This window comes from Bos javanicus, chromosome 22, assembly GCF_032452875.1.
Source record: "Bos javanicus breed banteng chromosome 22, ARS-OSU_banteng_1.0, whole genome shotgun sequence".
Lineage (NCBI taxonomy): Eukaryota > Metazoa > Chordata > Mammalia > Artiodactyla > Bovidae > Bos > Bos javanicus.
The window spans coordinates 21,329,293-21,451,188 of NC_083889.1; the positions used below are offsets into that span (position 1 = coordinate 21,329,293).

A 121,896-nucleotide genomic window follows, 5' to 3' on the forward strand; every position below is an offset into this window, starting at 1 on the left:
TGTCCATGTACCTTTAACATGACCTGTGATAAATCAAAGATAAAATCATAAAGCTTCTAGAGGAAAATACAGAAGGATACCTTTGGGACTTGAGGATAGGCAAAGGTTTCTTAGGTCACAGAAAGTGAAATCACAAAAGAAAATTTGATAAGTTGGATTTCCTTAAAATTTCAAACTTCTCATCAGAGACATAAGCAAGCTACAGATTAGGAGAAAATATTGGCAAAACATCTACCTGACAACAGATTTCCATCTAGGGTATGCAAAGGAACCCTATAATTCAGTAGTAGAAAATAACTAAATCAATTTTTTTTTAAAAAGTAAGATTTCATAAAAGAAGATATCAGTTCAGTTCAGTTGCTCATTCATGTCTGACTCTTTGCGACCCCATGGACCACAGCACACCAGGCCTCCCTGTCCATCACCAACTCCTGGAGTTTACCCAAACTCATGTCTATTGAGTCGGTGATACCATCCAACCATCTCATCCTCTGTCGTCTCCTTCTCCTCCTGCCTTCAATCTTTTCCCAGCATCAGGGTCTTTTCAGATGAGTCAGCTCTTCACATCAAATGGCCAAAGTATTGGAGTTTCAGCTTGACATCAGTCCTTCCAATGAACACCCAGGACTGATCTTCTTTAGAATGGACTGGTTGGATCTCCTTGCAGTCCAAGGGACTCTCAAGAGTCTTCTCCAACACCACAGTTCAAAAGCATCAATTCTTCTGCATCCCTAATAAATACTTTGCTGCTCAAAGTCCAACTCAATGTCTGCTCCAAAAGAACCTGACCAACAAGCAACAAATGTTTGTTGAATGAATGAATGATAAAAAAAATAATCTATAAATAGATTAGGGCTTCCTTGGTGGCTCAGCAGTAAAGAATATGCCTGCAATGCAGGAGAGATGTATATATTTATTTATTATATATATATTTATTTGTATTTATTTATATTATTATTTATTATAATAAATATTTATAAAGCTTTATTTGTGCCACTAGAAGTAAGAGCCCTTCATGCCTGCCATAAGCATGTATTCAGCATTTCCTGAGCACATTATCTAAACCCAAATAACTATGTGAGAGTTGGACTATGAAGAAGGCTGAGCGCCGAAGAATTGATGCTTTTGAACTGTGGTGTTGGAGAAGACTCTTGAGAGTCCCTTGGACTGCAAGGAGATCCAACCAGTCCATTCTGAAGGAGATCATCCCTGGGATTTCTTTGGAAGGAATGATGCTAAAACTGAAACTCCAGTACTTTGGCCACCTCATGTGAAGAGTTGACTCATTGGAAAAGACTCTGATGCTGGGAGGGATTGGGGGCAGGAGGAGAAGGGGACGACAGAGGAGATGACTGGATGGCATCACTGACTCGATGGACGTGAGTCTGAGTGAACTCCAGGAGTTGGTGATGGACAGGGAGGCCTGGCATGCTTCGATTCACGGGGTTGCAAAGAGTCGGACACGACTGAGCGACTGATCCGATCTGATCTGATCTGAAGTCATGTAAGGAAATTAAATATTCATATATTTATGATTGCATTTGTATGACATTCAAGAACAGCAAAAACCTATGGATTAGAAATAAGAATAGTTCTCATTTTTGGCATAATTTTGACTGGGATAGAGCTCAGGGGGAAATTTTTTCATGTTGAAATTTCTTCTAAAATATCTTGATTTAGGCAATTGTTTTTGTTTAGTTGTTAAATGATGTCCTACTCCGCAACACCATGGACTGTAGCCCACCAGGCTCCTCTGTCCATGGGATTCTCCAGGCAAGAATACTGGAGTGGGTTGCCATTTCCTTCTCCAGGGGATATTCCTTACCCAAGGATTGAACCCACGTCTCCTGCATTGGCAGGTGGATGCTTTACCATGGAGCCATCAGGGAAGCCCAGTATTCTGGCCTGGAGAATTCCATGGACTGTACGGGGTCACAAAGAGTTGAACACGACTGAGTGACTTTCACTTCACTTTACTTCCACTTGGTAGTAAGCTTCTGTTGGACCCTTGTTCTGCCACATGGCAGGAAATGAAATCTCAGCTCCTGGTTTCCTCAGTTATTTCAGGTTTAGGCTTATCCTGCTTCCCAGATGGGGCAGTGGGTTAGATGGTATGATGAAGAAGTGACCAGGCTGGCGGCATCCAGGGGATCTACCTTGTCTCACCAGAATTCCATCCTGAAGGGCCAGGTGATGTCATCCCTCATACTGGCATTCACTGCTCAACCCCCAGCTCCAGTATCCACCACAGTGGAAGAGGCAGACGTGTTTTAGCTTGGCAGGAGCTAAATGCTCTTCTCATTTAAAATAGACAATAGATTTTTTTTTTTAATTTTAATTGGAGGCTAATTACTTTACAACGTTGTGGCGGGTTTTGCCATACATTCACATGAATCAGCTATGGGTGTACATGTGTTCCCCATCCTGACCCTCCCTCCCACCTCCCTCCCCGTCCCATCCCTCAGGGTCATCCCAATACACCAGCCCTGAGCACCTTGCCTCCTTCATTGAACCTGGACTGGTGATCTATAAAATAGACAATAGATATTTTAAAATAACTTTAGGGAAATGCTAGGTCCTGCAAAACCTCTAACCATATTGCAGCCATGAAATTAAAAGATGCTTCTCCTTGGAAGGAAAGTTATGACCAACCTAGATAGCATATTCAAAAGCAGAGACATTACTTTGCCAACAAAGGTTCGTCTAGTCAAGGCTATGGTTTTTCCAGTGGTCATGTATGGATGTGTGAATTGGACTGTGAAGAAAGCTGAGCTCCAAAGAATTGATGCTTTTGAACTGTGGTGTTGGAGAAGACTCTTGAGAGTCCCTTGGACTGCAAGGAGATCCAACCAGTCCATTCTAAAGGAGATCAGTCCTGGGTGTTCTTTGGAAGGAATGATGCTAAAGCTGAAACCAGTACTTTGGCCACCTCATTCGAAGAGTTGACTCATTGGAAAAGACTCTGATGCTGGGAGGGATTGGGGGCAGGAGGAGAAGGGGACGACAGAAGATGAGATGGCTGGATGGCATCACTGACTCGATGGACGTGAGTCTGAGTGAACTCGGGAGTTGGTGACGGACAGGGAGGCCTGGCGTGCTGCGATTCATGGGGTCGCAAAGAGTCGGACATGACTGAGCAACTGAACTGAACCGAACTGAAGTGTTCACCAATGTGGGACAATTGCCATATCTAAGTCCTTAATTGCTATTTGACCACCTTCCTTCTGCCACTAATCTTCCTTTGGTTGCCCAAAGATTTCCTTCCTCCAAAACTAACTACCAAGAGAGTTGGAACACAGTAAAATCAAAAGCTAGATTAGCACATCATAAAGGGCTTCATTTCCCACATAACAGAATCAAAAGAAGGAGTAGGGCAAGGCAGACGCAGGGAGGTATGACAGAGGGTGACAATGACAATAGCAATAAAAGCTACGTTTATTATACACTAGCGGCTCTCTGGAGAATCCCCACAGACAGAGAAGCCTGGCAGCCTACAGTCCATAGGATCGCAAAGAGCTGGACATGACTGAAGCGACTTAGCACAGCAGTGTGCTAAGACTATTTTTAATCATGGGAAAGTTTTTTACTTTTGGTACTGTTTCATATCATTGTTTTTTATTTAATGGGAAACAAGAGCAAATGGGGAAGGAAATATTCTACTTCTCTTACTAGCAATCAACCCTGTGCTGCTTAGTTCAAAGCAGGACTTCCTCCTTGGTCATGAAGTTCTCATACATTAGCTCCACGAATCCTCATAACAACTCAGGGAGGCGGCCCCACCATCACCTCCATCTGAAAGACAAGTGCATAGAGTTTTATGTGAGACGGATACATGGCTCTTGTTGAAGCCACCATTGTTTTGGATCTCTGCACTGCACTCAAATCTCCTACAGTCTGGGACAGTCACTGGCTGTCTTGTTTTTGCTCCCCAGGTCTATCTCCTCCTCTACGGCCATCATTCTTATGATGCCATTGTTACTCAATGTATACACAAAAAGCCATACAGTAGTCATGGAAATACACATGGTATATACAGCTAGGAATTTAATTGATTTTTTTTCTTTACAACACAGCAAAATTGAGGAGAAGGTACAAATTTCCCATATACCCACTGTCCCCATTCTTACAACCTCCCCCATGAACATGCCCCCAATCAGACTGTTACATTTGTTACATTTGATGAACCTACATTAATTACCACATCATAATCACCCAAAGTGCGTAGTTTATGTTAGGGTTCACTGTTTGTGTTGTTTATTCTATAGGTTTGAACAAATGTATAGGGACACACGGGCTTCCCTAGTGGCTCAGTAGTAACGAATCTGCCTGCCAATGCAGGAGATGCAGTTTCGATCCCTGGGTGGGGAAGATTCCCTGGAGAAGGAAATGGCAACCCACTCCAGAATTCTTGCCTGGGAAATCCTATGGACAGAGGAGACTGGTGGGATGCAGCCCATAGGGTCACAAAGAGCTGGACATGACTAAGCAGCTAAATAGCAACAACACAGTAACACATATCCATTATTATAATATCATGCACAGTATTGTCACTGCCCTAAAAATCCTCTGCACTCTTGCTTTTTCAACCATCCCTCTGCCCCTAACTCCTGACCGTCACTGATCTTTTTACTGTCTCCATAGATTTGCTCTTTCCAAAATGTCATATAGCTGGAATAACCAGCTGGTACTTTTAAACAGACTTTGAGCAACTACTTATGGAGGTGGCCAGGGTTCAAGGAAGTAACTGGGATGCCAAGGTACCCAGGGACTAGCAACTTGAGAAGCCATTACCACCTGCAGGCTGGAAGGTGTTACCAGGACTTCCCTGGTGGTCCACTGGTTAAGAATCTGCCTGCCAATGCAGGGGACATGGGTTCAATCCCTGGTCTGGAAGATCCCATATGCCACAGGGCAACTAAACCTGTTCACCACATCAGTTGAAGCCCAAGCACACACTAGAGCCTGTGCTCTGCAGCAAGAGAAGCCATTGCGAAGAGAAGACCTTGCACGGTAACTAGATTAGCACCTACTCACTGCAACTAGAGAAAGCCCGCATGTAGCAACAAAGACCCAACACAGTCAAAAAAAGAAAAATGATGTTACCAGAGCTTGGATCAGAGTTAGCACCATGCAGAGGGGCTGTTTGAGGGAGGTTGAAGTCACAAAGTGATACAGACGCAGCCCTAATCAGGCCAAGTCGTGAAAAAGCAGGAGGAATAAATATCCAGACCTTTCTCCCTCTTCCATGCTTGAACCTCCAGCTGGTGCCTCCTACTGGCCAACTAGAAGTCAGGGGGCAAGAGGACTTGGGTGACAAACACGGTTCACAGGGATCAGCTTTCCAGGGTTCAGAGCAGAGTCTAGAAATGTGGAGAAAAGATCTGGGGCAAATGGAGAATTACCCACCCAGTGAACATCCTGAATTCACTATCTGTTAAGCTTTAAACAATCTGTTCACCATGAAAATTTTAATTCACTTTGTGAGTACAACTGGCAAAGAGGGAGTGCATTTCTATAAAGAAACCATGTCCATTTTTAGATATTTTCTAACATGTAGATGCTTTATACTCAATTTTATTTTTCAAGTGGACAATTTTTACGTTGAAAGCACAAGCTGGTGAACCTGTTCTCTCCCTCAGTGAATCAAGAGCTAAGTGAGCCTTGGTTTGAAGACCAACTGCAGTCCTTTAGACTCTTCTGCCAGTTCTCATATTTTCTTCTAAATAAACCAAATGAAATTAGCAAAAAAACAAGCATTGAGGAACTATACAACAAATGTCTTTTTTTTTTTTTTTTTGCTTGCTTTTTTTCCTCTTTTTGACCAGAAGTGACAACTGAGGAGAAGAAACAGGGAAATTTTCTGTCACAGGACGTATCTGTTATACTGCTGGACCACAGACTCTTAACCATGAAAAAAACGTTAAAAATCATCTAGTCTTGTGTTTTTAAGCCCTTTTACTTAGGAGGCCCCTTCTTCACACACCTATGTGAAAAACCATTCTGTGAAAGAATTTTAATAATAGTTCATAGGGCCTCTTACCGTGCTTTGCACTTTGCCAGAATTATCTCATTTCATCCTGTCTAAAACCTTAAAAGTGAGGTTTGTTTTTTTCCCCTTATCTTCCAATTGAAAAAGGGAAACACCAAGGGTCAGAGAGATGGCCGAGGTCATGTTGCCCTCGGTTGTGGCATGTGATATTCAAAGGCAGGGCTCCTGACTTCAGGGCCTGTGTCTCTACTTTCAGATAGAAGCAGAGTGTTTTAGTTAAAGCAGAGTGTGGATTTCATTGGCTCATTCTCCCCTTAACCCTGACTTTACCCTTGGCCACCTGGAGCGTTGTTTAAAAAACACCCAACCAAGCCTAACACTTGATAACTTAATCTGTTAGACTATCATTGACATCACTCAATGGAAAAACAGTCCTGTGCTTCTCAAATACGACCTCACTCATTTCCTCTCCTCTGCAAAGTACTTAGATGTAATTCCCCTATCATCAATATGCACATGCAATTTCATCTTTGGCTTCTTTTAACCTAAATCTATTTTCTATAAAAATTCTCACATATAAATTCAGACTTTGGACTAACCAAGTTTAACAGCTGTGTATCATTTTTATAGAATACTTAACAGAATTTCCTATTCTGTATTCCATGGAAACCTGGTTCCTGGTGATATTAATCAGATCAGATCAGATCAGATCAGTCGCTCAGTCGTGTCCAACTCTTCTCGACTCCATGAATCGCAGCACGCCAGGCCTCCCTGTCCATCACCAACTCCCGGAGTTCACTCAGACTCACGTCCATCGAGTCAGTGATGCCATCCAGCCATCTCATCTTCTGTTGTCCCCTTCTCCTCCTGCCCTCAATCCCTCCCAGCATCAGAGTCTTTTCCAATAAGTCAACTCTTTGCATGAGGTGGCCAAAGTACTGGAGTTTCAGCTTTAGCATCATTCCTTCCAAAGAAATCCCAGGGCTGATCTCCTTCAGAATGGGCTGGTTGGATCTCCTTGCAGTCCAAGGGACTCTCAAGAGTCTTCTCCAACACCACAGTTCAAAAGCATCAATTCTTCGGCGCTCAGCCTTCTTCACAGTCCAACTCTCACATCCATACATGACCACAGGAAAAACCATAGTCTTGACTAGACGAACCTTTGTTGGCAAAGTAATGTCTCTGCTTTTAAATATGCTATCTAGGTTGGTCATAACTTTCCTTCCAAGGAGTAAGCATCTTTTAATTTCATGGCTGCAGTCACCATCTGTAGTGATTTTGGAGCCCAGAAAAATAAAGTCGGACACTGTTTCCACTGTTTCCCCATCTATTTCCCATGAAGTGGTGGAACCAGATGCCATGATCTTCGTTTTCTGAATGTTGAGCTTTAAGCCAACTTTTTCACTCTCCACTTTCACTTTCATCAAGAGGCTTTTTAGTTCCTCTTCACTTTCTGCCATAAGGGTAGTGTCATCTGCATATCTGAGGTTATTGATATTTCTCCCGGCAATCTTGATTCAGGTGCCTGCAATAAAAAGTATTTTTTTAAACCAGTTTTCATATTTATATTACATGTAAAAAATATATATATTCATGATACATTTGGGAAATGGTACGTATGCCCTTCTCACAATGTCCCTCTGCACCTGCCTATCACATACACATTACAAAATTAAAGGTGATAAAAAGTCATATAAGACAGCAATGGACATGACTAGGCTTAGCAACCTGATTTAACCATAGAATCCTTTTGTATTCTATTGATCCCCTATGTATTATCCCCTATGGAGCAGATCCACTGCTCTACAGACCCAGCAGATAGAACCCCACTCTAAACCAGGTAAGCTTGGTCCTTTATCAGTGAGTGTGGGCCCTTTCTTCAAAGATGAGGAAGCGGACATTCGAGTCACACAATTAGCTAGCAACACCAGTTAGGATCATAGCTCGGGTCCCCTGATAACTTTTACAGAAATCCTTGTGATAAAATTGGCTGTTATATATGAGTACATATTCTGATATTTCCCAGCTGATGAAGAGCATGTCAGCACAATGCCCATTGTTATGGTCACCTAAGGTCACCTGGTAACCTGGTGGCCCCAAGTCTCTTTAAAAGCAACTGAATGAGCAGCTTTGCCTCCCAATCCTAAGGCGCTCTGCTGGGAGGCACCTGTAGGAGGCACACCAGTAGCTCAGAACAGCATCCCTCTGCCAAGCAGGCATGCAAGCACCACCCAGTCAGCAGCCTGATTCTACCATAGGCTTCCGGTGTTCTAGGCCCCGAAGAAAATCATGGCTTTTGGGGTTACACAGTCAGAGGGTTACAAATGAAGGTGACACAGAGCCTTGGCCAATGCTTGCTAAGGGCAAAGGGAATGTGTGGTGGGTGAAGGAATGTGGCGGTTATAAATATCAGCTAAGATCACAGACTGGCCACAGAAGCCAGGACTGTAATTAATAGTCGTGAGTGTTCTTCCTTTTTTGACATGAATATATGGGATTATATACCAACCAGTTTTCCCCCTCTTTCATTGCTCTAGACTTTTACATAAGATGTATTAATAGTGAAAGTGTTAGTCACTCAGTTGTGTCCAACTCTTTGGGACCCCATGAAGTCTGGGGGTCCCCAGGCCCAGAGACTGGAGTCCCCCAGGCTCCTCTGTCCATGGGATTCTCCAGGCAAGGAGACTACTGGAATGGGTGGCCTTCCCTTCTCCAGGGACTCTTCCTGACCCAGGGATCGAACCTGGGTCTCCTGCATTGCAGGCAGATTCTTTACCATCTGAGCTATAGGAGTTAATCTCATATTTCATTATTTAAATTACAGGATATCCAAGGGACATTGACTCACCTAGAAAAGAAACAACCCAAAAATGGACTGTGGAGGATTTGGCATCTTTCTGGATGTATGAGACAAATTGTATTATGTTTCTCATTGTTTAAGCTGCCACCTATCGAAGAAACACTGGGTTTGAGATGGGAAAGAGATGAAAAGGAGTCTAATTCAGCTAGCACTCATATGAACTTAGAAATAATACTGCCTTTGTCCGTGCAACATGATTCAGCATCCTTGAAAAGTAAGTGTGCCGGTAAGTTTCAAGGAAATTGATGCCTTTGCCCTGGAGGATTAATAACCAAGTGTCACCTGGTGGGGATGGTGGGTGGGGGACTCCCATTCTCTCAGGCTTCTTAGAACTTACAAGCAGCAGAGACTTGTTGTTGATACCAGGAGATGGTGGGGGAGGTTGTGTGCAGAAATGATTTCTGGTGCCAGGTGACTCATTTTTAAGCAACTTCCACATTTTGGCAGATGGTGCTAATGCCAGCGCTTAACGATAGAGCTGAGCAAATCAGGACGGCATGTTTCCACACTTCTCAGATGCTTATTTCTAAACAGTATGTTAAAACCACATCTCTGGCTACCTCTCTCTGCAGTGAGTCATGGAGCCTAAGTGAGGCTGCTGCCTCTGGAGTCCATGCTGGCAACGGAATCCTACAGTGAACCACACGTAAAAGATCCAGACACTCATTTTTCAGATGCTGAAAACCTCAGGCCATAGAGAACATTTACTACAGACATTTTCTGTCTTGGCCATTTCTCACATGAATACTGCCCTATTGAAAGGACCTTTACCCTCATCAAATTCTCATGTATTTCAGACAAATAACATCATTAACCATAGAACCTATGGGATAGAAGGAATTTATGGTCTTTAAGATCAGGGCAGAAATAACTCTTTGCTGAATATTTTGTGGTCCCTGTTCCGTGCTGCAGCATTGATGCTGAAACATGTCTGCCCAGGTACCCAACATATTTCCTAAGGCCCCTTCACAGACATGTGACTAGTGTTGGCCAAAAGAAAGTGAGCAGAAGTAACATGTGTCATTTCTGGCCAAAACAGTTAAGAATAGGCTATGTTATTTCTTCTCCTCTCCCCTTCGTCCTGGATACAGAGGTGCTTAAGCCTTTAAGGGATGGCAAAGCCATGCGATAAGACATGCCTGGGTCACTCAGAGCCTGTCATACTGAGTGAAGTAAGGCTCAGACAGAGAAGAAGTATCACATATGTGGAATCTAAAAAGAAATGATACAAATGAACTTACTTACAAAACAGAAAGAGACTCCCAGACACATAAAATGAACTTATGGGTTTTTGGGGGAAGGGATAGTTAGGGAGTTTGGGATGGTCATGTATACACTGCTATATTTAAAATGGATAACCAAGAAGGACCTATTGTGTAGCATATGGAACTCTGCTCAGTGTTATGTTGCAGTCTGGATAGGAGGAGGGGGTCTGGAGGAAAATGGATACATATACATGTATGGCTGAGTCCTTTCACTGCTCACCTGAAACTACCACAACATTGTTAATCGGCTACTCAGATTCAGATTCAGATTCAGATCAGTCGCTCAGTCATGTCCGACTCTTTGCGACCCCATGAATTGCAGCACGCCAGGCCTCCCTGTCCCTCACCAATTCCCGGAGTTCACTCAGACTCACGTCCATCGAGTCGGTGATGCCATCCAGCCATCTCATCCTCTGTCTTCCCCCTCTCCTCCTGACCCCAACCCCTCCCAGCATCAGAGTCTTTTCCAATGAGTCAAGTCTTTGCATGAGGTGGCCAAAGTACTGGAGTTTCAGCTTTAGCATCATTCCTTCCAAAGAAATCCCAGGGCTGATCTCCTTCAGAATGGACTGGTTGGATCTCCTTGCAGTCCAAGGGACTCTCAAGAGTCTTCTCCAATACCACAGTTCAAAAGCATCAATTCTTCGGTGCTCAGCCTTCTTCACAGTCCAACTCTCACATCCATACATGACCACAGGAAAAACCATAGCCTAGACTAGACGAACCTTTGTTGGCAAAGTAATGTCTCTGCTTTTTATACCCCAATACAAAATAAAAAGTTCAAAAGGGAAAAAAAAGAGAGAGAGAGACATGCTTGGGTCCCTGAATCACCACATGGGTGAAAGCCACCAGAAACAATCTTCATCAGATTGTTACGTAAGTAGCAAATACATTTTTACTGTGTTAAGCCTCTGAAATTGGCAGTTTAACAACTACTATAGGTAGCACTTCCCTAATTAACACAGAGACAAACTTCCATCTTCCTCTCTCCATTTAATGTTTTAACTCTCTTTAAAACTCCTCTCAGGGATATTAGTAGGAATAACCAGGAGCACTTGGTATGATGGCTAAGAATATGGACACTGGTGTCAGGCAGACGAGGCCTTGAATTTAATTTTAATATTTTTGTTGTTTTTCTCAGGTATGCAACAATGTTTATTCGTTTTTCTACATACTTAATGGTTTCATTTATTTTAAAATCTAGAACAAGCAAAAATATATTATGATCAAAATCAGAAATATAAAGCTGCAAACTTTTTTTTTTTAACTCCATTTTCAATACTAAACTAGCTACGTGTTCTTGGCCGAGCCACTTAATTTCCCTGAGCTTGGTTTCCTCATCTGTAAAATGGGCATAATAGTAGTACTTAGGTCATAATGTTGTTGAGAGAAGTCAAGGACCTCACTCACATAGTTCAGTTCAGTTCAGTTCAGTTCAGTTGCTCAGCTGTGTCTGAATCTTTGCAACCCCATGGACTGTAGCACGCCAGGCCTCCCTGTCCATCACCAACTCCCAGAGTTTACTCAAACTTATGTCCACTGAGTCAGTGATGCCATCCAACCATCTCATCCTCTGTCATCCCCTTCTCCTTCAGCCTTAAATCTTTCCCAGCCTCAGGGTCTTTTCAAATGAGTCAGTTCTTTGCATCAGGTGGCCAAAGTATTGGAATTTCAGCTTCAGTGTCACTCCTTCCAATGAATATTCAGGACTGATGTCGTTCAGGATGGACTGGTTGGATCTCCTTGCTGTCCAAGGGACTCTAAAGAGTTTTCTCCAATACCACAGTTCAAAAGCATTGATTCTTTGGTGCTCAGCTTTCTTTATAGTCCGACTCTCACATCCATACATGACTACTAGGAAAACCAAAGCTTTAACTAGATGGACCTTTGTTGGCAAAGTAATGTCTCTGCTTTTTAATATGCTGTCTAGGTTGGTCATAACTTTTCTTTCAAGGAGCAAGCATCTTTTAACTTCATGGCTGCAGTCACTATCTGCAGTGATTTTGAAGCCCGCAAAAATAAAGTCTCTCACTGTTTCCTCATCTATTTGCTATGAAGTAATGGGACTGGATGCGATGATCTTAGTTTTCTGAATGTTGAGTTTTAAGCCAACTTTTTCACTCTCCTCTTTCACTTTCGTCAAGAGGCTCTTTAGTTCTTCACTTTCTGCCATAACTGTGGTATCATGTGCTGGTCTGAAGTTATTGATATTTCTCCTGGCAATCTTGATTTCAGTTTGTGCTTCATCCAGTCCAGCATCTCTCATGATACACTCTGCATATAAGTTAAATAAGCAGGGTGACAATATACAGCCTTGATGTACTCCTTTCCTGATTTGGAACCAGTCAGTTGTTCCATGTCCAGTTCTAACTGTTGCTTCCTGACCTGCATACAGATTTGACCTGCATACAAAAGGCACTAAGTATTCAAGAAATGAAGGATTTTGTTCTTACTGGCAATATACAAGTGATCATATAACACACGCTGGTGATAATATTAAATAGATTGATAGGCAGGTTCTTGTTGTATTGTCACTTTCCAGAGGGTCAGAGGAACTGAGGCATAGAAGCAGCTTCCCTATTTAGATGTCAGGACCTTAGAAAACTGGGAGGAGTGGTTGGAATAGCAGCATAGGCCCTAGGAGACTGGGGTACCAGGAACCCAGAAGGAATTAGCATCAAAATCTCTGGGCATGAACACATCTTACTGCTCAGGGGCCCTCAGCAGAGATGAGATAGGAGCTATCGTTTCCACGATGCACAGGTGAGGTCATGTGAGACATGAGAGGATGGAGGGCTCCCAGGGTAGGTCCATCTCTGACTGAGCCTCAGGAAATGGAGCCCTCCCCCTTGGTCTCTAAGACAATCCCTGAGATGTTCTCAGGTAACTCAGAGAAGCGAAGGCTTGGGAGAATGCAGCTGGGAACTTGGGAGGGAGATGGAGCAGAGCAAGGGATGACAGGACAGGTGAGAAGCCTGCACTCCCCAGGAGAGTCAGCAGTTTATTCCTTTGGTTCCTACACCTGCTCACTGACTGCACTCGGGGCCAGGGGACCCTCTCCCTTGGTCTTTCTAGCAGAAGCGCAGTGTCCACACAGACTTCCTGCTGACCCCTCTGTCACCCTCTGCCCCAGGGCAGTCCTCCTTTGGCCTCAGGAGTCTGAAAGGAGACTCGCTCTTTCCTTCGTTTGCCCAGACTCTAAGGGCTGGAAAGCAAATGCAGATGTTTGGCCCCAAACCACGCCAGAGAAAGATGAGAACAGCCAGATCCCTGCCGGTGCCAGATGCCTCCAGCCAAGCTACTGAAGAGCCTTCACGACACTAGATCCACCAGCTACTTCTGACACCCTCTCTGAGAGAATTGGGGACAAAAAAGGAAAAGCAGAAACAGAGGCTCCCATCTAGCACCCTGGTGTCTGTCCAAGTGACACCACTTTTTTGCCTGGCTGACCTTTGGTCGTGCATTTGTATTGCTGCTGCAGTTTTCAAGTATTTTGGATCTGAACAGATGAAGGAAGGGTTTCCATCATGGGAAGGAGAATCAAGAAAATTTCAAATATAAGGCATTTTCCAGATTCCTCTCTTTATGCCAAAATAAAGTATCAATATTCACCACAGCAAGCAAGAAAGGAAGGAGGGGGGAGGGGAGTTGGAGGGAGGGAAGGAAAGAGAAGGAGCTCTTCAGAGTAAAGAGTAAATCATCTTGTGCTTACCTCAAACTCTGGTTTTCAGCACTCCCCAGACTCATGACCTGGAAGAAAATGAGGTCATGCATTAGCGCATAATTGACCTGTCCCCTCCAAACACACACCTGAAGAAACCCATTCCAGCTCTGGATGATGAGACTGAACGTTTTCTTTTATACTGAGACAAAATCTAGCTGCCTCTATTTCTCATCTTTGGTTCTCTTTCCTGTCTTGGGTCCATGTGGAACACGTCTCATCTTTCACATGTGAAAGTCCACAGTGAAAGTCTGTCCATGAGAGAGCAGAGGGAGAGGGTAAACTTCTTAAGGATTAATTCTCCTTGGGTAGCTTTCTCCTTTGCAGCAATAACAGGCAACGTCTTTCATGGTTGGTGTTCTGTTTTGTGGGATGCTAAGGAGAAGGAAATGGCAACCCACTCCAGTATTCTTGCCTGGAGAATCCCAGGGACAGAGGAGCCTGGTGGACTTTCATCTATGGGGTCGCACAGAGTCAGACACGACTGATGTGACTTAGCAGCAGCAGCAGCAGCAAAGGACTCTAAATCCTGAATCTTCCTTCCAAACTCTAGTCTTGACCTAACACTTTTACTGTTACCTCTTCTGCCTCAGGGTTCCCTAATGTGGAGCAGAGGCTACAGGCAACATTACTCAGGATAGGTAAGTCTGGTGATCAGAGCATAAGGTGTGATCCAGTTTGTCTTGGGAAGCAGAAAGAGAGCCCCCAAATGCTGAAGATGTTATATCCAGTCCACACAGGCCACAGCGACCCTTTTTCCATCATCATCAAGGCCTCATGGGTCAGACAGGAACAGGAAACCAGCAATACTTCCCTCCACCAATCCTGTCTCAACACGTGCCACTCAACCCAGCCTTCCCTAATCTCTTCACCTCTACTGAATTCTCCTTAGAGAAAACTTACTTTTCTCATATTCTCAGCCTTCTACCCCAATCTTTCCAAGATGACAGTTGTTACCTGCCCACATGACACCCTTTTACCTTTTCCTTGGTAAAAGCTTCTAAGTTTCCTTTGATGAGCTACCCTCCTTGGTCCACATGGTTCACTGAACACTGACCACACACAACTCATCATCACAGAGATGAATGGAAGACTAAGACCTGACCAAGCAGAGTCATGGGGATTGGCCCGGGGATGAAAATGGAAAGAGGGTCTACACTGTGGATTTTGCTAGAACTACTGGAATGGATATGCTATGGTTGCCAAGCTAATAGGACCTAAACCTGTAGCTGCAGACAGTCATCATTACCTGCTCTTAGAGGAAAGCCTGCCCAACATGAAGCCAATAATAGGGGGTAAGGGACCAAGAGGTGAAGAGAGACAGGCTTTGGCTTATGGCTGTTTGAGCTGAGTTTGTCTCTTGCATCCAAAAGTACTCAGAATTCTTTTTTTTTTTTTTTTTTTGACACTGCTATGTTTTCCTCTTTCTTTCTTATTTTTTAAATTATGAAAGTATGATAACACATTTACAGGAGAATTGGAAAATGCCGAACAAGGTTACATATAGTTCTGCTATATATTATAGCTATTTTTTAAGTAGATAAATTAAGATTTTTAGTTGGAGTTTCAAAATCAAACTCTCAAAAATTAATAGAATGACTATACAGAGAAGTAGAAGGCTATAGTAGACCTGAAAAGCAGTATGAACTGATCCAAGTGTATCCATAATAATGATGTATACAATTTTCACACAACAGTAGGAAAAAATTCGATTCAAATTCCCATAGACTATAAACTAGAAGACACTGAAACATATCCAGGGACATAAAACAAGGTGCAAAAGTTTCATGGTCTAAAGGTATTGAACTCATACGAAGTCTTGTTCTCTTATCAGTATATGTTACGTTAGAAATTATGTTAGAAATCAATATCAAAAGATATTTGAAAATAACCTATGTATTTTCAAGTGCTATGTGGCATCTACCAAGAGAGATCTTTGACTTAGCCACTGAAAACCTCAATAAAGTTAAAAAGACTGAAAAAAACACAGAGGGTGATAGCAGAAAAGAAAGCATTTAAATGAGAAATTACTATCAAATGAAAAGTTAATATTAAAGATACTTTTAAAAATCCCATGTATCTGGAAATTGAATGTCCACTTTTAAATTATGGGTGTATCTAAGAAGCCATAACAATGAAAATTAGAAAATATTTGTAACAGAATAAAAATGGAAAGAGAATTTACCAGAATTTGTTGCATGCAGCTGAATCTGCTCAATGCACTTAAATACAATCTAGAGTCTTGAATAAGCTATGAAAATAAATACTGGACACTAGCATAAAATCTTGTGAAATTTGAAATTCTGTACTTTAGTTAATAATATTGTATCACATATTAATTTCCTGTTTTTTTTTAAAGCAACATAGTGTTTCTTTACAGAGAAGGCAATGGCACCCCTCTCCAGTACTCTTGCCTGGAAAATCCCATGGATGGAGGAGCCTGGTAGGCTGCAGTCCATGGGGTCGCTAAGAGTCGAACACAACTGAACGACTTCACTTTCACTTTTCACTTTGATGCATTGGAGAAGGAAATGGCAACCCACTCCAGTGTTCTTGCCTGGAGAATCCCAGGGACAGAGGAGCCTGGTGGACTTCCATCTATGGGGTCGCACAGAGTCGGACACAACTGAAGCGACTTCGCAGCAGCAGCAGCAGTGTTACTTTATATTCTCAGAATTGAATTAGAAGTTTCAAACATCATTCAATTTTTAAAAATCATTAAGATAATAAATTTTCTAGACTTTTAGCAGTAATACTAGATGCCAAAATACATGAAACTATATCAAAGTTTTGCAAAATTACTCAGAATTCTGGGTGAAACTTGATCCCCATAATTCTCAAACTTTTTGGTCTCAGGACATCTTTGCACTTAAAAGAGTTTTTGTTTGTGTGAATTATTTTTATAGATATTTATCATATTATAAATTAAAATTAAAAAATTTTGTAGTGTCACTTAACAAAACTAACAACAAATTCATTAGGTGTTAATACAAATAACATTTTTTATGAAAAATAACTTTATTTTCCCAAAACAATATATTTAGTGAAAAGTATTCCCCTGTGTTACATTTTTTCAATGTTCTTGCAGTGTCTGGCTTAATAGAACGTAGCTAAATTCTCATGTATGTTTTTTCATCATGACATCGCCATATGTTGTTTTGGTTCAAGTATATGAAGAAAACCTGGCCTCACAGAGATATGTATTGTTTAAAAAGACAGGGAGATTTTAGTAGACTTTTTAGAGAGTCGCGAGTTTTCTTTTTTGGCATTTTTCCCAAAACTTGACAAGTGGTAGTTTCTTAAAGATTTGTTAAAGTGTGGGATGCGAAACTATAAAAGGAGCTTTTCATATTCTATGCAATATATATTCATGAGAGAATGAGGGTGATAAAAGGCACAGTAATATCTTAGATTTAAGAGGAAAATAGTTATGACCTTGTAGACCTCCTGAAAGGTGGTCTTTATAAAGGTGGGGAAGGGGTCCCTGGACCACACTTTGAGAACTATTGATCCACCCCAAACCTCATCAACTCTGACTCTGTGTGTGTTTTTCTTTTTTTTTTCCTTACTGGAGAATAGTTGCTTTACAATGTTGTATCGGTTTCTGCTTTTACAGAAGTGAAACAGCTATAGGTATTCATCTATCCCCTCTTTTTTTAATTTCCTTCCCATTTAGGTCACCACAGGGCACTGAGTAGAGTTCCCTGTGCTATATAATTGAGTCTCATTATCCCTGTGCTATTTAATAGATTCTCATATCTATTTTATACATACTAGTGTAATAAGTCAATCTCAATCTCCCAATGAATCCCACCTTATTTTTCTAATTTAAACTTTTTCTTTAAGATGGATTATGCCTCATGGATTGCAGGATCTCAGTTCCCTGTTCAATTCAGTTCAGTTGCTCAGTCGTGTCCAACCCTTTGTGGCTCCATGGACTGCAGCACGCCAGGCTTCCCTGTCCATCACCAACTCTCAGAGTTTACTCAAACTCATGTCGACTGAGTCGATGATGCCATCCAACCATCTTGTCATCCCCTTCTTTTCCCTCCTTCAATCTTTCCCAGCATCAGGGTCTTTTCAAATGAGTCAGTTCTTCATATCAGGTGGCCAAAGTTTTGAAGCTTCAGCTTCAGCATCAGTCCTTCCAAAGAATATTCAGGATTGATATCCTTTAAGATGGACTGGTTGGATCTCTGTGCAGTCCAAGGGACTCTCAAGAGTCTTCTCCAACACCACATTTCAAAAGCATTGATTCTTCAGCATTCAGCTTTCTTTATAATTCAACTCTCACATCTATACATGACTACTGGAAAAACCATAGCTTTGACTAGATGGACCTTTGTTGGCAAAGCAACATCTCTGCTTTTTAATATGCTATCTAGGTTGGTCATAACTTTTCTTCCAAGGAGCAAGCGTCTTTTAATTTCATGGCTGCTGTCATCATCTGCAGTGATTTTGGAGCCCCCAAAAATAAAGTCTGTCACTATTTCCACTATTTCTCCATCTACTTTCCATGAATTGATGGGACCAGATGCCGTGATCTTAGTTTTCTGAATGTTGAAATTTAAGCCAACTTTTTCACTCTCCTCTTTCATTTTCATCAGGAGACTCTTTAGTTCTTCTTCGCTTTCAGCCATAAGGGTGGTGTCATCTGCAGATCTGAGGTTAGTGATATTTCTCCCAGCAATCTTGATTCCACCTTGTGCCTCATCCAGCCCAGCGTTTCTCATGATGTACTCTGCATATAAGTTAAATAAGCAGAGTGACAATATACAGCCTAGACATATTCCTTTCCCAGTTTTTAACCAATCTGTTTTTCCATGGCCATTCTAACTGTTGCTTCTTGACCTGCATACAGATTTCTCAGGAGGCAGATAAGGTGGTCCGATGTTCCCATCTCTCGAAGAATTTTCCATCGTTTGTTGCGGTCCCCATAGTCAAAGGTTTTAGCATAGTCAATGAAACAGAAGTAGATGTTTTTCTGGAACTCTCTTGCTTTCTCGATGATCCAACGGATGTTGACAATTTGATCTCTGGTTCCTCTGCCTTTTCTAAATCCAACTTGAACATCTGGAAGTTCACGGTTCATGTACTGTTGAAGCCTGGGTTGGAGAATTTTGAACATTACTTGCGTGTGAGATGAGGGCAATTGTGTGGTAGTTTGAGCATTCTTTGGCATTGCCTTTCTTTGGGATTGGAATAAAAACTGACCTTTTCCAATCCTGTGGCCACTGATGAGTTTTCCAAATTTGCTGGCATACTGAGTGCAGCACTTTGAACAATATCCTCTTTTAGGATTTGAAATAGCTCAACTGGAACTCCATCACCGCCACTAACTTTGTCATTAGAGATGCTTCCTAAGGCCTACTTGACTTCACATTCTAGGATGTCTATCTCTAGGTGAGTGATCACACCATCGTGATTATCTGGGTCATGAAGATCTTTTTTGTATAGTTCTTTTGTGTATTCTTGCCACTTCTTCTTAATAACTTCTGCTTCTGTTAGGTCCATACCATTTTTGGCCTTTATTGTGCCCATCTCTGCATGAAAATTTCCCTTGGTATCTCTAATTTTCTTAAAGAGATCTCTAGTCTTTCCCATTCTATTGTTTTCCTCTATTTCTTTGCATTGATCACTGAGTAAGACCTTCTTATCTCTCCTTGCTATTCTTTGGAACTCTGCATTCAAATAAGTATATTTCCTTTTCTCCTTTGCCTTTTGCTTCTCTTCTTTTCACAGCTATTTGTAAGGACTCCTCAGACAACCTTTTGGCCTTTTTGCAATTCTTTTCCTTGGGGATGGTCTCGATCCCTCCCTCCTGTACAGTGTCAGGAACCTCCGTCCATAGTTCTTCAGGCACTCTGTCTATCAGATCTAGTCCCTTGAATCTATTTGTCACTTACACTGTATAATCTTAAGGGATTTGATTTAGGTCATACTTGAGTGGTCTACTGATTTTCCCTACTTTCTTCAATTTAAGTCTGAATTTGGCAATAAGGAGTTCATGATCTGAGCCACAGTCAACTCCCAGTCTTGTTTTTGCTGACTCTGTAGAACTTCTCCATCATTGGCTGCAAAGAATATAATCAATCTGATTTCAGTATTGACCATCTGATGATGTCCATGGTCAGTTCCCTGACCAGGGATTAAACCCAGGCCTTAACAGTGACAGTACCAAGTCCTACCCACTGGAGCACCAGGGAAGTACCTAACTTAAACTTGTGATCTGAAGAAGAGGGAACTGATTTGGCTCATTCAGTCACCCTTCAAGAAGAAAATTCACGTGTACCCCAGTGTTCATCGCAGCACTGTTTATAATAGCCAGGACAGGGAAGCAACCTAGATGTACATCAGCGGACGAATGGATAAGAAAGCTATGGTACATATACACAATGGAGTATTACTCAGACATTAAAAAGAATACATTTGAATCATTTCTAATAAGGTGGGTGAAACTGGAACCTATTATACAGAGTGAAGTAAGCCAGAAAGAAAAACACCAATACAGTATACTAACGCATATATATGGAATTTAGAAAGATGGTCATGATAACCCTGTATGCGAGACAGCAAAAGAGACACAGATATATAGAACAGTCTTTTGGACTCTGTGGGAGAGGGAGAGGGTGGGATGATTTGGGATAATGGCATTGAAACATGTATAATATCATATATGAAACAGATCACCAGTCCAGGTTCAATACAGGATACAGGATGCTTGGGGCTGGTGCACTGGGATGATCCAGAGGGATGGTATGGGGAGGGAGGTGGGAGAGGGGTTCAGGATGGGGAACATGTGTACACCTGTGGTGGATTCATGTTGATGCATGGCAAAACCAATACAATATTGTAAAGTAATTAGCCTCCAATTAAAATAAATAAATTTATATTTAAAAAATAAAAAAAGAAGAAAATTCACATTAGTTATTCAGCTAATAGTGCTGGGTCTCCCTGTGTTCTGGGCACCATGGTGGAGCTGGGAGTACAGTGGTGAGCAGTGGACTCTACCCTCAAGTTGCTGGCAGCCAAGTGTGGCTTACAGACATTAATCCCAATATCAGTTTACAAACTGGGGTCCTTATGTGAAGGAAACAACAAAAAGTTCGGAAGTGGTAAGGGATTGATTCCTTAAAGAAGCAACTTTTAGGAGATAACGGAATAAGGAGTCATTCTGTGAAGGCATGTGGAGGAGGGAAAGCCTCGTGCTCTAGGCAGAGGCCATGGCATGTGAGATATCTTAGCCAAGGAGAAGAGGCAGGAAGTCAGCCTCCCCAGAAAGCAAAGGTAGAGACCACGGTGTGGAACAGTCTGGAGAGGTAGATGGGGGTCATCTGTTAGACCCGCTGCTTGCAAAGCACCATCTCATTGGCTGCTGGCCCACCTACAGAAGACTGCCTTTGGGTCTGACACCTAGTCCAAGCAGCTGGATCCAAGGTGCAAAATCATGAGGTGGCCCACACATAAAGGACCCCTGGGAAGGGACTGGGAGTACTGCAAACACTTCTGGAGGAGCCATGATCTCCTCTAAATACAAATTCTGGGAACTTCCCTGGTGGTCCAGTGGTTAAGAATCCTTGCTACCACTTCAGGGGGCATAGGGTCAATCCCTGGTAGAGAAGCTAAGATCCCATATGCCACAAGGCCAAAAGTATAAATAAATAAATATTTTTTCCCTTTTCTTTGCAGGAAAGCTATGACAAACATAGACAGTGTGTTAAAAAGTAAAGACATCATTTTGTTGGCAAAGGTCCATATAGTCTTTCCAATAGTCATGTACAGTTGTGAGAGCTGGACCGTAAAGAAGGAAGCCTTGAAGATCTGCGTTTGCTGGTCATCTATGCTTGATTTTCAGTAGGAACACTGTCACAGATGGGACTCCCAAGAGGCAGATTCTGGGATGAAGACTGGTAGCAGCATGACTATTAGGTTTTGGAGACGAGACTTGTGAAAGGGAAGGGACAGAAGCAGGGTTGGACGGAGGGAAAAGCTGACCCATAAGGTGGGCTTAGAGGTCTCAGTTAATCTCATGGGCAGCTCTGAAGCTGTGCTGGCCCTCCAGAATTGTCTTGATTTGCATCAAGAGGGTCAGCTTTAAACCCTCACATTTCCTAGTCACTGGATGTGCATTGCCTCCCCATGACCTTGGAAGGAAGTGTGACCAAGCAAGGCAGTTTTCTTCAATTAATATGATCCCCAAAGCAGGATGACAACAGATGGCTGTCTTTCAGCATCATTCCCATCTCCTGGGGCAGAAGGAGGATCTGAGTGGAGCATCCCAGCACACTCAACCCGCAACAAGAATCACAGTGGTGTTTGTGAGGACAGCAGTGGCTGGACTGAGTTCCAGTGCTGGCTTTTTATAAACAAAGCACACATAAAAACTTGCAGTTGATGAGCTGGGTGCACACTTCCTGTCAACACACATAAAAACTTGTAGTTGATGAACTGGGCGCACACTTCCTGTCCCCTCCACCTTATCTCATAACTGTTCTCCCTCACCCACCTAACTCCTTAATGCAGGTCAGATTAAGGAATGATCTTCTGTGTGCTCGACTAGAAGATCTGTTTCGTGAGCATAGAAACTGTGTTGTTCATCTTTGTATATTCAGAGCCTGGAACACAGCAGACCTAAAAATATTTGCTGAAAACAGTGGATGCTTGAGGACCAGGGAGAGTGCATACATTGGTTTGCCAAGGCTGTTGTAACTAACCACCACAAACAGGGTGGCTTAAACTATAGTAATATATTTTCTCACAGCTCTAAAGGCTACAAGTCTGTCAGCAGGGTTGCTGCTGCTGCTGCTAAGTCGCTTCAGCTGTGTCCAACTCTGTGCGACCCCATAGACGGCCTCCAACCAGGCTCAGGGTTGGTTTCTCCTAAAACGTCTCTTCTCGGTTTGCAGATGGCTGTCTTCTCCCTCTGTCTTCACGTGGTCTTTCCTCGGTGCATGTGTGTGTCCAGATTTCTTCATCTTTAAAGGACACCAGTCTCACTGGATGAGGGCCCACCCTAATGACCTCATTTTACCTTCATCACCTCTTTAAAGAGCCTGTCTCCAAATACAGTCACATTCTGAATTGCTGGGGGTTAGGACTTCAGCATACAAATTTTGGGGGAAATGATGCAACCCATAACAAACATAACAGCCCATGACAATGTGGAGACACAGAAAGGCTACACTGTGAGTTTTTTTCTCAGAAGCATCACTGTATCACCCTAAAGAAGAGGAAACCTAAAACCAACCAGCATGGTTTTAGTCTCTACCACGTACCAGGCATTATGCTGATGCTTCACACGCAACATCTTATTTCTCCTTGTCTGTTGAGGCAGGTGGCATTACGCCCATTTTACTGACAAGAAGACAGAGGCTCTGAGACCTTCATGAGTTACTCAAGGCCAAAGGGAGAAGCTAGTACTTGAACCCAGATCCCCTGACTCTTAAGTCCACACAGTTAACCATTTCTGGAAAGTGTCACTTGTTTATCTTCACAGCTTCCTCACCCCATGATTTAAAATGCGAACATCCCGCCTCAACAGAGCCTCAATTAGTTTAATTACATGGTATTCCGTGAAGTTCTCTCTAAGTCACCTGTAGCCCTCTCCAAGGAGAAGGGAACCATCTGGGAAAAGAACAGAAACCCAGATGTTGCTTGCATTCAGGGTAAATAAGCCTGAACAAACAGTTCTTTTTGGTCTCAGCACTGTCAAGTCTAATGCCATAGTCCCCTCCCTGAAACTTAAAACAAAATTCAGAACTTACTTCATTCTCTGTTTCATTAGCTTGGCATAAGTCCAACTTAAGGTTAACCAATTGAAGACTGAGAAAACTGCAGCCAATTACCCTGAAAAATATGCTAAGCCTGAACAGATTTATTCAACGTTGCTTAGGGGGTGGCTTCACAGGATGGAGGCCAAGATTTCTCATCTGCTTGGCTTTGCCTCTGATTATTCATTGACTGGGATGACTCTTTTACCATAAGCTGATATAGTCTCCCATCTCAGAGAGAGGGTGAAAAAAATACAAAACACCACACTGACTGATTCATTCCAAACAGATTTTTTTAAGAGAGACAGACCTGTGGTGCTAATGAATATTCCCTGTTTTTCCTTTTGAATTCACAGCAGGAGATTAATGAAAAATTTAGCAATGGGTGTGCAGGTGGAATGTTCCACAGATTCTAGTGGGTGTATATCCAAACACACATTATAACTGCCTGTTATAAGCCAGGCATCTTGCTAGAAGTCCTCTCAAATAATTTACTTTAACTTGCATAAGATCCCATAGATATGTGTTATCATCCCCCTTGCACAGGTGAAGAAATTAAGCCTTTAAAATGGTGTTATTCAAGGGACTTCTCTGGTGGTCAGGTGGTTAACACTGTGTCCAATGCAGGGGACATCAGTTTGATCCCCGGTCAGGGAACTAAGATCCCACATCCCTTGTGGTATAGCCAAAAAAAATCCAAACAAAGAACTCTGCTATTCAATACAGCAGTCTTTAACTCAGGTGGATATTTAAACTTATAAGAACTATAGTATGATATCCCTTATATGTGGAATCTTAAAAAAATCATACAAATAAACTTACAAAACAGAAAGAGACTCACAGACATAAAATGAACTTACGGTTACTGGGGTAAGGGATAGTTGGGGAGTCTGGGAAGGTCATGTACACACTGGGGTATTTAAAATAGATAACCAACAAGGACCTATTGTATAGCACATGGAACTCTGCTCAGTGTTATGTGCCAGCCTGGATGGGAAGGGGGTTTGGAGGAGAATGGATACATGTATATGGATGGCTGAGTCCATTCACTGTTCACCTGAAACTACCACAACATTGTTAACTGGCCATGCCCCAATACAAAATTGGTAAAGAATCTGCCTACGATGCAGAAGACCAGGGTTTGATCCCTGGGTCGGGAGGATCCTTTGGTGAAGGGAATGGCAATCCAGTCCAGTATTCTTGCCTGGAGAATCCCATGAGCATAGAAGTCTGGCAGACTACAGTCCATGGGATCGCAAAGAGTTGGACATGACTGAACAACTAACACACAATACAAAATAAAAAGTTTATACAGTTTGAAAAAAATAATTAGAATTTTAAAAGTCAGATTCTCAGTTCCACCAGCCACATTTCAAGGGCTCAACTGTCAGGGGTGGCTAGTGGCACCACACTGAACAGAAGAGACAGAACATTTCCAACAACACAGAAAGTTTTGTTGGATGTGCTACTCTAGACTCGAGGGGCAAGAGCCTTGCCATCTGCTTACGCAAAGGTGAGATTCCAAACCAGCTCTCTCTGCTCCAAACCCACTATGCCACCACACCCGTGGCATCTGTGGTCTCCTGCTTAGCTCTGGAGGGCAGCAACCCTGACCTGGATTTCTTTCATACTCTCCTGCCAGCTTACACTAGAAACGAAAGACTTACTCTGGCCTGAGGGTGTGTTGGAAAATGCCCAGAAATGACCAGCAGGTGGTGTGCATGTCTCACGTGTCATAAGAGTGTGTCATTCTCAGAGGCATTTGCATTAGCCACACACTTGTTCTGTGGCAAGACATGGGCTATAGATGAAATTGGAATTGTTCTCTCTCTTCCCCTTGATTTAATTTCTTTTTCTTATTACTCAGAAACTTTGTGATAAAGACATTTAGAAAGTGGAAAATACAGCCACTTTCCAATGTCAGCTCCCTTGGCTTTAAATAATATCTAAATGCGGATACCCACCATCCCTGAATCTCTTAATGTGTTTATCCAACTGCCTACTTGGCATCTGAAGTGGGTGTCAAAAATTCATTTTGAAATGAAATTTGACCAAAAAGGAACTCTCACTTCCCTGACCCCTCTGTGTCCCAAACTTGCTCTTCTCTCATCTTCCCTATTTCTAGAAATAGTACCACCATGCCCAAAGTTGCTCAGGTCCAAATCTTAGCCAGTGTGCAAAAGAGTACACACACACACACACACACACACACACACACTACATCATCTCATAAGCAAACCCTGGTGATTCCACCTTAGGAGACCTTGAATCCATTTACTTCTGTGTTCACAACATCTCCCTCTACCAAGCTGTCATCCTCTCTTGCCCAAACAACTACACGGCTCCTAACTGGTCCCCATGCTTTGACCATTGTCCTTCTCCAAAGAGATCTTTCATTCAACAAAGAGATCATATAAAACCACATAGGAGCACGTCACCCCCTTTAGAATAAAATCCAAGCTCTTATCAGGAAGTTTAAGACCTTTCAAGGTCAGGATCCTGCCTCCCAGGGCTTTTTTGGTTGGTCATTAGTCTCTCACACTTTCTGTGGTTCCTCAAGCACACCAAAGCTCTCTTTGACCTCAGGCCATTGCATGATCTCTCATCTCCTTTTAGGGGAGATGAGGGCCTCCAAGAAGCCTTTCCTGATTACTCTATCTAAAGTGGTCTCTTCTTCTAGTGTCTAGACCATCACACTATTTTATCCTTCAGAATGCTGACCCTGATTGTAAATCAGGTGATAGTGTTTCCTTATTTGTTCACACTAGAATATAAATTTTTGTTCTCCACTGTAAGTTGGACTCAAAGCTAGCAACTTCAAAGTTTCAATGTGTTTCAAGAGAGGAGGGGAAGATGGCATTCATAAGAACTCATGTACCGGAAGGCATGAAAGAAAGTATTAGTCGCTCAGTTATGTCCAACTCTTTGTGACACCAAGGACTGTAGCTGGCCAGGCTCCTCTGTCCATGGAATTCTCCAGGCAAGAATACTGGAATGGGTTACCATTCCCTTCTCCAGGGGATCTTCCTGACCCAGGGATAGAACCGGCGTCTCCTGCATTGCAGGCGGATTCTTTACCATCTGAGCCAGTATCTGAAGTCATATTTTCCATTAAAATCGTCCTCCTGTCTTTCTTCAGAACATCTCTGGCATTCCTGCATTGGAATTTCCTTCAGAGCCAGGCTAGTGAAAACATTTGACGGCAACAGGGTTCTGTAACATCAGCAGGGCAGGCTTGAGCTAAATGATCCTCGCTCAGCTATTGATCAGGCCACCGTGGGCCCCTCCCCAAAGCAAGCAACCGTTAGCAAGAGCAACTGCCAACCAGCAACCGTTAACGGCCCCACTCAGTCATTGGTCAGTGCCACAGCGGGCCCCTCCCCTCCCCTTCCGTGTATAAAAGGAGCCCCAAATTAGGGCTGAGAGGGGATATTTTTTGGGACCCTAGTCTGCCATCATCTGGGTCTGCTAGCTTTCCAGTTACAATCGTTATTCCTTGTTCAAACATCGTCTCCCAATTTACTGGCCTGTCGTGAGGTGAGTGGAACAAGCTTGGGCTCAGTAACAGTTCTAAGTGGACTGTGATACAGAAACAGAATGCATTTTAGAACAGTATTGTGATAGCATCTCATTTTTCAAGCTGAAGAAACACATGAAACTTTCCCTTTCCCTGAGCCTACCTCCCTCACACACACACATCTTCTATGGAAACATGGTTGCCCCTTGGTATCCATGGGCTATTGATTCCAAGACGTGGACACCGAGATCCATGGATTCTCGTGTGTCCCTTCTATAAAAGATAGTCGGCTCCATATCCACGGACTCCTCATGCACCATTAGACTCGCTCTCTGGTTAGCTGAACGCCCCAATGTGCCTGGAGGATGTGGAGTTGTTGTTCCTTAGTTGCTCAGTCCTGTCTGACTCTTTGAGACGCCATGCCTGCCAGGCTCCTCTGTCCACGGGATTTCCCAGACAAGAATACTGGAGTGGGTTGTCATTTCCTTCTCCAGGGAATCTTCCCAACCCAGGAATCAAACTCGCCTCTCCTGCATTGGCAGATGAATTCTTTACCACTGAGGGACTAGAGAAGCCGTATGTCTGTATTTTGAGTCTGGAAGGAGACTCACTAAATTGTTATCAGTGTTTACTGTAAGGAGATAAGAACTTTCAAAATCTGCCATTACTCCTCTGAAAGTAGGATTCCCAAGAGAATGGATAGAGTGCAGAAGGACTAATTTTTAACTGAAATGCATCATCTCGGGCTGATCCACTAGTCACAGCCCCCAGTCCCCTCTTATTGGAGTGGGTGGTAGCATAGCATCTTTTAAATGTGTTCACTGACATCCAGAGGAGGAAGTTCCATTTTCTGGTCCAGTACACACTGCTATATTATTTAAATACAGTATGATAACATGGATTGATTTAGTTCATGTCACATGTTTGCCAAATTCGGTTCATCTTAATACTGATTACCTACTATTGTTGTGCACTAAGAGCTGGGGTGAAGAGGCAAAGATAGATCAAACACAACCTCTGCCCCCAGATCTTACAGCCCGTGACCAAGAATATCATCCCCTAGCTTGATCACCCGGCTTGGCCATGACAATTTGGCCTGAAAAACCGTTGGCTCTTTTCAAATACCAAAATCTTCCTTAATAAGCAAAACCCTAGGAGCTTCTCAAGGTGGGGTGGGGGACAGGGCGTGGGCAGAGCGCAAATAAAACCCCGCCTTGTTTCTGAAGATACTTCCAAGAGAAGAATAGGAAAGTCTTTGGAGAAAAAAATATCCAATAAAGTAAATTCTTAATTACTGAGGAGGCTTGGATGGGGCAATTATATATTTTCTCTATAAATTCTTGTGCCAACATTAGGAAATCGATCTCATTTTCTTAAAACTATAGTTCAAAATTCCACCATAACCCCTTTTTCTTAAAACAATGTTTTTGTAACATTGTCCTTACTTTCCTGAATTGCAGTTCACAGCTGGTATAATCTACCTACAAACAATTTCTAAAAATCAATGTACTGTTTTGTCACATAAGGGAGATACAAAAAATAGAGTTTACAGTATAATTATTTTGTAACATGAAAATGCTCAGATGATTCATGAATAGGTGAGTAGCCAATGTTTGGACCTATTTTTAAGGATTACATCTGAATTTCAGAGGAATTAGACCATATTTGACTGAATGTTGTTGACCCTTTTGTTTTATATATGCTATTTCCAAATAAGGGCTAGAGAGGCATACGCAGACTCTCCATGAATGAAACAGCTATAAATGAAAACTGATGTAACCATGTGGCCCTAGTGACTCAGATTCCGAATGTGATACTGCGTTCATGACGTCATTTTCAAAATGGCGAACAACTCTTGGTAAAGTGCGGAGCCTTCCTTCCATTTATACAGAAGTAGCATTCCTAGGTGGAGAAGGAAATGGCAGCCCACTCCAGTGTTCTTGCCTAGAGAATCCCGTGGACAGAGGAGCCTGATGGGCTGCTGTCCATAGGGTCACACAGAGTCGGACGCAACTGAAGCAACTTGGCAGTGGCAGCGGCATTCCTAGGAAGCATGGTGCCTACTAAAACCATGCTTGTGTTTATATGAAAAAAAAAAAAAGGAACAGTTAAGATATGCGCTCAAATAATTAAAAAAAAAATAAGTTCTTAATCTATATCATTGTGGGGGGTTGCATTTCAAATCTTGAGGGGACACAGGACAGCTCTTTGCCCCACAGTTCTGTCTCATACTGGTCCTCAAAGCCAGGAGGATGTGAGACTTCCTCATCTCCATCCCCACAGCACTGCAATCCTTGTGAAAACTAAAAGCACTGTCACCAGGAAACACCCTCTAAGGATGATGCCATCCGCTTTGAGAAACACTTCCTTGAAGACACAACTCTTAGGAGAACTTCAGGCCTTCGGGTCATTCTTTGGGTTACTACAGTGCCTACTGTGTCCCCGTCACCCAGTTGGGAGTCAAAGTGTCAGCAGCAGGCCAGTGGAGGGAACTGGGCCAGCAGATGGCAGGGACCGAGAGAAGCCCTGCCTGTGAGAACAGGAAGGCGAGCTGCAGCCACAGGGAAGCATGGAGTGTGGAGTACCCACAAGACATCCATAAGACAGGGCCCCAGCTGTGGAAGAATCACAGTCTAAGGACACTTCCAAAAATTCAGAAAAAGGAGTGGAAGATGCTGGTTAAAAACCTGGGCCTTGGGATCAGACAGGTTCAAATCCCAGCCTTGCCACCACTGACAAGTGTCGCTTTGGGCCAGTCGCTTAGCTCCTCTTTGACTCAATCTCCTCATCTCTAAAATGGGCACCAGTGGCAGTCGCTACTGCATGGGGTTCTTCTGGGGACGAGATAGGATCAGAGCGACGAGGCTGAGCATACTGCCTGGTGGCCTGCAAGCTGCTCCCGAGCAGGACTCTGTCTAGGTCTGCTCCCCTTTGTACCCAGAGAACTTGACCCAGAGAAACCACAGTTCAGCCCTGGTCCAGTGAGCCAGCTCTGAACCAGCGCTGTGAAAGGCAACCATTCCCACTGTCCTGAAGGGACCAGTACTGGGGGCTGGGGTAGGAAGTGGGGACTTGGTTCTTTACTGGGTCGTCAGATCACGGGCAATGCAAGAGGAAGCCAAATGACCTGGGTAACACTGCACCAGGGCTCCCAGACTCTCTGAGTGAGGACCGCTGTGGTCTCAGTGCTCAGGGGGCCGCTGAGCTCCCAGGAAAATGGCAGGCAAACCTACCACAGGCGAGCGAGGGCAGCAGAGCCAGACAGCCACAGGGAGGAGGCCCGAGCCAGAGCCGGAGGAACGCACTGGCCTGCAGACCCGCAACCCCATGACAGTTCCCCTCTGGGAGCTGTACATGTCAGAGCTAAAAGGAGCCATGCAAAGTGAGAGGAAAGCAGGCCAGCCTTGTCTCCTCTGCCCCACCCCCGCACCAGCTCCAGGCCACGTCTCTCTTCCCTCTGCGTGCTGGACTCCAGCCACGCTGGCCATTTCCTCGTTTCTTGAAAACGCTGAGCTCCTCCACGCACATCCCCACCAGACGCTCTTTGCTTGACTGATTTCTGCTCACCCTCCATTTCTCAGTTCAAACATCACTTCCTGGGAGAGGCTTTCCCTGAACTCCCAGACCAGGTACAGTGGCCCTCTCCCTCACTCTTATCCTTACTGCCTCCAGCCTTTTCGTTCCTCGCATCTATTGCAATGACAATTTTGGTGGTAAAAAAAATCTGCTCAATGTCTGTCTCTCCAACTAGATTAGACACTCCTGAGAGCAAACACTCCATCAAGTCCATGACCCCATATCCTGCGGTATGTAGCCTAGCCCTGGTACATGGTTACTGCTCAGTAGATATCAGGGGAAAGGAGAAGGGACCCTGAAACTCAGAGCAGGGTCACTGGGTTTGTCCTGAAAAATAATCAGATCCACAGACAAACTCAACTACTGACATTCCCCAATTGAATATTCATTTTGCAGCAATTCCTCACTCTATTTCAAAGCCTACCCCACAGCAAAAATGAATACCATCCTCTCCCCTCAAACACAAGTGACTGGTAGCAAGTACTTGGATTGGTGTCCCCACCTCCCTGCTGTCCAGCAAGATGCCATGAGTGATGTTAGGTACACCATCCCTTTGATCTTGCTAGTGAGAAAATACGTTCAGGACTAAATCCCAGGCAGAAATGAAAGCTGGAGGTATATTCCATATCCTGTGATAAATCATAATGGAAAAGAATATGAAAACAAATGTATTAATATATAATGTGTAACTGAGTCATTTTGTTGTACAACAGTAATTAACATACTACTTCAATTTAAAAAACTGAAAAAACAGGCTTTTTCCCTGTGCACTCCACCATCCTGCCACCCTTTGAAATCTGACGAGTGAGACACCTGAGCAGCTTTTCTGACCCATGGTCAAGAAATCGTAGTTTGTTTCTAGAGGTCACTTCATTCTTTGCTCTTTGGTTTTTTTCTGTATCATCACTCATGGGAAGCTCAGATCCTTTTAGGGGCTTACAGAGTTCAGGCAGAGAACAGCTGGCCTTAGAAAGCCAGCTCTTTCTGAAGGAAGAGAAATGGCAATTTCCTAGCATTTCACTTGTAATAATTCATTAGTGAAGTCGCTCAGTCGTGTTCGACTCTTTGTGACCCCATGGACTGTAGCCCACCAGGCTCCTCCATCCATGGAATTTTCTAGGCAAGAGTACTGGAGTGGGTTGCCGTTTCCTTCTCCAGGGGATCTTCCCAACCCAGGGATCAAACCCGGGTCTCCAGCATCGCAGGCAGAGGCTTTACCTTCTCCCAAATCTCTGAATCCTCATTCTGAACTAACAAGTATGTTGTTAATTGCTTTACATAAATGACTCTATTTAATCCTTCCAGTCCCTCCAGGGAATGCTAATATCCTCTTCATTTTACAGATGAGGAAAACTGAGGCCTAGAAATTTGAAGTAACCTTCAGACTCACCCGACCAGCAAGAGGTGACCGTGACACCAAACCTCCGTCTCTTTGCCCTCACAGCCTGAACTCTTAAGTGCTGCACTTTGTTGCAAGAATAATTGCAACTTACAAGGTACTTTGTTCAGTCAATTAATGAAGCAATAACACTAGTGAGAATAATCATAGCTAAGTGTTGAATGCAGGTTCCCTGCTATTGTTGTTACTGTCATTATAATATGACTCACGATTTAGAAATAATGTTTTGAAGGGAGGTATAGGCCATCCCTCTGAAGATTCTTTCCTCTTTGTCCTCTGCCCGGGGTCTGGCCACAGAGGCCGCTGTGTGTGTACGACTTGGGCATTCATCAGCTGAGGTGGCCGTTGCCCAATTGCTCAGTTCCCCTTGGGTCAAGGGTGCAGCATCATATGGGGCCCAGACAAGCACCCAAGTGGGATTGGAGATGCACCCGTGAAGGTGACAAACCCCAGCTTCTATTACCAGTTCCTAGAACTAGGCTGTTTCCCCACAAACAGTTCTGTTATGATTCATGCAAAGTGAGAGCTGAGTGACAAGTCAAGTCTTTCTTTCTTTAAATATACCAAACTGAAGGGACCTTGGGAAAATGGATGGGGTGTTTTTACCAGCAGAAGACCCTTTAGAAAACTTGCAGCTATTTCCAAGAGGGGGAAATCTATACACATATGTATCTCAAAAGCAGCTTGTGATGTCAAGCAGAATCCTTTTTCTCATGATTTTAAAAATATGGCAATGCTCTGCTATAGAGAAGAGGTGGAACGTCACTCAGAAGTGGGCGAAGCTGGAATCAGCAGCTCATATACCAAGAGAGGCGATTCATGGATGGAAAGACCCCTGGGTGTGGGGTGTTTGGCCCTGGATTCAAATTCTGGCTCCACCATTCAACTAACTGTGCAACTTGGGGCAAGTTTTGTGTAACTTCTCCAAACCAATATGAGAGAGTCATATCCATATCTACCTGGTCAACTTTTCAAGGGGATTTTAAAATAAAATCCAGCTCTTCAGTGAGGAGAAGAAGTAGGGTACAGCTGTTCAGAGCATTAAGGTTGCAACCCAGACCTGAGACAGAAGTCCAGCTTGGCCATTTCTTTGTGACTTTGGAACAGCCACTAAACTTCCTTGAGCTTCGGTTTACTCATCCCTGGGGAAGCCACCCACCTCAGAGGGTTTGGAGTTGGAATTATGTGTGTTGATACAAGCTGTGTGCTTACCTCAGTGCCTGGGGCTTAGGAGAGTGTCCGTAAAGGGTGGTGGTGGTGGTTTATTCACTCAGTTATATCTGACTCTTTGTGAGCCAATGGACTGTAGCCTGCCAGGCTCCTTTGTCATTGGGATTTAACAAGCAAGAATACTGGGGTGGGTTGCCATTCCCTTCTCCAGAGGATCTTCCCGACCCAGGGATCAAACCCAGGTGTCCCACATTGCAGGAAGATTCTTTATTGACTGAGCTACCAGGGAAGCCCCCGTGAAGGGTAGTGCTATCTATCAGCTATGGGCAGGAATAGAGCCGGGACTTCTTTATGATCCGGCCGGAAGTGTGAAGTCAAGTGTCCAGACTGAAGTTGGGCAGCAAGCAATTCAGCATGGGCTTTGGGGTCCCTGGCCTGTTCTTTCCATGCTAAGTGCTGCCTGCCCTGCTTCTCCACCCATCCAACTGGATTCTTAAGTTTGGGCCCTTAGAACATTCACCACTTAGTCATAGCTTAGGCTGAAGGCAGAGCTGAATTTTAAATTGATGTCATTTTTTTTTTTTAATGGCCAGGAAACTAATACAAATTTTGCTGAGGAGAGAGACATAAAACATTTTGCCTCAACCCTGGAATAATGGAGAGTTGCTTCAAAGATAACTTGGCCACATTCCTCTTCTAATTTTAGCCCTGGATAAAGTTGCAGATTAACACACCTGCTCTTTTTTCCTTGCCACGAAGTAAGCACTGTCCCTGGTTAAAAAAGGGATCTTGGGTTGACGTCTTTAGTAAGAGTTCACCAGCAGCCAGTTTGATCATGGATATCCTCTTCGTACCAGGGCTCATCTTTGATTAACTGAAAGCAGGGATTCACTTCATCATCCTCTGCTTTCCTCAAAGGACTTAAAAAAAATTAATTTGACCTTCTGCTCTGTAATCGTACTTGGTGGATAAATGGCCAGGCCAAGGAGAATAAGTAGGACTTTGGAATCAGATAAACCCATGTGTCTCTAATGCTGCATTTCTTATCTGTGAGATGGGGTGAGAAAATCTGTGATATAAATTTAGTGGGAAGATGCAGTGAGATCAGACACAGAAGGGTTTGCCCTCTCACCTCTTGCTTCCTAGAGCCTGCGGCAGCAGACACTGTTGTTTTCTATCCAGGGGTAATTCCATACCCCTTTTGTCTTAGAAACAGGATCCCAGCTAGATCCATTCTTTTTTGAGTGGCCATGTCCTTTATTTTGGGGAGTAGGAGTACTGGCTTCCCCAGGCAGCCCTAGGAAATAAATCTTGTTTCATTTAAGCCAGCCCTGGAGGTGTCGGGCCTCCTGCCAAGTGGGTGGTTTAAACAAGAACACATGATACAACTTGGGCCAAAGAGATAGGGAAAAATCTGCTGGGGAGTCTCTGGGGAGGTTTGCGCTGTTTTGAAAAAAAGGATACAAGACAGCTGTATTCCCTTTTCTATCTCTGCGTCTGTCATCTGTGTGCTATAGCTGAGAGAAGGCAGCCATCTTCGGACCATGAAGAGAGCAAGCCTCTGAGGTTAGGACAGCAAACTGAGAATGACAGGGCAAAAACCAGAGGAATTTGGGTGCTGGGTGATGGCACTGGCCAGTGGATGAACCAAACCAGAGACTCTCCGGTTTATGGACCCTTTCCATTAAGATAACAAGTCTCTCGCTTTGGAATTGTAATCAAGCAGGACCCTGTGGGGCCTTCCTCAGGACAGGTTTTCCTCCATATCCTCTGCTTTAGCTCTTCTCTGAAGTTCTTAGATAGTATTATTTGACGCAAATTTCCGGAGTAGTTTTGCAGATGTGAACCACCCCACTCTCTCCCCACCAATGAAAAAACTACTTGCTGACCTGAGCACATAGCCCCAGGTCTCCTGGAGTTTCAGTTCAGTTCAGTTCAGTTCAGTCACTCAGTTGTGTCCAACTCTTTGCAACCCCATGAATGGCAGCACGCCAGGCCTCCCTGTCTGTCCATCACCAACTCCCATAGTTCACTCAAACTCATGTCCATCGAGTTGGTGATGCCATCCAGTCATCTCATCCTCTGTCATCCCCTTCTCCTCCTGCCCCCAAAACCTCCCAGCATCAGTCTTTTCCAATGAGTCAACTCTTCGCATGAGGTGGCCAAAGTATTGGAGTTTCAGCTTTAGCATCAGTCCTTCCAATGAACACCCAGGACTGATCTCCTTTAGAATGGACTGGTTGGATCTTCTTGCAGTCCAAGGGACTCTCAAGAGTCTTCTCCAACACCACAGTTCAAAAGCATCAATTCTTCGGTGCTCAGCTTTCTTCACAGTCCAACTCTCACATCCATACATGACCACTGGAAAAACCATAGCCTTGACTAGACGGACCTTGGCAAAGTAATGTCTCTGCTTTTGAATATGCTATCTAGGTTGGTCATAACTTTCCTTCCAAGGAGTAAGCATCTTTTAATTTCATGGCTGCAATCCCCATCTGCAGTGATTTTGGAGCCCCCCAAAATAGTCTGACATTGTTTCCACTGTTTCCCCATCTATTTTCCATGAAATGATGGGACCAGATGCCATGATCTTCGTTTTCTGAATGTTGAGCTTTAAGCCAACTTTTTCACTCTCCTCTTTCACTTTCATCAAGAGGCTTTTGAGTTCCTCTTCACTTTCTGCCATAAGGGTGGTGTCATCTGCATATCTGAGGTTATTGATATTTCTCCTGGCAATCTTGATTCCAGCTTGTGATTCTTCCAGCGCAGCGTTTCTCATGATGTACTCTGCATATAAGTTAAATAAGTCAAAGAATGCTCAAACTATTGCACTCATTTTATGTAATGCTCAAATTACACTCATCTCACACGCTAGTAAAGTAATGCTCAAAATTCTCCAAGCCAAGCTCCAGCAATATGTGAACCATGAACTTCCAGATGTTCAAGCTGCTTTTAGAAAAGGCAGAGGAACCAGAGATTAAATTGCCAACATCCGCCGGATCATTGAAAAGCAAGAGAGTTCCAGAAAAACATCTATTTCTGTTTTGTTGACTATGCCAAAGCCTTTGACTGTGTGGATCACAATAAACTGTGGAAAATTCTGAAAGAGATGGGAATACCAGACTACCTGACCTGCCACTTGAGAAACCTATATTCAGGTCAGGAAGCAAAAGTTAGAACTGGACATGAAACAACAGACTGGTTCCAAATAGAAAAAGGAGTACGTCAAGGCTATATATTTAACTCCTGGAGTTTAGGGACTGATAATATTAACCTCTGTGATACCACCCTGCTGCCTCACCATCAGCCAATCTGAGAACTGTGCACAACTGATTCTGCACTCTGCGGACCACCCCCACCCTCCGAAACTGCCCTTTAAAAATGCTTTGCCAAAACCCTTCAGGGAGCTCAGTGTTTTTCAGGGCATAAATCGCCTCGTCCCTAGTCGCCTCGCAATAAACCTGACTCTCCTCCAAAATCCAAATAAATAAATAAATAAATCTCCCCCTGGTTTAGCCACTTCTGGCAGGTGTCTTGTTATGCGCAGTCAAAAGTACGCCCATGTGGACCCCCTGATAACTCAAGGTGGTTGTCGAGGCTGTTTGCAATTGTTTGTATTCTCTCTCTCTCTCTCTGGGCACATGATAACATCACATTTCTCTACCTCCTTTGACATAGGGAGTAAATATTCCACTTGCTTCATCCAATGATATGTGAGGGGAAGTACTGTGTGTCATTTCCAAGTAAAGGTTTGTATATGCCAGGATGATTGTCCACATCCTCTTTCTCTGCCTGAGCCATCAAGGAAATAGAGCCGCCATCAGCTTGAATTCCCCAGTGACTATGATAAACAGTGTACATGTGACATGAGTAAGAATAAACTTGGTTGTGTTAAACCAGTGAGGGTGGGTTGGGTGTGGGTTACTGAGGCACGACCTAGCCTTTCCTAACTTAAGCGCATCCAGTTGATGCATTTAAATAATAGAGCAGGAACTCTGGCAGGGGGAGGTATAAGGGATTTACTAATGGATGTGATCTGAAAGGGCTTCCCAGGTGGTGCTAGTAGTAAAGAATCCACCTGCCAATGCAGGAGACATAAGAGATGCAGGTTCCTTCCCTGGGTAGGAAGATCCCCCGGAGGCGGGCATGGCAAACCACTCCAGTATTCTTGCCTGGGGAAACCCATGGACAGAGGAGCTGGCAGGCTATGGCCTACAGGGTCACAGTCAGACATTACTGAAGTGATTCAGCATGCATGTGATGTGAAAAATCTGCTTCCTTTTTAGATAACTCACTCTAAGGCCAGACTACTGTAAAGAATTCTTATCCCCTGCCCACACTGCCTTTAAGATTTATGCTCCATTCATCAGTAGAACTAGACAGAGATGCCACACTAGAGAGCCAGTGAAAGAGAAGACCAGACTTTCAGTGGAAGGAAGGGACTAAAGAGACTGAATGAACCCAGGGAGCCTAGAAGCGGCAGAGGGGTAAAGAGAAGCTCAGGTGACAGGAAGGGAAGTCACACTGCCCTCCTGGAGTGTTGAGACTCAGGTCTTGCACCTGATCAAGGAGCTGGAAGTGGACTGGCTAGAGGATAGAGGTCGTTCCTGGGTTCCTCTGTCCTGATTTAGAACTAGGCCCTCAAATCTGGAGTAAAACAAGTCTTCTAGTTATGAGGTATGCAGTTTGGGTAAGAGGAGATCCATGTACTTATGAGTGGTGTGTTCATTTCCTGGGGCTGGTGGCTGAAAAAAAAAAAAACCCCAGAATTTTCATTTCTGAGTCCTGGAGGTTGGAAGTCCAAGATCAACCTGTCCAGCAGGGTTGGCTTCTTCTGAGGCCTCTCTCCTTGGCTTGCAGGCAGCCACTTTCTCTCTGCAGGACTTTGGTCTTCCCTCTGTGTGTGAGTCTGGGTGCTAATCCCCTCTTCCTCTAAAAATATCAGTCATTTTGCACTGGGACCCACCCAAATGACCTCATTTTACCTTACTCACCTCTTTCAAGGTCCCTGTCCAAATGCTGACACATTCTAAGGTACCGGGGTTTGGGACCTCACCTTATGAATTTGGGAAGGCGGGACACAATTTAGCCCATAAGAGAGGGTAACATCCTTCCTCTAAACAGTACATAGGTAAAGTGCCTGGTGGTCAGTTGTACCAGTTCAAGGTAATTATTATTGTCAGGTTGTTTGGCCCTTTGCAGTTTCATGGATTCTCCAAGGTTAAGCACTATGTTCTTGTGCTTCTTTGCAGCCTGCACAGCCCAAAGTTGCATCATATACACGGCAGTCAGAGATTATCATGTGGTGGTTAAGAGCATGGGCTTCAAGGCCAAGACACTGGAGCTCAAATTCTGACTCTGCCATTCAGTGGCTGGGTAACCGTGGGCAAGTCACTGAAATATTCTATGACTGTGTCCTCCTCAGTTTATTAGGTTTATTGCACCTACCTGTCTTCATTTCCCAGGGCAGCTACAACAGATTACCACAAGTGAGGGGTTTAAAACAACACAAATGCTATTACCTTACAGTGGTAAAGGTCAGAAGTCCAAAATCAGTCTCGCTGGGCTAAAATCTGGGTGTCTGCAGGCTGTGCTCCCTCTGGGGGTTTGTGGAGAGAATCCGTTTCTTGTCTAGAGGCCCTGCATTCCTTGGTCTATGACCCTTTTATGCCTTTCAGTCCTGTGATTGTGTCACTCCAGTCTTATGCTTCTGTTATCACGTCTTCTCCTCTGATTCACATCTTCTCCTCTGATTCTGACTCTTCCATCTCACTCGTTGACGTATAAAGGCCTTTGTGATTACTGTGGGATAACTCAAGATAAATTCTCAAGATCAGCTGATTAGCAATCTTAATTCCACTGGCAACCTGAATATCTCTTCACTGTGTAACCTAACATATACAGAGGTTCCAAGGAGTAGGAAGTGGACAGCATTGGGAGGCCATTATTTTGCCTACCTCTAAGAATTATTGTGAAAGCCAAATGAAGTAATCTATGGAAAGGGTTTGGCACAGTGGGTAATCAATAAACAATATTCAGGACTTCCCTGGAGGTCTGTGGTTAAGACTCTGTGCTTCCACTGCAGGGTACACGGATTCGATCCCTGGTCAGGGAACTGAGATCCCACAATGCCGTACAATGCAGTCAAAACAAGCAAACAAAATCTTGGCCCACTTAACATATACCCGTATAACTCCAAAGGGAAAAAAAAAAAACAACCCAAAATAGAAAAATAAAATACTTTAAAAGATAAACAATGTTCTTTGTTTCCTAAGAACTCATTCTATAATACTCTTCATTGAAGATCAGTATTTTGGAAACTATGGGCCTGTGCAAATGAAAGTTACTTTGAAATTCTGGCAAAATTTGTTTAGGTGTAGCGGTATCCAGGATCATAGCATCTTTGAGAAGAAAGAGATGCTATAAGTCATCAAAGCCAGTTCTCTAATTTTACCAAAAAGTTAACTGGGGCCTGAAAATTATAAGTGGCAGAACAAGAAGTCACAGCTAGATTTACTATCTGACACACAAATTTAATGTCTTATCACTAGGCAATATTTCAGTGGTCATCTTCTGCTTCTTTTCTCTGCATAATCCAGGAAGACTGAAACCTGGATGGCAGTTTAGATCTGTCAGCAAAACTGTAATTTCTTGCATTTATGAAGCATTATTCTCCCAGTGAAGTCAAACAATTTTATACAGAACCTTCCTCTATGAAGGGCTTCCCTGGTGGATCAGACAGTAAAGAATCTATCTGCAATGCAGGAGACCCAAGTTCAATCTCCAGGTTGGGAAGATCCCCTGGAGAAGGAAATGGCTATCCACTTCAGTATTCTTTCCTGGAGAATCCCATTGACAGAGGATCCTGGTGGGCTACAGTCCATGGGGTTGCAAAGAGTCAGACATGACTGAATGACTAATACTTTCCTCTATGAATAAGGGACCTGGCTGTTCATGAATAATGACTGTGTTTTTGGTCTGATTGGACATTTTTGCTTTGGGTTCCATTCTTCATTCTATTCTGTGATAAACACACTCAGTTCATTGCCTTCAACCTCCTCCCAAGGGTGGCCCCATGACCCAGACCTGACCAATCAGAAGTTTGCTTGGGATTCTTGCCAGAGCCATTGGGAAAAGATCTCTTTCTTTCAGATTGCAAGCTTGGGGCCACTGGCAGTCATCTCATTTACCATGTATAAACAGAGCATGATGAAATCATCTGGGCCCCTCAAAAAGCCAAAAGACTCTTGTTTATGAGTTAAAACAAATCTTTTTTTTTCTTAAACCAGTTTCATTTGAATATCTGCAACTTGTTTCTAAACAAGTCCTCACCAATACAACTGGTAACAATATAAAGCTTTATCTTTTTCTTTGAATCATTAATAGAAATGGCTTATAAATTTGAAAGCTTCAGTTCTTAGTGATTTATGAAACAATACCAAAAGAATTTAGGGAAAACCATTTATTTTTAAAACTTGAAGTATGATAATCCTTGGTAAATCCAAAAACTATATCTTTTCCTCTAATTTTCATTATGAGAAATTTCAAATATACACAAAAATATAATTGTATCATGAAAACTCATGTTCCCCATACTCAGTGAGCCTCAGCATTTGGCTAATCTTGTTGCATCTATGTCCTACATTTTTCCCCCACCTTGTTGGAGTATTTGAAGAGTAAAGAACTATATTTTGATGTGAATAAAGTCTCTGAAACTGTATGACCTGGGCATATAAATGTCCACTCAGTTATTCTAAAAATATTTACTATGCACTTACCTTTTGCACAGGGTCACCATAAAGGCTCATTTCCTTTCTTGTTTGTAATTTATGTTCACTGTGGCAATTTAGAATATACAGGAAGGCAGAAAGTAAACTAAAATCATTTATAATTCAATCACCTAGAGAGAGTTATTACTATTTTGATGTATACAAATCCAGACTCTTTTCTCCACACATAAAATAATAATAGCTATTATTTATTGAGAGCCTCATCCATGCTAAGAATTAGGCTCAATACTTTATGTGGGTTATTATTTCTTTTATCCTCACAATAATTCAATTCAATATCCTGATTTTATAGTTTTGGAAACTGAGACATAGCAAAGTTAGGAAACTTGTACAAGATTACCCAGCTGATAAATGGTGGGGCTAGAATTGAATGAAAGTAGTCTTTATTATTATTTGAATACAAAAAAAATTGGATCATACTTTTTTTTGTATTTTGCTTTATTTGCTCAAAGATATATCTTGAAGATCTTTCCACATAATAAACCTATCACTTCATTTTAAGGCACTGCAGTGCATTCTAAGACATGAGTGAACTCCAAGTCATTCAACCAGATGCTCACAAAGACATTTAGGCTGGTTTTCATTTTCCCAGAGCCATGGTGCCCATAGGCCAGGACTGGCTAGGCCAGTCGCCTAGGGCCACTCGCCTGTCTCAACACCGTGAGGTGTCGCTTCTAGGCACCCTGAATGGCAGGCCCTTTCCTGAAAGACATATCCTTTCCCCCTGGCTACATCTTTACTTTAAGTCTCTCATTATTCAAAATTTCAGAAATTCTCAATCCTCAAATGTCACCTGACGCTTTTCCTGATTCCTTGCTGGGTGGCTTGCCACTTAGGGCACCAACAATGTATATGAGAGAGGCCATATCACTGCTACGCCTGGCACGTTCGTTACCTATGTTTCTAAGACACAAAGCTTTTCTTTTCTTTTTTTGGCCTTGTCATGTGACTTATGGGATTTTAATTTCCAGGCCAGGGATCAAACCCAGGCCCTTGGAAGTGAAGCATGGAGTCCTAACCACTGGACTGCCAGGGAATTTCCTTTTCTTATTTATCTTGGAAACCCCAATACCCAGCCCTGTGCCTAGTATCTAGCTCAGGAATTGTATGCTGAATTAAAGAAAACTGAATTATTAATAACAACAGCAATAGTGATAGCTACTTTCTGTTCAGCATCTACTCTATTCCAGGCACTGTGGCTAACTGCCTTATGTATATTTTAGTTAAGACGCATCTGTGTAAGATGGTACTCTTACTGTCTCCTTTTCTGGGTGAGGAAACTGGATCTCTGAGAGGTCAATTAACTCACCTAAGGTTGGCCAACTGATAAAGAAAAGAACTAGGATTTGAGTTTAGTCTGGCTAGAAAACCCAAGCCCCAGTCACACTGGCATCTTTTCACAACACTATGAGCTGTATCCATTCTTCAAACAAATATTTACTGAGTACCTACTTGTGTTAGTCCTGGACATAAAGCAACACACACAGAAAGCAACGCAGAACATTGTAAAGCATAAAGCAACATAAAGCAACACAGAACATTGTAAAGCATCAGACTCACCTGGTGGGCATGTTGAAATGCTGATTTCCTGGCTCTGGAAATTCTGATTCAACCTGTCTGGACTTGGGCCCAGAATCTGCATTTTCACATGGCCCCAGGCAGGGCTGACATTCCACCAGTAGGCACTGACGTGGCCACACTGGTTGTTAAAACACTGACGTATTTCTAAACTAGTTGGTCAACAGACATTGCCCCCACAGGACCTGAGTGTAGGTGACCAACTGTCCTAGGTTTTTGTGGGAATGTCCTAGTCTCAACAATGAAAATGCCACATCCTGGGAAAAGCAGGAGGGTCATCAACCACATCAATGGAGTAGAGTGTCCCCTGCCACCCCAGTTACCCTGATCTTTCCCAAATCGGCATGAGTCAGTGGGTCCAAGATGCCTGGAATAGGATGGGCCTCTCTGATCATAACTACTCTCAGTTCTGACCTGTAGAGGTCCTCGCCTTTTTTGTGGTTAGCATTTTGAACATCACCTCTGGCTCCAGTGATTCTGATGCAGGTGGCCCACAGGCCGTTCTTTGAGAAACACTAGTCCAGTGGTCTGACACCAGATGAAGCATTGGGAAGATTTTCAAAACATAATACTAGAAACATTTATGGACCAGGAGAATTTTACGCAAATGAACTTGTTTAATCCTCAGGACAATACTAATGCGGATGCTATCACTACCCCCATTTCACAGATGAGGAAACTGAGGCCCAGAGATGTTGAGGAACTTGTCCAGATTGTATGGCTAGTGAGGGGGCAGGGGGTGGGATTTGAACTTAGCTTAGCTCCAGAGTCTGTGCACCTGGGAAGCCAAGACAAATGTTTCCATCCAGCAGACCCCGACTATTTGTAAAGGCCAAAGCCTCGGGAGACCCCATTCCTCTGCGCAGAACCGGCCCCACTGCCTTGCTCTGAGCCTCCAAGGTCCAGGGTTGAACCACTGCCACACTATGCAAAGGCGTCGGGCCTGAAGGCGACACTGAGTCCTTCCTTCCACTAATTGCCCTCCCAGAAGCCATTTTCAGTTCTCGCAGCAGCTCTCCTCACATGGCAGCAAACTCTGAATACCAATCACAATTTAGGAGTGAGGGCTTGAAGCATATGTCAAAGCAGAGAGAGAAACCAAGCGACAGCCTTTCTTCCAGGAAGGAGTGTGAGTTTGTTTTTTTTTTACAGGCAGGGCTGCTTTCTCAGTGAACTTCTCTTCTTCATTTCTGAGTCCACCTGTTACCAGGGCAGATGGCCCCAGCTAGCCTTTTCTCTCACAGGCTTCAAATAAACTGCAACACCCTGTGAGATGTAAGTGAATTCCACCCACTGACACGAGCTCCCTCTCTGCCCAGGTGCTCTTGAAGTCTTGGAATTTGACACCTACACAATCTGACATTTACGACTTGGAAGAGGAGGCCTGGAGTAGGTGGTCTGACTTCCGATGAGCCTTTCAATAAATCCTGAGTGGGCTCTCACCATGTACCAAGCATCATGCTAGGTTTGTGGATACACATGAACGAGGCAGCAATGGCAGCCACCTTCATGGAGCTTGCAGCCCAGCAACCAGCCAGAGGAGGATCATTCATTGTCATTGACAGAGGTGCCCTCAGTGTAAGTGTTCAGGAGTAAGTGTAAGCAAGCAAATAGAGATGATCATACTAAGTGAAGTAAGTCAAAAAGAGAAAGACAAATACCATATGATATCACTTGTGAAAGCGAAAGTCACTCAGTCGTGTCTGACTCTTTGTGACCCCTTAGACTATACAGTCCATGGAATCCTCCAGGCCAGAATACTGGAGTGGGTAGCCTTTCCCTTCTCCAGGGGATCTTCCCAACGCAGGGATCGAACCCAGGTCTCTTGCATCTCAGGCAGATTCTCTACTAGCTGAGCCACAAGGGAAGCCTAAGAATACTGGAGTGGGTAGCCAACCCTTCTCTAGTGGATCTTCCCGACCCAGGAATCGAACCAGGGTCTCCTGCACTGCAGGCGGATTCTTTACCAACTTCAAGGGAAGCCCTGTTATCACTTGTATGTGGAATCTAAAATATGACACAAATGAACCCATCAACAGAAACAGAATCACCGGCATAGAGAACAGACCTGTGGTTGCCAAGGGGTGGGGGCGAGAGAGGGATGGCGTTGGAGATTGGGGTTAGCAGGTGTGGGTTTTTATGTGTGGATTGGATAAGGAGCAAGGCCTTACTGTATGGCACAGAGAACCATATTTAATATGCTATGATAAAGCATAATGGAAAAGTATTAAAAAATAATGTATATATAAATGAATAACTGAATCACTCTGCTATTTAGCAGTAAATGAACTGTGGTGTTGGAGAAGACTCTTGAGAGTCCCTTGGACTGCAAGGAGATCCAACCAGTCCATCCTAAAGGAGATCAGTCCTGGGTGTTCATTGGAAGGACTGATGTTGAAGCTGAAACTCCAATACTTTGGCCACCTGATGTGAAGAGCTGACTCATTGGAAAAGACCCTGATGCTGGGAAAGATTGAGGGTAGGAGGAGAAGGGGATGGCAGAGGATGAGATGGTTGGATGGCATCACTGACTCGATGGACATGGGTTTGGGTGGACTCCAGGAGTTGGTGATGGACAGGGAGGCCTGGCGTGCTGCTGTTCATGGGGTTGCAAAGAGTTGGACATGACTGAGCAACTGAACTGACTGAACTGAAGCCCAACATTGTAAAGCAGCTATGCTTCAATTAAAAAGAATTTTTAATAAATTTAAAAAATAAAGAGGGATTTCCCTAGTGGCCCAGTGGTTAAAACTCTGTGCTCCTAATGCAGAGGGCACAGGTTCTATCTTTAGTCTGGGAATTAAGATCCCACATTCCTTCCAGTGTGACCAGAAAGAAAGAAAGAAAAGAAGTATAAGCGGTAAGCTGGGTGTTTATCAGAGGACTGTGACCCACTAGCAAGCAAGGAGGCCTCTATCTAAGAGGTGATGTGTGAAACCTGCAACCAGAAGAAAAAAGCTGGTGCTGCTTCAGAATGCAGGCAGGGAAGAGATATTACAAGCACAGGGGATGCATTTACAACAACAACAACAAAAAAAAACCCGTCAAACCTGTAAGAAACTGTCAGAGTCATGAGGGCGCAGAGGTGCAGAGCTGCTCCAGGGGAAGGCAGACACGCCAGAGCTTGTCGGCCTTAGTGAAAGATTTGGGTGTTCTCTGGAGAACAGGGAAGCATTTTAAGCAGCAGGATGACACAGCTGGAACTGCATTTTGAAAAGATTCTTCCAGCTCCAGCTAATCAGTAGCAGAGTCAGAGTTGGGCCTCGATTTCAGGTCTCTTGTCTCTTTTTTCTTTTTCTGTCTCTTCTTCATCAGTCTCAGAACATGAGCCCTGCTCTCAGCCTTTGTGTTTAAGGAACCCTGTTCCATGTGTGTCCAAACCCAGTTACCCACTTCCTCATCCTCTGCATCATTTGAGGTGAAAGAGAGCTCAAATTGCAGGCCCACAGGATGGCCTGAGCCAGTCCCCAGCCCTTACTTCTAGCTTCTTACTTTCTCTTGGGAAAGCTGATAAACATCTCTGGGCATTAGTTTTTCATCGGCAAAGTGATAATAAAAGTCTACATCAAGACGAATGGAGAGAGTAGCATGGAAGCATAAACACTACCATATGTAAAATAGATAACCAATGGAAATGTGCTGTATGACTCAGGGAACTCAAACTGGGGCTCTGTAACAACCTAGAGAGGTGGGAAGGAGTGGGAGGTGGGAGTGCGGTTCAAGAGGAACGGAACCTATGGCTGATTCATGTTGATGTACGGCAGAAACCAACACAATATTGTAAACCAATTATCCTTCTATTAAAAATAAGTAAATGGCAAAAACTAATACATAAAAAAATCCATCTCAGATCAAGGTTGTGACAGATTTAAAAGATAATATATGTAAGGCATTATATTGACTGCAATGCATTGTGTATGACCTATGACCTAAAACCAATACCCAGTAAATAGGAACTCTTTTCATTGGAATACCCCTCTCCAAGGGGGTGCCAAAGAGTTTTGCTGAAGTTTTCCCTACATGTTTTTTTTTTTTGGGGGGGTACACACTTTCTTAAGGTTTTCCAAGATGGAAGGAGCCACTGCTTTCTGTACTTTCAGTCTGGTAAGGCTGGTCCTTGCCCTGGCTATACAAAGGGCCGGTGACCCAGGCCTGGCCAATCCTAGCTCTCCATCCCCGTCAAGGGGTGGGCTATTGATTTTAAGGGACGATTCATAATCCTTGCCTGAGATCAATACAAAGATGCTGTGAACAAGGCATTTTCTCTCTCCCATGGCTCACACTACTGCTAGCCATGCTCACGGAGGAGGCTGGCACTCAGGAAGCAATGAGACCTGAACTTGCCAGAATTTGGGCAGCAAAGAGTGGCAGGTCCCAGTCCCTGAGGCCATGGTTGTCACAGTTGCCTTTATTTTTTACAATTCTGCGAACTACCTCCACTGCCCTGCAACAAATTTCTCTAGTCACTCATTCCCCAACTTGCTTTAGCCAAGTTGAGAGGAATTTTGACACTTGCAACCAAGAGTTCTGACAAATTATACAGCTGTCAGTGTCACAGGCAGTTCTGAATCAACATCTTAGAGCCCTGAAGTTCAAACAGGCCTCAAAGGTCATCCAGGACAGTGGCTTAAAAAAAGGCAACAATAAGAAACTTTGAAGAAGCCAAAGCATTCTTTTCACATCTTCAGAAACCCAAATATATAACACAGATAAAAGAGGAAGTGCCCTTGTTGCTGTGAAAATGTGGGAGACCCTCCACCCTGCCCACCCCATCCTGATTCTATCTACCTCCCCTGCATCCATCTCAAAGTCAGTGTCTGGTCCAGCTTCCTACATCAGAAATCACCTTGATCACATCTTTGATACTTGGTCATCGAGCCTCAGACACATTTACAACAGGCAGCTGATGAAGACATGAGGCAGTCCACTTCCTTTTGCAGACTCTTCTGATACCAACATAGTTCCTCATCAGCCTCGTGGTAACACCCACACCCACCCACGGATCTGAGTCCCCAGGGGTGAAACAGAACTAAATAAATACACCTTTCTGATGGGCAGCCCTTCCTGAAGACAATTTTCCTGTCCCACTTAACTTCCCTTCTAAAGCATCCTCAGTTCCTTCCTCGTGGGACCTCATGTCCAGCTGATGAGATGCCTAAAGTAGACAGACTTCTGTACAAGGTGTGACTTCAGCTGGGACAGAAAGACAGAAGGCTTACAGTTAAAGAAGGTGTTTATTTTATTCTTTAAAAAAACATAAGGAGAAGAAGAAAAGGAAAGAAAAACACACAGAGGTTTCTGACAGCCCCATTACTTCCCATGGCTACCATTTTTCCCCGGGTCAGGGCACTGTGCTTGGGCCTATACACACCCCTTCTTCTTTCCCCTTTGACCCTTACAACCCACACATGACTTTAGGGATAATTTGTACCCCAATTTAAAAGATGAAGACCAGAGGAATTAAAATAACTGGCTCAAAGTCAAGAGCTAATATTTGGTAGAACTGGGATTTGAATTCAGATCTCAACTTGACTCTAAAGCTGGGCCTTTTAGGTATATTTCTAGTAGGATACATAGCCCTCTTTGCTACTGACCAGCAAGTTCTGGAAGATGATATGATGTAGTACTGGAAGGAATACATCAGTGTAGTTAATTTTTTTTTCTTTTTTTCTTTGGCCATGCAACAGGAAGGATCTGTTTCCTGACCAGGGGTGGAACCTGCGCCCCCTGTGTGGAAGGGTGGAGTCTTAACCACTGGACCACCAGCCAAGTCCTGATGTAGATAATTTTTTGCAGACTTTATATCACTGTGGTCAGGACACAAGACAGACACTTCTTTGCAGGCAAGCCTTAGAGAAACCTCTTTTTAAATATAACACGCTCATTGTGTGTTGGAGATGGTATAATCTGTTATTAGAGCAAGCCACCAAGGAAGACGTGGGTCTCTGGGGCTCGGATGATGAAGCATAACTGTCTGTGTGACCAAATTGATGACAGTTAACCCAGCTTCCCTTTTCTCTTGCCCATCGAGTCTCTTTAAGCTCTTTCCCATTTTGGGTCACTGTGGGCTCAAGGGAGAGGGTCTGGGGAGCAAAGAGGTGCGGGAATGGGCTTGGTCCGCCCTGGAGCGGGCAGTGTCACCCAAAGGGCACTTGGCCTCGGTTTCCTGCTTTCTAGCTTCAGTGTCGGTGTTCCACAGCTGCACCTGATGCTTTCTTAAACTGTACCAGCTGTGAACTCAACAGTAATAATGTCCCTGACGACTTTCATAGAGCAATTGCTAGACACAGGCACACAGAACATCTCCTTCAACACCCACAACATGCCTACCAAGCAGCCACTACAGTGATCTCAGTTTTACAGATGTGGTCACTGGGGTCTGAGGGGTAACATACTGAGGTTTATTTGTAAATGGCACGGTTGATATTTGAACTCTGGAAATCTGACCTAGAGCCAGCTGTCCTAATATATTAAGTGATAAAGGCAGATCTGAAAACAGTATAGGATACTATTCAGCAATGAAAAGGAACCAAGCCAAGTTATGTGGATGAATCTCATGATAATTATGCTGAGTAAAAGAAATCAGATAAAAGTATATATGCTGTATGATTTCATTGATGTGATACCTGGAATTGATGAAATTCTAGAAAATACAAACTGACAGTAACAGAAAGCAGGTCAGCGGCCATGAGTGGCAGGAGGGAGGGATTATAAGGGCATGAGGACCTGGGAGGATGATAGAATTCAGTCTCTTGATTCTGGTGATGGTTTTCTAGGTGTATATGAATGTCAAAACTCATCAAGCTATACCCTTTAAATGTGTGTAGTCTATTGTGCATCAATCATATCTTAATAAAGCCTAAAAAGCAGGATTGGGCATGATTCTGGTCTGGTTTTTAAGGAAAACATTTTAAACACACATACATATATATATGTAATCAGATACATGGGGCTTCCCTCATGGCTCAGACAGTAAATTGCTCTCCTGTAATGCGGGAGAGCTGGGTTCGATCACTTTGTCAGGAAGATCCTCTGGAAAAGGGAATGGCTACCCACTTCAGTATTCTTGCTTTGAGAATCCATGGACAGAGGAGTCTATGGGGTCGCAAAGAATCAGACATGATTGAGCGACTAACACTTTAGCAAACAGATATATGCATGTCAACGTGACTCACAAGGTCCTGTGTGATCTGATCCATGACCTTCTGCCCAGCATCATGTCTCACCACCCACCCTTTACCCTCCCAGTTGGGCACAGAGTGTCACTACTCTCGTTTCCTCCCTGGCCTCGTGCCGTCTCTCACCCCTTGGCTTTCTCACTTGCTCTGTGTTTCCTCCACCTGGAGGAAAGCTGTCTCACCCTCCACCTTCTCTTCTGGTCTGACTCCTCTTGATTCTTTTGGCTAAGATGTCCCCTCCTTCCTCAAACCAAGGGGTTTCCCATTGGCACCCAGTATTGTAATTGTTTAATACGTTTTCTCTACTCTTACCTTGTAAATTTCATGAGGGCAAGAGGCCCTATGTCTTCTACAGCGGAAGGTAGTCCTAATCTGGAGTCCCAAGTCTGGCACGTGGTAGGTGTTCTCTAGGTATGAGTTTGAATGAAGGACCAAAATGATATTTTAAAAACTACTGAACAAGCACTACTTCTATACTAATACTTTATCAAGGAAAAAACTCCACGCATAATTAATATTTTCCAATATGCAGGCAACTATAATGTTAAGAGTGATTTTTGAAATAGCATGTCACATAAGCGGTTAAGGATATAATATTTACAGGCATTCAGACCTGGTTCTACCAGTTGCCAGCTAAGTAACCTTGGGCAGGTTACATTATCTCTCTGAACCTCTGTTTTCTTCTCCCTGTAATGGAGGTGATGGCATTGGGTCATTGTTATGGGAGCATCAATCAGATAAAGCATGGGGTGTGCTCAGTATGGAACCAGCACAGAGGGTGTGTCACTATTATTATCAGCTTTATTATTACTATTGGACTGGCATTGTCATTCAGATTGGTTGAATATCAACTGTCAGCCAAAACCTCACATTTATCTGGTTCTCCTCTTCTTGCCAAGCATCGCTCATATAATAAGTACCGTAGTTGCCCTTCGCAAGAACCATGCGGGAAGTGAAACAGATATTATTATTACCCGTTTTAAAAGGAAGCTGAGGTCCAGAGAAGCTAAATGATCTCACCCAAATTGCAGAGAAGGCGACAGTGGCACCAGGGGTCAAACCTGAAACAGTTCAGCACCCTACAAAGGGTACTTGCTGGGGTCTTGCCTGCTCCTTGGACATGAAAGTGACTGAAGGCCCCTGACAGGTGGAACCCAGCCTCCTCTCAAGTTCCCATCCCTGGCCGCCCCCAGTCACATCTCCTGCACCTAACAGACGTACGATCCTCCCCGTCCCCTCGCCCCTGCATGTGCACACGCGCGTGCACACAACTGCGCCCTTTTTCTCTCCTTCACACTTTCTGCTCCTCTGTTTCCCAAGATGCCCCTCCCTCTGAGCTGATCCTTTCCCACAAAAATACTGAAATATCATTTGATTAAGCAAAGCACTTGACCCTCCACCACCGCCACCCTGCTCAATAGGACCCAGAGACCAGTGCTCAGAGAAAGACCCCCCTAACCTGTCTCTTGCCTCATTTATCTCAGAGCTGGGAAGATTTGCTGTGTTTGCCCAGCACAAAAATTTGTTCGATGGTGAGCTTAATTTTATTTTCTTCCTGAAATTCAAATAAAAAATAAATTTCACGAAAACCCTGGTTTCTGGGTTCTCTCAAAAAAAGAAAAAAAAAATGGGGAAGATTGGGCAACAAAGGCTCCTGGGTCAAACACAGCAGCAAGAAGCCCAAGTAGAGACATGGCTGCCCCGGTAGCCAGCTCAGACTGCTACTCTGCGCCAAAATCCACCAGGCTCCCAAGTTCGCGTGACTTGTCTGCCCTCTGGAAGGATTTGAGGTTGTAATCCCTGCTCTGGCCGTGTAACCCAACTGGCAAAGGTTTTACGTCAGTCTTCTTTCTTCCCTTCTCTAAGTGGAAAGACCCAGTTTGAGAGATTCATTTTCCACTGATGTAAATTATACTACCACCCCAAATTAGATAGCAGAAGCAGTTACATGCAGTTTGGTTTTCAACATATTTTCCACCCCAATGCAAAAATGTTATATGGCATATTTAGAATCTTTCCCCATCTCACAGTAAAGGTTTTTTTTTTCATGACAACTGAAATTCCCATTATTCGACTACCTACCATGTGCTTAAAGATTTGGAGGTGATTCTAGCTGATTCCAGAACTGGAACTGAAGAAGCCTAACGTTCAGCAATGTAGCCCCTAGTGTCATCTGATTTAAAGCTCATTACTTGAATTGCTCTTTAGTTTATTGTTTGAAGTTCAATGCATATTTTCAAAGGCAGTTAAGTTCCTCTTAAACTCTTGACACCATTTTTTCTGCCTCTCCCACTTTGCAAATTAGATGACCCTCAATTTCTTCCAAGGCCCCTGAGCACCGAGCAAAGAGGGGGTGGTCCTCACTGTGTAAACTTTCTCTCTCACTGCACAGGGACCAGCCACCTGATCTGTTTTCACCTAAGGAGTCCCCGGCAAGCACCATCTGAAAGAACAGAGCAAACCCTAGTGAAATGTGGTTCAAAGTGTGGTCCCTGGGCCAGTAGCATCAGCTAGCATCACACATTTGGGAGCTTGTTAGAAATGCACACTCTGGACCCCAGCCTAGACCTGTGGAATCCCAATCTGCATTTGAATAAAATCTCCAGTTGACTCACTGATAAATATTGGGTTGGCCAAAAAATTTGTTTGGGTTGTTCCATAAGGTGGAACATTTTGGCCAACCCAATAAAACCAGGTAATTTCTTTAGTGAAAAGGACCTTGAAGTAAATAAGAGAGAGAGTGACATGAGAGTGACTGGGAATAGACTACAAAGATCAGCTGTTCTCAAATCTTTTGGTATCAGGATTCACCTACACTCTTAAAGAGTGCTGTTTGTTTTTTTTTTTTTTTAATGTGGGTTATGTGTGTGTGTGCTCAGATACCAAGAAATGTCCGACTCTTTGTGACACCATGGACTGTAGCCTGCTAGGCTCCGCTGTCCATGGGATTTCCCAGGCAAGAATACTGAGTGGGTTGCCATTTCCTCCTCCAGGGGATCTTCTCGACCCAGGGATGGAGCCCACGTCTCTTGCATTGCAGGTGGATTCTTTACCACCGAGCCACCAGGGAAGTCTTAATGTGGGTTATATCTGTTAGTATTTGCCATATTAGGAACTAAAACGAAAAATATTTTTAAATATTGTAATTCATTTTAAAATAGTAGACATTACCTATTAACATATATTTTATTAAAGTAGCTATATTCCCTAAAACCAAATGAATTAATGTGTGGCATAGTTTCACATGTTTGCTGATCTCTTTAAATATTTACCTTAAGAGAAGATGTCTGGATTTCATATCTGCTTCTACATTCAGTCTTTTGCAACATCACATGTCATGTGGACTTTGGAAAACTCCACCCCATATATGGGAAAGAAATAGTGAAAAAGACAAATACCCGCCACGTATTGTAACAAAGATAGTTTTGACTTTGCCTATCGTCGGCCGGGCCCCACCCCCCAACACACAGAGAGGGTCCGACGCAGACCACACTTAGAACTGGAGACGCAAAGTGATCTAGCAGTGGAGAAAGGCCTCCCAGTGGGGTGGCGCTTAAAAGGGTGCTCTGAATGAAAGAGAGTCCTAACGGGAAGACTTCCCACTTTCAACAGCATAGAGATCGTGCAGTGAGATCTCTATGCTGGTCTGTCTCTATTCTGCTCCTGACTTGGTCCTAGAGTAGCTGCAAAAGTAATGACAGTTCCCTTATCCTCTCTGAGCCTCAGTTTCCTGGTCTGTTGTATGAGGAGAGTGATCTCTAATGTTAAAGTCCCCACCCCACTCTCCAAGCATCTAGGAGGTCCCAGCGGGAACATTAGAGCAACCCTCTCATTTGCCCAGCAGAGGGCAATGGAGACCATCCCTGGCTGGATCACCTCCACCCCGGAGGCCCTTCACTGCCTTCACCACCCAGACAGAAGGTTCCCTCGTGATCGGGGCGGTTTCCTTGGCACCAGCTGGCACCAGGTATCTTGGGCAACCTGGGCTGTCCCCGGGGGATGACTCCGAGCCGCTGGAGCCCTTCACATTGCTCCAAACATGGCCAGGTTGGGATGCTCGGATTCTCCCTAGAAGTATGTCTGGGAAGAGCAGAGGGGAAGAACTGGTTTGGGCAAAGACACATACCCCACCCTGCCTCTACCCCACTGCTGGGCTGGTCGATGCGGAACCACCCAGGAGCTGTTGACTCTTCGCTGGGAAAACCGGGCGGGGTGGCCGGAAGGGAACAAGACAGAGCACTGCGCCAGCTCTCCCCCGGGGCTGCCTGCCTGCAGGCGCGGGGCGCGCTTGCATCAGCGCTGCCAGGACCGGGGCAGGGGCCGCCCGCGATGTCAGCCGCCTTCCCAGAAGAATTCCACCGCCTGTGGCCAGGGGCCCGGCCTCTGTGGGGGCGGGGGCTTTTGGTTTCAGAGGATGACACCACTCTCTCGCTGCATCTCCTCGCCCGCACTGTGTTGTCATGGAGATGACAGCATCCTGGTAGCCTTGGCAAGGCCAACCCGTCCTCGAGAAGTGACCCGGAGCTCGGCCCACTCAGGAAACCACTGGCTCTAGGATGCCTGCCCTAGGACATGGGGCTGCGCGTCCCGGATTCTCCCCTGGGGGCGCCCTGTTGGGCCACCTTCCTAATTCCACAGGATTATCAAGATCTCAAAGCACTCTCGCCAAGGGTCTTAGAAACAACCCTTAAAAAAAAAAAAAAATCGAAGCCCAAAGAAGAGCCCTAAAACAGCACATACCAGACAGATCTTAGAATGAATCCTCTCTAAGATTTTGCTTTTTTCCTTACCTTTCTTTCCAGAGAGCATTTTCTTATTATTCTCTTCAAAAGATTCTCTGGCTACAGCTTCACTTTGAGTGAAGCAATGTTTGTTTTAATTCGCTTTGGCAAGCTTGTGCCACTTAGAATGCGCCAGGCAGAGAGAATAGGGGGTGATTCTACAAATAGTACTAGCCAGCGTGCCTTTAACACTTTCAAGCATGCAGAGAGGTAAACTCACTTAACCTTCCCTACAAGCATAGGAGGTAGGTCTTGTCCAGTTCTAGAAAAGGGAACTCAGATTATCCGATGAATCGGAGACCAGCTTGGAAGCCAAATCAGATCTGAACCCCAAACCAGGGATCTTAACCATTACCAAGCAGCCTCTCAAAGCATCAGTTAAAATGGTGGCTATGACCTTTAATCTCTGGAATTAATGCATTTTTACTGCACTGAGACCATGCATTTAATTTTTGTTGTAAATATATAACAACTGGGAAAGTCAGGACAAAAATAAACCTAAAGAATGAATAAGAATTCTATAATCATAATATAAATGCAGCAGCTGCTGCTAAGTCGCTTCAGTCGTGTCTGACTCTGTGCAACCCCATAGATGGTAGCCCACCAGGCTCCCCCGTCCCTGGGATTCTCCAGGCAAGAACACTGGCGTGGGTTGCCATTTCCTTCTCCCATAAATGCAGCTAACATTGGCTGAATACCCATTATGCCAGGAAACCTCTACAATCATTACCACATTTGATAAGAACTCTTTAAAGTCAGTTCTGTTACTTGGGTCCCCACTTTGCAGACAAGGAAACTGAGTCACAAAGACATGAAGTGACTTGTCCTTGTACATCTGGTAGATTAATACTTAGTAATTAACAGAATTGTGTGCTGATCTAAAGCAGGCATTCGGTAAAATCACACTCTGCCTGGGAGAGAATGGAGGACAGAAAACACAAACACCTCAAGAAAACCTCATTCATTCAGACCATTTCCATCTAAGATATATTAAACTTGAAAGCAGGCCAGGGTAGGGTTCCTTTTACTCCCCTGGGGGGAAAAAGCATTGCTAAGCAAGTAATATAAACATGCTGAGAATATTTCTGTGGGACATTTTAGAATTTAGAATGCACTTTGTACCCAGGATCTAACTTCATCTTTACAAGACTGCTGAGAAGTAGTCAGGACCAGTCACGTTAGTCCCAGGTTACAGGTGAACTGCAAGAGGCTTTGCAGAGAAAACTTTTTAACTGTTAAAGAAAACAAGTCATCTTTAAGGTTGCAAAAGTAAACCACCCACAAGAGATAAAAAGTGGAAGCAATCCAAATGGCCATTAACAAATAGATGGATAGATAAAATGTAGTGTATACATACAATGGACTTATTTAATCTTAAATAGGAACGAATGTCTGACACAGGCTATATCAAGGGTGAACCCTGAGGACATTATGCTATGTGATATAAACCAATCTCAAAGGACAAATTGTGTGTGATTCCTCTTAAATGATGTATGGTAGACAAACTAATAGAAATTCAAAGATATAGAGGTTATCAGGGGCTGAGTGGAGGAGGAAAAAGGGAGTTCCTATTTCATGGGTACAGAGCTTTTGTTTGGAAGAGTGAATAAGTTCTAGAAATAGATGATGATGATAATAGTACAACACTGTGAATATACTTACTGCCCTTGAAGTATATGCTTAAAAATGATCAAAATGGTCCACTTTGTATGTTTTATCACAATGAAAATAATTGTTTAAAAAGAGGAAACTGCCTTAGCACTCCCCATTCTTATGTGACCTTTTCTTTTCAGAAGGGAATTCTCACGTGTTTATTAAAGCAGAAGTGGCTTAAACCCAGACCCGTGTCTTAGCTTCACAGGGACTGCTGCCACCACTTGAAAGTAAGAAAACATCACACCTTTAAAAATAGCTCATAATCGTGCGTTTTTGCTAACTACAGGAGCCTGGTATTCCCCTCAGGTATTCCACATGAGCAAGATCTGGCCGGGAGGGGGCAGAAGCAGGAGTGAGTCACCGGTTTGGCAGGTGAGGTCACCGTGGGGTGACCGTCTGCGTCAGGCGGGCTCCTCACCTCCCACTTCTCCCGTCTTCTCCCCTCAGGGGCGGCCAGGTCACCAGCCAGCTTAGCTGGAAGTCGAGCTGCTCCAGTGTGATGTGCTCTGGGAGACATTCCTCTTTATGACTCAGTGATTCAACACCCCAGCAGATGGGCTCATAAAGCCTCCGGTAACCAAAGCCAGCTCCGAGGTCAAGACCCCAGACTGCCAAGTCACACTCTATAAGTAAAAGAGGGAAGACGTGCATCCTTGGGAAGGGAGAGGAAAGAGCTTGTTTTCTGTTTGGTGGAATGCTAACTATCTAAGAAATGGTGGAATGGTTCTACTTATCTTGATTATCCTGATTAAGACAACTTAGGAAAATGGCACAGGGAAAGGGACAGTAAATATTTGCTGAATGATTCTTACTTTGGAGGAGTTCAACTGCAAAGACAATCCCAAACTACAAGTAGAAAAATAGATATTCTTATAATACTTACTTTCCACCAACCTTGATTTTCTCACAGGGGGCCCCAGAATGGGGGCTTGATATATTTTCCTGGCATTGACACAGGTTTCATGCAGACAACTATGGTATTAACACAAAAAATCATAATATTTAGGCAGGTAACTAGGTTATTAAGAAGTGGTAATACGAAGGGACTGTCTTGGACATATTTGTACACTAATCTAGCAACCATTAGCAGAGGTGCCATGTATGTATTTAAGGTGAAAGAGAATGAGAAAGAGAAAGTTTTTGATTTATTTATTTTGCCTTTTTTCTCTTTCGTCTGTGTGCTGTTGAGTCAATCCAGTATGGTTGAAGGCACATGGGTGTTAGCATCAGACAAGCCCTGTATTAGTCAGTCAGTGACTCTTGGTTGAACTAGGTTCAAATCAGCTGGAAGGGGAGAAATTCAGGGGGTGACTTCAGGCACAGCTGTATCCAAGAGCCCAAATGATAATGTTAGGGATCTGTTATTCTATATCTCTCAACTCCGCCTTCATGGGCCTGTGAGGTACCCAAGAATCTTCCCAGGAGCTCTGGGCTTACATTTGCTGGTATATCTTCTCTCCCATCATAAATGTCTCACAGGCTGAGAACCTTACAGTCTGAGAAAGAGGTGGAAGCTGTTTCCATAATCAAAGGGAATGGTTGCTGGGCAGGCAAAAACAATAGGTGTCCACTCCCTGTGTGTAAATGTCTGCCTGTGGGAGAGAGGGGTTACAGCGCAGGTGCTGCTTTCCTGGGCTTGTCCGTGAGTCAGCCCTGGGTGGCGAAATGTGTGTGCTCTGGACTCAGCGGACCGGAGTCGAAACTGGCTCTTCACTCGCTGTGTGGTCTGCAGCAACTCACTTTGCAGTAATCATGCTAATAACTACCGTATTTTGAAGGTGAGACATATGCTAGGCATTTGGTCTATTAGCTCAGCAGCTCCGCAGAGGAGTTAACATTGCCCCATCTTACAGATGAGGAAGCTGAGGGCCAGAGGCAAGTCGTCGTCTACCTGTGGTTACTAAGCTGGTAGTGGGCACTACAGCCCAGGGCACTCTGATTCCACATGATCTCTCTGGGCCTGAGATGGAGGAAGAGAAGGAGGTGGAAGAAAAAGAGGAATAGGAATAATAAAATGCCAACAACATATTACATATGCAGTAAATCTAGTTCTCTGCAGCTGTCCCCTCACCCCCTCTATTTTTCCTTACTTCTTTTCTCTTTTTCTTTTTTTTTTGATCCCGTATTAGGGTCCTGGATTTCCTCTCCACACTCAAACACATTTTTCCTTTCTTCTTTGACCCTCTTCCTTCCTTCCGTCCATTTTTCTTTTTAATTTTAAAGTCCTCACCTGGTCCAGGGTGACATTTCTGCATCACCAAGGGGGCAGGATAGACGCTGGGGCTTTCTTCATTTTTGCAGCACTCACCACCCTGTGTCCCCACGAGCCCCAGCAGAACCCACAGCCGTGAACTGAGGGCTGGAGGCAAGAAGTGGCCAGCCCACCTGGGCCTGGCCAAGATCAGGTTCTAATTTCACTTAGGAAGCAGAAATCAAGGCAAATGGGATTCTTTCTACCCCCCTCCTCAAGCACGCATGCTCACGTGCTCACCGATCTCTGCTTGAAAGCCCTACTGATTTGTTTAATCTGAATCTCCCCTCTGGCCAAGGTGGCACAGGTGCAGGGCATCTTCTCTCCCCGGGACCCTTGCCTGACCTCCCCATCACCCCCTCCTGCTTGCCTGGGGAGCCCGCTCAGAGGCCTGATGAAAGAGAAAGGAAGTAAGCACCAGACAAGACAGCCTTAGGGTTTTGCGATAAGCTCCTTTAATTTGGACTTGTCGTAACTAGAAATCAGGAGGAGTTGACACTCAGAACTCAGAACGGGGAGCTGGGCTCTACTCTGATCCTAGGCTGGGGCGGGGGTGGGGCTGCCCTCCGCGCCCCACCCTCCTGGGCAGACTCGGGGGTGAGATCTGGAAGATTGCTTTCTTAAGGAAGGGGGCTTGGAAAACATTGAACCTTTAGCTCCTTAATGACCAGGTCCTGTAATGTTCTCGCCTTAGAGATAGGAAGTCTGCATAGGTGACCGACCTGAGAGGGTTTTGTCCCCCTCTCTGCAATCCCCACACTCCCTCCTGAAGGCTCACTGAATGTGTTTGAGAGCGTGTGAGTCATTCTGCACGCACCCATGTGTGCTGTTTGAGGGCCTCACCCCCTGCCCCAGCCCCTCTGGCCACTCCCTGTGAGTTCCGCCCTGAAGCGGGCCCTGGAGTAGGATTGAGGGCCTCCGTTTGGGGGCACCATGCTGGCAACACTAGTTCACCTAGAAGGGAGGCTCTGGAGAGCAGAGGGGCGACATGGGCAGCAAGGGGGGCAAGCGTGGCAAAGCTCGTGCTCACTAAGTACCAGCCTGACCCAAGAAACAGAGTACTCACGAACCCCCGTATTATAGATGGGGAAACTGGGAGTCCAGGAAGGAACCCGCTACCTGAGTGGTTTCATTTCACGGGCTTCAGTCACCCCGACAGGACCAGGCACCTGGGCACCCTGCGTTCCTCACTCTGGGCTTCTCACACTTGAATGTGCTTACGCATCACCTGGGGGAGCTTGTTAAGATGCAGTTTCTGATCCAGCATCTGAGAGCCTCATTTCTAACCTGCTCGCAGGTTTAGGGCCACGTGAAGAGCGAGGCCTCAGTTTCAGGCAGTCTTTCCGCGGAGCTCCCAGCAGAGTGAGCTTCAACTCACAGCTCCAGCGGCATGGAGAGGAGGCCTGGCACTGAGCTCTCCAGCTTGAGATGTGCTGTGAGTATAAAATATCCATCGAGTTTTGTAGGTGTAGAATAAAATTATGTACAATATCTCTTGAATAACTGTTTCTCTTCATTACATGTCAAAATGATATGATGCTAGCTATCCTGGGTAAAAGGAAAGCTATTTTAAAATTTATTTCACCTGCACCTCTTTACTTTTTAGTATAAGTACTAGAAAATTTTACACTATGCACGGGGATTGTGTTATACTTTCACCAAAGAGCTCCTCTCTAGATCTCTCAGCCAGGCAGGGATGATTTTGCCTGCCTTTTCAGCACCCCCACCCCAGGGAATATTTGGCAGTGTTTGGAGGATAGGTTTGGTTATCATACCTGGAGGGTGGGGAGGCAGGGGTGGCTGCTGGCATCCGATGAGCAGAGGCCAGGGATGTTGCTGAATATCCCGCAGTGCACAGTTCAGCCCCTTACAACCAAGACTTATCCAGCCCCAAATGTCCATAGTGCCAAGATTGGGAAATCTGGTTTTAAGTCATCCCTGGTGTCTCCGAAATGATTTATTTTATGACTTATGCATCGCTTTTTTCCCCTCTACCAGTGTAGGAGTCTCATGAAATGAGGGACGTTGCCTGCCCGAGTCTCTGGGACCAGCGCCTGGCATGAGGTAGGAACGATATCCTGTAATCCTCGTTCGTATTAATACTGCGTATTAATCACACAGCGTCTCTCTAAGCACCTGAGCCAAACAAGTGTTTGAATTCATCCATGGAAGTGAACACAGGCCCACCAGCCAGGGATGGGCCTCAGAGGGCAGTGAGACCACTCTGCCCTGAAATCACGCCAGGACGCGCACATTCTAAACGCCGTGGTCGGCACTGCTACCTGACTGTGTGCATAGTCACCAATCGATCGGGGGCAGGTACTAACCCTGGGAGCAGAAGTGGTAATTGTCTGTGCAAGGCTGCCGCCCCACCCTGACAGGCCTTTCACAGCACAGGCTGCTTTGGTTCCCAGTGACTTTATTTACTACCCAGTGGTTTGAAAGGCCTGACTCAGGCCATCTGATTGGTTGCCTTTTCTTAGTTGCCGAGCCTGTGGAAGCCCAGACCCAGGATTTTTGAGGAAGAGTCATCTCCCAGCTGTCTCCCTTCTCAAGAGGCTGGTGGGTGGGGAGGGCGAGGCAAAAAAAAGCAACTCGGGTCCACCCAGGGCGTGCAAGGGAACAGAGTCGGGACAGATTAATTTCTCTTGTTCAGATAACTCTTTAATCTTCGATGTAAGGTCTTGCAAGCTGGTTCTGGGCCTTCTCCCTTTCTCACTTGTCACTCCCTGGGGTGGGGCCCAGGCCTGGTGGAAGCTGGGAGTCCAGGCTTGGCCCCAGAGGTGGGCTGTGTGATCCTGGGGAAGTGAGGCCAGCCTCCTGGGCCTCTGTTTTCTCCCCTCTAAGAGGGCGGAGGGGAGAGAGGCGAGAGGCGAGAGGAGTGTGAATCGTGTGGTCTTTAGAGCTTTCAGTGCTTCCCCATAGTCTGCAAGAAAAAGCCCCAGCTCCTTAGCACAGCCTGGCTTCACTGTCACTTTCCTGCCTCTTGACCTGCAATCCACTTTCTTGCCTCATGTGGTGGGAAATACATCCCAAGCTTCGGCCTAGGTGACTTGCCTTTGGCTTTGTTAGTGCGCCTTGCTATCTCTTGTTTTCTGGTCTTGGCGTGTGTCGTTCTGCCCTTCCGTGGAGTGTTTCAGTGTAGAGCTTAAAAGCATGGTTGGTGGAACCCATGGCACAGGCTGTGTGCCCTTGGAGAAGTTTCTCACCCTCTCTGTGCCTCTGTCTCCTCTTTTGGCCAATGACGATAACACTGGCACCTGATTTCTAAGGTCATTGTGCCTGTTAAATGAGCTAATGCTTGTTAACAACACTGCCCCAGACCTAGAAAGCAACAAAGAAAACAGTCCCTGCTGCTGTTTGTATCACGTCTAGAACCCGTTCTCACTCATGTCTCTGGAATCAGCTCATTTGTCACCCTCTTCCGGGAGCCTTCCTTGACTGCCCACCTGTTAGCTGAGGTAGCTGCCCCTCCTGGGTGATGTGACTCACCCTGGCCTCAGCGGTGTCACCACCCTGTCACCTGGGTGGTAACTCCTATATGTTTGGCTCGTTCCCCTCCATCCACTGTCACTTCCTCTCGTTGAGAGGTTAGAAACGGATCACCTGCTGGTCTAAAACACAGGTGTGGATGAGCTGGTGTAGAGGGAAATCTGGAAACATTGTCACATGCTGCTGAACTTTGAAAAGAGGATGATTCTCTAAAAATTTACATCTAGGAGAAGCATCTAAGAAAGCTCCTTTAAAAAATAAGACGATTTTCACACAAAAACCTGGACTGCCTTTGGACAGTCAGAAACGCCGCTGACACAGTCCCCGACATTGCCTACACCTGCAGGCCTGACCCACCCTGATCTGCTCACACACTCTGCCCCAGAAATGAGGTGGTGATACAAGCCTATCATCTAAATTAGGAAACTTTGGGGAGTAGATGGGGGTGCTATTTTTAACCACAAATGAGGTAGACAGCCCAGGGGCAATAAGCAGCACACACCCCTTCACTGTAAGGGAGGGGTCCTGGCACCTTTGCCTCTCACATCACACATTTCCTGCCATAGAAATGCCCAGTAAGTGACAGTACACACGACTAACATTTCTGGAGGGCTTGTTTCACATGTTCACTCATGCAGGCCTCCTAAGAACTGAGGTGGGGACGCTGAGGCAGGATGTGTTAGTAACCTGTCTCCCCCACACAGGTGGGAACGGGGAACCCAGGCAGTCTGAGTCTAGAAGCCCATGTGTTAGCTAAATCAACAATCTCCTCTTAAGAGTCGTCAAAAAAAAAAACCTAAAAAAAAATTTTAAAAATAAAATAAAGTATATTGGACATGAGGTTCCAGTTATTTTGAACATGTATTTGTTGGAGGATGCAATTTCATGAGCCTTACTTGATTATACTCTCTCCTTCATTTATAAAATGGATAATACCAACAACAACAAAAAAGAGTCGTTCCAGCTCCGAGAACCTGTGGTTCTTGTTTGTTTTTTTTAATTATCTTTATGGATTTATTCACCTGTGTCAGATCTCAGTTGCAGATCTTTGATCTTGGTTGTGGTATGCGGCATCTTTAGTGGCGTCACGTGGGATCCCCGACCAGGGATCAAACCTGGGCCCCCTGTATTGGGAATGTTTATTAAAAAAATCTGTGGTTCTTTTCCCTTCCTTTCCCTTGCGTTTGTCTTGTCCTTCCTCGCCCAAGTCTCTCCCTCCTCTTGTTCTTCTCTGACTAGTGTTTCCTTCTCTCTCTCTCCCTTCTGACTCCCGCCCACCCCTCACTGTCTGTCACACTACCTCTTGCTGGTTCTCCATCTCTCCATCTTTGTGTATCTCCATGGCTTGCTTTTGAACCGTCTGTCTTTCTCTTAGTCTTGCTAGACTCTCTCATTGTGGACAGAGGTACGAAGGCCCCCACCATGAGATCAGAATCCAGCGGTTGGGCCGCCCCCGTCACACCCCAGCTGCGGCCTCTGTTGTGGTACAGACAACCGGCTGGACCATTTGATGGTTTTCAGTGGGCATGCCTGCGATAGGGAAGCTGGGCTGGGCTCAGCCTTCCGTTACAGGAGATGGACAATAGGGCAGGTTAATGGTACATCTTTGTGTTTGGCCAGAGGACGGTAACTGGAGCACATTGGTCACAATAATTCATGCCTCTAATTGGGTGATGATCACCCCATGTGAAATGAGTGTCTTTTGAAAGGAAAAGGCAATCTGGGAATATTGTTTTGAAGGCAAGGAAGAGGGCAACTGTTTCTTAAGAGGACGGGAGAGAGTGATGCTCCTCCCAAGCAAAGTGGGTGAAGAACTGTGGGAAAAGCACGGCAGAAGGGGAGAGAGAGGAGAAGGGAAACTGAACAGGGGCCTTGGCAGCCCCAGGAGGATGTGCTGAGAAAGGGGCCAAGAAGGCAAGGGGTGACAGATTTTTCAAAATTCCCAGTGAGACGTCAGCAGCTTCAGGCTTAGGCAGCCACCTGGTTGGCTGTGCTCAAAGGATCGTCCCTTTATTGAGGAGAGCAGGAGGAGGTGAATTGCAGATGCCAGGCTCGAATCCCAGCCCGGGCCCCACCCTCTTTTCACCTTGGTTTCCAAGTGGGTGTTCCGGCCACTGGAGGGGAAGTGTTCAGACAGAGTTGGCTGGTGGCGGTGAGTCAGGGCCCCACCCAGGGCCCTGGCAGCCCCGGGGGGCCTCTTGCCTACAGGCCTGGCAGCAGCTGCTGGGTGTTATCAGGAGCAAGAGGGCAGCAGGGGCCTGACAGGCCATTCAGATTCCCTCCACATGACCTGTGGCCATGGAGTCCAGCTCCAGAGCCCTGTGGTTCTGCTGGCTCCATTTGATCTGGCCATCTGCTGAGGGTTTGCAATTTCAAGGTCAACAGTGCAAGGGGAGAAAGCCTTGTAGGGCAATCAGCCTAGCTGGAAAGGACTGTCACCTAACAGTTCATTACCCACCTCCCTTCAGTTGTAAGCCCTGAGAGGGCGGGAGTCCTGTTGTGGACCCCGCTGCATCCGCAGCACTTGACATGAAGGCTGGGATCCAGTAGATGCTCCGTAACGGAATGAGTCAGCTGTGCCTTCAAATCTCCCTGCTGCCCCCGACTGACTGTGTGACTCTGCCCAAGTCCCTTAACCTGTCTGAGCTGCTGCTTCCATCATCAGTACAATGCGAGAAAGCCAGTAAAAGTGTAAACTCGGGACACCATTGCCCTCCTGCCATGAAATAAGATAGCTGTCTGGGGGTGGAGGTGGGGGGCATCCAGTCTGTAGCTGTCACTCAAATGTGAGGGGAAGTGCACATGGAGGAGATACTTTCATGTTCGGAAAGTCTGCAGCTTCTGTGGCGGGTAGTTCCAGGTGCGTCGTACAGATGTTACTTTTTAGGAAGATGGTGTGGTTATGTGGTTAAGGGTTCTTGTTCTGGAGGCGCCATACCTGGGTTCAAATCCTGCCTCCACCCCTTACTTCCTGTGTGGTCCTGGGCAAGTTACTTGGCCTCTCTGAGCTTGTTTTTCTGTGTGTAAAAAAGAATGGTCATGAGGTTTCAAGGAGATCCATCCCAGGCTGACCCTGGCACAGAGGAAACCCTCAATGTATGTGAACTGTGATCACTAGTTTCCATCCCTTAACCCCTTGAAGCAGACAGGACTCTCCCCAGGGTGCAAAAGAGGAAACCAGAGCCGGCCAGGTGGGGAGGCGCGCCTGTCGGCAGAACCCTAACTAGATACCCCCCTGCTCCCGAGGCCCACCACAGTTGCCAGAAATAAGGTGACGTATGGCCACCCCTGCCTCCACCCGCTGCCCCGGGGGAGAAGTGAAACACGAACCCGCCAGGGTAAGAAAGAGGAGAAGGAACCAGCTGAGGTGAGGACTGGCCAGTGGCCCCGAATCCTGTCAGAAGGACAGTCTGGGGCAAGGTCAGGTCCAGGTCGGTGAGAGGGTGGAGGCAGTGGGAGGATTGTGTGACAAGAGGGGTCTGGTGGCTGAGCTGGCCGTCGGCGAGGGGTGAAGCGCTGGTCCCAAGAATGCGGAAGGAAGCCCTTTTATCAGCATTCACAAGAACAGAGAGGGAAGTTGTTTGCATCTGGCCAGATACCTCAGCTGTGACCTCCTGTCTCTAAGGAGAGGGTCCCTGCAAGCTCTGCTTTCAAAACTCTCTTGGGAGAAAACTCATGGCCCCGATTCTTAGAAATTGCCCTCATCCCAGCGCAATAAACAACTTAGCGGCTTTCTGACTTTCTGACCAGCACCCAGGGCTTGACCTTCCGCCTGGTAGACCTTCAGCCTCTGAGAGTTGGCATGCCTATTCTTTCACCTTACCCATTTTACAGACGAGAAAACTAAGGTTTAGACCTGGCCTCAGGTCCTAGCACTGCCATTACTAGCTCTTGGGTCCCAGTGGCTCATAGCTGGACCTGGTTTCCCATTCGTAAAAGGCAGAGGTGTTTAGGTCTTATTTTCCTTTCTGTCCTTCCGTCCCTCCTGAGCAAAGGGTGTGGAATTCTAAGGCGAAAAGTCACCTAATCAAGTGGTGTGGATTAGCCAACAACCCAGCCCTGAGGTCAGCCTCTGGAAGCAATTTAAGATGGCCCAGGGATCTGAGACTCCACACCCCCACAAGCAAGCAGAAGTATTCCCTCCCACATGAGGCTGCCTCCCTTCCTGAGCAATTCTGCTCTGATTTCGTGGGTGAAGCAGCTGTGCTTTCTGCAGTGCTCCAGTGCCAAGCTCGTTGCACTTCTTAGACGAGGCAGGATCTTCCATCAGGGATTACTGTCCCAGCCTGTGATAAGCGTCTTCGATGGGCCAGGCTGCACTCAACAGTAACCACCTCTCCCCGCCGTGCAACAGCCCTCGATGAGACAAACAGTTCTTATACCCATATTACACCCATGGAAAGCTGGAGCTCAGAGAGGCACTTTGTCCAGGGTCATGCAAAAGCAGAGATCCCAACCCACTCTAAATGACTCCTCTGGATAGAGCTGCTCCATTTAAATCAACACCCAAGTAAATGGATCGTCATTTTCTTTCTTTTTTAATTAAAAACATTTTCCCCCTGTAATGAATATGGATTGCTTGGCGTTTTGAAAGGGAGTAGCCAATGAAAGCATTTACAGATAATTTGCTGTGTCATCTGGAATTTGATTTAAACTAATCCAGTTTGGGGAGGGCTATAAATAAAATTGTCCATGAACTGATCGTTCTAGAAGCTGAGTTGAGGTTCTCTAGACTTTCTCTCCCATTGTGAACATGTTTGAAAATGTCTGTGATCAGGTAAAAATCTAGTTTAAATTTAATGCTTGCAAAGTAGTGAATTCGGGATAAATGAACTGGCCTGAGACAGGCTGTGTGCTCAGAGGCACAGGGGCACGTTGCCTGCCCCACAGCTGAAAGCATTTTAAGGTCACTTGGAGAAGGCATTCATTACAGCCTCCTGGGTCTGCTCTCCCTGGACCACAAGGTCCCTCTTTGCATCCAAGAGAACAGTCTGCCCCCAAATAGGCAGCCAAGTGAAGATGGCATGTCGGGGTTCCCGCAGCCACACTGCGGTTTTATGATGAAATCTGGCACTGAATGTGGTTCACGTTCAGCCAGTCAGGAGATTTGAGGAATCTTTTATAAATGTTACCAGCAAAGGCACAGTGGCTGCCTGTGTCCGGGGCCACCCAGAAAATTGGAAAAGATGAGACCGCTGACGTTCACTTGATGGCCACATGTCTGGAAGTAGCCCCTCTCTGCATGTCCCTGGGGGCCAGTGCTCCTACCTGTGTCCAGTGTGCCCTAGGAGCTCCACGTCCCTACTAGATTCCCCCTGAAACAAGGAGACCTTCTCTGTTGACAGGCTTTCCTGTTTGCAACTGTTCCTTTCTCAGACAAGTGGCATCAGCTCTCCATTGGCCTTCATTATATTGAGCAAGTGTCATTTATTTATTCAATAATGATTTATTGAACACCAACTATATGTACTGGGGTTACAGCACAGAGCAAGTAGATAGCATGATGGGCATGTGCTGCATAGAACACACATGGTACCCGTGCTCCAAGAGCTTCTAATTTCTCAGGGGAGACAGGCAGTCATCCACTGTTAATACTACTAATCATTTAATTACAATTTTGACAAGTGTTTTGGAGAAGCTTTGGGGCTTTGAGGGCAGATGAGAAAAAACATGATCTGATGAAGTGGGAGCACTCGGGATTCAAAGAAGACTGTTTGGAAAGAATCATATCTAAACTGAGATCTGGAGATTGGAGGTATTTGATGTCCAAACAGGGAAAGGGAATTATTCCAGCCAGAGGGAACAGTGTGTTCAAAGGCCAGGCAGGCATGACTTGTTGAAGGAAATGGAGGGACAGTGTACTGTCTGTGGAGTATGTGAGTACGAGGGGGAAGGAGATGGTGGTAGATTATGAAGGGTAAGTCAAGGATGATGGAGAACTCATAGGCATGTGTCTTTGGGCAGGGGAGGTGATGTTGTCCTTTGGAAACTAAAATGATCACTCTGGTTACTGTGGGGTGTTGAGTGGATCAGAGCAGGGAAAATGCAAAAGCTGCAGGCCTGGGCCCTGAGAAGGCAATGGCACGCCACTCCAGTACTCTTGCCTGGAAAGTCCCATGGGCAGAGGAGTCTGGTAGGCTGCAGTCCATGGGGTCTCGAAGAGTTGGACACGACTGAGCGACTTCACTTTCACTTTTCACTTTCATGCATTGGAGAAGGAAATGACAACCCACTCCAGTATTCTTGCCTGGAAAATCCCATGGGCAGAGGAGCCTGGTAGGCTGCCGTCTATGGGGTCGCACAGAGTCGGACACGACTGAAGCGACTTAGCAGCAGCAGCAGCAGCAGCAGCAGGCCTGGGCCAGCTCATGTGTCACATTTGTGAGAATTAGGAGAAAGTATCCACCCCCACCCCCTACCCCCACAAGAAAGACATAGGTCTATAGACACATGCTTATAGAATGGAACCTGGTCTGAATTTCGGTGCCCACTAACTCTGAGTCAGAACCCCTGTGCAGTGAACCACATGTACAAATGTACACAATGGCCATGGGTGGACTCAGAACAGAGAAATCAGAAGACAGTAGAACATTTGCTGACAAATCTGCCTCGTCCTCTCAAGCACCTTGAATTCTGAGTTCCTGAGCTCAAAATTCGTGTTTGTAACCCCAGTGCACGTAGGAGATGCTCCAAATGTTTGCTGAATCAATTCTTTGGCCTTTTTTTTTTTTCCTTCAGACTTTCTGTCATCTTGTTCTCTTCTTCTAAATTCATAGTGGCTTCCTATTCACACACACCTGCTGGGTGTTAGGAGGCACTGTTAGGCACTTGACCTTTTCAGTCCTCTAAACATCTTACCCTCTGTCCATTTGATAGAGACCAAGCCAGGGTCACATGGCTAGGGAAGGTGAACAGGGATCTTTCTAAATCCTTGACAGGCTCATTGTGCTGTGTATGAATCTATCAAGTCTTGGGGGTGGGAGCAGGGGGTGGTGGCATGCCTTCTGATAAGGAGTCTACGGTAGAATCTCTAAACCTTGAATCTTAGAATGTCAGAGTTGAAAGGGACCCCTTGGGGCCTCGTGTTACAGATGGGCCCCGGATGCCTCAGAGAAGGGCTGGAAATTGTTCAAATGTCATTGAGTTAAGTCAGAGCCAGGGCAGAACTAGGAACCAGGTCCCTTAACAGGTTTGGAAGAAAAAGATAGATATCAGAAGTGGAGATTAGAAGAGAGAGACCAAGGGAATGATCACTCTCTAGGGATGGTATCTGACTGCGATGGGTATCAGTGAGGCAGCCCAGGGTTAGCTCAGGACAACAGAGTCCTAGGTGACTGTGTGAAAGGGAAGAGCAGGCGGAGGAAACGGAACTTCCTCAAGGACTTAAGCAGGTCTCTAAACTGGAATTCATTTGGATCCAGCCTGGCCATAGACTTTCTTTTAAAGTTTTTTTCTTTGAATTTTTTCTAAATTGGAGGATAATTGCTTTAATGTTATGTTAGTTTCTGCTGTATGGCAACGTGAATCAGCCATAAGTATACATATATCCAGTATTCTTGCCTGGAGAATCCCAGGGACGGAGGAGCCTGGTGAGCTGCCGTCTATGGGGTCGCACAGAGTCGGACATGCCTGAAGGGACTTAGCAGCAGTATACATATATCTCCTCCCTCTATAGCCTCCCTCCCACCCCCCGCATCCCACCCCTCTAGGTCATCACAGAGGATGGAACTGAAATGTTTTATTGTAGTATATAGTTGCTTTATGATGTTGTGTTTAGGTTCTGCTGCACAGCAAATTGAATCATTTATGGGGGGGGGGGTGGTGGTAGGAATTGGGCGACTGGGATTGACATATATACACTACTAAATACAAAACAGATAACTAATGAGAACCTACTGGCCATCGACTTTTCAGACACGAAGTTGACTTTCTTGTTCCAGGCCGATGGCCAGGACAGTGTTCACTGTCACCAAGCCGCTGTGGATGGCCACCAGGCAAGGTCAGAGAGAAGGCCTGCTTCCTCCTGCTGGGGCTTGCGGCCCAGGTGCCCTCTGAGGGCCCCGCTCCAGTTCCCAGTTGGTGCTGGCTTGGGGTTTTCCTGCCTCTGGGTCTGCATCACAGCCCCTCTTATGTCACATTGCTTCAGGTCCCGCTAAGCATTGCTCTGAGCTGGAAAATCCCTCGGAGTCCGCCTAGCAGCCCATGATCGTAGCAGCAGGAAGCTGTGACAGCGAGGCTCCCAGGCCATGAGGGTTATTCTTGGTGTGTGGTTGGGAGGGTGGGGCGGCGTGGGGGCAGAGTGGCAAGGGATGGTCAGGAGAGAACAGAGAAATCCCAGAAGAAGGAACCCCTCAGACAGTTTCCGGCCAGTTTTCTTTTCCGAAGTGGCCTTTGCTTCCACCCCAGCTCTGTCTCCCTGCATTGGGTCTTCATGGTCTTCTTGGGGAACATCTCAGGATTCAGAGTTCAGCCCCTCAATTCAGGGACTGCAACTTCTGTGGTTTAGTAGTAGTAGCGATGATAGGAATGTAAGTAATAGTTGTCATTGCTGCTGCTAAGTTGCTTCAGTCGTGTCCGACTCTGTGCGACCCCATACATGGATGGCAGCCCACCAGACCCTCCCGTCCCTGGGATTCTCCAGGCAAGAACACTGGAGTGGGTTGCCATTTCCTTCTCCAGTGCATGAAAGTGAAAAGTGAAAGTGAAGTTGCCCAGTCATCTCCGACTCTTAGTGACCCCATGGACTGCAGCCCATCAGGCTCCTCCGTCTATGGGATTTTCCAGGCAAGAGTACTGGAGTGGGGTGCCATTGCCTTCTCCGTAGTTGTCATTAATCAAGTCGTTTGTAGATGGCAAATTCTGTATGCAGTAGGGTACCCAGCACACAGTAAGCCCTCAATTGATCACAACTTTATTTTTTGTTTGTACAATTTTTATTTCATATTGGAGTATAGCTGGCAACCCTCTCCAGTATTCTTGCCTAGAGAATCCACATGGACAAAGGAGCCTGGCGGGCTGTAGCCCATGTGGTTGCAAAGAGTCAGACATGACTGAGCGACTAAGCACACACACACAGAGCTGATTAACTGTATTGGAATATAGTTGATTAACAATGTGTTAGTTTCAACTGTACAGCAAAGTGATTCAGCTATACATATACCTGTATTTGTTCTTTTTCTAATTCTTTTCCTCCTTAGGTTATTACAGAATATTGAGCAGAGTTCCCTACACTATACGGTAGATCCTTCTTGGTTATCTCTTTTAAACATAGCAGTGTGTATATGTCCATCCCAAACTCCCAAACCATCCCTTCCCACGATGGCAGCTTTATTCTAACACATCCACCTGAAGAAGTTGGTATTAGTCTCATTTTACAGATGGGAAAACTGAGGCTCGAGCCCACGAGTCACTTTCCCAGAGTTGTTGAGTTACTTGGTCATCCACTGACTCAGCAGTTACTTACTGGGTCCCCGTTGTGTAGTGGCCACTGTCCTGGATGCAGCAGAGGGAGCTCAGAGCACAGTCCCTGCCTCCCATTTACAGGTAGACGTTCTCGTGGAGGAGTCCCGCTATGAGCACGTAAGTGCATCAGCAAGGATAGTGCCTGCAGTTGGGGTCGGGAGCACACAAGGCAAGGAGATGCAGAGTCAGTGGGGGTACAGTGGTGTTTTTTGGCTGTGCCACATGGCTTGCAGTATATTAGTTCCCTCATCAGGGATGGGACACAGGGCCCCACAGTCAAAGCGCTGAGTCCTAACCATTAGAAAGCCAAGGAAGGGGTGTTTTAGAAAAGATGCTGAGGGCAGGCTTTTCTTCGTGATGATGTTTGAGCTGGGGTTGAATGGGCAAGGAGGAGCCCAGGGAAGGTTGCTCGGAGCAGGAGACCAAAGGCCCTGGGGTGGGAAAGGCCTGGTGGGTTGACCAGAGCTCCAAGGAGGGGCAGAGGTGAGCAGCGAAAAGCGTGGGAGGAGGGGCACCAGGAAAGCAGGCGGGCCTGGGTCACAGCAGCTTTCTAGACCCCAGGGAAGAAATGGAGACATGAGGGGTCTCAGTGGAAAAGGCTGGATTTAAATCCATAAATTCAGCCCGGGCTCTGCCCTCTTCACCTCAGCCTTGATTCTGAGCTAGACTTGCGGGGAGAAAGGCTGGCCGGGACCCCTCTGTGCTCACGGTGTGTCGTAGGACAGGCAGAGCTCATTTTCCAGCTCCACAGCCTGTCGGCCTGTGGGTTCCCCAGTGAACAACAGGAACAGACCCTGGGGGTTCAGACAATCAGCCCTGAGGAAGGAGCCCCATTTTAGCCCAGGACTCCGCCTTGCCAGCTGCCCCCAGACTTCTGGGCCCGCTCCTTTCCTCCACTCACAGTTCTCTTACCATGGAGTCAGCACCAGCCTCACTTGAGCTCAGACCCCACCATCAGATCCAGTGGGATGGAGAAGAAGTCATTTAATTGCCCTCTAGGCCCCTTTTCCCTTACCTATGAAATGGGCCAAAACCTGTCTGCTCGCCTCAGGCAGTGAGTGAACATTAAACCTGATGGGATGCTGTTAATGAACTCAGAGCCTGCTCTGGGCCAAGGGTGCGCTCATTGCTTTCTGTGCAGGAGTTGACTTTACTGTCATGTGAACGATATGGAGCAGTGATGGTTATCGGGCCAGCTTTGAGAGCACGTGGCCCATGAAGTCATGCAGAGCCACTACGCGCTTCCAAGGGCCCCACACTTGGGTTTATACTCAGTCATTGCTGTCTGGAAATTCTTGATACTTTTTCAGCATGGGGCCCTGCGTTTTCATTTTGCATGGGGCTCTGCAAATGATGCAGCTGGTCTTGATTATTATATATTCATTCATACATTCAAGATAGATTTATGGAGCCAGCCATGGCATATGGTCCTGGAGAGGAGTGAACAAAGCAGAATTGCTCACCTCCACGGGGTTTACTTTGCATTACTTGGTTCAAAGAGGGTAAATTATTTGCTCAATGTCACACAGTGAATAAGGGGGTGCCCAAGATCCAAATCGAAGCTCTTAACCACAGTACCATCTCCTTTTCAGCCTAAAGCTGGAAAGTGTCTAACAGGACACCAACCCCAGAAATACCCATATGGTTCTAAGTGCTTTAGGTGTGTTAATGCATTATAGCAGCTTGTTTTAGGGTCAAGAAAATGGAGATCAGAGAGGTTAGGTAACTGGCCTAGTCACACCCCTGGTAAGGAGCAGAGCCATGACCAGGAGCCCAAGCAGACTGGCTGAGAGCCGACCTCTGAGCCGCTCCAGCGTACTGCTTTTTAAAGTCATCACTCAGGAAACGGTAGCTTGTTATAATTATTTTAATCACCACTGTTTTCGTTTTCATCTCCAGAGATCCCATGCGAGTGTGAGGCCTGACCCACATCACTTTGTGTGAAATGAGAGGATTGACAAATGAATGAGCAGATTGCTTTTACCCATGGGGTAACATCGACTGCTGCCCACCTCCATTCACCCAGCTCCCACATGACTTCTCACCAGGACCCTGACATCCAGCCTTCACGGCCTTGCCTTCAGCCAGTGATGAAAGCTCTCAATGTCCAGGATGTAGAAAATAGGGTCGCGCCTTCCAGTAAACAGGCCGGGCTGAAGGGAGGGGGTGCTGTGGGGAGCAGTGGTTCACAGCGATGGTTATCGCTGAGTACAAGCTTTCCTTTTCCTTCCTACGTGAAAATAGGGCTCGTCCTAGGGGTTCCCTCCCCTCAAGACTGTCACTGTTTAGAGGGTCTCATCCCCCACCAAGATTTGAGGAATTGATCCATCTGGCAGGCCTTGAGTACAGGGTGGTTTCTGAGACTCTGTGCAGACTTGCCACTCTTCCTCACTGATGTGTGACAGGCAGTCATTCATTCATTACTCAACAAGTACTTACTGAGTACCTACTATGTGTCAGGTACTCTTGTAAGAACTGGGGATACAGCAGAGAATAAAGCAGGCAAAAACCCCTGCCCTAAGGGAGCTTACATTCTAGTCCAAGATATTTCTAGCTGGGACTTCTTTGGATTGTATGGCAGACATCGGGAATTTTTCCTTCTTGGGCACTGGAATTTTTTCAATCTTATGAATATTATCAAGTTTTACCTAAGGACACAGGGTGCTTTTTATTTCAGGTGGGAGAGTAAATCTGGCGCCTCTTACTCCATTTTGGCCAGAATCAGTTTTTCTTTATAAGAAAACCTGTAGACCTGGGAGGAGCAAGGCTTAAAAAGTTTCTTTGTTATTTATACCTTCATGTGAATGAGTTTATGGGCTCCTTTCTGAAGCATTATGGTTACGGGAAGTGAAGAACTGAAAGACTGAAGTAGAATAGGACTTGGAAGATAAATCCAGAAATGTTCAGAGAGTCATTATTTCATTTGAATTCATCACATCTTACAAATCTGCCAGCAGGTCAGGAGCTTCTGTTTTCACTGTACAATGAGGAAGGTGGAGCCGGGAAAGCTGAAATGACTAGCTCAGTCACACAGCTAGTTAAGACTCAGAGCTACTGACTTCTGCCCTCAAGCTTCTCTGAACACCCTGTGGGTCAGGGGTCACCGTGTGTTGTGGGGGAGAGGGCAGAGGACATCTATGATCCCTTACACTTGTGCTGGTTTGGTTGTTTCTCACAACTTCAGCCTCAGCTTCCCTGGGGCTCAAGTCAGCACAGCTCATGTTCCCTGAGCAGTAGCTACAGCTTAGAAAGAACAGTGGAACAGAATGTCAATTCCATGAGGGCAGGGGCCGCATGTATTTGGCTTACCCCTGAGGTCCCTGTGCCTGGAACAGCACCTGACCCCTAGTACGCTTTCAACAACTATTTGTCCAATAACAGAACGTGGAGGAATGGGTCTGTGGAGTAGACAGACAGTAATATCTCAACTGCATTACCAGTAATAATGAAGACTAATTTCTGCCTTTTGATGCTGTTTTGATTTTGTTGATGCATTGTACGCTTCCTGAGGGCAGGGGTTTTTTCCTATTTCACTTATGCACTATGATGTCCCCAGCATCTATTAAAACAGTGCCTGTCTCAGAGTAGGGGCTTAAGAAATATTTGCTGGGTAAACAGATGGGAGTCAAACATCTAGTTTTCTGTGAATGTGTAGCATCGGGGTGAAAAGCAAGGGATTTGAAGCCAGAGTTGAGTTGGACTTCTGGCTCTGCCACATCTATAACCTGGAGGATGTCACTGAGCCTCAGTCTCCCCAGTACTTATACTAAGGGGTGTCATTGCTTCTGCATCCAGACATCCTGAGGATTAAGTGAGGTTGTGCAAACAAAGTTCTTGGAATAGCTCCAGGAACAAAGAAAAGCCTCCAAAGTTTTAAAAGTTCTTGTGTGTCTAAGAGTGTGAAGTGAAGTGTTACTTGCTCAATCGTGTCTGATTCTTTGTGACCCCATGAACTGTAGCCCATCAGGCTCCTCTATCCATGGGGGTTCTCCAGGCAAGAATAGTGGAGAGTTGCCATTCCCTTCTCCAGGAGATCTTTCCAACCCAGGGATCTAACCCGGGTCTCCAGCACTGCAGGCAGATTCTTTAGTCTGGTTCTTTACTGTCTGAGCCACCAGGGAAACCTAAGAGTGACGATGCATTTAAAAAAAATAAAATTCTTCAAAATCGAAATATAGTTGACATATAATCATTTGTTAGTTCCATGTGTTTTATATAAAGATTTGACATTCACATGCTTTCTGAAATGATCATGATGAGTTCAGTAACTATCTGTCCTCGTGCAAAGTTATTTCAACATCATTGACCGTATTTCTTATGTTGCATATTAAATCTCTGATTTATTTTAAACTTTATTTTCTATTGGAATATAACCGATTAACAATGTTGTAACCATTTCAGGTGGACAGCAAAGGGACTCAGCCATACATATGTAAGTGTCCATTCTCCCCCAAAACTCCCCTCCTACCCAGACTGCTTCGTAACATTCAGCAGAGTTCCCTGCGCTATAGTAGGTCCTTGTTGGTTATCCATTTTAAATATAGCAGTGTGTACATGTCCATCCCAAACTCCCCAACTATCCCTTCCTTCTATCCTTCCCCTCTGGCAATCATAAGTTCATTCTGTAAGTCTGTGAGTCTGTTTCTATTTTGTAGACACGTTCATTTGTATTGTTTCCTTTTAGATTTCACCTGTAAGGACTGCACATGACTTATTGTGTAACTGGAGGTTTGTAGCTCTGTAATGTCTTCACCTATTTCCCCTACCTCCACCCCTCCCTTCAGGCAACCACTTGTTTGTTCTCTGTATCTATGAGTCTATTTTTGAGGGTGCAGTTTTTTAAAGGCCACTTTTCTCCAAAGGACTTTTATTCCTGGTGGTTTAGTTGCTAAGTTGTGTCCAACTCTTGTGACCCCATGAACTGTACCCTGACAGGCTCCTCTGTCCATGGGATTTTCCTGGCAAGAATACTGGAGTGGGTTGCCGTTTCCTTCTCAAGGGGATCTTCCCAAACCAGGAATCGAACCCTGGTCTCCTGCATTGCAGGCAGATTCCTTACCAACTGAACTACAAGGAAGCCCTTGTTTAGCCCTGGGAATCCCCCAAAAGAGCCTAGAGGTTGTTCTCCTGAAAGGTGAGGCTGCGTGGACAATAAATTCCTATCAAATCTCCGTGGACAATGCCAGGACTCCTGAAGCCTTCAGGGCAACTCCCTGTCGCCGGCTGTCTTGCGCCGGCTGGATCCTGATGCAGCTGGATTCACCCTGGGGTCACTGGGCTCTGCTGGGCCGCCCTTGTCATCTGCAGCCCTTTGAAGTTAGGCTGTGTCTTTTCTTGTCTCATGGTTGATGGGGCCTCAGAGCGCACAGCAGGCCGTTCTGCACCAGGGTGCAGTGGGTGCTTGCGAGATCTCCAGCAGAGATAGGGAGTGAAATCTAGTTCTCCAGCAAAGGCAGCTGCAGATAAAGTGCACTCTGGGCTCTGCCATCGTCACTGAGGCCCTTTCACCCTCATCCGTGGATCTAGTCCACATCTGGGTCTTGACCCACACACAGTCTTTCTGGCCTTAACTCTTCGGGCCTGTAGATGCCATAAGTGTAGGTCAATTGTTGCCTTAGCAACAATTGGTCATCATCAACTTTGGTTTTGAAAAGAATGACCAATAAGACTGATCTTTCTTTGAACTGCAAGGGCGAGGGAGCAGTACAGAAGGGTGATGAGGGAGGCTTCTGACAGAGGGGGTGGGAAGATACAGAAGATGAAGTAGGTAGGGTGCAGGGCACAGAGAAAGCTCTCAACTCATTAAGGCAATTATTACGTGGATTGGAAAATAAGGAGATTCCAGACCTAAGTGTCCATATCTTTCTTTTGACATTCAAGTCCTACCCATTTTTTTTAATTTTTATTTTTTATATTTTATTTATTTACTTTTTAATATTTTTTTATTTTAATTGGAGGCTAATTACTTTACAATATTGTGGTGGGTTTTGCCATACATTCACATGAATCAGCCATTGGTGTACATGTGTTCCCCATCCTGACCTCCCTCCCACCTCCCACCCCATCCCATCCCTTAGGGTCATCCCAGTGCACCAGCCCTGAGCATCCTGCCTCATGCATTGAACCTGGACTGGCAATCTATTTCACGTATGATAATATACATGTTTCAATGCTATTCTCTCAAACCATCCCACCCTCGCCTTCTGCCACGGAGTCCAACAGTCTGTTCTTTACATCTGTGTCTCTTTTGCTGTCTCGCATATAGGGTCATCATTACCATCTTCCTAGATTCCATATATATGCATTAATATACTGTACTGGTGTTTTTCTTTCTGACTTACTTCACTCTACATAATAGGCTCCAGTTTCATCCACCTCATTAGAACTGATTCCAATGCATTCTTTTTAATAGCTGAGTAATATTCCATTGTGTATATGTACCACAGTTTTCTTATCCATTCATCTGCCAATGGACATCTAGGTTGCTTCCATGTCCTGGCTATTGTAAACAGTGCTGCAATGAACATTGGGGTACACGTTCCTCTTTCATTTCTGGTTTCCTCAGTGTGTATGCCCAGCAGTGGGATTCCTGGGTTGTATGGCAATTCCCTAACCCTAACCCTACCCATGTTTAAGGTTCATTCACAGTCCACTTATTTGGAGAATTTTCTGGAGCTTTAGTTTCTCCCAGCTTCACTACTGCATGGCTCTCCTCCCTATCTGCTCTGTTCCACTGCAAGCTCTCCTTAAACATATGTGTATGTGTGTGTCTGAAAGCAGCTTGTGTGCTTCCATTCATTCATCCAGAAATAGGCAGGATAGCCCAGTGGTTAAGAGTGCACATGCAGCCAGGTAGCTGGAGGTCGTTCTGACAATTACCACCTGTGTGAGTTCAGTAAGTGACCCACTTTTTCTCTTTACCTCAGCCTTCTTATCTAGAAAATGGGCACAATAAATGCCAACCTCATTGGGCTTGGTGATGGTTAGCTGAATGACTACCCATAAGCATACAGAACAGTGCCTAGCACATAGTATGTGCTCAATAAATAATATACCGTTCTTTTTTCAGCAAACATATATTAAACATCTCACAATGCTATGTGTAGAACAATTACTAGGCTCATGGAGATAAAAGATAACACTTGCCTTCCTGAACTCACACTTTATACCCCACACCAACCTTTGGTCATTTCCCTTCTTTATCTGCAGGAAAATGTTTACTGATAATTTCATCAAAGGAGGACAATTATTCCTTCCCTGATGAGAGCTTGAACTGCCCAGGGTTACTTCTGTCTCGTGTGCATTGTATTAAGGACCAGAGGGCTTACAAAGGGCTCTACCACTTACATACAAAGTGATTTCTCTTCCCTTGTGCCTCAGTTTTCTCAACAGTAAAAGGGAAGGCAGGTAGCCACTTCTGCCTTTTAGGGTTTGCAGAGCAAAACAAATAAGGCAAGGCTCATGGAGACATTGTGGAGCCCCTAATGCCTTGCATAGGATAAAGGTGAGGGTGGCCTCTCTCTATCCCACTGAAGCTTCCTTGGAAAGCAGGGAAAGCTGCTTGGTCTCTGACAGGATAGCACACACTGGGGCCAAGTGCAGGGTCTGTGTTACTTCCTTAACAAACACTCCACACAGTACTCAGAGTCAGAACTTCCAAACTGCAGAAACTCCTCTCCAACAGCCTAAGCAAAAATAGAAATGTGAGATGATGACTCTGGGGGTAACTGGTGTGCACACAGGAAAAGCCTGAGTGTGGCCAAGGCCTCAGGACAGCTAAGGGGCTCACTCATGCACTCTCTTGCTCTGTTTCTCTCTACTGTCTTATCTCCTTTTTTGCCTGTCAGCTCCATTCCCTCAAACCAGCTCCCTCTGGGTGGCAGGAAACATGGCAACCAACAGCATCCTGTTTCCTTAGAGAAGAAACTGAATTTTCTTCCCCAGATTAAAAAAAAAAAAAAAGAAAAATCTCAGGGAAAGATTCTGATTGGCTTAGCTTGGGTCATATGTTAATTCCCAGGATCAATCAGCTACTGGGGGGTGGAGGGCAGCAGGGGGAGATGGAGTTCCAGAGCACAGACACAGCCACTTGGGGGCCTATGCAGCTATCAAGACCCTGGAGGGGAGTGTCCACCTCAGCCTGCGAGTATGTCTGAGGCTGCCCTCTTACCACGCTTGATACTTTTCCTGTGCCCTGGCTCGAAAATTTGTCATTTCTCCGTGTAGATGATAAGCTCCAAAGAACAAAAAGGGACATTGGACACTCCTTTCATTTTCTCTCCTCCTTCACCCTGCCCATCACACGCAGGATGGCAAACTTGAGCACACTGCGAGTACGTGGTCATGGAACTAAGTAAGGCACAGAGACAGAAAGCAACTTGCCCAAGGTCACACAGCTCACACTAGATACCAGGTCACCTGCCCTGCAATTTCTCTTAGGGTTAAAGGCTACAATCCTCATTCTTACAAGGAAGCCTCTGTGTAGCCCAGTTACTTCCTGCCTCCCCAGGCTTATCTTATGCACTCTATACGTCTTCAAGGTGGTTATTATTTTTATTGCTATTCCTATCATCGCTGGAGGCACCCGCACTGATCCACTTCCCTCTCATTAGAGATAAAGGAGTTTTTGACTCTGCATTCTGACCAGGGTGCACTTCTTTCTCAAATCTGCCCCCTACCCCTACCTTCAAGGCTTCTGCACTTGGAATTTCCTCTGCCTGGAACACATTATTACTTTCCTAGGGCTGTTGTAACTAAGGACCACAAACTGGGTGACTGAAACTACAGAAATTTATGGTCTCAATTTCTGGAGGCTGGAAGTCTGAGATCAAGGTGTCTCAGGGTTGGTTCCGTCTGTCCCAGGCCTCTCCCCTAGCTTTGGGTGGTTTGCCAGCGATCTCTGATTCCTTGGCGTGTGGCTGCATCCCTCCAGTCTCTGCCATTACCTTCACGTGGCATCCTCCCTGTGCCATGTCTGTCTCCTTGTCCAAATGTCCCCTTTTTATAAGGACACCAGGCACAAGGGCCCACCCTCATGACCTCATGTTAACTTGCTTACCTCTGTGAAGGCCCCCTGATTGCAAATAAGGTCACAAGATCTCTTTGTGGAGGACACAGTTCAACCCATGTGCTCCGGCACTCAGTCATGTGTTTGACTCTTTGCGACCCCATGGACTGTAGACTGCCGGACTCCTCTCTCCATGGGATTTTCCAGGCAGGAGTACTGGAGTGGATTGCCATTTCCTTCTCCAAATTCCACCCATAACAACACCATTTCTCATCCCCTGCTGCACCCTAAGAGACATCCTCCTTATCTATGCCAGCTCAGGTGAGCCTTCTCTAAACACCCCAGACCACACCCAGCCCTGCTGTCTGCCCTTGAGTGCTCTTCCCTCATATCTGTTGTGGATAGCTGGTATCTGCTGTGTCAGGATCTGGTCAGTGCCTGTGTCGCCTTCAGAGACTTCCCTTCATAAGAGCAGAAGCGTGATTGTTCTGTCTGCAACCCCAAAGCCCAAAACCCTGGACTATTGACAAAGAGTATCAGTGAATGCCTACGGCCTGAATGAATGAAGGATTGAGAAGTTAATCTTCATGTGCAAGAAATATTATGTGCTCAGTCATGTCTGACTCTCTGTAACCACATGGACTATAGCCCACCAGGCTCCTCTGTCCATGGGATTTCCCAGGCAACAATACTGGAGTGGGTTGCCATTTCCTTCTTCAGGGGATCTTCACGACCCAAGGATCAAACCCGCATCTCCTGCATTGGCAGATGGGTTCTTTTACCACTGAGCCACCGGGGAAGGACAGATTAATCTTCATTAATCACAAAAGAGAAGAGACGATTCTAAGCAAGGGTCTCAGAGGCAGAAAGATTAGTATTCCTTCTGGAGAGAAAGGATTTGCTCCAGCATCCACCAAGGGCCCAACCCCTGCCCTCACACACCCCTGACTCCCTGACTAATGGTCATGGCTTTCCCTTCCACCCTGTCACACAGGGAGAATCCGCTCAGCGTAGCTTTGTAGGGAAGGCCTCAGGAACGTTGGGGAAGCTGGAGGTGAGTCAGAAAGGCCGGTAAATTGAACAGCTCTGAAACCCGACCCTTGGCATTGAGCTGAGGGGTGGCGGGTTTGCAGAAGGTAACAGTGCTTGCTTTAAAATTCAGGGGGCCCAAGGGAGCATCATCTTGCAGAAAACCGCTCTAGTTGGTGAGGAGCCAAGTGTGGTCCAGGCTCCAGGTACCTGGGTTTGCTGTCCCACCCTGGCCTGTGAAGGTGACAGCATGGACGTTGTCAGGTCTGCCCTTCCCCCATAGCTGTCCTGCACTCACCTGGTAGGAAATGAAGCTTTAACTTTTGTAGCCTCTACTCTCCTGTGTGTGGGTAAGGAGACCAGGTAGCTACATCGAGAGACCTTCATCTGTCTCAGTTGAACCCACTCAACATACCCACCCACAAAACAATTCCAGCCCCCAGGGTTCCTAAGACCCCTGGGGAACACCTCATAGCCAGTAGAATCCCAAAGGGAAAAAGGAAGGCCTCCCCAGACCCAGCCCAGGACAAGGGCCAAGATGGAAAAAGTGACTTGCCGGCCAGTCACCATGTTTTTCCCCAGTGAAAGGCTGACTCATTGCAACAGGCCTGGGCTGGCTGGGACTCGAGTCAGTGGCTTGGAACATGCCTGGACAGTCAGTGCCTTGTCTGAAAGGCTGGTCTGTGAGAAGCCACGGGTCAGGGGAGCTGAGGCCACAGCTCTGGGGAGCACTCACATACAACCCCAGGAGCCAGAGGCAAGTAGAGGGTGGAGGTCCCTATCTTTCCTCCCTCCTTGGGGGCTTGGCCTAGCACGAGTTGGGTAAGGTCTGCAGGGGCCCTACCACCCAGGGGGAATTAAGTCCTAATGTCCTGAGACATTAGTATTATGGTTCTTCCTCCTCACAGGACATGCAAACAAAAAAACACTGAACGTATATGTACAGAAAACCAATCGGGCTTGATTTTCTTCATGAGGTTATCTTAATACTTTCCTTTGAAATATCAAAGTGGAATTGTTTTACAGTTTGGGGCAAGAGGGAGGGGAACTGGGACCGCTTTCCTAGTGTCCCAAGAATGTGTTTGTCTGCCGATGGGGTAATTCCACACCATGCAGAGTGCAAAGTCTGACTGTGAAGGATCCCCACTCCCCCTCCCCAGACTGTCTTCCCTCCTCATGCCTTTGTCCATGTTGACCTTCAGGGCTCTTTGGCAAGGACTTTTTGAATCATAGTTGGCTTAAATCCTGGCTATGCTATCTGCTTGCTGTGTGACCTTAGGTAAGTCACTTGATCTCAAGTGACCAAATTTCTGTACGTGTCACATGGAAAGTAGGCAAGATAAATGCATGCAGAGTGCCTGGAACAGCACTCAGCACCTAGTCTGGCTGACATACTAGATCTCTTCTGGCTTCTCCCTTTATTGCCCTACAAAGCTGCTTTTTAGGAAAAAATACTGTCAGTCATTTACACTTTAGTGTGAATAAGCTCCTGTACCTACTCTGTGCAGATTTTTCTTTCTAACCTCATAACAGTTTCTGCGAGATCATTAATATTCTCATTTGATGATGGAGGAAACAGACTCAGGGAGGTGAAAGAACGCTCCCAAGGTCACACAGCAGAACCTCGTTCATTCAGGAAACACTGATTGAACTTCTGCCCTGCCTCAGGATGGGGACTAGGAGCACAGAGATCAGTGAGTCAGACCCCTCATCTTAAGACCCTCATGGGTAACTGGCTGTATTTGAATGTTTCTGTCATCATTCTAATTGTTCAGATCCCTGTAAACCTTGTGCATATAGGCAGGGAGAGCCTTCACCTTCCCTCCAATTGCCTGTTCCAAAGAGTCATTTTCTTCCTAGTGTGCAGGACTGGCCCTGCCCGAGGCTGATCTACCAGATCAAAAAAGCCTCCTGCCTTTTCTTTCCACATCATCTCCTGGGGCTCTGCTGAGTACAGATTTCCAAGTCTACATCAGAATTCCATTCTTGTCCCTTCTTTTGCACTTCATGATATAATATATATTACAGAAACACATGTCTCATTGTAAAAGAGAGAGAGACAGAAGAGAAGAGAGAAGAGCAAAATTTTCAGAGTAACAGTAACTCCAGGTCTTGCAAAGATGGCTAAAATTTTGTTGTATTGTCTGCCAGAACTTTCTCTTATGCAATTAGAATATAATTGTGATAATAATAATAAATAATATAATTGTGATAATAATAATAATACTCTACCACTTATTTTAACTACCCCTGACTTGGAGCTTCCTCTGTACCAGATACTGTTCTAAGCACGTTAGATAATTTAACTCATTTATTCCTCATGGCAGCTCAGTGAGCTGATATTTATTGCCCTCATTTTACAGGTGCGGAAATTGAGGCAGAGAGAGAGTATTTAAAAGTATACGCATTACGCTTTAAAAATGGGATCATTCTGTTTGTGACCTACTTTCTCCCCCTTAACAATAACAATTCTGTGTCCTTTTTCATGACTCTTTGGCATTCCAAACTTTATACATACCATAAATTACTCAACCAGTATCCTGTTGCCCATTTTTCTGACTTTCAAGTGTTGTTTTTTTTTTTTAACTATGAATGACATGAAGATGTCCATCCTTGTAGCTTAATCTTTGAAAATCTGACAAATTACTCCCTTATGATAACTCTTTGAAGTGGACTCTAGATGTACATGTACCAAACCTTCTGGCATCACTTGCAAATTGCCTCCCAGAGGGACAACCTTCATGGGATGCTAAAGGAATGTGAACTATCACAGTCCCGTGGAGGACAATATGGTAATATCCATCAGAATGACAGAGGCTCATGGTATGATCCAGCTTCTGGGGGGTTTAATCCCATAAATAATGTTATACACATACAAAATGATATACATATATAATTAGTCATTGCAGCCCTGTCGGTAATAGTGAAAGGTCAGCAATAACCCCAGTGTCCATAATAAGGAACTGATCAAATAAACAACAGTCTATCTGTACAGTGAAATAATATGCAGTTGTAAAAAGAATTAAAAGCTTTTCTATGTATTCATGGGACTAGCTTCCCAAGATACAGCAAGTTAAAAACGTTGTGAAGTTGAAACTATCACGACGTTGTTAATTGGCTATACTTCAGTATAAAATTAAAAATAAAGGCTTCTCTCTCTTACCAAAAAAAATAAGTGCAAAAAATAAGTGCAGGGAGGGACAAATTACAGGTACAGGATTATCAGATGCAAACTACTATGTATAAAATAGATAAGCAACAAGGATATATTGAATAGCACAGGGAATTACAGTTATTACCCTGTAATAACTTAATATGGAGTATAATCTGCAAAAATACTGAATCACTGTGCTGTACACATGAAACTAATAGAATATTATAAATCAACTATACTTCAATAAAAAACATGTGCAGAATTATGTAAGTAGCATGCTATTTCTATATGAAAAAGGGAGGCAAGTGATAACCCTCATTTGTAGTTGCACATATAAACACAGATAAGCTCTAAGAAAAGTTCTAACAGTACCTACCTGCCTGCTTACAGGAGATTTTGCCTGGACCAAAGGGATCAGGATTAAAGAGTATGAATTAAGACAAAGTAATTTTTTTCCCTGATCACTTTTTGTGCTTTTAGATTCTGAAATGATGCTGTGCTTCTATTCAGAAAATGAACGTTTAAACATTGCCTTCTGGTGTTCAATTTTTTTAGGTGTGATAATGCTATTAATTTTTTATAGAATATTTATTTTTGAGAGAGAGTGAAATATTTACAAATGAAATTGTATAATGTCCAGATTTGCTTCAGAGTAATATATAAACAGCAGAAACAGAATGGTATATAAATTACAGATGAAAGTGATTAGATATGAATTGATGACTGTTAAAGCTGGAAAGCTGATAGAAGATTCATGATGCTCTTCTGTCTACTTAAATAATTTACGGAGGTGAAATTCACATGAAATCAAGCACTTTAAAGTGAACAATTCAGTGGCTTTTAGTACATTTACAGTGTTGTACCACCGCCACCTCTAATTCCAAAACATTTCCATCACTTCAAATTAAAACCCAGTACCTATTAAGCAATTTTCCTCCATGTCGTCCTCCTTCAAGCCCCTGGCAACCATCCATCTGTGTTCTGTCACTATGGATTTATCTATTCTTTATACGTCATATCAGTGGAATCATACTATTGGTGACTTCCTGTGTCTGGCTTCTTTTACCGAGCATAATGTTTTGGAGGCTCACCCATGTTATTGCATGTATTATTCTACGTACACACATTGTAGCATACAGCATGTACCGCATTCTTCCTTTTAGTCCATGGTGTTTATATACCACGTTATGTTTATCCATCCCTCTGTTGACATACATTTGGTCTGTTTCCACTTTTGGCTGTTGTAATAGTGCTGTTAGGAGCGTGCTTGTACGTGTCCTTGTTGGAGTACCTGTTGTCAGTATTTTGGAGGTATATACCTAGGAGTGCAATGGCAGAGTTAGATGGTAGTTCTGTGTTTAACTTTTTGAGACATCACTAAACTGTCTTCACAGCAGCTGAACCATTTTACATTCCCACTAGCAATGTCGGAAGGTTCCGATTTCTCCACATCCTCGACAACACTTGTTATTTTCTGTTTTGTTTTTTCTTTATTGCAGCCATCCTAGTGGGTGTGACGTGGCATCTCATTGAGGTTTTGATTTGCATTTCCCTGATGACTAATGATGTTGAGTATCTTTTCATGTGCTTCTTGGCCATCTGTACATCTTCTTGGAGAAATGGCTGTTCAGGTCCTCTGCCCATTTAAAAAATTGGGTCATTTTTCTTTTTGTTTCTGTCTACTTTCATAGATGTTTTAAATTCTCCTTAGTAAAAACAAAGGGTACCAAATATTAGATATTTTATTAAAAACACATATTTTTTTCCCCCGTGGAAGGGGAGTAGTATTCTCTCCTTTTTCTCCTACTTTAATTCCTCAAAGATCTCTGCATAATCTCAACCTCCATCTACTTATCCATAATGGGGTTTCCAAGAAAACCATATTAGCTCTTCAAACAAACAAACACAAGTATCTTCCTTTTCACTCTTACAGGTGGGGTGTAGGGCAGGACAGCAGGGCTCCTAGGATTAACCAAGGCCGGCTGTCCCTAACACTCTGGCCACAGCCTGAGGCCATCCACCCCGCCCCCTACCTAGCAGCCTGGTGACTCATTCCCTGCTGCCCTACCTCAGTGTCTTTGCTAAGATTCCTCCGGGAAGGGAGGGCCCCGTCTATAGCGGAAGAAACCTTCCGGGCCCCAGTCCAGGCACATCACAAGACTGGATGGCCCAGTGTGTCGCTGGCTGCCATAGCCAATGGGAGAGGCTTCACCCAGCTCATGTTCTGCTGTGGTAGTCGGGCCAAACAGATGGCTTGGGATAAACAGGGGGTGTTGGCCTGTTGGTGGGGGTGGGGGGGTGGAGGGGTGGGCTTTGAGTGGCCCCAGCCTCCTCCTGGATGCTGAAGAAAGAAGTGGGTGAAGTGAAGGCCATGCCCGAGGAAGGGGCTGTAGTTGGGTACCTTCCAAACAGTTTGTGATATTTTTTTTTAGCAGTGGAATTCTCGTTCGAACAAACCTTTATGGTATTTAGGACAGAGAAAAAGGAAGCTGCTCCAGCTAAAGACGGGGTGAGAAGGCCAGAGGTTTCCCTCCCTCCAGGCCACGTGGCACTTGGGGAGTTCTGGGTCTCTGGGGAACACACCGATCCCGTTAACACAGAGTCTTCACATGAAACCACTTGGGAGCTCTGTGCAGTCTGTCTCGTGGCAGCTCCAAGGGTCTCCAAGGCCTGAGGAGGAACCTGGCAGCATGGGAAGCTGAGATGCTGGCCCCCTTCAACAGAGACAGGTGGCCTCTTGCTTACCCCTCCTTAGCCAGCCACATACTGGGGAGCTGACCACGGGCCGCAGAGATCAGCCAGGGTGTGGGGGCACAGTTGTCCTTCCAGCAAGACAGCTGGGAGCATGGCCTCCCTCCCTCCTTCCAGTCTCACCCCAAGTGGTCTGCAGGTAGCTACTGCCCCAGGCCCTTTTATCTGGCCCTCTCCTAACCTTAAAAGAGATGTGAGAAAACGAATGCCCCCTCCTCCCACTCCAGAAAACTTAACATAGAATTTCCTCAAACCCAAATTCTAGTTCTCAGCACAGTTAACTGGTAAGTGCCCCCACCCATCCACCCTACCGGCCTCACCATGCCCCAGTTTGCCTGTGGGGCTAATTATTTTTTTTTAATATATTTATTTATTTGGCTGCATGAAGTCCTGGTTGCGGTGTGCAGGATCTTTGGTTGCAGCATATGGGATCTGATTCCCTGACTAGGGATCCAACCCAGGCCCCATGCATTGGGAGAATAGCGTCTTAACCACTGGACCACCAGGAAGTATCAGAGATGGTACGTGGGCATATTTGTAAGGATGCAAATAAAAATTCAGGTGAATAACTTCATCCTGAGCCTGTTATCTCCTTCACGCACTAGGGATCCTAGTACCTATTCCATGGGCCTATACTGAGGATTAAATGGGATATTGCATGTCCAAGCCCATGTCACAGAGCTCAGTTTAGAAGTAGTTCTACACCAGAGAAAGGGCATGGCTCTGTCCTTTATAGAATGTGTCACCTCTGAGGAGGCTCAAATTTCTCCTGTCTTAGCTCCAGTTTTTTCACTTCTAATTAATACCTACCCCTCACAGTTGTTATAGGAAGTAGAGATAATTCACATAAAGTGTTTAATATATTGCCTGGCATAGGGGTAGTACTCAAAATCTGGTAGTAACTGTGACAGTTATCACTACTTCTATTATTATTATGGCTGGCATTGCTATTATTTAAAGGGAAGAGCAATGGGGTTGAGTAGTTAAGCACATAGACTTTGGAGACAAATTGCCTAGCTTTAAATTTCAGTTCACCTCTGGAGCTGTGTGACTTTATGCAAGTTACTTAGCCTCTCTGTTTTTCTCTACCATATAAGGAAGATAATAATTAAACCTACCTCATGGAGTTGCCCTGATAATCAAGTTTTTGTGTAGGGAGTGATTTGAAGAGTGGGAAATAATAAGTGCTACAAAGTGTTTGCTGTTAGTAATAGCAGTATTGGTATTATTACTAGTGTTCACAACCAGACTCTGAAAGCCTTTCCTTTGGCTCTGATTAAGAAGAGCCACAAACCAACACAGTCACCATTCCAATAATGGTTTAGTGACTCGGAAGCTGTGTGACCGTCTGCAAGTTAACTCCCCTCTCTGATCCCGTTTTTACTTCTCTCTAAAATGTAAAGTATAATAGCAACGATAATGGTACTTCTCGGTTGTTAGGCTTCATTAATGAGCGATGACCCGTGGGAAGCTTCGAGCTTCTAGATAATTAGGCTTCTGTTCCAACGCCCTGCTTAAATCCAGCTCCGTACCCCACCCAGCCCTCCCTTCCCCCCGCGGGAGAGTGCTCGGATTCCCTCCTGCGGGGCCTGAGGGGGTTGCTGCCCAGCGCCTGCTGCCAGGCCCTATTCTGGGGGCCGAGCGAGCCCGTGGCCGTGCCAAGCTTCCCCGGGGATCAGGTTTCTGCTGACGCGGTGCCAGGCACGTCTGCTTCCAGGAACCGGCAGCCGCATTTAGCCGCGGGCCGCACATGAAAGGGCTGCAGTCGGAAACGTGACGTTGTGTCAACAGGCGAGGCAGGTCAGCGCTGGGTGAGACCATCCCGGCAGCCCGGAGGAGGCTCACGCCCTGTCTGAAGGCGGCCAGATCCCCAGTGTCCGCTCCCCGGCCCCAGAGACCGAGCTGCACCCCCTCACCCGCGCACACACCCCTGTTTCACAGAGGTCCTCTTTGTCCTGAAGGGGCCAAAGACTTGGGAGTGCGAACCCCTCCTTCCGCATCTCTCTCCGAACCACTTGGAACCTGCTGGCACCGGCCTGGAAAGAAGGTCAAGGGCAAGCTAGAAGCAGAGAACAAGGCAGAGGGAGGGCTGCCCCTCTGAGGGGTGTCTGATAGACTCCAGCCAGGGGATTCTGGGTTGACGCTGTGTGGAACCCTCAAACCCTTTTTAGTTCAGGGTGCCGCAACCACTTCCCTCTGCCCCCACAGCTATTCCCTTGAGTCACCAACTGGGGAGGAGAGGGGGACAGGCAAAAAGATTCTGGCCTTGATTTCAACGCCCTGCTCCATCCCCAAGATAAACTTGATTTATTTAGGTTTTTACCCAAAATGTCTAGCCAGAAAAGCTTAGCAACTCACGGGGCAATTCACAGTTTAATAAGCAGGAGAACAGGAGCGCCAGTCCCTAAGTTGCTGGGAGAAAGAGGCCGGTGCAGAGTTTACTGTTTGCTTGCTACAGGATGTGTCAGACGGAGCTCAGAGTCCTTTTTTGGTGAATCAAAGACAGGAGTGAGGGGGGAGATGCCAGACTGCCAGTTCATTGATCAGACCACCAGCTCATCTCCTGACTCCTCCCTAGACACATGCTGCCTGGGGACATCTCAAGCCAGGCAATGCTCGCTCGCCTCTGCTGGCTCATGAGCAGACAGGGAAGGTGACATTTGAAGCAAACAGACGCCAAGGGCAGGTGGCGTCTCTGCCTGGCTGAGAACTCCCTGGGGGCAGGTTCCCTGCATGGGCTCCAGACAGCCAGAGGGTTCTGGAAGATGCTTGGGGATCTGAAGTGTGGTGAGCTGGGCACTGGCCATCAGGAAACATCAGGACACCTCTGAGAGGGAGAAAGCGGCAGGCAGAAACACTCATCAACCTGGTCATTTCCCACTTCTTTTCCCATGGAATTTTTTCTTTTTCCTAAGAGCACTTGACTAAGGAACACCAATATTCATTCACACACAAACACACCCAGTGAGAGGAAGTCCAGGAAGGATGTAGAAAATAATCATGGAATGTTGCCTTCAGCAGCAATAGGACAGGATATGGCAAATCCATTAGACCTTGCTAAACTTGAAAAAGTTAGACCTCCTTGGCAGAGGTGCTATCCCCAGCAGTAATTATTATTGCATAATAATCCATTAAATCTTCTTTCAATGTGCCTACCCCTCCAGCAAGCTCCCCAGACATTGAGGCCCATGATTTCAGACGCTTATTTTCTGTCAAGTTCTAAGGACCATGACAAAAGCAGACTGGGGGAAACATAAGCTTTTTGCTGAACTTTGGAAAGAGGTGTAGGGTGATTGTGAACATCTGGCAGGGGTTAGTTTAAGAAAACAATGAAACAAATATTTACCTACTAAATTGACTAAGCTTATTCTGTCTGAATGTGAGTTACAGGAAAAGCTGAATGAAATTACACCAAGGTTAACTAGTTGTTGCCTTCAGTCAAGAGGGGAGAGCAAGAGATAGCCATATCACACCCTTAAGAGTTATTTAAACATGCAGGAGACCATCTTTCTCTTCCACAGGAAAAGGATTATTTTATTAAGTATTTTAAAACAACTACTTAACATTGACTCATAGATAAAAATATTTACAATTTCACACCTTCAGGAAGGCTCCAAAATATAAACACTGTACCTCTCCCTAGAGAAAAAAAAAATTATTCTTCTCTTCAAAAACAGGAATACATTCATTTTTCTCACTTTTGTAGATCAAGTAATTATACAAATAAACATCTGAAACATTTTCCTTTTTAATATATTTATATAATATATATTTATAACAGTTTTACAAATAAAGGCAATGACTTTATACCAAAATAAAAACAGGAAAAGAAAAAGTTAAAACACAATCAGCGATTAAGCATAGTGCATTTCGAAAAGCTGGTGCAGGGCTAGCTGGACAAGTCAGAAAAGTACTCTGGACCAAAAATAAAACATCTTTTCAAGGAGACAGAATTCTTTTATCAGGAAGGACACTCCATGTGCTATTGGGCGAGGAGAATTAGCCTGCAGAAAGGGTCTTGCTGTGCCAAGGGCTGGTTAGGCTTTTAAGAAGCTAAGCTTGGTTAAAAGGAGTTTTAGGTTAGAGCTGATAACCGAGTCTGGCTTTGCTTGCTGAAATGCTTTTGTGCACTTCAGGGTGCTTGGCAAGCAGGTGCCTGCATCTCTCAGACCCTGGTTTGGTTCCCTGGACAGCGAGGCTTGTTTCCAGGTGAGACTAGAAGCAGGTGCCAGAGTCCCAGGGGATTCCTCCCTCCTCCCCTGGCAGCTAGGCTTGTACCAGGGGGCCCTTTTCAGTTCCTTAGGAAGCGAATCACTAGGAAAGCCTGAGTAGGGAACTACATTCTCTTTATTCATCTGAGGCAGGTGTAGGGAGCAGACCTGTGGAAACCTCCCCGAACCACTACCGTGCTATGCCAGTGTCTGCTACCTCACCACTTTGGAGAAAGTTCAGTCTGGCTGCCCTCTGCCCATACGGTGAGTCACGGCGACAACATAAGGGAGAAGGGTGGGGTCATCAGAACTGGCTGGGAACAGCACTCTGGAAAGCCCTCTTTTGAAAGTACCTTTTTCTCAAAGCCACAGACCCGGCTCCCAAAGTGGAGACTGACTCACAGATCAAGACTTTGCAGCTTTTGGAGATTCAGCTGCTTTGTATTAGAAGGGGCTACTCTCTGGGAGGGGAAAGGCCCAGAGGTCTGAGACAATCCCCCCTAAGTCTCCTGATGTCAGGCAATCCTTCACAAGTTCCCTACGCCCAAAGGAGCTTTAACGTCCCATACCAACACATAATGCATAGTCACGCACGCACACACACACACCACACACACACCTGAATCTTCTCTCCCTGCCTCAAATGATCTTGGCATAAACACTGGAACAATCTCGCTGCACTCACAAACACATTTTTTGTTTTTTTGGAAGTAGGGAGGAAGGAAAGCAAAGCAGCAGGATCCCCTAAATAGTTTAGTCTTTGGTTTCTAAGTTTAAAGGGGGGATCTGCTTCAGAGCTTGGAGCAGGGCAGAAGAGTCGATGGCAGGATGGGTCGGCAGGGGAGAAGGGAGTCTCTGGGGCATGAGCAAGGGGGCCGAGATCTTGTCTGGGTTCATGAAGCTGCTGAGGGCTGCGGCAGAGGCATTGAGACCTTGGTATAACACTGGGACAGACGTGGGGTACCAGCACTTCTCCAGCATGGGCAAGTAGGCAGTTGCTGATGGTGGGATCAGGTAGAAGGGCAGGCAGAAGGGAGGCTGGTGCGGGTGTGGGCCCAGGAACGGGGAGCTGATCAGGTCAGTGCTAGTGAAAGGGCCTTCATCATCAGAGAGCTGCATTCTGCTCTTTTTCATGGGGGGTTCTTCGGATTCTTGCTTAATAGCACTGATCCTTTCTCCCATGGTGAACCTGCGTCCATGATCGCTTTTGAAGTATGGCTGCTCGACACGCAGCTCACTCTTCTCCGATTCTCCTCCGTAGCCGCTGTCTGTGTCCGTATCACTGCCACTCTGCTCGCCGCTCGAGTGGGCGAAAGTTCGCTGGATGACTGGCACACAGTTTTTGCCTGGGCCTTCGGAGCCTTTGGCCAGGGAGCTGGGTTTCTCCTTAAAGTCCATTGCTTTGGGGGCTGGGTCTGACGGCTTCCTGGAAGTACCGCCCTGTAGAAGCTCGGAGACCACACGGTGGAGGTGGGTGACAAGCTGTGAAGATTTCAGGTCCCGAGTATTCTCATGCTTGGCCAGGTACTGAAGCACCTCCCGGGCACATGTCTGGAAACCTGAGCAGAACATCTCTTGACCTGCTTCCACATTTCTCCCCGACAGATCACCTGGATCAACACAGATGCAAAGGAAGACATTTCAGAAGGCTCTGTGGTTCACATGGATACCTAGGTTCCAAAGATCCTGGGGCTTTCCTTTTTGTTAACAGCATTTGCTGATTGTATTTCTAACTCCAAAAGTAATATGATCAGGGGAAATTTGAATTACACCAAAAAGTATAAAGAATAAACTAAAAATCATCCATAATTCTACCTGTCAGAGATAAAATATGATTTGTAATGGCCGTATAATATCATAGGCATAGACCACATTTAACAGAGACAGACGGTTCCCCCTCTTGTTGCATTTATAAGGAATTCTTAAGTTTTCATTATAAGTGACACAGCCATAATCATCCTAGTGTGCTCATAACCAGAGTCAATTTACAGAACATCATCACCATCATAGCGAGATGGACAGTGACCAGCCAAAAAATGAGAATGAAGGAGCCATGTCACCTAAAGTACGCTTATTTTCAATGGCTTATGCAAGTTGCAGTCATGCTGCTATATTTAAAGGCTACTTCTAGGTCTTTCTCATATAGTCTGTCCATGATCCCCAGGAAGTTAGGTATGATCATCTTTCTGTTTTCAATGAGGCAACTGGCAGAACGACTTGCTAGGTTTTTGTGATTCTCATTGTACTAGTTTGGAAAGGAAGGGAGAGAGGAATGAGGGAGTGGGTAGAGGAATTTCTCCCTCGTTTGTACAGGATTATTTGGAATGGGTGAGACCAGACGGTTAGATGACTGTGATTCTCTGGAAGTCCGTAGAAATGGGTGATGAAACTTCAGTGGTTTCGTTAGATTGTGTAATTCACCGAGATACCTAGTGGCTATTCAGGGAACCACATGAAATGCAGGAAAAACTACTGCTGTCATCCTGCCAGGTTCATACCACACACCGAGGGATAAGGAAGTGGAGAAACATTAAAACACTGGGGCATACCCATGATTTATTCTCCAGTGAAACAGGGCTAAGGAAAACAACTGTAAAACACCCACGATGCAAATTATAGGTGCCTTGGCATTTTCAAAGTGGGGGGGGGACTCCCAGAACCCCAGAAACTCTTAAGCCAAAATGCCACAGAAATATTTCACCATTTGACTAATATGTATTCGTGCCAGGTGGCACACAGCAGCATTCCAAATGAAGTCTGACCTTTTAGGAAAGATAAAACAGCATCTCCCCCAACTAACGTGCATAGGCAATTTGTTGCAGGAATGTTTCTTATACCAGATGTTGAGCTCACAGGCTCTCTATTTGTGCTAGAACTCTAAGGAGATGATAGCCAGACATGGTACTCACCAGCTTGCAGACCGCTCTGCAGGGCAATGATTTTCTGCTGTTGTTGATCAATTAGGTTTGTTAATGCTTTCACATGCTTCAAGGTAAGTTCAAGAACCACTGCTTTTTCCAAGTGACCCAAAGTCTGGAATAAAAAGAGCCTCGGTCAGCAGTGAGCTCAGAGAAGTCCCACCTCTGGGATACTAATTAGCCATGAGATTTGTCAGTCGCCTGGGCTACCCTCCATGGGGTCGCAAGAGTCGGACACTACTAAGCGACTAAACCACCACCACTGAATGTCTCTAAAGGGGGATAAAAAAACTGTTCTTGGTTGGCTAAATTAAGTTTTAAGTTTATAGATGATGTTTAAAAATACGTATATATGCATATATTTTTGATTAGAGGACAGCAAACAAGTGTCCCCCATCTTTGGAGGCATTTTGGAAGTAGCAGCTAGCTCAGGAGAAAGCTTTGACAGATAAATTTTTCCAGCAGCCGTTGCTGACCTTAACTCAGGGGAATCCGGAGATAACATTTCTCTGCAGTGGTGTCAACCCTAGTAGAGACTTCTACTGTGTCTGGCAGCCAAAAGGCTTTCCCTAGTTTCTTTCCTGACACCCTGTCATAACTTCTAGCTCATCTACGCTTTTTTGTTGCTTCCTAAATACTAGTTTTTCTCCTAAATTCTACTTTTTTCTTCTTTCCCCAACCAAAGGCTGCCACGCTAGTAATCTATTGAGGATCGCCAAGAAAGGACAGGACGTTAAAAAAAAAAGGGACACATCAAAACAAGTCCTCTTATTTTAAAAAGGGATTCAGGGAAGGGGGTTAAAAAAAAAAAGTGGGTTGCTGGATTTGCTCAATGTGGGAAAAGGAGAACCCTGAGAATCACCTTAAACTCTAGCAAAGGAAGGCCGGCTGGTGTTGGTGCCAAGCTGGACAAGTACAAATGATTCTTATCTCATTTGCACGAGGTTGCCAGAAAATTCTGAGACTGGAGAAGGGTACCCCCAAACAGAGCCAGCCACTAGCTAGGATCCAGCCATCTGGTCTGCAGTTCCTGGCAGAGCCTGCAGGCGGCGGGTGACCCTCGCCAGCCCTTTGGGCAGAGGAGCTGGTCTGGAGAGGGGCCAGCTTCTCACTTACTGTAAGTTTGAGATGTTCGGGGAGGAGATCCTTCAGCTGGGCGATGCACTCGTTAATCCGGTCACGTCTCTTTTTCTCGATGAGCCGGTGCGGCAGTTTGTAGGTCTCCTGCAAAGCGCACGGAGAGATGGTGGGCGCGGGAGGAAGGAGGTGAGAAGCGCTTCTCCTTCCCCACCCCGGGGCAGAGGAGTCCCGGCAGTGGAGCAGAGTCACACCCAGAACCCTATCTGCTCCTTCTTCTCCAAGCCACTCAGTAGACACAGGGCCCACACCTTGCATACTCCCCTCCAACCTTAAAGTGAGAAAACTTTTATTGGAAACTCAGCGCGTGCGAGGGCCTGGGGTCCACAGGGGCGCGGTGCTCTTACCTTGCTGTCCTCGCTCCGCTTTATTCCCCGCCTCGACTTGTACACTTGGTACATATGGGCAAAATCCATCCTGCAGGGAGAGGGACGAGAAAGGGTCATGACTTGCGCATCGGTTGCAGGAACCCTGACTGGCAAGAACCCCCGGATGCACCCAGAACTACTTGGAGTTGAAAGCCGCGCAGAAGGCAGGACTGGAGTTGAGGCTTGAAGGGGCCAGGGGTACCAACTTACCCTGATAGGTCTCCGGGCTCCAGTCCTGGCGCTTTGGGCAGGCAAGTGGGGGGCGGTTGCGCGCTGGGGATCCGCTCCATTGCGCTGCGAGCCGGGGCCACTCTGCGCTCCTGTCTGCAGTGGTGGAGCGTCGGGTGAGGACTGTCGTGGAGGAGGTTTCGGGGGTCTCTCCGCAGGGTTTCCTCTGAGTCAGAGCTCTCTGAAATCCGCTGGGCTGCGAAGAGCTGCGGCTTTGAGGTACTGCTTCAGTTGGGGGCGTGCATGGTGTACCCGCGGCCTCTGGCTCCGGCTCTGCGCACAGACTGGCGGTGTGTGCTCCCAGTGCCGTCTGCGCGGTGCGAGCCAAGTGAATGAGAAGTGGGGCGGGCGGGGAGGCGGGAGGGAGCGCGAGGCGGGGGGGGGGGCGGTTAGGGCGGAGTGGGGGGGGATGGGGGGGGAGCCGAGGAGTAATGGAGAGGCTGCGGGCTGGGTTAAATGGGAGCGAGTGGGTGGGTTGGAGCTACGTGTTCTACCCTGTGACTCCAGGCACGTCTGGCCGCTGCCGGGGAGGGAAGGAGCGACCTGCCCGCCCTCCCCCGGCTTCATCACATGAGTCTCACGTGTTGGACAACGCTCCCGCGGCTGCGAGGGAGCCCCCACCCCCAGCCCCGGCCCCCAGGTGTCTGCGGCTGCCTTTCCCCGAAGAGGGGGTTGGCAGGGCAGTCTGGGTCCTGCCTAGCTGGGCGGGGGGCGCGGAAGCTGGAAGGGGCCAGGGAGCCAGCGAGGTGGTGGGGGGAGGTTGGTAACGTGGGCGAACCTGCCCCAGGGAAATGAAGTAAGTTCCCGTCTCCTGGGAGGGAACGGGGGAGGACGGATCCGCCCGCGTCTGACTCAAGCCGGGAGAGGAATATCCCCTCGCTCGCTCCAGCCCAACCCTCTTCCTCCTCCTCCCCCCTGCGCGGCCCGCTCAGAGGAACCAGCGCGCAGCGGAGGGAGTCGCCCGGCCCCCCTGCCTTCCCCAGAGGCTGGGGTTTCTTTCCGCGCCGGCTTCCCTGCCCCCACCCCTCGGCCCCGAGTCCAGGAATCGCCCGCCGTGGGGAGGGGCCGAGGAGGGGCGGGGCGGATGTCACCCCATGGGAAGCGGGCTGGCAGCCAAGCGCAGGGGCAGGCGAGGCCGCCGTGGAGCACGCTGCGCGCACCTGACCCGCTAGGCTGTGCGCCGCGGGTCCCCGGCTCCTTTGGAGCTGCGCTCCCGGGGCACAGTCTGCGTGCCGGCGGACACCCACTTGCGCACCCCCCAGGGTGCCCCAGTGCCCCCACCCCCCGCCCCGGGCCACACTTCGGCTGATCAAGCACAGAAAGAGACCGGGCACGGTGCCCTGCGTTTCCTCCCTCCTCTGCCCCCACTGGAGCAGAGGCGCCCGGGTCCCCTCCCCTTGGGCTGCAACGTTACACAACCGCGGCAGCGGCGCTTGCCCTGCGGCAGCGCGGGGCGTGACACTTCACCTGGCCTGGGCTTGGGCCGCAGCGCTCCTGACTGCGAGCCCTTGTGCCCCGGCCGGGGACCGAGACCCCCAGCACAGGAGCTCCCAGGGGTCGGGGTCGGCCATCTCCCTCCTGCCGGGGACTTCTGCAGCGCATTGTGCGGTCTGCAGCCGGGGCAGGATGGAAAAGAGAGACTTGGAAAAACTACCCATCACGCTGACGTCTTAGCGTTCATTCACTCGACAAGCATTGGTTGAGCCCCCTACCCTGTGCCAGGCGTTGTGCTTAGATAAGCTGCCAGATACACTGTAGGTGAATCGAACACAGATGCTGCTCTTAAATTCACAGGAACCTCTGAGAAGGGCTTACCCTGGGAAATGAGGGGAAGGCAGTACTGGGAAAATTGTATTGGTGCTGCTGGCAGAGAGACGGGAGAAGAAAAGATAGAAAGTGTGGGCTTAAAAAATTTTGGGGGGTATTAAGAAAAAATTCTTTTTTAAAATTTAATGTGAACCACAATGTCTGGGCAGAGGAGGAGAGGAGGACGTTAACCCATCGCCCGGAGCCTGGGGCAGAAGGGCCTCCTCCAAGCGGCTCCAGATCTCTGCAATCTCACTGAGGCCGCCCGAGGCCCCCACCTACTCCCCCGGAAAAGTCCGGCCTCTGTGACCTTCTAACTCTGCCTGGAGCAGGGAAAACAGCTGAAACTCCAAGCCTGCTGTGTGAGCAGCGCTGATGCTGTCAGAGGAGGGAGCCAGTGGAAATTCATGACTAAAATAAGGCCTGGCTGGGGATTTCACTGACCTCTGTGCTGCCCTGCCCTGTAAAGTTCGGGGAGTTGAGAGATGACTGTGAGCCTTTCCCACCGTGCCTCGGGTCAGTTACCCTGCTGCCGAGTGACCTGGCTGTGGGAAGGATTGAAAAAAAACAACAACAACAAAACGGGGTCAGTGCTGGAACCTGGTGAAGATCAGCCTCGGGTGCAGTTGAGGGGGCGGGTAGGGGTGGGCTCAGTCTTAATTGGCAGTGTCCTTGACAACCTAGAGATCTGGGATTCACACGTTGACCAAACTGGGAGTGGATTTCCTTCAGGTCGCTTTGGAGAGCTCCCACTTCCTGTTTATGTTTCACAACCGTCAAACTCATTAGCAAGTGTGAGAAGTGCCTCCTTTTCTAAGTGCTGACTGGCCTGACCTCGCCTGGGGGCTCAGCATCCCTCTGTCCTAGAACCTACTTTTGCTGGCTTGTGTTATCAGCCATTTCTCTGGAGGTGATGCGGCTTCCTGCCAGGAAGGGGGCAAGCAGGACCACAGGCAGGAGGGGACAGGAGTCAGTTCTGGGTTTGTGCTTTCAGTGTAGGGTGACCTGCTCCATTGTCAGAATTTAATAGGGGTGAATGAAGAGTTGTCATGACTGCGGCTCAGCCACAGTTGCACCAGGAAATAAGTACAGGGGAAGGATGGAACACATGTCCCCCCCCAGCGGTCACTCTCCCCCAGCATACCCCTCCCCCCAACCAGGAGTGAACCCAAACAGTTCAGATTCCATGGCTCAGAGCTCAGTGTCATTCCTAGAATGCTTTGAAGTTATCTATACTTTTTGCCCTTACCTGACCTACAATGGGAAATAGCAAAATGGATCGTTTCCTACGTTTTGTTTGTTCCACATGTACTCTCAAGCATCAAGGATTATCCCCACCTTACCGAAGTGCTACTGCACCAGGTTATATTACTTTTAATGCTTTTCTTCTCTCAAAGCTTATGATTATTTTTTATTGAAATAAAATAATTCCTTCTCCTCATGCAGCTTTTCATCCTGAAGAATCTTAATATTTCAGTTTGTCATCTTTTGTAGATAGTTGGTTTAGTGCTTACCGTGTGCTAGTTTTTAGACTGAATGTAAAAACGTTGTACAGGTTCATTTACTTCTCACCACCACCTTATTGGGCAGTCATTAGCTCATTTTTATGTTTATTTAACACATTTAATGAGAACAACAATGTGCTGGGCACTGAACAATGCCCAGGAATATATAATGTATCCTCTTGAGGAATTTGAGGCTCAGGGAGGTTAAATTACCTACCTCAGGTTATATAGCCTGAGATTAGATCTGGAATTGAACCCCAGGTTTGTTGGACTCCAAAGCTTGAGCTCTTAATCACTATACTTGAGGCTACCTGGTAGGGCTCTTTGGGTTGTGCACTGCTCAACTCCAGGGGGAGCCATTCACATTGCAGTCTGTGTGAAAGCATCCTCTAGAGTGTTGCAAGGCAGCACTGGGCAGCTGCACTGGGTAATCCTGATGGTCGGTAGCCCTCGCCTCTGTTTTGTTTCTTCTCAGTGTGCAGAGATCATATTTTTGGACAAGTAAGGACAAGATTTTTCTTTACTAGTGAGGCTCAACATTTTGGTGGTCTGATGCTGTGTGTTAGAAATAGTTAGGCAGGCCCCTCCTAGCAGGAAATTAGAACCCACAGACCCCTGCATATATCCACACATACATACATCATCACTTTTTGCAAGTTGATGAAGTCTCACAATTTTTTTTCTACTACAGTTCTCAGTAAGAAATACATTTTACATCATGACTCAACATGTACAAACACTCGCACACACTCCCAGAAGTATATTGGAACACAGGGCAGTCAAGGCTTGGTTGGGATCACTACCAATATTTACAACCACTATTCTCTTTCCCATACTCTGAGCAGCCATTGCTCGCTGAAAAAATTTCACCATTTAGGAAAAAGCCAGCCTAATGGATTTCAGACAAAACATTTACAAAATAATTTCTCTTTGATATTCATTCTAACATTTTCTAGTCTTGTCTAGTAAATTTTAAAGAATATTTTGGTCTTTACTTACTAAATTGAGTTTTCGATCCATCAATACATCCTGATCAACAATTTGGAAACATGCTCTGCAGTAGAGAGAGTGCTGACATTTTGGCTTGTCCCACCAGAAAGACATCAATGGCACCTACACACTTGCAGATCTTCCAGATCACTTACAGAAATGTTAAATACAGCTGCTGGTCCTGGATGAGTTCAGTGGTATATTCAGATGAATGAGTTCAAATGGTGTCTCCTTTTGGGACATCCTTGCTTTATGTTCAATTGTAGGAGTAAAATATTCTGAGTTTTGTTGACATGCATCATGTTATGTGTTGGTTCCTTCATCCAGTTAAGGAAGTTTTCTGCTATTGTTAGTTTGCTCACAGAGTTTATCATAGAAGGATGTTGAATTTGTCAGATACTTTTTCTGCATCCAACAAAACAGCCATGTGGCTTTTCTCTTTCTTTCTGTTAATATCATGAATTACAATTTTAGTGTTCAATCAACCTTGAATTCCTGAGGTAAGCCTATCGTGATCAATGTATTACCCTTATTTTTATTGTTAGATTTAATTAGCTAATAATATATATTAAGGATTTTCATGTCTATGATTGTGAAAGGAAATTACGTGAGGTTTTCTTTTTTTTTTGTAATCTTTGTCAGGTTTTAGCATCAAAATAATGCTAGTCTCATAAAACAATTTGGGAAATATCCTATCTCTTTTCTGAAAGATATTAAGTGGGGTTGGTACTATTTCTTTCTAAAATAATAGGAGAAGCTCATTGGGCCTAGAGGTTTTTTGTGGGGGGAATGCTTTTACCATGAATACATTTTAATAGATTTCAGGCTATTTAACATTTTTATTTCTTCTTTTATCAGCTTTGGTAATTTTTTTTCATGAAATTTGTCTATTATCTTTAACGTTGTCAGTATATTGGATAGTGTTATCCTTTTAATGTTTATGTAATCTATAGTGACAAATCTTTTTTACTTCTTTTGAAATGTTTTTCTTTTTTTTCTAGATCATTTTACCAAGAGACTTATCAATTAATTATATTAATTTTTGCAATTATCCATAATTTTGAATTTATTGATTTACTTTGCTGTCTGTTTATCTTATATTTTATCAATTTCCTCTTATTTTTCTTATTCCTTTTCTTTTAGTTATTTTATATTTAACTTGTTCTACTTTTTCTAGTTTCTTTAGATGTAAAATATTATCATTGATCTTAAACCTGTCTTCTTATTATAAATATCCAAAGCTAGAAAATTTCCTCTAAGCCCTGTTTTCCCAGCATTCCACAGTAGTTAGTGTTTGTGTTTTCCTTATCATTCAGGTCAAAATATGTTGTATTAGTCTTTGTGACTTTTATTTGATTCACAGGTTATTTAGAAGGGTATTGTTTAATTCCCAAATATTTGTAAATTTTCCAGGTAACTTTTTCCTTTTTCTTGTAAAATAATTAGCCACAGGAAGTTATTAAAATAATATAGAGAAGTTGCATGTATCCTTCACCCAATTTCCCCCAATGGTAACATCTTACATGACTATAACACAATATTCAAACAAGGAAATTAACATACATACAAATTACAGCGAGTTTTCAGTTTTTACCAGTTTTCCATGCATTCACTTTTGTGTGTGTGTATAGAGTTCTATGTAATTTTATCACACCCGTCGATTAGTATAACAACCACCTCATCAAGATGCAAAATTGTCATATCACTCCAAAGTCCTCAGCTGCTGCCTCTTTGTTATCAGACCTGTTCCCTTCTCCCATTCCTAATGTCTGGCAACCACTAGAATGTTCTCTGTTTGTAATATCATGTTAAGAATGTTATAAACATGGAATCCTGTGGTATGTAACTGTTTGAGGTTGAATTTTTTTCTGCTCAGTGTAAGCCTCTTGAGATCCATCCAAGAGGTTGTGTGTATCAATATTAAGTCTCTCTTTTTTTTTTTTTTAATTTTTTTTGTCATTTACTTTTTTGGCTGTGCCAAGTCTTAGTTGTGGCATGTGGGATCTTTTTGTTACTGCACATGGAATCTAGTTCCCTGACCAGGAATGGAACACAGGAATTGGGAGCACAGAGTCTTAGGTACTGGATCACCAAGAAAGTCCCACTAGAAAGTTCCCTTGTTATTGATGAGTGATATTCCATGCTGTAGATGTGCCACAGTTTATTTAATTATTCATCCACTCAAGGTCATTTGAGTTCCATTTTTTTCTGCTATTAGAAATAAACCTACTGTGAACCTTTTTCTACATGCTTTTGGGTAGACACAAAAAGCTTTCTTCTCTAGGATAAATGCCCAGGACTATAATTCCTCATATAGTAATGTGCATTTGGTTTTTAAGAAAATGACCAACTACTAGCCAGAGTAGCTGTACCATTTTACATTCCCAGTTGCAATGTTTGAGAGATCTAGTTTCTCTGTGTCCCAACCAGTCTTGTCACAAGTGTTTTTTTTTAACTTGTTGTTCAGTCACCCAGTCATCTCTGACTCTTTGCAACCCCATGAACTGCGGCACGCCAAGCTTCCGGGTCCTTTACTATCTCCCAGAGTTTGCTCAAACTCAATGTCCATAGAGTCGATGATGCCATCCAACCATCTCACCCTCTATTGCCCCCTTCTCCTCCTGCCCTCAGTCTTTCCCACCATCAGGGTCTTTTCCTGTGAGTTGGTGAGTTGGCTCTTTATATCAGCTTCAAAATCAGTCCTTCCAATGGTAAAGAATCTGCCTGCAATGCAGGAGACCAGGGTTCCATCCCTAGGTTGGGAAGATCCCTTGGAGAAGGGAATGGCAACCCACTCTAGTATCCTTGACTAGAGAATCCCATGAATAGTAAAGCCTGGTGGGCTACAGTCCATGAGGTTGCAGAGTCAGACACGACTGAGCAACTAACGTTTTAAACTTTAGCTTGTCCAAATAGGTGTGTAATGCCAGGTATCTTTCTATATTGGTTTCTAATTTATTAGTTTTGAGTCAGAAGGTATACTCAATTTGATTTTAATGCTTTGACATTTATTAAGCTATCTTTCATTGCTGAGCATATAGTCTAGCTTGATGAATGTTTCCTGTGGGTTTGGAAAAAATATGTATGCTGTAGTTGTTGGGTGTGATATTTTATCAAGTCCTTTGGGTCAAGTTGGTTGATAGTGCTGTTCAAATAAGGGCTTCCCTAGTGGCTCAGATGGTAAAGAGTCAGCCTGCAGTGCAGGAGCCCTGGATTTGATCCCTGGGGTGGGAAGATCCCCTGGAAAAGGAAATGGCAACCTACTCCAGTATTCTTGCCTGGAAAATCCCATGGACTGAGGAGCCTGGCGGGCTATAGTCCATGGAGTTGCAAAGATATCTCTATGCTGATTTTTTTTTGTCCAAAATAGAAGTGTTAAAATCTCTCCAACTATAATTGTAGATTTGTCCATTTCTGTCAACTTCCACTTTATACATCTTGGAACTTTCTTCATAGTTGCCTGCACATTTTGGATTGATAGGTCTTCTTGATAATTTTATTCTCTGATTAGAAGTTTCCCTCTTTCTCTTCAGTAGTACTCTTTTTAAAATATTTATTTATTCATGGCTACCTTGTGTCTTAGTTGCAGCGTGTGAGATTTTTTTATTGTGTTGTGTGGCCTTCTCTCTCGTTGTGGTGCTTGGGTTCAGTAGTTGCAGCTCTCAAGCTTAGTTGCTCTATGGCATGTGGGATCTTAGTTCTCAGTCAAGGATGAAACTCATATCTGCTGCTTTCCAAGGTGGATTCTTAACTGTTGGACCACCAGGGAAGTCCCTTCAGTAATATTATTGTCCTGAAGTATGCCTTTTCTGATATTAATATAGCTTTACATGTTTTTTATATTTAGTGTTGGCATAATGTATGTTCTTTCTCCCCTTACGCTTTCAACCTGTGTCTTTTTTTTTTTTTTTAATCACGTTATTTATTTTTGGCTGCTTTGGGTCTTTGTTGCTGTGTGCTGGGTTTCTCTCATGGCAGTGGAAGGGGCTACTCTCTTTTGCTGTGCACAGGCTTCCCACTGTGGTGGCTTCTCGTGCTGTGGAGCACCTGTTCCAGGCACGTGGGCTTCAGCTGTTGCAGCACAGGGGCTCCGTAGTTGTGGCGTTTGGGCTCTGGAGCCCATGGGTTTCAGTAGCTGTGTCACAGGGGCTCAGTAGTTGTGGCACATGGGCTTTAGTTCCCTGGAATCTTCCTGGACCAGGGTTCGAACCCATGTCCCCTGCATTGGCTGGCAGATTCTTCTCCACTGCACCACCAGGGAAGTTCAACCTATGTCTTTATAATTGAATTGTATGTTTATAAACAGCCTATTGTTGGATTTTGTTTTTATATTAATTTAACAATCTGCCTTTTGATTGAAGTGTTTAATATATTTGAGATAATTATTAATATGGTTGGGTTTAAATCTCCCATCTTGGTACTTGTTTTCTGCTTATCTCATTTATGCTTTGTTTCTATTCAGATTTTCCTGCCTCCTTTGTATATGTTGAATTTTTTTTAATCATTCCATCTTATCTCCTGTGTTTAAGTACACTTCTTTATGGTATATTCTAGTGGCTATTGTTGAGCAGTGGTTCTTAAATTTTACCTGTGTTAGAAACAGCTGGAGGTCTTATTAAAACACAGATTTCTGGGCCATACCCAAAGTTTCTTATTCAGTAGGTCTGTGATTGAGCTCAAAATTTGCATGTCTGATAAGTTCTCAGATGCTGAAGATAGAAATTTCAGCTCTAAAGGTTATGCTCTGTATCTTTAAGTTATCACAGCCTACCTTCAAATAATACACTACAAAGTGCTTCTATACAACTTGGTGGTTGTGTAAAAACCTTATAACAATTCTTTTTACTCTTCCTCTTGACCCTTATGCTATTGTTATTTTACATTTTACCTGTAATATGCTATAAATTTCAAAATGTTGGTGTTTGTTTGATTTTTGGCCATGCTTGTGGTATGTGGGCTCTTAGTTCTCCAACCAGGAATCGAACCTATGCCCCCAACAATAGAGGCACAGTCTTAACCACTGAATTGCCAGGGAAGTCCCTATTGTTACTTGCTTTAAACAGTCAGTCAGTCGTGTCCAACTGTTTTTGACCTCATGGACTGTAGCCCACCAGGCTCTTCAGGCAAGAATACTGGAATGGGTAGCCGTTCCCTTCTCCAGAGGATCTTCCTGACCCAGGGATCAAACTTGGGTCTCCCTCACTGCAGGCAGATTCTTTTACCATCAGAGCCACCAGGGAAGCCCAAAACAGTCAGTAGTCCTCTAAAATATTCTTCGTACACAGATAGATAGACAAAGATGAAAACGTATTACTTTGAAAAGGTCTTTGACATTTACCCATATACTCATCCTTTTTGATACTCTTCACTTCTTCCTGCAGATATGAATTTCCTTCTGGTTTCCTTTCTGTTCATTCTGAAAAGCAAATGTTAGCTTTTCTTGTAGTGTTGATCTGCTGGAGATTAATTCTCCCAAATTTTCTGTCTGATAATGACTTTATTTCATTTTTGAAGTATATTTGAAATATATTTTCACTGGATATGGCATTTGACAGTGTTATTCTTTTAGCATTTTAAAGAGGTTCTATTTTCTTCTGGCCTCCATTGATTCTACTCAAGAGTCACCTGTTATTTATATCTTTAGCCTAAAATTTATGTCTTCTGTTCCCCTCTGGCTGCTTTTCAGGTTTCACTTGCTGTTGCTTTTCAGCAGTCTGGCTTGATTTATTTAGGTGTGGTTTTCTCTATATTTATTCTACTTGGGGTGTGCTGAGTTTCTTCTGTGACTTGATATTTTTCACCAGTTTGGGTGAGTGTTAGCCAATAAAGTTTCAATGATTTCTTCTGCCACGTTGTCCTTCTTCTCTTATTTCTTTTCACTATTTACATGTATGTTGAATTGTTGGAAAGTAGCCCAAACGTTCAGAGAAGGCAATGGCACCCCACTCCAATACTCTTGCCTGGAAAATCCCATGGATGGAGAAGTCTGGTGGGCTACAGTCCATGGGGTCGCTAAGAGTCAGACACGACTGAGCGACTTCACTTTCACTTTTCATTTTCATGCATTGGAGAAGGAAATGGCAACCCACTCCAGTGTTCTTGCCTGGAGAATCCCAGGGGCGGGGGAGCCTGGTGGGCTACTGTTTATGGGGTCGCACAGAGTCGGACACGACTGAAGCAACTTAGCAGCAGCAGCAGCAGCCCAAACGTTATCAGATGCTCAGTTTCCTCTGCTGTTGAGTCAGCAACTAAGCTTGTATAATGAATTTATTTGTGATATTATGTCTGTTTCATTTCTAGCATTTCCATGTGGTTGTTTTTTTCTGGTTTCCATTACTCTGATGAAATTCCCCATCTCTTCATGTACGTTGCCTTCCTTTCCATGAGATATTTTGATAGTTTTATATCATAGGAATTTTGTGCTGTAATACTAGTTTGATCATTTCAACCTCTGAGCTGTCTCTGGTTCTATTGTTTCTCTTCTATATTAACCATGAGATGCATTTTCTTATTTTCCCATAGATCTTGAATTTCTTATTGCACGTTGAATATTTATAGGAAAAAAAAAAAAAGAGTACAGAGTAAGTAAAGTGAGTGTGTGTGCATGCATGCTGAGTTGTGTTCAACTCTGTGACCCCATGGATTGTCACCCACCAGGCTCCTCTGTCCATGTAATTCTCCAGGCAAGAATACTGGAGCACGTTGCCATTTCCTTCTCCAGGGGATCTCCCTGACCCAGGGATTGAACCTGCATCTCTGGGATCTCTTTCATTGGCAGGCAGATTCTGCACCACCTGGGAGTACTCAAAAGTAAGTAATAGTGACCTCCCAGAACAATTCTTTTCTAATATGAGAGGCTGAGTCAGTGTGACCGATACTTGATCAGGATCTGGGCTTCATTGTAGCTTTACTTTGATTCACTTCACTACCACTTTCAAGTGTTTTGAGGGTAAGATAGGACTTTCCCTTCATCAGGGCCTGGGATCTGAGCACTGACAAGATTCTTGAGACCTGCCTATTCTTCAAAACCAAGCTAGGAGATTTCGACTTGTGGGAAGTCGCTCTTTGCTTTACTGCCCAACTGCTAGCTTTTTTATTTCTCTTCGACTTTTGCCTCCTGCTTTCTGCACCCCTAAAGTCTTCCAGACTTTTTGTTCCCTGTAGGTCTTAGCAGCTCCCTAATCTCTGTGAAAGCCTCAAATGCCTCAGGGATTCCTTCTCAGCCCTTCTTCCCTGCCACCAGCTTCAGCGAACTACTTCTATCTCCGTGTGATGTCTCCTGGGACAGGTTAGATAGGTAGGTGTAGATTAGCTTTGTGACTACTGCATCTTAGTCCATGGGCAGCTGTGACCAGTTTGGTGAAACTTCAGCTGAATTCTCCTTATCTCCACCAACCACAAACTCTTTTTCCTTCTGCCATTTCACCAGAGGCGAAAATGGCTCTGGGTCTCTTCTCTCCTGTGTAGAGCTTGTCATTTTGAGTTTAGTTCATTTAGGTTAATTGGTGGCCTCAATTTCTCTGATGGGTTTTAAAACTTGATGATTATTTTGGGCTTTCCTGGTTTGTTTTGATTGTTAGGGTGAGAACGACAGTCGCTTGTAACCCTTTACATCTGATCTGTAAGCAGAAATCCCCCAGATAACTGCCTCTTTTTTTTCCTCCCAAAGTGAGAGGGTTTTTTATTTTATTTGTGTAGTTATTTCCCTGCATGGAGTCTCAGCTGTGACACGCAGGATCTCCACTGTGTCCTGCGGAATCTTTTCTTGCAGCGCACAGACTCTCCTGTGTGGCGCGCGAGCTCAGTAGCTGTGGTGGTCGTGCTTAGTTGCTCTGTGCGTGTGGGATCTTAGTTCCCCAGCCAGGGATTGAATCCACATCCCCTGCATAGCAAGGCATATTCTTAACCACTGGACTACCAAGGAAATCCTGATAACTGCCTCTTACTAGAGGTGAAAAGGTGTGTAGGGATCAGAAGGAAGAAACCAATTGGTAGTAACCAAAGATTTGAAAGACGAAGCCAGTACAGGGAGTTGACAAAGGATAGTAAAGGATAATAAAGGTTTGAACTCTAGTCTGTCAAATAGGTGCTAGTGTGCTAATCACACACACACAGAGAAAGAGAGTCGAAGAAGAGGTGCTTTGGGCACCCAACAAGTGACATTTATTTTGGAGAAAGGACTTGCACCCAAGTGTGCCATTTTCTTCTTTTAGAGAATATCCCGCTCCCTCATATATTTCTTAGGGCAGTGATTTTCACATTTTACTCTACATACAAATCTCCTGGACATCTTGTTACAATTGAGATTCTCTCCTACTGGGTCAGGGGTTAGCCTTGAGATTCTGCATTTCTAATGAAGCTCCCAGATCATACTCATGGTATGAGTAGCAAGGTCTTCCTGGTAGTTCAGGAGTAAAGATCTGCCTGCTAATGTTGGAGATGTGGGTTTGATCCCTGAATTGGGAAGATCCTCTGGAAAAGGGAATGACAACCCACATCAGCATTCTTGCCTGGGAAATCCCATGGACAGAGAAGCCTGACGAGCCACAGTCCATGGGGTTGCAAAAGAGTCGGACACGACTTTGTGACTAAACAAGAAAATGTACACCTTCATTTTTGGTTTGGTGATAAAAATGGAACTTAGAGTCATGCAAGGTATAGAGAAAAGTGTTATTTTAGTATTCAGGAAATGTGTGAGAGGCAGCTTGTAATTCATCAAAGTGGCTTCTTTGGTGGAGGTTTAAGTTTTCCTTGAAGTGGGCAGCTGCCATGCTGGAAGCTAGGGTCAGAGGCAGTTTATTGCCATAAGGAACCACACTTTTTACAGCCCTGCTCTCAGGCCTGCTTAAGTCCCTGGAGTACCCACTCCACAGCGAGGGAAGGATGGGGAGAGAATGTGGGGAGAGGGTTTGGGTAGCATTAGGGAGCCCAGCCAAGTTTGGCTATCTGAGTAGTTCCAGCAATGACAAGAGGAGACAATGGTTATAAATTAGCATCTGAATCCCACCACCCTTTCCAATGACCAGGGTTTTTTGTTTCCACCAGAAGAGACTTACCAACTGAAATTTTATAGCTCTGATTTTAGCTATCCATCCTACATTATATACAGAACGTATTCGTGCATCAACAGGAGAGAGACATTTTCCTCTCATTTTCTGTGTTTAGCAGTACAGCACTGATATCAAACAGAGATGATTAGGATCCAGACCATCTTGTTAGTAAGAAAACATGGAGAAATCTAGAAAATAATTGCAAACCAGCTGGAGAAAAAGATTTAATTAATAAAACTTTGCCTCTCATAGACACACAGAGGGAGGTAGTTTGAGGTTGTGTGTGTGTGTGTGTGTTAGTCGCTTAGTCATGTCTGACTCTTTGTGACCCCATGAATTCCTCTGTCCATACTATTTCCCAAGCAAGAATACTGGAGTGGGTAGACATTCCCTTCTCCAGGGGATCTTCCTGACCCAGGGATCAAACCCAGGTCTCCTGCATGGCAGGCAGATGCTTTAACACTTAAGACACCAGGTAAGCCACTAATTAAAGAAAATTTAAGGGATTGCAGTATTTATTTAACAAAAACATTTGCAGTCAGCTCTGTATCTGTGGGTTCCACATCTGCAGATTCAACACATCCCTCAAAATTCCAGAAAGTTCCAAAAAGCAAAACTTGAATCTGCCTCTAACTGGCAACTATGTACATAGCATTTACATTGTGTTCGGTGTTGTAAGTAATCTGCAGATGATTTAAAATTGACAAGATGAGGTGCTTAGGTTATATGCAAATTGTGGCTCAGCTGATGCAGGAGACCTGGGTTCTATCCCTGGGTTGGGAAGATCCCATGGAGAAGGGAAAGGTTACCCACTCCAGTATTCTGGCCTGGGGAATTCCTTGGGGTCGCAGAGTTGGACATGACTGAACGACTTTAACTTTCACTCACACTATTTTTTATATAAGGGACTTGAGGTTCCTCAGATTTTGGTATTCATGTGGGTGGGAGGTGTCCTAGAGCAAGTCCCTTGTGGATTCTGAGGGAAGATTGTACTGAGAGTTTTCCATGTACCAGACACACATGAACAAAACTGTCGTGACTGGATTCAAGAAGCTTACAGTTCTCATGGTTGATTTTATTCCTTTGAAGGATATAAGAAACTTGAACTAGGTCAGGTGAATATGACATGCATTTCCTTTGGACAATTGTTCAATGAGTAGACAGGATTATTTGAAATGATCATGCTCTTTTTCCCCCTACAAACAAGTACATTTGAAGTGGAAAATAATTTGTTGTCTTAAGTACTTAAACCAAGTTTCTTCAGACCTCACTCATACTGTTTGTTTTCTTGAGTTGTACCCTTTCTTTTCTACCACGACAGGGACAGGTTTGTGACTGACCAGTGCTCTCAAAGAGTAAGGCTTTCATTAAACAGGGATTGATAAATAAGGTTATGAGGCCCAAGAAAACTGGGTAGTATTGTTAGAGGTTAGCCAGTCCTTTGGTGCGATGAGACTGACATGGATGTGAGAGACTTGTGCGACTTACTTAAAGTTTCAGTTTGCTCATCTGTAAAGTGGGGTGATGATAATAGCTACCTCAGAGTCATTCTGAGGATCAAACTAGACAGTGTGTTTAAAATGCTGGTGACAGTGCCTGGCACGTGGTAATGATTCTATTAATATTTGTTGATACCATGTATTTTCCTTAGTAGAGTGCCAGTAGGTGGTTCAGTGGTAAAGAATCTGCCTGCCAGTTCAGGAGACACAGGAGATGTGGATTTGATTCCTGGGTTGGTAAGATCTCTAGAGGAAGAACTCTCATCCCATTCCTTGGTATTCCTGCTGGAAGAATTCCACGGACAGGGGAGGGGAGCCTGGTGGGCTATAGTCCATGGGGGTTGCGAAGAGTTGGACACGACTGAGCACACATGCACAACTGCATAGCGTATCCAAGCATTTTGTCACATAGATGTAGTTTGGACATTAGTAGTACAGTCATTTTCTCTGAAAAATGTACTGAAGGTGACCTCAGATTCTAAGACTGGGTGTATGTTCTGTACAAACTTTTGGTTGTTCTTTGGACCAGCAAGCAGGGAAGCAATTTTAGAGCCCTTAGCTTTTCGCCCAGAAAATGGTTAACATTGACCTATGTCACCCTTCCCCAGTAGGGTGATGTTGTCTAGAATAACCCAACAGATGTTTTTTGTTTTTTTGAATAAGTAGATAAAATCTTAAGTTTTAGCTTTTAAAGTATATATAAAAAGATAAGTAGATTCTGAGGAATATGAATTCATGTTTATAAGAATTGTGATGAGACTCATTTTAAGTTACCTTCCTTTAGAATCTAAGAAAAGTTATAGAAGTTTTTAGAATTAACCTGCATAAATTCATCACACAAAGAATCATGCAGTTCTGTGGAGGTGTTCAGAGTTCTGCGGTTTTTGTCTACATGGTGCTGAAACTTTTGAACAATTCAAACAAATGTCCAGTATTTTTTTTTTTTAATAAAATAAAATTTTTTAGATAAGCCTGGTTAGTTTAGACATCTGATCTGGTGGCCAGCTGTGCAAATGGACTTTGCCTGAATATATCTTTCAATAAAATTTGGCAGTAATAGGAACTTGTGATAACAGGAACAAAGAAAAGTAGACAAGCATGTTTAATAAAGTTCCACATCAAAATGGCCTAAAAAATAGAGTATGAAACCCTAGCCAACTGACACTTTAAAAATCATCCCAGAACCATTCAGATTATAAAGTGTAGTTATCTCTTGATTACATGTAGGAGATCATATATTCATTCATTCAACAAAGATTTATTGAATGCTGTATTGGTCTGCTTGGGCTGCCATGATATAATACTATAGATTGGGTGACTTATACAAGAGAAATTTATTTTGAAGTTTGGAAGTCCAAGATCAGGGACCCCTCATGAATTCCCTTCCTGGCTTTCAGATAAGTGCCTTCTTAATGTGTCCTCACATGGCAGAGAGACAGAAAGAGTCTGTCAGTTCTCTGATATCTCTTTTTATAAGGACACTAATCCCATCATGAGGGCCCCACCTTCATGACATCATCTGAATACTACCTTCCAAAGTCCCACCTCTAAATACTATCTGCTGCGGCTGCTGCTGCTAAGTTGCTTTAGTTGTGTCCGACTCTGTGCGACCCCATAGACGGAAGCCCACCAGGCTCCCCTGTCCCTGGGATTCTCCAGGCAAGAACACTGGAGTGGGTTGCAGTTTCCTTCTCCAATGCATGAAAGTGAAAAGTGAAAGGGAAGTCGCTTAGTCGTGTCCAACTCTTAGCGACCCCATGGACTGCAGCCCACCAGGCTCCTCCATCCATGGGATTTTCCAGGCAAGAGTGCTGGAGTGGGTTGCCGTTGCCTTCTCCAAAACAGTATCTAAATACTACCTAAATACCTTGAGGGTGCAGCATCAACATACGAATTTGGGAGGGACACAGTTTAGCCCAAAGCAAGTGCTTTCCTGTATTTGGTACTAGAAATATAAATACAATCTCTATCCTTCTGGAGGGAGGATATAGACTATAAATGAGTAAACAAAGTCAATTAATTTCTGAATGTGGTGACTGCCATGAAGGAATTCGACAAGGTATCTAAAAAAATAATGAGGCAAGAGATGAGGAGGCCACTGGCTCTTCTCAAGATGGAATGTTCCAGCTGACACCTGAGGAGTGAGAGGGAGCCACCATCAGAGACAAACCAGGAGAAGGCCATTTGACAGAAGGGGCTGCAAGGACCTGAGATGAGAAGGGGCTTGCCATGTTCTACGACCAGTTACACAACCACTGATTTGATGGTCATGATAGAAGGATGAGCGACATAGGAAGAGGTTGAATTGGCAGCCAAGGCCTGGATTATCTGTACTTTATTTAATATTAGTACCTAGGTGTTTTTGGCGGAGAAGGCGATGGCACCCCACTCCAGTACTCTTGCCTAGAAAATCCCGTGGATGGAGGAGCCTGGTGGGCTTCAGTCCATGGGGTCGCAAAGAGTTGGACACGACTGAGCGACTTCACTTTCACTTTTCATTTTCATGCATTGGAGAAGGAAACGGCAACCCATTCCAGTGTTCTTGCCTGGAGAATCCCAGGGACGGGGCAGCTTGGTGGGCTGCCATCTATGGGGTCGCACAGAGTCAGACACGACTGAAGCGACTTAGCAGCAGCAGCAGCAGATGTTTTTGGTACCTTGGCACTTGTTATGAGTTAAACTCAATAGTATACAGTTTTGTAGAATATTTGTTGATAAATCAGCTCACTTCATTCACTTTACCTAGAAGGGTACCCTTTGAAATCAAACCCAACACTATAGTTCCTGAAAAACATGCAAAGATAAAATGCAAAAACAGTGTATAAAGTTGATAGCTTCTGATCTCTATTGTTTGAAGTTTGGAGGGTTAGATGTAGTGGTCTGGGTGTGTTGCCTTTTTCCTCAACAATTCAACCAGGTGATTATGAAAGTATTGAATGTGTTACTAGCATCTTAAGTGTTAGTTGAAAAGTTTAGTCACCAAGGGAAAATGTGTATTATTAACTGAAAGAATCTGGTCTCATAAAAGACCAGAAGGTCTTTTCCTAAAAAGAGAAGGAATGTATGAAGGGCATGATAAAGTGATCATTTCATGAGGCAACACAGGCCTAGCACCCATGAACACCAATGAGTCAGATTAAGTCATTAGAAACACAGTGATTCTTTCCATTTTCTAGACCTGGAGTGTGAAACTCCTAATGGGACTTTCAGCAAACCTGAATTCTTGCCCAGGGAATACAGAGATATTTAATTAATACACTGTTTTAATTCTGCAAATATGCCCTTTTTGATTTTTAATTTCTCTATGAACTGGACTATAATGTACAACTATTCAACATCAATTGTTTTTTCAGTTCAGTTGCTCAGTCGTGTCTGACTCTTTGTGACTCCATGAATTGCAGCACGCCAGGCCTCTCTGCCCATCACCAACTCCTGGAGTTCACCCAAACTCATGTCCATCAAGTTGGTGATGCCTTCCAGCCATTTCATCCTTTGTCGTCCCCTTCTCCTCCTGCCCTCAATGCCTCCCAGCATTAGAGTCTTTTCCAATGAGTCAACTCTTCACATAAGGTGGCCAAAGTACTGGAATTTCAGCTTTAGCATCAGTCCTTCCAAAGAACACCCAGGACTGATCTCCCTTAGAATGGACTGGTTGGATCTCCTTGCAGTCCAAGGGACTCTCAAGAGTCTTCTCCAACACCATAGTTCAAAAGCATCAGTTCTTCAGCGCTCAGCTTTCTTCACAGTCCAACTCTCACATCCATACATGACCACTGGAAAAACCATAGCCTTGACTAGAAGGACCTTTGTTGGCAAAGTAATGTCTCTGCTTTTGAATATGCTATCTAGGTCATAGATTTGGTCATAACTTTGCTCCCAAGGAGTGTGTCTTTTAATTTCATGGCTGCAATCACCATCTGCAGTGATTTTGGAGTGCAAAAAAAATAAAGTCTGACACTGTTTCCACTGTTTCCCCACCTATTTCCCAAGAAGTGATGGGACCAGATGCCATGATCTTAGTTTTCTGAATGTTGAGCTTTAAGCCAACTTCTTCACTCTCCTCTTTCACTTTCATCAAGAAGCTTTTTAGTTCTTCTTCACTTTCTGCCATAAGGGTGGTGTCATCTGCATATCTGAGGTTATTGATATTTCTCCTGGCAATCTTGATTCCAGCTTGTGCTTCTTCCAGCCCAGCGTTTCTCATGATTAGATTGATAACTAAGCAAAGCTTTGTTTATTATCTGATACTTCGGAATGCCATTTTAAAAGTCATATATTTTACTACATTTATTTGGATTGAGTTTACCCCAGGGTCTTTTTTTTTTTTTCTTAAATCAAGAAAAGGAGTAAGAGTTACAGTAACATGAGTATATGAAGTGTATCTGAGTGTACATCACTATGAACCTTTAAAGATGATTGTTTTCATGGATTTAAAGGAAAAGGAAGAGGGACTTCCCTGGCAGTCCGGTGGTTAAGACTCTGCATTTCCACTGCAGGGGACACAGGTTCAATCTCTGGTTGGGGAACTAAGATCCACATGCTGGGTGGTGTGTCAAAAAGAAAAAAAAAAGCCAGGAAGAAAATGTGAAAGAAGTTTGTAGAATGTACACGCTTTCTTGAACAGACAATTTGTTCTCAGGCTCTCTGCCCCATCCAGATTTAGTCATTAGCTCTAAGATCAAACAGGGCTTTACATTGAGAAGGAAATTGAAGAAAGTGTACAAATGGAACACAGCAAAAGATCTAAGCAGAACATCTGGCTCAGATGAGAGACTAAAAAGAAGGCAGGCACCTTTGTCTGACTCATAAGTTCAGTCATTCACTTGTTCATTCATTCATTCCATTTACGAGTGCCAGACATTGTCCTAGTCATTAGATAATCTTTTATTGACTTTCGCTTCATCTCTGCTGTTTTCAAGAATGAAAGAAACAGAGCAATCAGTGACTTCTGGTGTGTGGAACAGACCAGTTCCACTTGGACTTCCTCTCCCTGGACCAGCTCAAAGGGGCAGCCTGGCTCTGCTCAGGACACCAGCTGGGTTCTGGTGCCCTTGGCCTGATCTCCGTAGACATCTCCGCCTCCAGGGAAGGGCTGGGAAAAGGAGTCCACAACCCCTAAGCTGAGCCAGAATCGCTATAAAATGTGTTGAAGAAGGTGTAGAAATGTTTATGTCATTTTCAAAATGATGGTGATGATCCCTGACTAGATACTACAGATGAGGGATGGACAGAGAACATTTCTCTAACTGTGTTCGTGGCAGAGTTCTTTCAGTGGTTGTATCAGGCATCTTTCTGATTAGGGCTTGAGTGGTACAGTAAGGCGCCTAGGATGTGAAACTGAAGGGGGGGGCTCACTCTCAGGTTGTGAAAGTGCTTTTGTGTAGGTGGGGGCTTGCTTTCTTTCTTTTCAAAAATTTATTTATTTTTTTATTGGAGGATAATTGCTTTACAATATTGTATTGGTTTCTGTCATATATCCACATGAGTCAGCCATTCGGTATACATATTTCTCCTCCCTCTTGAACCTCCCTCCCTCTTTCTTTCCTTATAAATTGAAGTATAGTTGCTTTACCATGTTGTACCAATCTCTGCTGTATAGCAAAGTGACTCAGTTATACACATCTATACATTCTTTTCTTTTAAATATTCTTTATTTATTCCTATTATGGTTTATCCCAGGATATTGGATTTAGTTCCCTGTGCTATACAGTAGGATCCTGTTGCTTATCCATTCTAAATATAATAGTTTTCATCTACCAACCCCCAATTCCCAGTCCATCCCTCTCCCTCCTCCCTCTTGGCAACTACAAATCTGTTCTTGATATCTGAGTCTGTACCTGTTTTCTAGATAGATCTTTTGTGCCATATTTTAGATTTTACATGGAAGTGACATCATATGATACTTGTATTTATTTTTCTGACCTACTTGACTTAGTATAATACTCTGATTGCGTCTATATTGCTGCAAATGTCATTATTTCATTCTTTCTTGTGGCTGAGTAATATTCCATTGTATATATGTATCACATCTTCTTTATACATTCATCTTTTGATGAATATTCAGATTGTTTCCGTGTCTTGGCATTGTGAGTAGTGCTGCTATGAACATAGGGGAACATATGAACATAGTAATTCTTTTCAAATCACTGTTTTGTCCAGGTATATACCCAGGAGTGGGATTATTGAATCGTATAGTAGTTCTAGTTTACTAAGGGACTTCCATATTGTTTCCCACTGGGGATACACCAACTTACATTCCAGGTGAGGGCTTTTTTAAATGTCGTGCCCTAGGTATCTCACTCACTTATCCTAGTTCCAGCCCTGCAGTTCATTCCTTTTTTTTTTTTCAAATCTCTCCTCACTCTGCTGTCAATGAAATTTGGAAAATATTGCTGATCATATACTGCATATTATTCAATATCCCATCTGCATCTTTTGGTTTATACACAGGGCGCAGTAGTCTGTTACGGGCCCTGATTATTCCTGTAGAAAAGAAATCCTATAATCCTATTTAGCTCTGCATTTCCCAAAAGTATTTGACTGTAGAATTATTTTTTCTTTTTAAAGAAAAACTTATTAGCATCTCATGGGACATTTAGGCAAGTTGGTTAAAAACTACCTCAGAATGGTTGCATATGGAATATGCTCATTATTTTGAAAACTTTTTTTTTGCTGAATAATAGCTGTGTTCTATTCTGAGTTTGGGTTAATTTGCAAGTTGCATGAAACCCTTGAGCCTCTGAATAAGGAAAGGATTAGAATGTTTATTCATGCCTTCCAACCCCCACATTAACAGTTTATTGATTCAGCCAACACGATTAGGTACCTACTATGTGCTAGGAATACCAAAGTCAGTGAAGTGGTGTTTCTTATGCCTGGAGGCTAAGGAGAAGCAACTTACACAACTGCAGTCCCAGTAGAATCTCTGTAAAAGTGCAACACAAATAAGGAAAACAGCTCATATTTTTTTATCCTTTTACGATTTTACCTCCAGACCAGATGAACTGCTTGTTAAGGAAAAGAGCTATTTATGATATTTTTCAGTCTTTCCTATAATATCTAGCAGGGACTATGTACATAAGGGGTATTCAATATGTATGTGTAATAAATAATAGTTGAGGAAAAATCTTGCAACTTAATTGAGTATGTTGTTTGTTGTTAGATTATTATATCTATTAAGGACCACTTTCCCTGGAGGAAGGCATGACAACCCATTCCAGTATTCTTGCCTGGAGAATGCCATGGAAAAAGGAGCCTGGCGGGCTGCAGTCCATAGGGTCGCAGAGTTGGACACAACTGAAGCAACTTAATACACACAAGGAGCATTTACAAGCATCCTTCTTTATAACCTTGAAAGGTTGTACTAACCCTCCTAAGCTTCATTTCTTCATCTGTCAAATAAGGGTAATAGTACTAATTTCAAGGGGTTCTTGAGAGAATTAAATGAGAATTACAAAAAAACAGCTCTTATGTTCCCTGACATGTAATGATTGGCCAATAAACTACAGTTATTATGACTACAATACGCTGTGATTTTTATCCAGAAAGTTACCATAAATGGCACACTCTGATTTGGCAAAAAGCTCACTTAGAGCTTTATATGGCCACATCACCATTGTCCCCTTGCTGAGGACATGTTTTTGAAAGGTTGTCATGAACACATGTAGGTCAAGAGCCCCAAGTAAGGCTGTACACACACACACAACACCACCACACCCACCACACACACACCTCCTATCCCCCACCCACCCACCTCCACCGAAAGGCGCCAGCAGCAGCTCCCTAAATGGCCTGATTTCTCCAGTTTCTAGTGTAAACTTGTTGTGAGATAGTCAGGCTGAGTCCTTCCTCCAAAGACATTGCTTTGAGACACAGAACAGACAAGATAACTAGAAGAGAAAACCCATGAGCACCTGTCAGCAAGACCCTGTGGCACCTTCCTTCCATTCAGCTTCAGATTCCTCAGCTGACTACAGTGTTCACTGTGGACACCTCACTGATTACTGCTGCAACAGAAAATTCGCTGAATTGCCTTTGTCCCCACTTATCTAGTTGCTCCCCGAGAAAAATCTCTGAGCCATTTTCAGCTGGATGTCCCTGTCTCCCCTGCCCATCCCCACTGCAGTGTTTTCTACATGGGAATAGGATTCTAATTACTTGGATGACTTGTTAAGTACACAGAGTCTCTTCAAAATCTCTAGGCATGGGACCCACTGAGCTAGATAAGCCTTTCTGGGGGATTTTAGGCAATCAGGGTGGTGTTTGGAATGCACCATCCCATAGCACTGTGCTCCATGTCTGCTCATGGTTAGTCTTCCATGTTTATTGAATGAGCAAATGACCTTAAAGAGGGTAAAGTAGTCAAAGTGTTGGTCTCTTAGTCGTACCTGACTCTTTGTGACCCCATGGACTATAGCCGGCCAGGCTCCTCTGTCCATGGAATTGTCAAGACCAGAATACTGGAGTGGGTTGTCATTTCCTCCAGGGGATTTTCCCAACCCAGGGATCAAACTTGAATCTCCTGTGTCTTCTGCATTGACAGGCGGATTCTTTACCATTTGAGCCACCAGGAAAGCCCTATGAGAGGGTGGGGACTCAGCAAATAAGAAGGCATTTTTTTGAAAAGTGTGTGCATACATGTGTGTGCACATGCACCCACACGCTTATGTGCCATGTGATCTACACGGTGGTCCCTGATCTCTTTGGCACAGGGACCAGTTTCATGGAAGACAATTTTTCCATGGACTGGGGTGGAGGCAAGATGGTTTCAGGATGATTCAAGTGTATTACATTTATTGTGCTTTTTATTTCTCTTATTGTTATATCAGCCCCACCTCAGACAATAAACTGTGAGACCCTGGAGTTTGGGGACGAAGTAGAGCTCAATCTGTGCCATAAGATGCTGCCTGTATAGTAATCTCCCCTTGTCCTTAGGGTATATATCCCATGACTCCCAGTGGAGACCTGAAACTGCACATATATTGGTACCAAACCCTATATAAATGTTTTTTCCCTAGATATGCATACCTGTGACAAGGTTTAATTTATAAATTGGGCACAGTAAGTGTTTGATAACAATAAGTAAAAACAAAACAGAAAATTATAACATTATGCTATAATAAACATGATGTGAAGGTGGTTTCTTTCTCTCTCTCAAAATATCTTATTAGAAAAATTTAAAGCCTTTTCCATCTTAACTAAATAGTTAGCACACACTGTGGCTGTAACTTTTACAGTTTGAGGTTTGACAGCCACACTAAGCACGAATTTCTTTTTCCTTCTTCATAGTTTCATGCATGGAAGTCATTCTAAGCATAGATCTTACCAACATCAGCAGATGATTTCTGTTCTTTTCCTTATTAAGTGGGGAACTTCCACCTTTTCACTTAAAGGAAGAACTTTGTGGCTTCTCTCTGGCTTTATCTGAATTGCCAACATCATTAGTCCTGTGCTTTGCGGCCATTATTAAGTAAGATAAGGGTCAATTGAACATGAGTACTATCAACAGTAGATTTGATAACCAACATGCCTACTCAGTGGCTGACGGGTGAGATACCCTGGACAAAGAGATGGTTCACATTCTGGGAGAGACATCACGAGATGGTACAAGATGGTGTGAGATTTCATCATACTACCAAGAACAGCATGTGATTGAAAACTTACAAATTGGTTTTTTTTTTCTGGAATTTTCCACTTAGTATTTTCGGGTCACAGTTGACTGTCGGTAACTAAGGTGGTGGAAGGCCAGATGACTATAATTCAAGGCCACGTGACGCAGGAGCCACAAGGTCCGTGAGGGAACTGTAATCACAGAGCTACAGTGACTTGAAGGACCCCAAAGCAAAGCTGACTATTTCCAGTTTGCCAGCAGCTTATCCAATAGATGGTAAAGAATCTGCCAGTAATACAGCAGATTCCTTCCCTGGGGCAGGAAGATCCTTTGGAGAAGGAAATGGCAACCTACTCCAGTATTCTTGCCTGGGAAATCCCATGGATGGAGAAGCCTAGTGGGCTACAGTCCATGGGGTCGCAAAGAGTCAGACACAACTGAGCAACTAACACACTGTCCTAACAGCACAGCTACTAAGTGTCATAGCCTGGATTTCTTTTTTTTAATTTTTATTCTTTTTGTTACTGGCTACGGACAACTCCAGATTTATAATATGTCCAAAAGAACCCAGAGTAAGATGAGCATCCATTAATAAAACATCAGGATAAGAGCTGGTGGACACAGTTTAGATCACATACCCTTCCTTGGGCTAGGCTGGGGTCCACAAGGCTGTTATCCTGATGTTGGGGTCTGGGTTGGCCAGTCCTGGATTATTTATTTATCCTTTGCCCAGGGAACAAGGGCCTGTGATTGACATCTGCAACAGAAGCATGCAGTTTGGGAATTGGTAGTTCCTCAAAGGAATGGTAGCTTCTGCCAGGAGAACTGGAAGGGATGCCATGGAGATGAACCTCAGGTCCACTCCCAGCCATGGCTTGACCTTGACCAGTTCTAATGAACTGAGGCATCCAAACAGCCCCAAGGGATGCATCCTATCCCCTGACCAAGCTCCTTAAAGCCCTGCCCCCACCATTGAAGGACCTTTCACCTTGAAGTGACCTTGAAGGTAGTTTTTATTTTCTGGGTGTCTAGAGTTATAGCTCAAAGCAAGCATGGTCAGCCTAAACATCTTTTGGAAGTCTCCTGTTTAAAATGAAAAAAAAATTTTTTTTTTTGTGAATTGTATCTAATCCATTTAAAAATAGTGTGTAAAAATAATATTTTTTTCCCAAATTTTT

The 121,896-nt window shown here is 44.9% G+C and overlaps 1 protein-coding gene and 2 long non-coding RNA genes across 3 annotated transcripts; 1 reads left to right on the forward strand and 2 right to left on the reverse strand.

Moving 5' to 3' along the window:
• Window positions 1-5,449: 5,449 nt before the first annotated feature.
• On the reverse strand, window positions 5,450-32,176 carry LOC133235186 (uncharacterized). The gene is made up of 3 exons (XR_009732466.1): window positions 32,089-32,176; window positions 13,827-13,864; window positions 5,450-7,514 (listed from the first exon to the last, which is right to left on the reverse strand). It is a non-coding gene; the product is annotated as an uncharacterized LOC133235186 (long non-coding RNA).
• LOC133235184 (uncharacterized) lies at window positions 26,968-86,926 on the forward strand. Its single transcript, XR_009732464.1, has 5 exons — window positions 26,968-27,142; window positions 32,042-32,194; window positions 56,388-56,477; window positions 60,500-60,565; window positions 73,355-86,926. It is a non-coding gene; the product is annotated as an uncharacterized LOC133235184 (long non-coding RNA).
• A 3,977-nt stretch (window positions 86,927-90,903) lies between these two features.
• On the reverse strand, window positions 90,904-97,096 carry BHLHE40 (basic helix-loop-helix family member e40). Its single transcript, XM_061396361.1, has 5 exons — window positions 96,241-97,096; window positions 96,010-96,079; window positions 95,642-95,749; window positions 94,517-94,640; window positions 90,904-93,217 (listed from the first exon to the last, which is right to left on the reverse strand). The coding sequence occupies exons 1-5, from the start codon at window positions 96,318-96,320 to the stop codon at window positions 92,361-92,363; spliced, it is 1,239 nt and encodes a 412-aa protein (XP_061252345.1). The 5' UTR covers window positions 96,321-97,096; the 3' UTR covers window positions 90,904-92,360.
• Window positions 97,097-121,896: the final 24,800 nt, after the last annotated feature.

Coding starts and splice junctions, on each gene's coding strand:
- BHLHE40 (XM_061396361.1), bottom strand. CDS start 96,320: ATGGAGCGGATCCCCAGCGCGCAACCGCCCCCCACTTGCCTGCCCAAA. Junction 95,750..96,009: donor AGCGGAGCGAGGACAGCAAG/GTAAGAGCACCG, acceptor TGCGCTTTGCAG/GAGACCTACAAACTGCCGCA. Junction 94,641..95,641: donor CCGAACATCTCAAACTTACA/GTAAGTGAGAAG, acceptor TTTTTATTCCAG/ACTTTGGGTCACTTGGAAAA.